Source organism: Patagioenas fasciata, chromosome 6 (genome assembly GCF_037038585.1).
Source record: "Patagioenas fasciata isolate bPatFas1 chromosome 6, bPatFas1.hap1, whole genome shotgun sequence".
In the NCBI taxonomy this organism is placed as follows: domain Eukaryota; kingdom Metazoa; phylum Chordata; class Aves; order Columbiformes; family Columbidae; genus Patagioenas; species Patagioenas fasciata.
In genome coordinates this window covers 36,437,746-36,570,405 of record NC_092525.1, presented here as the reverse complement: position 1 = coordinate 36,570,405, position 132,660 = coordinate 36,437,746, and the positions used below count along the sequence as shown (strand labels likewise).

General features: G+C 39.2%; 1 protein-coding gene across 3 annotated transcripts; it reads right to left on the bottom strand.

The window, feature by feature from the left end:
- Positions 1-32,956: 32,956 nt before the first annotated feature.
- Positions 32,957-107,832, bottom strand: ADGRL4 (adhesion G protein-coupled receptor L4). Of its 3 annotated transcripts, XM_065842145.2 has the most exons (16): positions 107,122-107,832; positions 105,400-105,549; positions 69,116-69,268; positions 62,792-62,947; positions 62,202-62,272; positions 60,202-60,375; positions 59,926-60,109; positions 57,600-57,716; positions 56,323-56,516; positions 54,822-54,992; positions 53,099-53,302; positions 51,904-52,124; positions 51,743-51,809; positions 36,954-37,045; positions 35,200-35,368; positions 32,957-34,668 (listed from the first exon to the last, which is right to left on the bottom strand). In XM_065842145.2, exons 1-16 carry the CDS (start codon positions 107,141-107,143, stop codon positions 34,606-34,608), a joined length of 2,208 nt encoding a protein of 735 aa, XP_065698217.1. In that variant the 5' UTR covers positions 107,144-107,832; the 3' UTR covers positions 32,957-34,605. The 3 variants fall into 3 exon arrangements, with proteins under 3 accessions (XP_065698217.1, XP_065698218.1, XP_071666616.1); XM_065842146.2 differs by lacking the exon at positions 62,792-62,947; XM_071810515.1 differs by lacking the exons at positions 62,202-62,272; positions 62,792-62,947; positions 107,122-107,832 and having other exon boundaries at positions 105,400-105,532.
- Positions 107,833-132,660: the final 24,828 nt, after the last annotated feature.

The following is a 132,660-nucleotide window of genomic DNA, read 5'->3' as shown; positions in this document are numbered from 1 at the left end:
ATAATTAAAATTTAAAATTAAATTAAAATAGTTCCTCAATCATAACTGAAATAATTAATCTTTTCTCCAATCATGTATTCAGTCTCCTGATAATTTGCTCCTGCTAACGGTCACAGCTTTGGAGACATGCCTTGCTCTGTCACATTGAAACTCTACTTTTAGAGAAGAATTTATAACTAATTTCACACAATTAGGACTGAGATACCTTAGAGTTCATAGACACGCCATGATAAACTGTCTTTCCATAGTATCTACCATGGTTGTCTTTTCAAGCATATTTGGTTACTCGCATCTGGAAAGACAAAGCTTGGCAGTCTGACCTTCACATTGGCTTTGGACTAATGGTCCATGTTTCTACTATGAAAACAGGAGGGAAATTAATATGTGAGCTGGGAGCATCGAGTCCTTCACAGTGGGTTCTCATGGAACTTTGGCTGCTGCTACTCTCGGGAAAATAGATTCAGAGATTCCCACTTGTAGTAATAACATTTAGAACAATCCTCAGCAAAACTAAGGCAAGAGTGAGTTCACTCCATAACCTCAGTTATGTATACCCTGTTTGCAAGCGTTTAACATTTACTTTGAATTTAAGCTTGTCTTTCGGTCAAATGGTAAATTAAATGTCATGAAAAAAACACCTGGGTACAAGGATTACTGAAGGGGCAGGAAGGAAAGCTCAGGAATGCATATCTAGTATTTCCTTAGGGCTATGAAAGGTACAAGATACTTGCGAATAATGCACACAGGCAGGCAGCTAGACTTTGTCCTTCAGGAGGAGAACAAGGTTTTCTTGGCTGTTGCTATTCATCAGGGAGAAGAAGGGTGAAACCTGAGTTCGGGTCCTGAAGCCTCTGCCATTGGGCCTGAGAATATATTTACTGAAGGTCCCTTTACATCATTACTTCATTTATTTGAGTGATGCCACCTGACTGAGGAATAGTGAAGTTTATTATTGTGGTGCCAGTACACCTGAGCTGGAGGCGGGGATGCAGCTGAGTGGTCCCTCTGCTCTGACCCAGTTCCTTGCAACTGTGATGAATGGACAAGCAGGGAAAAAGCAAAAGTCAAATGAGGGATGTTTGGGCACCTTCACTACCAGCTCCTCCAGAAATCTTGACAATTTTAATGTTGCAGCTGAGCAGTCAAATCTTCCTTGAAATGAAGTGTGTGTCTAGTAAAATATTTTAAAATATTGGTAGACAGGTGAACCATTACAAGAGATTCATAACTGGGGTGTTGGTTCACTGTGTGTTCAGATGGTGAAAAATTAAGTGCTGCTTTCTTCTAGGGTATTAATTGGTGTGAGATATGATGAGACGCACCATGCTTGAGGTCCCTGTGAAATTCAGTGCCATCCCTTGTCTGGTATATAAGTACTGTCAAATGTAGTTAGAAATGCTTTATCAACAGTCACATTTTTTGCAGCCAGAATGGAAGTAAACACACAGCAGCAGTGTAGTACTGTGAGCAATACCATGCCAAACTCTCCTACTTGGGTCCCCCAGCTGTTATAGCATCGCTCGCCAGTGCCGTAGCTTGACCTCTGCAGCAATATTGGGCTGTCACGCTCAACTAGCCACCTTTCCACAGGACAGAACATACAAGAATGTTTATATCTAATTTACAGAACTATATAAGCTAGACTATGAATTTAACCATTGTTATTAAGAGTATGCTAAAATAATGTCTAAGGGACACATACGTATGAAATTGGAGCTGTAACATTTTTCAAGTTTCATAAAAGGCTTTACAATTGAAGTGTAACATGAACAGATTTGTGCTAGCTTGGTAGCGAAAATATTGAATTCCTTTTTTTAAAGGGGAACACTGATTCTAAGCTCACACTCAGCATGTGGACAGGTGATTGCTAGATAGCTAAAATAACCACACAATAAATTGTGCAGGCAGCCATGTTCTCTTCATCTGTAGCAGGTTCCCTCTTTTTTTAATAACTCCTCTCTACCCAGACTTATTTTCTTGGGAGTGAGGAGAAAGTGATCTCAGAATCGTTGTGCCCATTATTACTTTGAAGGGACAACCTAATAAATTCACTAAGTGGAGAGAAGACACAGCTAGAGTTTGAGGGTCACAGCCCTGGGCTCTAATCCTTTCTCCAAAGCAGACGTCCTTCCAGCTAGCTCTGAGGGAATAAACAGGCAATCTATCACTTTAAGGAAACTGTTAAAAGGAGGAAAGTTGAGAGCCACACTTTTTCAAGCCAATATTATTTTTCTTAAACATTCAACATGTTGTGTTAGTGAGCAAGAAAATACATGAAAAATAAATAAAATGCAATTAAACAGGCCCTCCACAAGCAACAAAAAAGTGCCTAATTTGTTTGCAGAGGAAGGAACTTTAATATGTGCTTTGCTTGAGCTTTATACACCACCAGTATATTTTTTCTTTTTTCTTTCTTTTTTCTTTCTTTTTCTTTTCTTTTTTTTTTTTTTTTTTTTAAGGCATAGACAATGAAAAAAAGGAATTCTTAAAAAGAGATGAGAAATATCTCAGGATTTTTTTTATTTTAAAGGAGAAAATATATGATGTTGAGTGTTACAGAGAGCATGACGGCTGTGCAAGGAGTGCAGTAAGATGAGATAGACTGCTTTGAATTTACAGGGCACTTGCACCATAAATGAAACATGAATACAGCCTAATTAACCTGATTAGAGCTATTGCTTCTACAATGCAATTGTCTTTACAGAACACATTCTGCTTGAGTAACAGAGTCTTATTATCTGCTGTTGTACTGCTGCCGATAGCTCTGCACTCTCCTTGTTCTATATTCATATTGTTGAATTATGGTGCAGTGATGCCATTTCCATCCTGCTAATATATAGCCTAACGACAAAGAAAGGATTAGCAAAACAGCTCCCAAGCAATCATAGCAGGTTAAAATAGATATGATCAGTTGGCTAAACTAAGTGATTTTTAGCCTTCAGTTTTCCTCATTTATAAAGATGAAGAAATCCTACTTAATAATATATATACATATATGAAAAAAATCACATCTATTTCATATTTAACATTCACTCCTTGATTTTTTTTTTCCTCAAAATACTCAGCATTTGCTGTTGTAGCGTAGCCTCCAAGATAATGTTTGATATTCTCTCCAGAGATTCTGGACATTGTCTAATGAATTAGAATGTGTTCTGGGTTGGACTAAATTGCCATATGCTCATTCTTGTACGTTCACAAAGGGATTTTGTTACATTAGTTTGCTTTAAAAGGTGTTTTTTGTTTTTTGGACTTCCATTCCTTTTACTAGAAAGGAAATAACAGGCCCAATTCCCTGCTGTTATCCCAGTTTGATGCTGGCACACCGCCAATGTAGTGATAACCATGGGAATTGAATTCCAGGTTTGCAAAATGAAATACGTAGAAATGCTATTTATATTTTGTCTAGCTTTTGGAGTATGCATGTTTTGAAAGATGCCGTTGGTCTAGACTTATGGCATAGCTGTAGAGTTTTGTTTCAATAAATTTGTTTTTCATTAACGTGTGCTGTTAAGCCAAAGCCACCTTTGTGCATTTCGGTGGTCAGTTGGACTGTTCCTAATGCCTGGCATGGATTTGCCCATTATTTCCAGAGAAGAGAGTGAATTTAAGAAAAAGAGAGGAAGCGTGTGGAATCCATCTCTGACATTCTCAATCTGAAAGTAGATTGTTTTGATACATCTTAGCTTTACTGAGATGTTCAAAGGGTTTTATTTTCATTCAAATATGGAATACGTATTCTGAAGCCTAACAGTCTACTGTCATGACTATCATCATTGGCTCACCAGCCAGCATACTGAGTAAGTAGCTTCAGGATTTTAACCCCCTTTCAGTATATATTATTTCCCAAGTCATTTAGCAGGGTTAAATGTTAGACAGCTTGCCATCTGAGATTTGAGTCACGTCATATTTGAGGACTGGTGTTTGCTATGTAATTCTATTGCACTAGAAGATAATTTCTCCAAGTTCATCATAACCCTAACTTAGACTTCATGGTCACAGAGTGATTAGCTGCTGTGGCATTGGTACCAACGGGAAATCAGGTAGCCCTGAAATTTAGTCTGGTCATGTCTCCACCTCCGTCACTTCAGGGATGAAATTGTGACTGCACATATAGGACACCTGAGAGCTCTGTGTGCTGCATTAAATGTTGTTGTTCTACAGGCTGAACTACACCTTCTAATTGCATGCTTTGTTAGAACTATCATGGCTAGTAACTTATCCAGAGGGAAAAAGTACTTGTGTATTTTTAAGACAAGAAGAAATGGCCTCAAGTTGCCCCACGGAAGGTTCAGACTGGATATTAGGAAAAAAATTCTTCAGAGAAAGGGTTGTGAAACACTGGAACAGGGTGCCCAGGGAAGTGGTGGAGTCACCATCCCTGGAAGTGTTTAAAAGACCTATAAACGTGGTTCTTAGGGACATGGTTTAATGCCAGAGTTAAGTTATGGTTGGACTCAGTGATCTTAAGAGTCTTTTCCAAGCAAAATGATTCTCTGATTCCATGAATTTGTAACGTTTATTCCAATGTAGTCTGACTGCATGAAATGTGGGTAATGCTGTAGGAAGGGAAGATGATCCCAGGCCGTCCCATGTGCATTAGGATAGACTGTAGGAAGAAAGAGCACACCTAATTTAGCAGACTTGTCATCAACAGTCCTTTTTGCAAGAGGCACTGTGAGCACATTAAAAAGTTTCCACTTCAGAAAAAGACCCATGATCATCTGTAATCCTGCACAAAGATACTTATCTATTCTTGGAGGAACATTATCAAGAAGAAAATTATCAAGTTGTTTGTTTTGGGTTTTTTGGTGTGTGAGTTTGTTTGTTTGTTTGTTTCTTTTCTTTACATCAGGCCAAGTGTATCAGTGCTGCAAAATTTCAGACACTCCAAATAAAAGAATAGGACTTATTATACATATTTTTAAGTGTGGACTCGTACAAGTATATAACAAATTCTCAAAATTGTTACTTATTTTGTGGTTCCACCCAAAATGTGCAAGATTCTTTATGAATGACGGGGAAGCACTGACTTTTTTCCAATATTATCAGTCATAACGATGATTATTTTACTACACCATAGACCTTCACCTTAGTGACTTATTCCCTTATAGTACAGAACCACTGCAAGTACATGATGGATCCAGATCATCACTTTCTAGTGTCAGAGTATCAGATAAGTTTATGATATTGGTTAAGGAGGAAGCTCAGCATGAACTTTCTCTCGGTACAGAATATACGAGGTGTGTGATACCTTAGTTTCACAGCACTGGGTCACTGTGACATTAGGTCATGGGTCAGATAAGATAAGCAGTGTATTATTCCCAAGGAAGGAACAGATAATACTCTCGCCAGTTCAAACAAAAAGACATTGACTTTACTCAAAAAAATAGAGAAAAGAAAAAAAAAAAAGCCCCACAAAATCACTTATCAGTATTTAATCAATGACTGTGACTTCCAAAGATTAAAAGATCTAATAATATAAAAATAATAACGCGATTTTGTTTTAATACTCTTATTTAAGTTACTGCGAAAGTTAGTTCAGTAATAAATCGAGCACTGTATGTTTCATCACTTTGAAAGAAAGTTGCTACATGATTATTCCCACTACAGCATGTATTATTCATAATCCCATTTTCTTTATAAGAGAATTACGTTTTATAATACTGAATGGACCACTGAAGTTCATATCTGCTTATCAAGGAAGTGCAGACCCACTACAGTGTTATGATTTGACGTTTTCCCAGAGACATCGGATGACAAACTAACTCTTGAACACATCTTTGGTTAAGACTATGAAGAATTAATTTATTCCCCTGAATATAAAGAATGAATGTTGATCAAAACCCTCTATCCAGGAGATGTGGGATCTGGATGAAGATACAGGCCTGCAATTTTCAGCTGACTTGTGTCTTACACTCTTACACAACTGCATTTTCTCCCATCTTGCAGAAAATTTCTTACCCATTTAACTGAGAACAATTCGAACAGTCTTATGAGAAAGGTTGCCTTTTGCTGTAGGAAGAATTTAATATGGCCAGAACACTACAAATGCCATTCTCCAGTGTGGTATGTGCAGTCTTGATGTTTAACTGCTCAAATTCTATTTTGAAGGCTTTTTAGCATGAATATAGGCAAAAGTCAAAGGCAGACTCTGGCTCACTGCGCTCACTGCCCTGCACTGAAGTTAATGGTATCTATTCATGAAGTTTAAGTGGAGCTATATCTAGTATATACTGACACTAATTTGCTCTTTGAGTAACCACTGTAACTTCAGTGCAAACACTCAAGAAATAAAGTAGTTCTAAATATGAATAGGGCTTGAAAATCTGCTCTACCTTGTATACCTCTCGGAACATTTTTAAAAGTTCTTGTTCCTCTGAGGATAGATAAGTATCTTTGTGCAGGATTACAGACAATCATGGGTCTTTTACTGAAATGGCAATTTTTTTATGATGTGCTCACAGTGCCTCCTGCAAAAGGGCTGTTGATGCCAAATCTGTATATAAAATATATATATTTGTTTTATTTTAATTCCAAACTAGTTATAAAAACATCCTGCATTCCTGGTCTCACCACCACAGGCACAGGTGCCTGTGGCTGCCATCTCACACAGAGTTAGAGTAGAACTGCCTATTAGCACAGCCAAGACTCTTAACACAAGATTTGTTTGTTTATAAAGCTCAAATCTTTTTCTCAGCGTAACTATTACTCACAAGCATTAAGGATTTTTTTAAAACTGCCCATGTTTAGGCTCTCCAAACAGCTCCTGGGCTTTCCACAGCAGCAGTGTGCTTGAGCCATTGTTCTAACACATGATGGCAGTGCCACAGTTGAACTTGGAGTCAAAAGATGCTATCTTTTTAGGTAGAAGTGTTGATACTAAATAATTCAGTACCTTTCTGGAAGGTAGCAGCCCTCTAACCTTTCAGTTCTCCTCACCAACCCATCTACAAAGAAATGTTGCTAGGAGAAGCTATGGAGGAGTATGGGAACAGCTCATCTTCCAGGCATAAAAGCAACTGCTGGTAACAACAAAGGGAAATTAAAATATGAGACATACTGCTGTAAAAAAAAAAATATGCTCTACATGAAAGCACATCAGCAGCTCCAACCATAAATTTCCAATCACCCAACATGCTGGGAAATGTATAGAAAAAGATAAAAGGGAGTGACAGCAGCACATGTACTAAGACTTAGGCAATGTCTGAAGAGAGGGTAACAAATGCTCTGTCTTAATGAAGCATGGAAAAGAAACCAGTTGTACAATACAGTTTGAAAATCCAGGCCAGTCACCTGGGAAACAAGAAAAAAGAAAGAACAAGCAAACAGACTATCAGCTCAAGCCTTACAAAGTTTTCACAAAATAAAACTAGCATAGACTTTAAGTTAGTGAGTGGTTAATAGGCTCTAAAGTTATAGAACTGTACACATGGAACCACACATATATGAGTCAACGTTGGCACTGAGGAAGATAAATACTGAAGGAGCAGGTCAAAGCTTATTGAAATTAAGACCATTAAAAGTATTTCTACAGACATTGACTCCAAGGAGCAGTCTAGTGCTGGGCTTGAAGCAGTCTGTCTTTTCATCCTGAAGTTGCAGCACTTGGGATTTTCTTGCCATTTAATGGGCAAATTGCCTCTTCCCCACAGGAAGGGTGAGTTCTGTGGGTACACCCTCAAAATGGACCTGGACTGAGCTCACAGACATCTGGTTGTGAGAAATAAGGTGCCAAGGACCACAACCAGAGGCAAAAGGAGGCATTGGGCTTCTTCAGAAACAGGGGGAAGAACAGGCACAGCAGCTGACCTGAGCTGCCTGCAGTGCAATGTGATACAAGGGGTGAGGAGAAGACTTTCAGGAACTGGAAAGGGCAGGCTCATGGAAGCAGCCAGGTTTTTAGGATGGTATTCCCTGACCCCGAGAGACAAGGGGTTGGTACTGTGCTAGAGAGCATGAGGCTCACAAGGAGCTGACAACAGCTTCAGATTGATCTGAAGTGAGGGAAGAGACACCAGACTTCCCAGGGAGGGAGATGTTCGATTTCTCATCATAGCGCTTTGCCCTCACTGTCACTCTTTTTCGTCTGGACCCCTGTAAGATCTTCGACCCAAAATAGGTGTTTCTGTCCCACTAATGATACTTAATTGGAAACCTATTGTTTTCATGGAGAGACTCTTAGGTATTCTCAATAGGCAGACTGAAATAACATGAGCAAAAAAGGAATTTCAACTGAATCACATGGGTGGTGTTTTGTCCATTTCATTACCTCAGCATTAAGTAGTTTATTTTTGGCTCTCTGCATTGGGGAAAAATTATTTGGATTTGCCCTTGTAAACAAGAGAGAGGTTTTAAACAATTTCAATAACTACACAGCAAAAACTAGTCCAGAAACAAATGAGAATAATTTGAGGTTACACAATAAAAAAAGACAGATAGATAGACAGACAGACAGATAGATAGATAGATATAAAATTCTAATTTTCCATTTTGAAGCCCATTTAAAATTCTTCAGATGAGAAGGCTGGAAAAAGGTGTCTACTTCAGTCTCTTATCTGAAGCCAGGAGCAAGTGTACAATGCAGGAAAAAAGGAACCAAAAATAAACTTTTTTTCTCTTTGATCCCTCCCTGATCCTTCAGAACAGTATAAGAGAGCTTCAGGTATTTTCTTTTTCTTAGTCTTGCACTTCTGGAAGACCCCTGACTTTAATATATTCTGTTTTTCCCAGCTGGCTTTTCTTTCTTATCTAGAAAAGTTATTCTAACATCTCTCACCATTTTCAGGCTGTCTCTTGCTTTGTGGCACTATAGACGTGGTGACTCTGTCCCAAACTCAAAGCTGAATGAGAAGCATAGTACAACAATACCCCTCAGATGGTTCCTTGATCTCTTGAACAGCCCATGCTGCAGTTCTCTAAACCTCTCACTAATTACATGGCTCCACAGGGACTTAAACTGTACTAACTATGAAGAAGATTGAATAAAACTGGAGAGAGATAAGTACTCATCTGTCCAGAGAGTGGAAGGGGAGCTCCATTTAAGCCATCCTTTAGGTGCTACTGCCTCCTCCTCTGGCGCCCTGACTATGCCACTGCGACACCAAGTTTGACATTGACCTTGGCCCTTCAGTTCCTGCCTTTACGCACTCAGGCAAAGGTGTGGAAGGCTCCGTCTTCCCTAACTGCTCACAAAACTGGTAATGTGTTTGCCATAGGCACTGTTAATAAACAAATGAGCAAAAAGATCCCCACAGTAAACAACTGAACAACCTCCCAAAACCAAAGTTGAGTTATTTGTGTAAAATGTTCTCTGTCTTCCTTGTGTGCATGCTGTGTTAATTGCCATTGTGTTAATAGCTACCATAGAGATGCTAAAAGGGAAATAGAAGCCCGTCTTCACCTCAGCATTACAACACAAGTGATAGAGAAAGAGAGGAAGAGCAAACATGTAAGAAGACAGTCCAAGGACCCGATTCACTTCCAGCAACTACTTTGCACCAGTAATTCAAGTGCTGTGGTGGGACGATGGTGCTTGAAGCAGGAAGGTAAGAAGAGAGAAAATAATGCTGATTTATGAGCCCCACTCATACAAATAAATGTAATTGTTCGCTTGTGAAGTACAAGAGACAACACCACTTAGGGTATATCTGCTTGAAGAAGGTTAACATGGAAGCCATTTCTCTCCACATTTCTGCTTCTTACTCTATTTCATTAGGTAAGAACTCTCCAGCAACAGTTTATCTTAATCTCATTAATGATCTCTGACAACTGCTTTCTCTCCAGCTTTGTTTCCCCCAAATTCTCATGATCAAGAAAGACACAGTTCACATTTTTCTCTTCCCTGACTTTCTTTTTTTTTTTTTTATGAAGGCCTGCAATATGTAATGAATGATTGCTGCCAGGAGCACACTGCAAAGTGCCTCTGTGACGATGATGTGAGAGGTTCATAGTCTTTCACGTTCCGCAGTATAGAAGTGAGCCTTTGGGGTACCTCAGAAAGTTTTAGAACACTTGATTTCATTCAGGGAAGAATCAAAGAGTTTCACTAGAAGAAATTGTCTTTACACACATAAAAAATGAAGTTTTCTAAAGGGATCTTTTAGTTAGATGACAGAAAACCTGCATTTTGTAATACTGCAGGGGTTCTTTTAATAAGTCACTGAAAAGTTCCATTTGGCAAGTTAAACCTTGAATTTTTTTTCATACTTATTATAGCCAAGGAGGTGCTAACCTAATACAATGGGCAAAGGAGTGTTATCACAATACAATAGACCAGACAGAGTTAGTACAATACTGGGCAATAAGGGATGTCACTATAATGAGTGAGAGAAGCAGTGTCTGCAACATAAGAAGCATGCTTCAGAAAAGAGAAAAGAAATGTTTTTGGTTTTTTACTGGTCATTTTATAGCTGCAATTGTAACCCAGTGCAATGACCTTAAGATGCTTAAGAGTCTTCTTTAAAAAGTGGAATGATCATTTCAAAGATTCACAGGCCAAAAGAGACCATTATGGTACCTAAACTGGGGGCCTCTGTAACACAGGCTATAGATTTTTGCACAATGTTACCTCTGCCTAATGTGATAATGTGCAGTTACATCAGTGGTGTCAGGCTGGAGCTTAGTTTGGTCCCGTATATTGCTCATATCAATGCCCTGTGAGCACTATAGAAGTATTCAGAAAATGACATGACGGAGTTAATCCTGACTTCCATTTAAGTATATTTGTCAAAGAGATGCATAAATTAAGTCTGAAATCACGTATTTTTCTGTATTTTTTTTGGTATCCGTTTCCACAATCTTTATTATATTCTTGGCCCTCAAGTCATTGTCTTCCATTTATACTCACTTCCCTGCTCGTGCCCAGATTTCAAGCAGCACTAGCTCCAGCATCAGGACAGTCCTGTAGAAAGTATGGAGGGTGTTTTGCTAGAAGAGCATTTGCATCTGCAACATCATTCTAAAGCAGAACGTGGGCAAAGGATGCTCAGAAGAAACCCATACGATATGTAAATCTCCACAGGTATTCAGCAAACTACACTCTGTAAATTTATGTGACCTACTTTTTCAGATTGTTTAGCACCTAATAGTATCCTTGCTGCCAATCAAACAGCAACTGCAAATATAATATATGCCCTTGATCTGGGAAGAATAGAAGGATATACGGATAACTTGAATAAAACTTGGGCAAGGTATAGGAGAAAATGATGTGGGTAAGAGTTTGAATTTACAGCACAGCTGTATGAATGAGAGGCTGCGGGAAAAAGTGCTGCTCATTCACTTGAGAAGTGGCCAGAATGAGATACATGGGGTAGCATGGTAACATTAAGCATAATTGTAATATACAGAGATTGGATCACTTAGATACGCGTATGACAAGCATCTGAAAGTCCAAGTAGCATCTTCCCTGATTACCAAGAAGCTCTAGTACAAAGCTCCATAGAAAACAGTGACATGCTGGAAAATACCTGTCAGCAATTGTAACATGATGCACTAATTGTTGTAATGCAGGCATGAAAAGGAGGTAAGAAAGGTATGTTGGAGGTACTTGGTGCAGTACAGTTTAAAGAGGAGTGCACTTACTTCTGGACATGATTTTTTAGACATTTTGAATAGCTTCGTACTGAGGAAAAAGGGCATTCTTATCTAGCACGGAAAACTGTAGTGGTATATAAGCTTAAATTCAAACATGACAAAACACAGCAAAGTTACAAACATCACTAGAATGAAACAACCCTTTTGGCTTCAGTAAGACCCAATTTACAGGTACTAAGAAAAAGACACTGTGAAATATTTCTGAGTTCCAACTGCTAAATAGCCTGCAGGAGTCAGAAAACTCAGTTTTGTGGTTGAAGCAGCGGATATAGCCTAAGAAGGACTGGTTTCAATTTATGGTTCCATGTTGCTCTTGGAGCAAATCACTCTTAATACACGATGTGGATAGTATGTCATGCCTATTGGACTATAAAAGTTTTGAGGCAGGGAAAATCTTTCACTAGGTAAAGACTCTGCATCTACCTCAAAGAAATATCTATCTTGACTGAGAGACTGAGGTATCCCTATATTAGAAATACTGATCAATAACGAAAACAAATATTGCTGTCTCTTCCCAGCCTCTCCTGGTTGCTGGAGCTTACCTCAGATGTGAGATTGGGTCCACAGATTTTCTTCTACTCTTAGCTTTGTTGTGATGCTTGAGGCAGACAGCTCTTGCTTGCTGAAGATCAGAAAGGCTGGCAAAGAAGAAAAAAGAACCAGAGAGAGGAGGGAAAACAGAAAGAAGGAAGAACTGATGGAAGAAAATGAGCTGGTGAAGATATTCTGGTGGGCAGATGGTAAAGAGCAGTTGCGAGTGATGGTTGATCTAATGCTACTGAAAGACAAGTCAGGGTGCTGGTAAAATAGAGGCAAAAGCTCACGTGAATCACACATGCTGTATGAAAGGCATTTCCTTGTCCACGTTTACAAAACAGTGACAAGGATTTTCCAGGTTTTTTTTGCTTAGTGTCAGTAAGGATGGGTGCTTATGCAAAGCCATTTCCACTTTGTAGTGTGGCACTAGCTCAAACAGAAAGTTCTCAGGGAACCAGAAAATGTTTTTTTTTTTTCACCTCGAAAATAACCCAAATATAGGTGTAATGATTAAGGGGAAAAAAACTTGATTATATAGTCAAGTATCCACAGTTCAGAAGGCAGGCACAAAGCGTAAGAAACAGCAAGGATGAGAGCTCTATGTCTTCTTTTTTTCCCCTAGGCAGTACTCAGTGCAAAAACTAACCCTTCCTCTGAATTCTTTTCTGCTCGTTCTTGTGTTTGATGTTCCATGCAGTCCTCAGCATCCTGCTTCTCCCATCCTTTCACAAATTCCTGCATCTGTGATACTACTGCGCCTTGCTTTAGGACATAACTTGGCATATGGGATGGATAGGGCATCAGTTAGAAAATAAACTGCCCCCTCTCTATAAGCCTTATGGTCTTCCTTCTCTAAAGGACATTTGGGTTATAATGTGGTGGGAAGACACGTTACAGATGGATAAAGCATGGTGAGAAGTTGGTTTTATCTGCCTCAAATTAGACATGGAGATAGAAAGGACAGCAGTTTCTGGACACTAAGTGGAAGGTTTGTTTGGCAGGGCTTTTGAAACTTGTTCACATATTTTTTTTTTAACGGCTTACAAGATAGTGTATTATAAGATTGAGTGAGTGTTTATGATCTGTGTTGGAAAAGGACTATGGGATGAAAGTTGCTGGTGAAAGTGGTTTCAGCTTGTGTGTGAAACAGCTGGCAAGGATGAAGGAGGCACTCTTTAGCTTGACCCTTAACCCTGGATGACTGGACACTGAGCACCCTACCCGTGTTCTGTGGCACCCCCTGGGACAGAACAACAGTTAGCACCATTTCGCTGGAATTCAGCACAAACTAATTACTTCACTCTTGTGCTTTCTGAGTAGGACAGCAACTTCCTCCAGTTTATACAGGCATGTGCATTTATTACTAAGGGAATCTATCTTCCCATTAAGTGCCTCTCAACTCAAATGGCTCCAATTGTTCTGTTTTAAAGATGTGAGATGTGTTTTTTTTTTTTTTTTGTGAAAGCATGTAGAAAAAGACCTATACTACCAAAGACAACTTTTCTTCTTATCCTTTAAAGGCTTTGCAAAATGTTCCTATTTAATAACAGTTATCTTTATGTAGTAGCTGAATCTTTTCATAAGCTAATAGTTGTAAAGCACTGTCTACTTTGCTTAATGATACTATTTTCCCAATATAAAACAGGGCTAATGGGTGTCAAATGTGAAAGTAATATTCCTGCAATTTATCATTTAAGCCTTCTTTCACTCTTTTGGGGTGAATTGTTGTATTTTTAAAGGGAAATTGATTGCCTTGAGTGAATTCTTTTATTCTTCTACATTAACAATTCATGAATGAAGCCAATAGCTGCAACACAATCTTCAGCTCCTTGTCCCACCAATAACCTCAGCTGTGTCCTGGAGGGTAAACTCACACTGCATCAATCAACAGTCTTCGTGGTCGGCAGCACAGCCATGTGAACTGTAGCTTACACTATGTTCTCGTTTGCTCCCTCGACTTCTGGCAGTTGAGAACTGCACAAAAATGAATTAACTGTTACAAAGTTTCCTGGCATGCTGTATTTTACATGATTGGAAAGCTACATTACTAGAAAGAGCAAAGAATATAGACGTTTACTCTGAGGTTCAGAACCAAATGCCAATGGTCGAATGATCCTGGTGCATCGTTCCTCTCTGCTCTTTCCCTCTCCCTGACATGGTCAAGCGTCGGGCAAGTCCGGTTAAAAAGATTCTGGGAGATCAAAGAGTTCTCAGTTAAGAGACATTTTGGACTACTTGTTTTAAAGGAAAAACAGAAACCGCACAGAAAAACCAACTCTGAAACAGCACTATAAAACTGAACTGGGAAAGGCAAAGAAGCCAGCAGTTTAAGAATACATTAAGATTGCACCTGCAAATGAGTTCATTCACTTCTTTCCATGAGCAAACCCAGTGCTTCTATTCCCAAATGAGAAATAAACATACAACGTTGGGCAGGCAGACATCCAAATACCCAGACTTAGTGTAACTGTGTGCCTACAAAACTCATACACAGAAAATGGAAGCTGTGAATGTGGGCTTCAGTTTAACTAGTGAAGCCAGAGATGTTGTGGAGGTAAACTAATCAAAGCGTGGTGTACTGCCTGGCTTTGAGTCACTGGTGGAACTTATCTCTGGCTTGTCCTTCTAGCTGCTGCTGACTCTCTTGAAAGCCACCTGTCCTTAAGAACAGTTGCTGCCTTTACCAGCTTCTTTTTTGGCTCAGAGTCTCCACATAAGCACATGTATGCATGAGCCTTTTGCTGTTGTGGCTCCTCTCCAGCCAAATTTGTTGTCCCTGGATGCTGCCACCTGTATCCACACACCCACAAAACTCTCCTGCGTTGGGACGTTGCTGCTCTGCGCACCCCGGGCTGTGCCAGATCAGGCTTCACGCAGGAGTAACCTGTGACTTCGTGAACACCTGAGCGCATTTACGTACTCAGCAAAACATCACTAGTGTCATCACATAAGAGGTCAATTTTAAAATGAGGGGCTGATTTTCAGCTCATTTCTACCGGATATGTACTATTTTAAGCCTATGGTGTAGGGCATCTTAAAAACGAGACATACATATACGTGCACAAGTTGTCTCCTTATGATTTTTCAAAATGGTTTTCACTCTTTTTCTGTATTTCCCTGCGTATGCTGCTAACTCTTTTCATCAGAAACTAATTCCTAGCTCAGTTTCATGGCACTTGGTATGGCTGGTTATATCACTCCATACAGGAAAAACAAAACACTGCTTACTACAAAAAAATAAAGATAAAAATCAGAATGTCTTTCATTAGAAAAAAACATATTTTTTTTTGTTGTTAAAACCCAATAAACCTTAATGAACTCTTACTTTATTTTCTCAGGAAAATAACAAAGAAAGATGCAACTGAGTAGCCCACCCTCATCATCAAAAATGTATGTAAGACAAGGTGCTGTGGCTTCAGTTCTGAAGCATTTGAACTCATTGGGATACAGGAGATACAAAATACTTCTTCTTTGTTTGCAGATTTTAAGATAAAAAGCAGTACATCTGAAAATACAGAACTAAAATTCATCTTCTTACAAATGATCTTGGGAGAAGAGGAACAGGTATAAGTAAAAAATGAGAGAAGCAGGGAAAGGAATGACAGATATGCAGGTTCTATGAATAAAGAGCTAAGACAAGATCTGTGGAAATAATTGATTTTTCTGATTCACCACTGACATTTCTTAAAAATCTCCAAGTAATTTGATGTCTACCTGAACCTTCCCTACCCCAGCCTGCCCCCTCCCCCCCCCCCGCCCCCAATTATCCACAAATGAAACAAAAATTGCTCAGGATTAAAAAAAAGTGTTCAATTTTTTGTCATTTTTTAAAAAGTGTGATTCCAGGTATTTTCTGAGACTTTAAAAAAATAAAATAAGAAGAATTTGCAAAAAAAGGTTTTGATTCACAGGGACTTGAGCAGCACTGCTGAAACTGAAGACAGAAGAACAAGTATTGATGGGGCCTTACACAAAATGGAACAGGAACAAGCTCTGGGCTGTGGAAATCCCAGGCTCAGATTTCACCTCTGCCAAAGCTGCAGTGCAGACATTAATCTAGCTCTCCTTTCTTATCCTCAAGTAATTTATTCAGACAGACATTCAATAAGACTTTGATTACATGTTAATTATTGAACATGTTACAAAATAATGCCCATAGACCCCAGCTGAGATCAGGGTCCCGTGTACACCAGACAGCATTAAAGAGATGACCTTACTCCACATAATGGAAAGTGAAGATCTGCATCCTGTTCTTAAGCTGTGGCAATGCACAGGAAGGCTTAGGCTTTCTTGTTTATCCAAAGCAATCCCTGGAAACTGAAGGTCAGAAATCCCAAGTCCTGGTTCAGTGGCTTTTCTGAAAAATATTCCACAATACACGCTATAAAGACTCTCTCTGATGTCCCTCCACCCCTTTGCTCCATGAACTGCTAGTGCTGAGACTCCAGAAAAGCTCTGACCAGATAACCTTGATTGACAAAACATCTTATGTGCACAAGGGCAAGGTAAACTTCCCCGGACTAGTCTGCGGTGCCATAAATGTTTGCAGGATTGACTGTTCCCTCCAGAGGCTGCCCCATGCTTCACTGCCCTTGCTGCATACAAATGAAGTCACTCCACAGCACAACTGAGTGCATATGCTGTGGTGTGACCTCCTGTTTGGTGACATCCATCAGTGAAATGTTCTGCGGTAGCGGCTGTCTGAAAATCATCTGGTACATGAATTTTTACTCTGATTTCACTGAAGCCCAGTCAATAAGGGCACATAGCTTTAGTTTTCTCAATACTTGTTCTGTGAATAAAGTAAATTAAGTATTTACACAGACTTTTGTGATTCTTTTTGAAGGGTCTGACCAGAAATTGGAACGTGTCAGGAGCTAGAAGGAGGGGGATACTGACAGGCAGCATTGCATGCACGTGAGCTATGAAGTCCTCCTTTCTGAGTAGAGGAAAAGGAAAATCAACCCAAATATGAACAAACACTTCTTAGGAAATATCTTGAAAGATTAATTTGACATAACTTAGCATTGATGCTGGACCCTAGTGAGCATGTAATTCTGGTTAAATTAAAGGAGCATCGTAGAAAGGTGTTCAAATATATGTCACAGCTATACCTGTATTTGCATAGGAATTTGTGAAAAAGGTTCTCTGGGTAAAATGCTTGTAAGTATATTATGAGGGAATTTTGTTTTTCCTATAAATTAAAGCCATAAACCAGCCCAATTACTTTTTAATTATGGAAAGATTAGGTAGCAAGTGGAAACAATTGCTCATTTCATATTATAATAAGAAAACTGGGGCAAATCAAATTAAAGTGCAAGTTAGAGTTTCAAAACAAAAGGAGATTCCTCTTCACTGAATGTGTCGTTAAGCGTCCCGGCTATTGAAAAATTTACATGACTAATTGGAATGTTTCTGAAACAAATAGCCATTAAAGCTAATACAGAGCTATCACACTGGGATCAAAACAGACCCAATGCTCCCGGTGGTAATACTGAGAAAATATCGTATATGCTTGTTATTTTCTGCAGCTCATTCTTAGGTATTGTCTTTTAGTTACTCTCAGAGACAGGACGTGTGGCTTTGTGAGTAAGAACAGCAGTGCCTACGTGAGGCTGTAGAGTTATTACTCCTAAATGTTGTGTTATTGTTCTTAAAACGTGTTTCTGCTAAAAAACAATGCAACAAGATAAAAACAATAGTAGCACACTCAGAATAAAACAACAAAACAAAACAAAACCAGTGGCTTTAAAAAAACCCCCGCAAACCTCTGGGAAATGGAAAGAAGATTTTGCCAAAAACCTCTTGTTCATTTTAAATGTCAGGAAGGGTATTATGTTTTGCTTCACAAGGTTTTACATAGGACTGAACAGACAAAATGGCTAAGAGCAGAGAACAGATAATTTCAATGAGCTATTCCCATGCTTACTAAATAGATACATGTCCTACATCAGGGACAAATGATAGCCACCCTTCCCCTTCTGCAAGTTTTTTATTCTGATAAAAGTGTGAGTAAAATATAACCATATCTGCTCATGCTTATTACTGTTGTAGTGAAAAACAGACATTAGGTTAAAACAGAAATTTACTTTCCAGCTACAGAATGGTAGTCCTCAGTGTTCAGTAAGAGATTGTTACGTGAGCTCAAGCATTAAAACTGGTTGGTGCCCTGTCTTAAAATCCTTCATCTTCTCTCCAGTTCTCTTAATTTTTGAGCCTATCTTCTTTCCTAACTCCTCTTTTTCCAGCTGTCCACAATTATAAAAGTAAATGATTTCAATATGATGCAAAAGAGTAAACAAACCCTTACCCTGCAATTGTTCTAGGCACTGTGAAAGAACAAATAATCATTTTGACAGGTAGACAGGAGACAGGTCAAAGTGATCTGCTGAAAGTCTGCCTTTAAGAAAGATCAGCAATGTAAAGCTTCTTCCTCCTTTGCTTTCTTCTACCTCTTTGTTTTCCTTGCTTTCTCTTCCTCCCCTGAATTTCAGAGCGACCCAACAGCATTCACAGATATTGAGCTAAAATAATCAGTGACTTTGTTCATAGAAAACCACTTCCTTTCTAAGGCAGGTGTAGCAAAAATACATGATCTTTATTTTTTAAAATAGTAGTATGAGATGCCTTTGATTTTGCATAATGATATAAAAAGCCATTGCCATTTTATTAAAAAATTACAATACAATACACTCTGAACAGTAACTTAGAGAGATAGTGTTAAGTAACTTTCCTCTAAGATGAAAAGTTTAGCCACTGGAATGAGAGAACTCCAGTTCACCAACTTTTTCTTTCTGCTTCTCACTACTGCAAGAAGAGCACCCATATTGTTAACGGAAGGTACATGCTAAAAAACCTAAAATAGGGAGGGCAGATTAAAAAAATCATGCAAATACTGCGAAATATTTATAGAGACATCTAAATTTGTTACAGGTATACCTTTATGTGTCTATATGTATAAACATCAATTTATATCTAAATGTGTTTTTTAAGCCCATGTGTATGCAGATACATATACACACTAATTTTTAGAAAACAAGTGTGTATATTTATACACAGAAATATAGATATATACAAATAATACAAGTTTTATTCTTCTAAAGTACCTCTTGTCGCTTGTTCTGAAAATTCATTCATGTTCTTAAATTTTTGGCCTTCTCCAGGTTATGAATCTTAGAGTTTTCTCCATTCTGATGGCAGCTGGCACCATGCTGAAATCCTTGCTTTCCAGCAGCTGGCCTTTTTTAGCTGATATGTGGATAACCTTATCCAGATCTGGGGACAAGGGGCAGCTGGGACACTTGTCCTGGCACACATAGCCCGGTGTGTTCCATGGGGGATTGCAGCAGGAGCTGGGGCAGGGAAGAGGCAGTTCCTGGCCACAGCGTCCTGGGAGCAGGGTGGTGGCTGGAGGTCCTGTCACCCTCAGGCCAGGGCTGCCACGTGGGGAACGGAGGTGTCAGGGCGCACTGAAGGCCTGGTGCCGGGCACAAACATGACACGGACTTGGTGTGTTCCTGCCTGTGTATGGAGATGGGTTCCAAGAGGCACCAACAACACACATTAGACTTTCGTATTTTGGTAGCTCTCAAGTATACATTTGCTTGTGCTATTATTTCTCATGCTAGCTGGCTTAAACTACCAAGGGTAATTCTAGGACAAGCTACAATTACAATTTCTTTATGCTGTGTAGACATGACCTTTGACTATTTGATTGGAACTGGCTCCGGATCAGGGCCCGTAGCCAAAGCTGTGTCGCTAGCATAACATGCAACACTCTCTGCAGAGCCTCCAAGCATGAGCCATCACCTCTCTGATCTAAAATACACATAATTGCAGTGAGCTGGGAGATCCTCCAGCATTTCACAGCATATAGAAGAGATTTATTAACAAAGATTTTTCTGTTTGCAGATACGGGAACTCACAGAAGGCCAAATTCTTAGCTTGAATAAAGCAGTGAAGCTTAATGTATGGAGAAGGGATGAAACTGGTGTGCATGTGCATGCATTGGAGACACATTATTTACGTGTACCACTTGGTAGTTCTATGAGGATAGATCTGTGAAGGAGTTAGAAAAAGCTGACAAAACAGTTGTGGCTTTATCGTCCAGTATAGGCTAAAATACAGTTATTAAAAAGGTGATTTTGGGCATTCCACATTTTGTTAGATAAATGCGCGTCCTGCCTTGTACATACAGCGTGATGGCAAATTCCTATTAGTAATTCATACATACACCAGAATTACAGTTCTGAATTTGTGGAACAATTGTAGTTAAGACTACTTCAGCAACCAGAGGAATACAGGGGCTATGCCAGCATCTCTTAGGCACAACATACGGCTGCCTTCAGTTCTTCTACACTGTGCAAGCTGGTGACCAGCCTACTCTGACTCTAACAACATAGTCGGCCTGTCAGAGAGGCGCTGCAGCTACCAGTACATTGAATATCATAGAAGCTATCAGCGTCAAAGTACTAAACCCAAAAATTTCTCTCAAAAGCAACTGCCCTGTCAACCTCTACGTAATCTTATTTATCTGTCGCACATGCTTTGTAAAAACATCAACCCATTAATTTCAACAGGGTCAACTTCACACTCAGTAAAAGGGAACGGGACACAACGAATAGGTTTGGGTCAGGCACAGTACAATATTTATGACCTCTTTTCCCTGTTGCTGTTATGCTACAAATGCATGTTACGTGAGTAGATCTCGTTAGACAAGCAGGCATTTGCAAAACATTGCAAATGCAACAGAGTATAATAAGTACACTTCCAGAGAGGATATTCTAGTACCCTCCAGGCCTTGATTGGGCAGCTCATTTAAACATCAGGTTAAATCCTGCTTAAGTGGAGTGCCTTATAGAAGTTTTTCAGCAGTGCTCTTAATGGTTGTGAAAAAACAAATGACAGAAAACAGAATGAAGTCAGTTCTCATTTTCTTTCCCTTTTTCAGATAACCACCCTAAGAAACTTTGTCCTCATTCTATTTTTTTTTTCTTCCCCCAGAGGCATTAATTCTGCATGGACTTAAAGGGAAATATTTATTTCCTTCTCCCTCTCCTGCCGAGTGTCACATCCTCTGATGTGACCACCACCACCACCGTTTACTTGTACGATTTTTTGTGCCTATGGCTCCATCGGGTCCAAACCTTATGCCCTTTCTGTCTCCCCATTCAGCTCGGGGTGAGATTTTCCGCCGGGACCCGCTGTGTCCAGCGGTGTCCAGCTGTGCCAGCCGCTGCCCCTGCGGAGCGAGTCCCCGGCAGGTGGCACTCGGGCTCCGCCGTCGGTCCCGCCGCTCTGGCCCGGGTGGCAGCAGGGAAGGGGCGGCTGCAAACACGGATTTTATCGCTGGGGTAGAGGCAAAGAGGCCCTTTCTGCGTTTGAATTATTAGCAGCATCTGTTGTGAGCGCGTTCATGTCGTTCAGGGGACGGCAGCCCAGGGACAGCCCGAGGGGGCTGTGCAGCTGGAGGGCTGCGAGGTGCACCCCTCCTGAAAGGAGTCAGGGCTTATGTCTAAGCATATGTAATATCACAGCAAATCGTCATGGAAGGAGAATTTAAAACGTAGTTATTATCCTCATGGGGAAATCTCTGCATCAAGAGGGGAATATATGTGCATACTGTAACTCCTATTAGTGTTAATGGGAATTATGTGTGTAAATCCCCAAATCCCAGTGTACAAAGATGAGAGTGTCCCCATAAGGGTCTGAAATACGCATATGAATTAAGCCTGACTGTTGGGAAACTCATAATGCTGTGGCTGTTATTATAAATTTATACTTAGTAGGACTAAGTTTCACCTGAAACAACAGAGCCTGAAGTGTTATTTGTTCCAGCAAATTATTTTGTTAGATGTGATAATCAGTTCACAGCAGGACTGCAAGAGGCTACTCAGATAGTTGATGATTCTGGGTCCCATCCAGTTTCAAGCAGCTTCTGAAGCAGCTCCAGAAACCACAGAGGGGACTCCCAAACCCAGCTCCTCAGGGAAACGCAGCCAGGGCAAGGCTGACTGCTCACAGCCACTTCCCAGGACAACCCTTTCCCAGGGGCAGAGTTACCTGTTCTCCCAACTGCACCCCCATCCTAAAGTACAAACAATAGGCGAGACGCAGCAGAGGTGCTGCTGTTCCCAGCCCTGTGTATTTTGCCAGGTGGATGAGATATTTTTCTTATGAGCTAAGTGCCTAAGACACAGTCTGCAGTGGAGGAGGAGCTGCAAATAGGTTCTCCTTGACTTACTGGGCCACTCTGTAGTTTATTTCAGGAATTATGTGACCTAAGGGTATGTCTTCCATTAGCATCACCTTTGAATTAGGCAGATGCCTTTCACAGGAGCTTTAGTCCCACGTTTATCATCTCAACCTCAGATCAAATTTAATCCCTGGGTATGCCTCCTCTCAAGGCTGCACATTTTCCCTGCGGGCTGGGAGAAAGGAAATCCTGTCCTGACCCTCAAATGTCAGCAGCTGTTGGGTGAGAAGTCATAGCACTACAGGAGTGACGCCATGGGGTTGGGGGGCTCCTAATGGGGAAACATGTCTAAAGAAGTCATGGCTTCAGCCTGCCCTGTGTCACCTTCCTCATCTTACTATATGGCTCAACATCCAAGGAGACATGAAAGTAGAGAACAGGTGTGGAGGGCCCGAGCCAGCAGTGCACACATGGCAAGGAGGTGTCCATCTTACACGCCTCAGGGATGCAATGGTGCTGGGTGCCAGCATGAGTCTCAGGGTCACTGTGTATGGGGACTGCCACAACCATGGTGGGAAACACCTGCCCAACAGCCCCAATCCCCTCCCACTCTGTCAAATTTTCTCCTCCTTCCTGTCTCTTTTCATATCAGTGCCCAAACTCTTCATTCCCCCTGATTAGCCCCACTTGAGAGTAGCCAAGTGTGCTCTTTAATCCTGTGCAGTCCCAAGGTTAGGCTGAAGCAGACCTGCACATAAAACCACCTTTGATTTAAATACCACTCGTAGAGACAGGGAGTTGCTTTATTTTGAACGGTTCCTTAATCTATTGAGTTATTTGGAATAGCACAGTTAATTATTTTTAAACCCCACTATCCTACTTTAAGCCTGGGTGTGACTCCAATAAATTCACTTTTGCATCTTGTAATGGAAAAGAAGTATTGCCGGTCCTCATTAAAAACACCACAAAAGCCACAGCAGCAGCACTGTGTTCCTTGTAATGATTTGTTTCACTGATAGATCAAATGGTCTGTTGACAATGGTTGACTGCAACCGACAGTCTCCTCTAATAAGATAAAGAAGTAGTACATTTTATTGATTATAAAGCAAATTGGGTTTTTGTCCCTTTAAATTTTTTATTGGCTACAAAATGGAGGACTTATGCCTTTGAAATTGCAGCTTGCCATGACATTACAATGAATTATAATCCTAACCTATTCATGCTTCCTCAAAGGCCTAACCCATTTGCCTGCCTTGCAAGCATGTTGTAAAATTCCCTGCATTTACATACATTTTTTCAGGAGCTTTTTATTCAAGAACTGCAGCAGACTCGAGAAAGGGAAAGGGGCTGAATGGGTAAGAATTCTTGAGAAGTCTTGCAATATCTCATCACAAGCTACAAGCTTGAGGTAGACATTTTCAAATAAGGTTCTTAGTTTTTCATTACACAGGAGGTGAAGTTTTTAATTCCTTCTGGCTTCGAAGATCTATGTTGCTTAACATCCTGGGAATGGAGCTCATATTGCCAAAATAAATCTAACACTTTTTAGATCAATATTTAGGGTCGGGTCTTATAGAGGTTCCAGGCACATCAATGAGCTCTTTAAAGGAAACACCAAAAACAAGACCCCCAAATCTGCTCTCGGCCTCTCTCTTGCAATTCCAGATGTCTCCCTGTCTGGCCCCAAGCTGTGCAGGCACTTCCAGTTCTGCCTGTGCCTTTGCACAGAGTGGAGCAGGTTACATGGGGATCTGCAGCAACACTGTGCCCAAGTGGTACCCAAGCCCTCTGCGTGTCATCATTCAAAGCGGGAGGCCAGTGAACACCTATGACCACCAGGGCAGAGTACCTCACAACCACCACGGTGTTAACTTGACTCTGCTAACATAATGAGAGAGGGAGAGATTTGCTTGTCCCTTCCCTGACACATCTTTGCAGATAGGAAAGCTGGAGCACTTGACTGGCAGTAAAGCTGCTCAGCTGGGACAGTACCAGGGTGGGTCCTGACTTCTGGTCTCTGTTGTCTCGCTCTTCCTGCTCTTTTCCTGCTCAGCCCTAGCAGCTGGACAATATAAATGGGGAGGAGTGAGTGGAAGAGGAAAAAAATTCTTGGAAGGAGCTGTCAGAGCACAGACTTCCACCTTCTGGCTCAGTGCACTTCCAAAGGGAGACACATTCAGGCCCTTCTTGGCCCTATGATTTTTTGCTTGCAGTAGCTGAGATTTGTCAGGAAATAAAAGAAGCCCCTACTCTGCTGATTCCCAGCTCATGGACAGGTGCCTGGCAAATGCTCCCAACAAGTGAGAGATGCAGATCCAAACCTTTACAGAAGCTGCAGCATGCCCTACCCAGATCCACTGTTCCCAGCTACTTAGGTGAGAGTGGATCAGTGTCACCATTGCTGTTGGCTATGGTTACATCTCCTAGAAATGCTGGATCCAGCACACATGATGGCAGTTGCCTTCCTAGCAACCACCTCTACACTGAGAGGTGGACTATCCCCACGTTCCTCCTTTTTCAACCTTGTTATGTAAAAAGTGTCAGATACCACAGTACACCAGTCTGGACTGAGCATTTTACCCATATGACCCTTTGCATGTTCTCATCTCCAGCCTCTTTCAGTAATGAGAAAACCACACACGTGCTCAGACACAGAGTCCACAGGTGACAGGTCTGTATTGGAATCGCAGCTTCCAGCTACATTAGGGTGGGCAGTTCACGAGCTGCTGTCCCCATGTGGAGACCAGCTCCCAGGTCAGCACGTCCAGTCTATCAGTCTGGAAACAGGACAGCTGAAACACAGCTCCTCCAAGTAGCCACATTTCTACAAACAGTGACCAACTGATTAAACTCATTGTTTGGCACTTAAATACCTTACCCTAATTTAAAATCAGTGTCTGATTTTGTAACACCAGTATTGATTTCAGTGACAGCGTTTGAGCTCAGGAGACAGGTTTGAAAATTTTGGCCCAGATACATGTATTATTACCAGGTAACAGCCTTTCACTCATAGAGACAATCAGTTAAAATAAGCTCTCAGTGCAACAGTTCATACTGTCTCTGTCCTACAGGGATTGAAAGTCCTTTGGTTTCCTGTTTGTTGATCGGATGCTTTCACCAGTGCTCAAGTCAGTCAAAGGGAGGAAAAAAAAAATTAACAGAGCTTCATAGAAATATTGCATTCTTTCCTAGAGTGGAGGCAAAACAAACAGAAGTTTAAAGTAAACAGTCTCTACTAGCAGATCTTTCCCCCTTTTATTGCATGAATTACAATGCCCTTCAGCCAGCAGAAGGCAGAGAAAGCTCTGCCAGGAAAAAGAGTTATTTGAAAAAGTTTACTTTAGACTTCTGTTTGCTTTGTTGTGCGCACACACACACACACAAAAGAAAAATAAGAGAGGCTTTCTTTTTCCATTTTAGTGCTAGGTAGAAAGAAAGTGCATTTCTCTTTATCGACTGGTATACGGCTGGCAGAAGTAAAACCAAGTTTCCTCATGGTCATGCCTCTGTGCTCAACCATGACCTGGAAAAACACTGTAAGAGATAAAGCAGGACTGTCCTGTTCACCTAGGACATGCAGACCAGTGGAAAAAACAAATGCAAGCGTCTCCGATAGTTTCGCTGATATAAACAAGCACAAAGCTACCAAAGCCAAACAGCATCATTTTATTGTAATAAAACTGTTAGATGAATCTTTTTCTTTAGAAGAAAAACTTGGTTTTACTTTATAAGAAAAATAGGGTTGCGTCCTGAAGACCTTATAACAGGAAGAATAAGAAAAAGAGACAAAGGAAGATAAAAAGATCTCTAGCAATGAATAAGCAAAGCAGGATAAAGCTGAATAACAGCTGGATTAGTGCAGCGTGAGTTTGTTTTTAAAGTACATCCCTTTTCTGCACTTCCACCCTCTCCCGTCTGCCCCACGGCCCTGACCTTGTTCCTCCCCATTTCAAAAGCGCCGTCCATCCTTATTTCCCTTCTGACCTGCATTCCTCACTGCTGACTGTAATGTGGCGATAAAGGCACCAGTAAACCCAGCCAGCTTGCCTAAGATCAGGAGATACGGAGGGTGATGTTAGCAAATTAACTGATTGGGATAAAACAAAAGGGGAAAAAAAAAAAAAAAAGTTGTCAGGAAGCTGAGAACTTTTGAACCCATTTAAACAAATAAGTGGCAGAGGAGCAGGTTTGTCTTTCACAGGAATCTCGTCTGCAAGAGTCAAGCCAGAGCTTGGAAGCTACAATCAGGTGCAGCTTCCGAGAGCAGCCCCTGGTAGGGGAACAGAGATGTTTAAGAAAGGGGAGTTCCTGCCTTGCAAAAGGCAGGACAGGACGGGACGCCCCCCGCTGCCATTTCCACTGCTGCAGACCTGGGCTTGGTACCCTCAGGTTGCTTCAAGTCTGAAACACGTGCAGAGAGACAATGAAGCCTCTTTGTGTGCTGCCCTTTTGGTTGTGCTTTCCGGGCCCCTGGGCTAGTGGAGAAAGTGTGCTGTACTTAAAATTGCAGTAAGGCTTTGAGATACACACAAACTCATTTATTTAGTAATATTAACTGACTTTCCTGCTTTTCCCTCAGCACTAAGAGGGTGAATACCTTCCTCCTGGGCTGGCCTCCGGAGATTTTGCTCTCTGTGGCTCCAGATGGCTTTCAGAAATCTCTAAAGTTTTGCTGCCCTCATTAGTGACAGATGCGGGAATTCTAATTTGAAATTTAGGTTCACTAAAGTAAAGCATTGTGAAATCCCAGGAACTTGCAGAAGCACCCTTAAATGCATCAGAGGTACAGATCACAGAAAACATGCTCTCACATAATGCTGAACAAGAGACTTTATCACTAACAACATCTCTTTCCTTTTCCTCCTCCACTTTCTCTCAGGCTTCCAGTGCAGCCTTCCCTGGGATCCTCCTGCACGGCTTCTTGCTGCTCCCCTGCAGCAGCAGTGGCCACCCACGAGGTCTTGCAGCTCACGGCAGTGGCCACACCAGTAACAGACCCGGCAGCACTTGCTCCTGGGCTGAGTCTTGCACGCCTCCCACCACCCCTGCCTCAGATGCTCACTTGCCCATACGGCCGGAGCCACACACTAATTCTATACGGCTATCAGCCCTGCTATTTCAGTACATTTATTTCAACCGACACCTAAAGTAACGTGAACCAGAACCCATCTCAACCACTGCTTTTGTCATAACAGCAGACAGGTTTTTCATTACCTCCATGCAGCATGCTTGAGAACCACCTCAAGAACATGCTTGAGTTACAAATTCCTTTCTTCCTGCTACAGAAAGGGGAGATCAAAAAAGTGACTACACTCCTGGAAAGAGTGTTTGCTTTGGCAACCAGCCTGCAACGCTCACCTGCAGAACCCAACAGGTAAAGCCTCTGAGGTCAGCCTACATTGGCACTGTATGAGGCCAAATATGTACAGCCCTTCACCAGCAGCTCTTGCACACAGAACAGACACTGTCCAACTGACTCTTGTAACGTCCTCCATTAGTATTGCTTGAATTTTGATCTGCAGGAGGAGGCCTAAAATAGCCATGCAACATGCGATCATTTCTGAATGGGCTTGAAGTAGAAAGTGCATAGTAGGGAGAATCTAATTTTTCGGTCATTCGAGTAGTTAAGATAACATTGACCACTTGGAAGGACAGCTTACTTTGAAAAATAGGTTTATGTAACTATTGTACACTATGTATAAGTACAGGGTATATTTCTGTTCATCCTTTTCAACACAGACCTACAACACATGCAGAGAAAAATATCTCTGAGATAGATGCACCCTAAGGTTTGCAGATCCAGAAGGATGCTACTTATTGGTATCTTACAGCATACATATTCCATGCACAAATCTTTCTGAAGAAAGAAGTAGTTTTAAAGGAGAAAAACCAACCAAACAAGACCATTCAAGCCATGTGACAGTATAAACAGATCTCATAGACTTGCATGGTTTCATGGAAGCTGAGCAGAACCACAGGATCTTTACCATTTCCTCTCTTATTGTAAGCTTTTTTCCTGCTGTTTCTGCAGGATTATGCTGTCTGATTCACTAGCCTGTAATATTTTTAGCCTAGAAATACTGCATACAAATAATTCATTAAAAAGGTAGCATATAGGATATCATTGGAAGTTGCTTTAAGATTCAGTTGATTATTTTTTGTTTCCCCCACTTTCATTTAGTTCCAGAAGAGACATTTTTACCTTTGTATCCCAGTTCTCTCTCTTTCTGCCTCCCAGTTGCAGCGCTGAGATCCCTTACCCACTGCAAAGCCAGATGTTGCACTCTGGCCTCCTCAGCTGTGTGGTTAGACTCAGGTTGGAAGGCAACTGCAGGTAGACTGTGGGTGCTGGGTACACTGCAGAAGGGAGGATCCCTGGATAGGTACGTCCCCTTTAGTACCTGCCTGAGCAGGGTGGATACATTGCTCTGCCCCATCTCTTTAGAGAGGGGCTGTATGCACCACTGCTTCTGAGAATGAATCAAACCCTGAAGCCTTTACGAGTTATATTGTGGGCACTAAGTGCTGACTGTAACAAAGACAAACCAAAGCTGAACATGAGAAGGTAGATTATCCTTCACTAGGACATGCACTATGATTTCAGTGAGGCTATATTTTGCTTTTCTCTCCTTCCATTTGACTCACCTGCTGAGGTGTAGGAGCTGCCTCTCCCTTGGCTGGCATCTATGCTAAATGGGCTACAGCTGCTACTAATTTCATTTAGGACTTAACCCCTTGATGACAGAAGCCATGACTTGTGCACAAGAATTTGATGAGTCCTAGCTGGGTATGTGCACATGGTGTTTCTGTAGCTCTCTTATACAGCAAGGAACATATTTTTAGCTTAAGAAGTGTGACCCGATCTTTCATCACCAACATAAATGAGCTGATACTAACGTGGTTAAGGTGGGCATTTATAAGCATGTCAACAAGAGGAAAACCTCACATACATTAAGGAAGACAGAGACAAAATCAACACTGGCTCAGGAGTGGCAAGAAAAGCAACCTTAAGTTCACGTTAAAAAAAAAAGAAAAAGGCTCATAACATCAGTGAAAGGAAAAGAGTTAAACGAACTATTGATAATGAGAAGAAAACCCAGTGTTTGGGATCATGAGTTTATGCAAATCTGTTATTACTGCAAATTGGCATCCTAAGACCCCAATCATACAACACTTGCACATATGCTTAACTTATGTACATGAGCAGTCTCATTAACGCCAAAGACTTAGTCGTGCATAAAACTGAGCAAATCCATGAGTGTTTGTAAGACTGGGATTTAAACACAAGGGATAGAAAACAAATTTACTGTATCATCAACAATTATTTCTGAAACCCATCAGAAGCTAAGGTGGTGCCAGAAGTCTGCTTAGTGTAGAAACATTCAAAGAGCAGGAGGAGTGGGATTTTGGAGATTGCTGCCTTTAACTCAATCTATTAGGCCCAATAATAGTGGGCCCAACACAGGAGGAAAACATCCCTGCCCAGATTAAAATATAACTGATTATGGGTATTGGAGATACAGTATTTCCCATCTCAATTTACAAGACAAACTGGATTGCCCCTTAAAAACACAGATTTCAAACTTAGTTATTCTACAGAAGTGCTTATAATCAACCCGGATTTGACTAAATTATTCAGCAGTATATCACAAAGTCTTACAAAATTAATTTAAATGGTGTTAGGTTTATGTGGACTCAGAGCTGACTGCAGCATTTATATAAATAGTTACAATAAATACAAGGGCTTACATTGGAGGAAGGTGCCTACTGTGGTGCAGTGAAGACTGATGGCTAGTCTTAGAGCTAGTTTTAATTAGAATATTCAGCAATGCTTCAGAACACAGAAGAGCTCGCTTATGTTATGAAGTCTGACGAAAATATGCTATTTCCTTGGCAATCCAAAAGAGTAAATACAATAAAATTTGAGCACTTACCAGCAAGACAAGAAAAACCAAAGAGCTGTAAAACAATGTCTGTAGAAATGGAGCTTCTGCCGAATTTAAAGGGATAGCTCTCAAAAAGGAATTCTGGGAAAAGTACAACCCCATATTGGGAAGATGTAAAAATAAGTCCTCTACAAAAAGTAACATCTTGTTATCACAAATAGAATAAATAAGAAGTAATATTTATGTTTCATTATAATTTCTGTATGCTTTTTAAGGTGTGCATGTTTCTTGTTATGTTTTTTGGTTTTCTCCCAGTTTGAAAAAAAGTAGTACATTCTCAGCAGTCAGTTTTACTGCTACTTTTTGTTGTGTGCAATTTTGCTGTGTAACAGTGAAGTTGATTGAATTATGGTACCTTGCATCAGTCACATCTTGCAGCTTGTTTTGAAGCAGCAGCTCCAGGGCCTCTGGTCTGTATGTGTGGCCATGTATTTGACTCCTGGTGAAGTGGTTGCAAGGGGTCTTGATTCTCCATAGGGTTTGTTTGGGAGGTTTGTCATGGAAATACAGCGTCTGAAAAAGGCAGTAGGGTCTTTGAGGCACTGCAGTCTATCTGGACAGCCTGCTCACAGCATTGGCCATAAGAGCTGAGCTGGCAGGACACCAGGCAACTTGTGAAACTGCTGTAGCACGTTTGCACTTGACATTCTGATTGTGGTTAAATGGAGTATTGGTGCATTGATGACCAGCTGTTTTCAAATCCGCATCCATCTTAAAGGCTTAATTTTCTATAAAAATAGCTTTGGTGAGGTAGCATCTTCGTTTCCGTGAACTCACAGCACAAAAATGCTGCATATCTGAAATGTATGAGAACAAAGTGAAAAGTGTAACACAGGCCGGAGTAGGTTGTTGGCCAGGAGCCCTCCTTCCACTGGCTCTTTTCCCAAAGGGAAGTTTTAACTTTCTTCATGGGTTAAGTTTTGGCTTATGTATCTCATCTATACAGGTTTTAAAGCAGGAGGTGGGACTTCTCCTGTGACTGGCATCTGGCAAGAGTCTGATTCTGAACTGGGCTTTTAGGGAACATCATGACAAAGATATAAAAAGTGGTATTATTGGTGATAGAAGTGATGCTGGAGATGTAGCAGTCAGAGGAATCAGCCCCACAGATATTTCTTTATTCTGCCTAATGCCACCGTGTGCAACATTGTTTTATATGGCTGGTGGATAAGGTGCACAGTTTGCAAACTCCTGGCTTTGGGGTATCACTATGTTCTGAGCTGAAGGACTGTGACAACTGAAGAGTGGAGGAAAGCCTGAAATAAATCTGAAAAGTGTTTACGGTGTTTTCTGCTTCATTCCAGTAGGTAAAGAGCACAGACGATCTGCTCATCAGCACAGCTCTGGCAGACTGAACCTCCCAAAGGCTGTGATGATAATTAACTCCTAAATGTTGCGGTTTCTTTGAAACACACTTCCAATTCTTTGAGGAAATAATTATTTCAGAATAAACCAGTCTTTCTTAATCCAGACCTTATTTATTATATTCTGAAGCACACCTTGAAATGCAACACTGAACACAAATTTCTCTTTGATTGGTTTAATGGAAACAATTTCTCCCTTCAGCAAGCACTTGCTTTCAGAGAGAAACCTTCACATTTTACTTTTTATCTGTCTTGTCAATCATTGATTTTTTCTTTTTCCTGTTGGCCCCACCTGGAGATGTCATACACGTCTCAAAAGGATGTAATCTGAAAAGATGCCGAACAACGTTTTTATTTTTCAAACCAGTCGACTAGTTACCAGTTGCTCTGACAACTATGTCACGCAAATTTATTTTTGGAAAAGCAGTTTGTTCAGCTGATGCACAGCACTTGAGTGCAAATTTGCTTAACAAAATAATAACTAATGCCCAACTGCTATTTTTCTGATTTCGTATAACGGAGTCTTGGAACAATTCAGGCTAGAAGGGACCTCAGAGGATCAGCTCATCCACCTTCTTGCTCAAAGCAGGGTCAGGTATGAGATCAGGTTGCTGCGGGCTTTAGAAACCTCCAAAGATTTTAACACAACTGCACAACCTCTATGGGCAACCTTTTCCTACACCTGACTATACTCATGTTGAAAAGGTTTTTCCCCTTATCTTGCTGAAACATCTCTTTTTTCAGTTTATGTCCATTGTCTGTCCTCCTCTCTCTCGGCTGGGTTGGGGCTCGTGTTACTAAGGGTTGCAAAAAATAAACCCTTTTGATTTCTCATCAGTATTTCTGTAGGGATGAAAATTACAATATCCTTTAAGTTCTAAGGCAATGAATCTAAATAATTTTCCTACTCCTTACATGCTGTATCAAAAGATGAAAACTCATCCTTGCATGTAAGGAAAACAGGGTTTCAATGAAGATCTGACCCAGAGACTGGAGAGCAAGGTTTTCCTATAAAAGATGTGCTTTCATTAAGAACACTATTGTAACCTAAACAGTTTATGATATATTTTCTTTCCAAGGAACTTTTTCAATCTCACTGAGCATGCTGAAGTCATTACATAGTTACTAGAGATGCTTTGTACAGACAGACTTACTATACATTACATTTCTGCAGGAGATTAAAGATGATGTATTAGTAGATATCGTTCTAAAAATACTCTTGTAAGTAATATGGATCTGCGTCTTCCGAAACAAAGAAGAATATATACAACAGCAAAGGAAATACAGAAAACAATTCAGAGCAAATAATATAAAACCATGAGAACTTTTACCACTATATTTATTTAAATGAAGGGAAATGTCAAAATGTGAAAGCTAAGCACTTCAGTTTATTCACATACTGTACATTCAAAGGACTGAGAAATTTTTATTTTCAGAAAAAAAAGACTAATTTTGCGGTTTCCAAAATTTCGACAAAAACATGGAATATACATAATGAAGCACCTCACCGCAGTGCATACAATGAAAGGCTTGTGTATACAAAAAGAAAATGATAAAAAACAAACAGATTTGACCATTAAAAAAAAAGTTTCCTTTAATATAAATAAAATTCAGAGTAGTGCTTTATTTTAATAGACAGTACAACAGTGGGATTTATTAACAACAACCTATTTACAATGCCTCACTGGTAAAAGTAATGGACTTCATCTGAGATCTTAGACACTTCCTGAGAAGGCAATGTGGATTGAGGATTGCTTAGCACTTCACATAAGCTAGGTGCTAAAAGCTAGGTGAAATTAAAGCATAATTTCAAAATAAGCAAGATGGCATAGGTGGAACTGCTGATGCATCATGTTTGTGTCCTGATCCAGAAAAACTTGCACTTCAAGTACTCCCTTTGATTTCAGCAGATCTATGTATGCTCCTACAGTTAAATGTAGGGTGTTTCAAAACCTGGAGCCTCAGAGGAAGACAACTGCTTGACTCAAAGATGCCACAAGAAAACTGCTGTAATTACAATTTTATGTGGCACGGAGGCATATGACCTTGAATTTAAATTTGTATTCTTCTGTATGGGTGATTTCTAGCACTTTATTTTAATTTGATCCTACAAGGTCTGGATTCCAAATACCTCTATCAAGTGGCAAACTTGTGAAAGCATCTCCTTCCCAGAGCCTCCAAAATCATAGTGCCAGTTTAGCAGATCTCAGTCTTTTTGTCAATTAAATAAAACAAGAACTAGATCATTTTCAAAGTATTCACAAAATAATCTTTCACTTATAAAATGGCTGTCCCAGCATTCTTGTATCAGATCTGACCTCAGCTCTTTAGATCTAAACAGTTCTCTAAAAGTTATAAAAATAAAGAATTGATTAATATACAAATATATATTTCAGTGATAAGAGAATAATATTAAACAAATTCCTTTTTTAATCTACTTTAAATTAAAATAAATGTTTTCAAAAGTCTGGGCTGAAGCAGATCTTTATCTATTGACTCTTTAATGGAACCCATTCCCTGCAGATGGCCACATACAACTTAATTTAAGAAGCTCATTACTACAAAAAGACAGTGAACATGTTTCCACTAGCAAAGCTATTCATAAAATCTGCTGTGCCAGTTGCTTTTTGGTATCTTGCTTTCAAGAAGTACAGATATTTCTAATATTAGAAGCAAACCCTAAGTAATGAAAAGTCTTGAGCTTCTTTAGAAATTTACTTCTTTCCCTGTTCATATTTGGTTTGCAATAATCCAGTTTGGTTTGTATACTGTTTGTATACAGCATAATATAAACGCTCTGAATGAATGCACACATATGTACAAACCAGTCAGTGATTGAGTTAAAAGACATGGCTGCTCACTGGGTCATTTCATACTTTCACAATACCGCATTTTTCTGTAATATCCATGACAACATCATCTAGGTTGTTCCCTTCTTCCACTGATATGCTCATGCATGTTTTCCTTCCATTTATCGCAAGCAGCCGAAACAGCAAGGAACATTTTTGAACAATCTGTAATACTCTTCCTGAATCTGAAACAAAAATATTGAATTCAAATATTAAATAGATTTATTGATAGGTCTATAAGTCTTTAAACTCATTTTGTATTATTCCTGTCACTAGATGTTTTAAGATGAGGCTGCTTTTGACTTTAGGAGAGAATACTGAAGAATGTACCAAGTCAGGTACTGAAGAATATACCATGCTGCCAGCTGGAAAGACTGGAAGTGAGCTTAGTTGTACACATTGCTTTATTTCATCAGGTTAATGGCACTACAACTAGCTTTAAAATTTTAAAAAACATTTTTCCGTGTTTCATAAATTGGTTTTAAACACGGCAGGAAATATGTGAGAAGGTAAAAATTGGTTAGAGATTCTGTCTCCACTGAAGGCAATAGCAAAATTTTCCCTCTTCCCTTCTCTTCCCCATCAATAGCACAAGAATTTCCTCCCTTGCTCTGATGAAACATTTGCACCACAACTCCCCTCCAGGGCTGGGCACCTGCCTGTGTAGGTACATGAGACTGCCCAAGTCACAATCCCACAAGGAATGGGGCGCTTACCTTCCTAGACAACACGCAAAGAAATATGAAGATAAACATCCCCTGGAACGCGTTGAAGATTGTAAAAAGATACGCAGTAACCACAGATCCCTGGATGACATGGAGGACCCCAAAGATCCAGGTAGCCCCAAGGAGGAACAGGAGAGCAAGAGCACCCCGGGCACAGGATCTAGAGGGAAGGAAACACTGTGAACAACACGTGGACATGTACTATTTTCCTCCCTTCACTGTCCTGGGTGATGAATGCTGCCCAGGCAATTTTTGCACAGCTGCAAGGGCCTGGGAAGCGCAAATGCATGGGCTGCTCTTTAGGGTGTGCTGTAGCACTGCGTCACGAATCAGCTCACATAATCACTGCAGAAGAGCAAAGGAGTAAAACTGGAGGGCCTGAAAACACTGGCTTCTTTAATCTTCAGATATGTTTTCTCTGGTGTACTGCAGCACCATATGATTTGATTTAAATCTACTGTTAGTGTAATTCCCCAAGGAAAAACATATGTCTGTTATGAAGCATTCCCCCACTTTTCCTCCTCCCCCTTATCTTCCTCAAAACACAAAAATAACCCAGAAAAATGTACAGTATGCTCTTAGGTCAGTACACGTGCATGACATCAAAGGGTTCCCAGGCTGCCTCTCAGGTTCTCTGCAGAAGACAGTGCCAGTTGTAAAACTAGACTACCTTTCTTTCATTCTTTCTCTTAAAAAAAAGAAAAAATCTTGTTTTTAGAACACAAATACTCTCAAATAGTTCCTGGGTCGGCATATAGATGCTTTAAAATTATAGAAACTGATTTTTTTTGTTTTCCCAAGATGCTGTAGAGTCCTGCTCACAGGCTTGAGCAAATTACAGCATGTTGTCTTGAAAATGAAGCCACTGATTACTTTCTTATTCATTTTCAGCCCAGTTGTTGCAGGACTTCCTTTGAACAACAGACATTTTTAGCACTGTTCCTCTGAAAATGAATAATTTTCAATTTCATTAAAACTAGCTCACCACATGAAGCTATGAAGGGTGAGGAATAAGAGAAAGTAATCAATCAAACAATTGCTAAATCCTAACTATAAATCTAGTGCAATGCATTGAAACTGCAGGAGTGTTCCTAAGCAACACAAACAGTAAGTTGTTTTCAATGTTCCCTGTAGTACACTTCAGCTTTTCCTGCACAAACGGTTTTCAAGGTCCCTATAAATCAGTTTTAAAGAGAGTGAGTTGATGGAAAAATCATAGCAGCATGCAAAGTAAAAATCCTGGAGAGAATCTCCCCACCCCTCCAATGCTCCAGAAGCACAATGTCCTACTGTAGACTTTGTACAAGTAACGTGAATGGCTTGATTCTCTTATCATCAAATTCCTTGTTACTTCATGGCAAATATTTTGGTTCCAATTCAGGCATAAGTTTTGAAACCTGGTTTAGCTTGCAAAGAGGCTGTGGAAAGTACTTAAGAAAATAGGACAATTACTGCTTTAACCTTGCCATCAGCCTTTACCCTCTGGTTGATACAAACCACTGGAATTCGTCATACACCTCCCACACAACCCCAGTGGCACTGTACAAGGTATTGTTCAATGGGAATAAAGATTGCAAAATCTACCTCCAAATCTATACAACGGGATAACAGGGGAAAGAAAAAAAAAAAAATTATTTTTCTACAAATCTTCCAAAAATTAAACTGTTCTTTTTGAATATTCCCTTTCATCTCTCGCTGTATTTAAACTTACAGAATGAAGAATTTGAATTAAATGGCAAACTTACCTTATATTTTCATAACAACTAACTTCTGGCTTTAACATTGCAGTGTGTCGAAATACTTTATAAATAATCACTCCAAAAGCCAACAAATTGACCTGGGGGGAATGAAGAAAGGCACTTTAAGTTCAAACCAGGATGCTTCTGAATTTCTGTAACTGTTACACATTTAAATGAAACAAGTCAGGTAATGTTTCTGTGTTTATGAAACCTACAGAACTCAGTGCCGGGAGGAGAAAAAACCTACCCTCTTCTGATCCACTTCTATTAAAAAAAATAGAAGCCCTGTAATAAACATCGATCACACAGGGCTGTAACTCTACCTTATCTCAACAGTATCACTACTGAAAGTCTGCAAATGTTTATTGATTTTATTGGTAAATGCCTTTGATTTCCTGCTGAGATTTTTTTCTCTAAGTAGAGTTGTTAAAGGAAAGGGAAAGGGAAAGGGAAAGGTAAATGACTCCTCATCCCCATGGATTTTTTTAATTGTACTATATCACGTGGATCTTGACAAAACGTGTGTCTTTTGCTGTTGAATAATATTAATACCATCATATGTTCTAAGATCTTTGGGGTATGAAAACTTCAAAATGGCATAAAAAAACTTTGAGGTTTACACAAAGAATTTTTAAGAAACTAACTTTGGTTGAAAGGCTCCATGCTGGGTATTCTCTCTTATATTCTGTGTTTGTTTCATAGGTGAATAATTTCAGTATGTTTTTCTCCTGACTTCGTTATAATGGCATTGCTTGAGTTTGAAACAGAAAAAAGCAACTATGAGAAGCACTTTTGCAAATGATGCTCAATTGGGGTTCTAAACCTCTGTTTGCTCAGCTAGGCTTCACTGATCTTTCATTTAAATTTATACAGCATTACTTTAACAATGTGGATGGGTTTGCTTTCTTGCATTTAAAAAAAATTCTTATCTTGCTTTGCAACATTTAACATCAGAATCTATTAAAAATGTTAGTAAATGGACAAAATTTTAGCTGGATATCATCCAGATACTATTTGTAGATCTTCAGCTGTAATCCCTTCATTGGCTCCTGTGGGCTCCCAGCTGTAGACTGAATAGAATTAATGTCTTCCCCAACTTGTTTCTCCAGAACGACTGTGTGGTTTTCCTCCCTCCTCCTTTTTCTTTAAAAGAATTATCCGAACTGAAAACAAAAGGCTGCTGTAGGAACACAGCATCACTTTAAAAAGAATCACTTGCGTTTGTTAACACTTGTTATGTATGTCCTTAGAACATTTTTGTTATGTCAAGGGGGGAGTATCTGATATTAAATGCAGGCTTGGCTTTAATTAGCTGCATGCTCATACTTTCATACAGCATGATGTATTTACAATTTGATAAGACAGGAGATAGAGCTGATTAGCAGTTTAGGGAATTAATCCTTCACTGAATACCTTGTACTTGCGCTGTTCGTGAGAGCTATTCTGAAGCTCCTTATATTTAAAATTGTAATCTATAATATCTCCTAAACCAGCAATTTTTCAAAGTTAATTATAAGTCAGTCAGCAGTTGTGGGTAATTATATGCAGACTTACTTTTTATCTTATATTTGTTGTTGAATAATATCTCAAATAACTTGGTGCGCACACTCTAATCTGCATAACCCACCTAATGTATTTAGTAATCTGAAAAGGGTAGGGTGAAAAGTGATCAAAGTTCCATGATCATGGAGAACACACACCGCTACTTCTTCAGAAACCGCTATCAATATCGCAGCAGAAACCACATGACCAACCTTCCTCTCTGCTGACCTGTCACCAAGAGCCCTAATGTCAATGAGAGCCTTCCTATTGCCATTAATATGTTCTGTAAGAAGCTCTGGAGCCAAACCCCCTTATCCTTCGGCCATAGAAACCAGCTGCAGAAGGGGAGAGGTTTTGCTGAGCAAGGATGGGGCTGATGTGGGGCCTCGTGGCAGCAGACTTCATTTCTCTCTGTCCCAGTGGGGCTCCTTTACACAAATACTATTTACAATGTCTGTTGCACAGGATAATAGGATTTGGCCCTCTGCATTAAAGTAATACCCATTAACTATGATATTTTCATTCATCAATCCATTCCAATGGGAATAATCTGTACGTATCGGGGGAACAGGAGAGGTTAACGCCGGCTTCTCAGAGTCAGCTGCCAGAACACAATTATTGTACAATACATCTCAGGTAGCCTTGCAAGAGGTAGTGTTACAGGGTAATGAGGGGAAGCTTAACTTCTGAAATACCCAGTCATTTCCAAGATTTATTAAAGTCTTAAGTTGTTTTTTGTCCCATTTTGAAACACTTCATTAATAAAAATTATCTATAGCAAAGCGCATAGACTGCCTTTACATAATGTTCAGTGTCTCAAAACAGTAGCTTTTTCACAACATAGTTTTTTTGGGGTTTTTTTGTTTGTTTTTTCCTTTGTTCCTTCCTTAGTTAGAGGCTTCTGGAACTGCATTTTGTCCTTTGAGGGACGAAATAGGCAACAACAAAGTAGTTGTAACTGCCCCATGACACAGAAATGCAACAAAACTTAAGAGAAAACAATAACATGGACTCATCGGTAAATCCAGGAGAAATTACTAGTTAATGTCAATAATGTGTCATGTGTGACCTTTAGAGGAAACTGGTAATGTAACAGGTTTCCTAAACTTTATATATTGTACTTCAAACTGATATTCTGTATGTTCTTTGCTATGAACATACCAGTAGCCTCAGCTATTTCTAGGAAATGTAAAATAAAAAGTTCACATTGAACAGTTTGACTGAGTAGGAATACTGAGAAGATGGACTCAATAAGGACTGATACCCCCAAAGAGCCATACATATTTCAACAAATGGGATGGGAAGCCAAATCACCCAAAATACCCAGTCACAGATACAACCATTTAACACATTTGAATTTGTATCCAAACCCTAACTTCTAAGGAGCATAAATATAGGTAGTAGGCTGTAAAAGTCATCCAGAACATAGGCAAAGGAATTCTGGACCCCCAAATCTTCCAGCTGAGATAAACTTGAGAGACATCCACATGAGACACTGAAACATCTAAAAATGCTTCAGCTGCTACTTACAGCCAAATATTGTGTTTTATACTTACTTCAGTTGTAATCGCATGTTTTCATTTTTGTAATTAAAGCACAATCTTCAGATCTTGTTGAATAAACCTCTGATGACATTATAATTAATGCTGCCTTAAGGTGACAGGCAAGGTGAATGAGAATGAAATAGCAAACATAAGGCACGGTGTCTCTGGAGAGGCAGCACGCTGGAGCAGAGCGAGATGTGCAGGCAGCTGTGACAACACGCTCAGGCCAGGCTTTGCACAGGCCTGGGAAGGACCAGCCTGGGGACAGCTGCTGCCACTCGCCGGCTTTGGGGAGAAGTTACCTGTATAATGAGCAGAGCTACTCGGCGGCTTTGGGCAAACCCAAAGCGTGAAATGTTGTGGCATGGCCACAGTTCTGTCAAGTGAATAACGACATACAGTGTGACACGGTAAGTTCATGTGCCTTTGTTTTCAGTGTTATTACACGGCTGAGCAGTCAGAGAAACTGCTGCGTGTCCTGAGAGGGGCTTCTCGGCAAGTCTAATAGGCTAAAGGGAAATTGCACTGATTCCAAGCCCAGACCTGAAGGTTTTTTTTGTACTTAACAAACTGCCCCAAATTGCTATTGGGCAAACAGGGCACTCAGTGCTTACTATTTCACAAAGGAAACCTCTGCCTTTCCCCCTGTAACCCCAATTCCGTGACATGCTGAGCATCCTCAGCCCCACTCCCCAAATGCAAATCAGCTTTCACTCAGGATGCTCAGGTCAACTACAGGATTAACAAGCTTTTTTTAAAGTGGTTAATCAAAGACAAGAGCTGCTATAGAAATAGCCTCTGCTCATAGCATCTTCGGGGAACCATTCCTCAAATATATTTGTAGAAGTATCTTCAACTTTCTTAAATTCTATAAATGTTGTGTTATATTTATGAGGAAATGGTAGGAAGCTTAAAATATGTTTATGTGAAACAGCCATTAAATAAGGGGAGTTATAAGGATCCCATGAAATCAGGGTCTTGTAGATATGGGCAGCTACATTTATGTATCTGTATGACCCAGGATAATCTCCAAGGAGCCACAAATCTGGATGAGCTAGGATTGATTGTACACCTGTGACCGAGTTAAAAGGGAGGATGGTAAATGTTTGGTACATCTCTCTTGGGAGATCACCTGAGTGAAGGGTCATGAGGATTTAGGACTTTGGAGTGACTTCTGGCTCCACTAAACCAACAGCAGAACTCTGTTAAACGCCATGTTCACAACTGTGACATTGGTGGGTAAGATAAAGCAGGCACGCAAGGAATTGTTCAGAACCATCTGGAGTGGTACAAGTCCTCAGATCAGATCTGACCCACAGCCACAGCACTGGTCAGGAAAATTTCCTCTTGCAAAGAAAGTCACAGGAGAGAAAAACCAATTGAAAATTCAAAGAAATGTCCTGGTGCTTTCCTAATCATCTTGTCAACGATAAGGAGCTTTTGCCAAAGGTATTAGCCTGGGGAGTTCTGTTCAATCAATCACATGTATTTTAGGATAGGGTGGGAAAAGTTGTATGTGGTGTTAACCTACCCACACCTAGAGCTAGGATGGCTCTGTAAATCTGTTTGCAGATGTGTCCCCCTCTCTGTCTCATTACTACCATGGCTAACTGAATGGAGTTCTGCACAGGCTTCTGTAACGAAGGGAAACTGCCCAACAGAGGGCTTGGGTAGTGCAAGATACTGCTGCTTTGGCTTCTACTAGCAGTTCTGGACCACCACAGCAGAATTTCACCCATCCACAGTTTGTAGGAAAAAATAATAAAGTTGTATACATATCAAGACATAATGTTTTTTTTGTTTCTTTTTTCAAAAACGAGGATACAGAAGAACACAGACAAACAATCTCATCTATTATCTAAACAAATTACAAACTTCCCTGTTGATTACTAACTGTGTTTTGCAAGCTAAATAATAATATAAAAATGAGCACATAGGTCCTAAAATGCTAAATGTTCCAAGCTGTTGAAGTTCTGCTAATAGCACATTGCTTAGCAACTGCTATATTTAAAATAGGTCCTTAATTCCACTTTTAAATGTACGTATTTTACATACTGGAAGACTAACATAATGTTCTATCCTCAAGTAAACATGATGTTAGTGCTTTGCACTGCATGAAACACTCTGTGTAGGTACAGAATGATAGTTATTTTTAGTTGAGCACTGAATGGTATGAAATACACTAAATTTAATAAAGCATGCAAAACATCTGCCTGCAAATAAAAATATTTGCACTCATGTTGAAGAGTTGTAGTTTCTTTCATAATTAATTACAATTAAATCATAAGATATTGAGTGAAGTGATATCTCATCATTTTGCCCCATCAAGGTAGCTGACAGCTGCCAAATTTGGCAACTAAGAAATCTTCTTTTCCTTCCTCCTCCCCGCCATTTTTCTAAGCAACACAAAAGAGCACTTGAAAGCTCAGAGGGAAATGGTCCATCTTGCATGGTGGTAGCTCAGGTACCACCTGGATATCTGGTAAAATGAAACAGATTGGGACGAGAAGCATTCAAGAAAATGTTGTCCAACTTTTTTTTGGTTGAAAAACGTCAGTTCATTAGCACTAGAAGATATTTACTGTTTAAGACTATACTTTCACCAGGCAAGGCTTCCTGACCAGGATAGCTTTTCTGATTAAAACCAGAAAGGACACTCCTGAACAATGAAAATCCCTGTGGACAGAGCATTTATTCAGGATGTTGAAGACAAAGGCACAATCTTCTGTCGTACTTAATATTCAGACTAGGCTATGACCCTTAGTTTCTGCAGCCTCCGTAGCAAATATTCACTGCTATTGCTCCGTCAGCCCTGCTGGATCTATTCCATGCCATATAAATAATTAAATATTCACTGGAGGGAGCAGGGAGACCTGGATCTCCCTCATCCTCCTGTTCCCCATCCAAGACAATCTGAAGACAGTTCTTTTTTTAACAGTGGAGTAATTGCTTAACGTGAGGCTGAGTTTTTGAAACTATTTCCTATACACATGTATTTATAGAATGAAAAAGGAATTAGTAATTTCATCTATGATATCTTTGTGTAAAAGATACACTGCAGCCTTTCAAAAGTTATTAAAACACTTTAAATACCAGCCTTTAAAGGCTCTCTAGTGTCACAAAGAAGAGAAGGTATAAGAAAGAGGCAGCTAATTCTAAAGATTCAGACACACTAGTTCTGATTCAGTCTGAGGACTTTACATTCAAACTTCAAATATGAACCCCCCAAATCATTCCCTTTTCCTTTCTTAGTCTCTGTCTCAATAATTGATGAAACCATCTATATGCTGATGTCAGATCTCACAAAAAAAGAATGAGAATATTTCTCCTGCTGCTCTCTTAGGCATATACTTGAATTTTTTACATATATCATATTGAATTTGGCTTTTTCAAAGAATGTCTGAAGTTCAGAGCAGCTGTATCTGTATCAGTCTTTACAATGACCCTCATTATGAGTGTTTGAATTAATGAGCTTGTGATGGTCTGAATTCTGCCACAGAGAGCAATACATTTCTGTCTCTCTGGCTGGATGTCTAATGGCTGGGTAGAATGACAACATTCAGTGGGTCATCGTTATTTCAGTCAGAGGAGAACGGAACTAAGCTATTAACAATACAACAGTTTAAGCTTCAAAATGAAAATGTATGCCATATTAATTGCATAAAATTGGACACAAGCTGGCAGTCAGACAGTCTGGGTTTGTCTCCTGACTGATTTATCTCATGATTGTGTCCCCAGTGAATATACATTCTCAGATGCTTTAGGTATACAACAGCAGTCTTATCTGGGAGTAGAAAATGTAACAAAAACATTAGGAAAAACCCTTTAGGCTCTATTTTGGGGAAATACTTTCAATAATACAGTAACAGAATTTTATGATTCTAAAATTTTAACATTTTTACTTGTTTTAAAGGGTAAAATATAGCTAAATGAGTTTATTTCAAACCCTGTCTCAGGAAATGGATAATTTTCACATAGGGTTGCTCTTTATATATGGATACTTCAAAGTTGATCTTTTACATAACTCAAGCTGAAGATTTGGACTCAAATGTTTCCTTTATATTTTTAGAACACTTACACCAAGCTGCAAATAAATTAATAAATGGATGGGGTTTTTCTATTTCTCATGAGCATAAACAGTTTTTCCAGCCTTCTGGACGCAACGTTGTTTCCTATTGGATTGCAAATCTAAACACATACTAACCTAGACATTTTTATTTCACCTCAGTTCTGCAGCCAAGGTCAGGAGGGATGAACCAATAGAGCTGTACCTGACCTCAGCCATAAATGATAGCCCAGCTAGACCTGGTGATGGGAATGGGGTCTGTCTGGGTTGCTGTATCATTAATTACTAGGTTTACTCATCTCTTTTTCCAAGAGGCTTTTGAGAAGGCATATTTACTTGGGAGCTGCTAATGACATAAATCAGGTGGTTTAATGAACTGATTACAACTGCATCAAAGACTTCAGACTACATGTTACACCTCTCCTATGCTTTCTTCGCACAAATGCAAAACTGTTTTAGGCTGCTTCTGGACCATTATATAGGAACCCTGCAGAATTATTCTTACCTGGCACAGAGGAGCAAAATAGTTGTATATTACCTTTGAGCATAACCAGCTTCAGTGAATAGATGAGCTACCAGGAGGGAGATAGCATGAGAAGCACGGCTGAGATGTTGAGTCTGACAACAGACTGTTTTCTACTTTGGAGGTATGAATAGCTGGCAGAAAGCTGCCTGTGCCTTCCACAGTTTGCCAAATCCTCTAAAGGATTTGGGCCTTTGCTTTTATAAATATTCACAATTCTGCTGCAGATGTGGTCACAAAATCCTATGCTGTGGCTTACTCTAAGCCACAAAAAGTTCTTTCAATGACCCAATGAAATTTCCAAGCAGAGTATTCACATGCAATTACTACTGGAAATTTAAATTTGCTTCTCTAAAGGCCTGCAAGTGATTAATCAAAGGGTCAGTGGAATAGTGGAATAAAATGTGATTTTAGTGAGAAAATACGTAGTGTGGATGTAGTCATTATGGAATTACTAAATCCAAAAGATATCATCAGTCTCTGTTTACTATCTAAAGCAAACCCACAGTGTCCTTCCAACAAACAATTTAGGGCAAGCATATGTGTTTATAGTGATTGAGTTTATAGCAAACCAATGTAAAGAATCACAAGAACATCTAAAACAAATATATATATATAAACCTGATTCAGATAGGTGTGTGGTTTTCTTGGCAAAAAAATCCACTGAAGCTTAATATACATGGATCTATTAAAATGGTGGGCACAATTTAACTTGCTAGAAAATAAGGATGCCCAGGACATTGACCTGCATGGAGCTGTGGGACATCTCAGGAAGTCTGCAGAGCCAGCTGGCACCTGTGGGTGCTCTTCCCCCTCCCCTGGGCATCCACCTGTACTCCCTCACCTGCTGTATCTGCTTCCTTCACTCTGGATGACAGAGAACACACGTGACTTTTCAAGTTTAACGTCCTTTCAGTGGATCTGACGGAGAAATTATTTCTTCTAACACTACTAGCTAAGTGTTTGGTGTGTGTTTTTTGTTGTTGTTGTTGGGGTTTTTTTAAACATACAAACAACTTTTATATGGAACATCCTTGAAGGATCCTTGAGCCTTATATGATGAGTTTGTTCCCATGCAACAACATAAGAGCGAATGATTTCCATTTTTGAGACTAATGGCCACAGCCTCTTTTTCCAGGTATTTCCAGGGGCTTCAGAACAGGGACTTTTATGACAGAGGGCAGTAAGGAAAAACCTTAATTTCACATGAAAGCCCTGGTCTTGCTGAGAAAATGCATCCATTGGGTATGGCAGTATGGAAGCTGTGGCTTGGAGATTAAAGCAGGTCCTGTCCACTGAACAGGGCAAGTGCTATTCCAACTCAGTGATTATTTAGCACAGCGGGTATTGTTGTTGCTGAACAACACTGTGGTTTGAACTAATCTGTTTCCACCAAAGCTGCAGACTCAGTCTTTAACGCCACTATGTAATTAATTATCTCCACTTTATCCACAATGGCATAAGAAATGCAATGGAGACACCCTTAACTGAAGCCACAGAGGAGCTAATGAAAAGGGGACTATTATTCTTTCATAAAGAATAATAAAGCTATTGCTAGTCCTTGTAGGAAATTTATTTCCACTAAAAAGGCAGACTGAGGAACAAGATTAGATAGAAAAAATGTTTAAAACAGCTATTTTCTGAAAAAATGTACAGTAAATGGTACAGAGTATGCTCTTCTCATCTATCTAAGAAACATAACTGGGCATTTATCACAAATAACCCTTTGGGGAAAAAAAGAAAAAGAAAAAAACCACACAAGAAACCCAAACCCACATACACAGGATTTTCCAAAGCATAAATATTCACTAAAAAATGTAAGATGGTGATACAGTTTGTTTTGATGGAGATCAGAGGTAAAAAATAATTTCCTATAGTACTCCTTGGAATATCAAGAAATATCAAGAATAACGAACCTGATCCACTTCACTGAAGAACAGGAATAATAATGTGAAGAAGCCTGAAGAGGTAGTATACCTGATTACACCAGTGTGGTGTGATTGACTTCAAAGGGTGTTGTGCTTTTCCGAGCAATGGGCTATCAGATCATGCTTGATATTGAAGTTGGGGAAAACGTAAAACTTTAAACTCTTTGAATATTTGCTTTTCTACAAGAAAGATGTGCAGTTTGAATTGCCTAGATTAGAGTATTAAGTACATGGAATTTGTGAGTATATGAGAAAATACCAGAGCAATGGATTTGCCAGGAAATTTTTCTGCATTGATTGCAGCAGTAATACTAATCCTGAATCAACCTAAATGCACATAACTGAATAAGTATTAGAGCTGTCCGATAAGATATGATGAATGCACTATTCCATTAATTTTACCTTTTTTGTTGAATAAATTATTTGACAAATAATGGTAAAATTCATCAAATAAATTATCTGATGAATATATTTTTAAGTAATTGACTAGCTCTAATGAATATGCAGGCAGTACCTTAATGAAAAGCATTACTCTACTGTTAGCCTGCTTTCATCACTCATATGTCACTTTTTTGTATTTTGCAAGTGCAATATGTATATTTTATTCATTTACCCATTCATTTATACATGGGAAGTTCAAAACAGTATGGTTAATCAATCACTGCAATTCTTAGAATATTTTTGCTTTACATTTGATTATACATTACATTTACTGTATGTAGGAATGCTTAATAAAAATAACTTTGCTTCTTGGGAGAGGTATCCTCAGAAAAGCCTTCTTGGCTTGTATGTTCCAAACCAAGTTTACAAGAATGCTCTGAAAATTGCAGGGTCCATTTATAAGACATTTTTGTAGTGCAAACACTACAATTACCAATTATTTGGAAAAATCAGAGCTTGCCAGACACCTTCAAGGTCTCTGATAACACACATTAGAGAAGTAAAACAAGGAAGAGCGTAGAGGAGCCGCCTCCTCACTGCACAGCGCTAGGATGTTTGGATAAAAGCCACACAGAGGATTATTTGGATGATGTTCGATTTTGGAAATACTCCAATCTCAAAAAGCATGACGGCATTTTGTTATTACAGAGGTGATCTCAAAAAATGATAATGATAGATTGATGCTGTTAAACAGCAATTGTACCTGTTAGTGTTACAACATGTCACACTACTGAGTCCTGTTTCCTCACAGATGTATGCCCATTTATTGTGTCAGTGACAGTGGGTACAAGAGTCAAGCCTGCCTGACTCCATCAATACTGCAAAGTGCAAATCACGGCATCATGGGTGACTTTGAACTTCCTGCATGGAGCTCAACTGAAGAGATTTAATAGGAAAAGGTTGTGGGAGACAGATATGTTATTACAGAAGGGTTGCCTATAGCTGCACTTGGAGTAGCAGCGATTCTCTTCCAAATTTTCCTTTTAATGGCTTTTAGACTTTATAAGTATAGCATTAATAGTCTTTGCCTAACCCTTTCAAATGACATTTCTTCTGCTGGTTTGACAACTAACCTGGAGGTGTCCCTCACAGTAAGTACAAGTGGAGTGACTTACCCTGCACCCCCAGAGTTTAAAAGATGAAGTTTCCAGCAATGTGGGTGATGCAGAATAAAGTTCTTAGACAGCTCTCCTGTCACTCAATGGAAAGTGAGCTGTCGTGCCAGAGGTGAGGGAAGCCACGTAGAAGTCCTCCACAATGGGAAGGAGTTTGTGCCTGGCTGACATTATACGCTTATCAAAACTGCAGCTGCATTACCCTGCAGACAAACGGTTATTTCCATTCTACGCACTTCTTATTACAGGGAGATTATTATTGTAAGAGTGCATTACAAAAGAAAAGAAAATGTTCTGGGATTTTTTTTTTCATTTTCATACCTTTTATCTCTGGAGCTTATATTTGTATTTGCCTCAATCAGGCATGGGTTGTGGTGTGTGTGAATGTTTGTCCCTTAAAGCTTGTGATAAACTCACTTTTCTATTAAAAAGTTTAAATACTTGTTATAAATAATTTCTCCATAGTTGTACGCTTTGATCTAATCTACTGCATAGTTTTAGCTAAAATGGTTGTGGTTCTAAAGATTACAAATATTAGGAGGAAGAAATAAGTTGTAGAAATTATCTTCAGCTTGCAGCTTGCTTTACAAAGGTTTAAAATGCCCTTTCTTTCGTAACTCCATCTAAAGAGCTTCTGACCCATTCCTTTTCATGTACAGTCACCAATCTAATAATATTAATAGTAATAATAACAATTTTTAGATGGGATCAATAAGGCCAGTGCTTTACACTTAAGAATTCTAACAGAACCTTAATATTAATAAGCGAACACCTTCAGAAGTAGTGTTACTGCTTAGGCATTCAGAGAACTTTTTTGTTCTCCTGATAAGCACTTGAGCTCCCTGTGCTTCAGTATTACTGCAGATTTAAAGCCCAAGGATGTGTTTGAAATAATGCGCAGAAAATCCACTGATACAGAACCGGTTCTGTTCTTCATCATTTACACACTGTCTCAAAGGTACAGTACAGTATAATCCAAACCACAAATCTCCTAGGCTCCCATTCACAGAAACTGAAAGCACCATTTGGGTACCTGGGCATTTGTGCTGACAATGAGTTTAATGTTTTTGTGCAAGAATCAGATTTGTGGTGAGTAGTTCTCCAGAGGTTTGCTATCCAAACTCCCCAGGCTATCCTGGAAAACCTGCAAACTAAATGCTATTAGTGGACGAAGCTCAGGATTAAAACTAAGCTTGAAGCTACAGATTTTGCAGCTTTCTATATGAGGGTTGTGGTGCTCTAACTGGCTACCCCACAACAAAACCAACTTATTATTTTCATAGTCCTTAATTAGATTTTTTTTTTTTCTTTCTTTCTTAATAATTGTGGGCAGAATTGGAATCTCAGAAAGAGATGGGCTTCGGGCTTCCTGAAGGCTACTACTTTGGAAAGAGTTTAATCTTTATTATGGTGGTGCCCAGGCAGTATGATGAACAGGAAGACTGGACAATGGAAATAGAATTAGTACCACCAATATGCCTTCCACAGAGCAGACATATATCAACTTCATCTTCTGGAGTCAGTACCTATTTTCATAAAGTTTTTCATACTTTCCTTAGGCAATAACCTGGATTGGGTGTGAGCAAATTAGCTCACTCCTTGCACTCTTTGGAAACATCCATTTTAGAGTTCAGCCTTCAATTCGCTATCACCCCATCAAGATAAGCTGTCTAAATGCTCAAAAAAATCACAGAGCAGATGAAGCAGCTTGCCTTTCCTCCCAGGTCTAGTAGTGCACGATTGTGAAGAGATAAAGGTATGCAAATACTGTGAAAACAAGCTATGACAAAATAGTTCCATAACATAAACTCAAACATTAAAACAACCACAGGTCTACTTACTGTCCAGCTATAGCTCTGTGTGTGGCTTCATTTAATCAAGAGAATGGGGGGAAAAAAAAAAAATAAAATAAATTATCTGGCCATTCTCCTCATCCATAGGAGAACTGGATTGGTGCACAGGGCCTGTATCAACTTCTATCACTTCCCTTTTTTCTTTTAATTTGCAGGGATTGCTGGAAGATCTCGAGTGCTCAAAGGGACTTCAGAGCTCAGCTTGCTGGCCAGGTAGACTGATACCAAAGCCACTGCAGACCTGCTTTGCCTCTGTGCTGTGCACCTAACAGCCCTCATCAGGCACAGCTCAGCTGGGGCTGAAAACAAGCTTACAGATGCATACATTTTGGCCATTTTGTGTATTTTGATAGTGCAGTTTTCCTGTACTGTCAGTGCAGGGATACATCACTGCCCATAAATCTTCACCTGAAGGCAGGTGAGGAACAGGAATGAGAGCAACAACAAAACGATCCCAACCTTGCTGCCTTCACGGAAGACACTAGGTCCAAAGAGGAAACAGGAAATTGTCAACTTAAACCTGGGAATTGTAAGAATTTCCTCATAAAGGACAGTCTCTCCCCATTATTCTGTTTTATCGTGGTAATGTGTTGGCCGACGGGGCCATCTGACTCCAGAAGCACTGAGCCAAGGAAGGTTCTGGTGCCTTGTCTCTCCGAAAATCTGCTGTGCTCAGCAGGAGGGTGAGACAGGGAGGCATCCTCCTGCAGTTACATCTGGCAGGTTGCTCCCAGTCTGTACCAAATCCACAGCGGGAATTTGGGGTGGAAATTGACCAGAGTTATACCTGATACTTTATTGAGCTTTGAAATGGCAAATGCATTGAAACAAAACTGTTTTGCTATCATCTTCTTTGTGTTAGGCACTGCCACTTCTTCCTTTTTACAAATCTTCGCCAAATCTATCACCAAATAGCTTAAAAAGCAACAAAGGGTTAGAACTGACTTGACCACAGATGTCACAGGGCCTCACCATTGTACCTTCTCCTCCTGTTAGCTCCAACTATTGCCAGATCATTGTCAAGCCAGTCATACACAACAATGCCCCATTACAGTTGGAATGGTTTGTTAAACTTCACAGCACTTAGAAATGCTCCCAAGGCACCAAAAATGTCTCGATTCAGAACTGAACACATAATACCTGCAAAATTTGCAGGTTTGAAACCACTTCCAATAAGAATTAAAAAGGCCCTCTTCACAGCTGAAATAGGGCTATCAATACTTGACTTGTCTGCCCATGTGAAATAGCGGGTTCTTTTCTCTGACGTCGCAATTTAGTTTAAAATAGCTTTGATGATGACAGGGTACACACGAGTAATAAAACCGTAAAGATGACAGTCTAATCTTACAAAGATGACCGATCACTGATAAGAGATTAAGTCACACAACATTTGAAAAACCAGAGTATCTGCCTGATAGGATAGTGTCTGTGTACATCTCCTGCTGAGCCATGCCGAGATGCCAACAACATACAAAGATGCTGCTTCTTAAAAACCAGAAATGGTTCACGGAATTTCTCAAACCATTGCGTTAAAAGAAAGACAGTAAAAAAAAAAAAGATCTGATCTTATACTGATTTTTTTTTAAACATTCATTTTTCAGGCTAGCGAAGTATTTAGATGTACAGCACATAAATAATTGAGAGACACTATAAAAAGGTCTAAATTAGCCAATTCTGCCCTATAATTAGCACTCACAGCTATGCTGGCAATGGGTGGGTGATTATTAAACACCTTTTATTATCGGTTTTATGTACTACAATAAAAAATGAAAATTATACTTACAAGAATTATTAGACATGCTGGTCCTATAAAACTCCATATAAAGTTATTCTTTGTGCTGAGCCAACATCTGAAAAGTAAACAGCAGAAAATGCCTTGAAACGTGCTATTGTGACTACTGAGTCCTTATGTATGTTGATTTGGACACAGAAACAGCGACTTACACTTCTGTGGTGCCATAGTACTTGTATCCTAGAGCGGCGGAGATTCCAACAACAACGGCTGGACTGACGTAGCCAAACACATAGAAATTCTTGTGCAAGAAACCCTTGTTGTAGATGACTCCCACAACTATAAGGTAGAGGTGAATACCTTCAATGCACATCCATGCAAAAGCAGCTAGAAGGAAATAATGGAGTAATCCAGCAGTAATTGAACAGAAGAGCTAGAAATTCAATCAGAGAAAGCGAGAGTCATAATTCTATTTATATGCCTCTGTTAATATAGCAGCATATGCAGAGCAACCTAGCAACTCTAAAGTGGTGGTTCAGCAACCCAGATGTAGTGCTGATTGACAAGAACGTGGCCTATACCCACAAGCACACTTGTTCACTAGTGTTTTCTGTAGCAACTGCTAATATAAAGGGTCTACATTCAACTTTTCAAATTGGTGAACATGTCCCCAGAAAAACTGCATAAATAAATTCATAAGGTTGATCCCACAGTTACAGCTCAATAGTCTATATGCTTTTCTTATCTAGACAAAGTTTATTTTTATGATTCTGAAAGAATTGTAACGAGGCATCACAAGGAATTATTTCTGAAATAACACCTTTTTTTACTACATAGTGTTTGTATAATGATATTTCTATTCAGCTATTTATAGTAGGGTTTTTTTGATAATTCTTGCATAATTTAATTTCCTAAAATGAATGCAAGATGCAAGAAGCAACAGCCCAACTTGTATGAAAAGCAACAGGGACAGGTCAAGACCTCACAGAAGGGATAGGGGTCCTGCAGCCAACAGCACAATCTCTTAAACTCCAGTTTAGGACTGCAGCTCTGGCCTGGCTTTCAGGGAAAATGGTCACACAGAGAGCCACCAATGGGGCTTTGCACAGCATCCAACTGGATGTGAAAAGTGAAAATGCTGAACACATTGAGACCACAGACTTGGTTACGGTGACAAAGTTTAAATGAAATCCAAGGAGCAAGGTCAATAAACCCCAGCCCAGCTCAGGTGAAGGCCTTACTTCTTTAAATGACCATTTTATGTTCCCTGTTACTAGACTGGGAGGTCAGTGTCACTAGAACATTCATGCTGATACTGGGAAATATTGCAAGTAGATGGAAGATCATATGTTGTACTGTATATTTAACTTACAACACAAAATCAAGATACAAGTGAAAACTACCCACCTTATTATTGTTCATATTAATTCCAATCAGAAAAATAAGTTCCGCCAGGAAAAGGCTGCAGCAGAGGTTTTTGTGAATTGTCGTTCTAGTGCTTTGAATTTCACTGAAGAACCAGAATGTAAAAATGCACATGGAGAGGCAAATCAACGAAATAATTATTCCTAGCTGAGTGATTCTTGTAAGAATGTTATAATTTGTAACACCCTAGGGGAAAATTATAATATAATATTTAAAAGAATGGCTTTGTACCTTCTCAAGAAAGACCTCATTCTATAATACAGTTCTTTTTTTCTTTTCTACAAAATATTAATCAAAGCTGTTTGTAGAGTTTCACTGCAAATGTATACTTTGGATAATCTAAAAAGTATTGTTTTATTGTGAGACAGATATAATTCTAGGGGAAATTAGTAATGAACTGTATACATTCCTGCTTTTGCATTTTCTGATATTTCTTAATAAAACTTTTTATTAACATCAGTATCTCCTAATAAGATTTTAAAAATCAGATCGTTTCAGTGAATGACAAATTCACTGGCAGTAGGACATATATTAATATGACATGAACATTTTCTAATATAAAAGGACTTATCACAGCAGTGACTTAGATAAGCAAAATTGAATACACGTCTTACTGAATTTGCAACATGATCAAAACAAGACTCTGCAATAACAATCACTTCAAACAAATGCTATTCCAGATTTGTAACATGAACATTCTCCAAAGAAACATAGGCTATTTTAATATTGGATGTGAATATTTTCTCTACAGGAAAACAGATACATTTGCTGCTTGGTATTTGCACAAAGAATCTCTGAAATATGTTATTGTGCATCAGCATAAGAAGAGTATTCAGCTGACCATAAAATGTATCCATTTTTTTTTCTTTCTAAATAAAGGACCGGAGATTATTCTCCTCCCAGCCTTCCTTTTCAAAATAACTATATAAGTACCTGCAAAGGTTTTAAATCTGAACTGAAGACTTAGGATGCTATTTAGCAACCAGGAAACAGCCTCTATCAGCATGAAATTCACAGTGTGAGGGAACTGTCTCAATACAGTATATTCATGCTAATATTCTGCTTGCTGTCAGTCCTGATACCTCCTTAAAGCTGCCTCCTGAGGCAGGACCTGAGCTCCTTCAGATCCCCACACAGACCCTGGAAATCTATATGGCACCTTAACATAAGAAGGACATAAATTGAGTGGTCGTTCTCATTATTTCGTGCTGGTCGTGGGTGTCCATGTTTAATAGTCATAAACTTCAAACTGATTATGCTATTGTAAATTCTCAGGAGAGAATTTAAAGCAGAATTTTAGATGCCAAGGTTAGATAAATGGGTGGTAAAGTTTTGTGAGCGACAAATTCTGGGCCATATGGTTACTGACCACCAATGAACGCCAGTTAAATCCCACAGCAGTCTTAAAAGTTGGGATTTAAAATTTAAAGCAATGCACCAAAAATAAGCACAACAGACTGTGTCTTTGGAACAAGATACTTTGCTGCATCACTGCTCTGTAATACTGCAGCGAGGACATAAGGAAATTCAAACACATATGGGAGGAATTTTGTTTGCTCTGTGCACAATAAATTGTGTGTTTGCTGAACAAAAACAAGAGACAACCTAAAGGGGGAAAAGTACCTAAGTTGCACTGAAATAGAAACATGAGGAATGAAGACTGGAGAAAGTATCAGGTAAAACACTGAATTAAAATAGCACTTACAACAGAGCCACCTGAGGACATCAAAACAGCAAAGTGCGTCAGATGATTACATTTGCATGAGATATGAGTGGAGTTGGAATGTGTCAGTTCGCAGCCTTCTGTAGCCCAGTTGCCATTCATTGTGTCTACTGAGTAGTTCCAAAATGCACATTTAATATCTTTATCTGCAGTCTGGAACAGAAACAAGATGTTTTACTGATGGCAAAAGGCAGGATATTTCCTATCAAGAGACTTTTCTTACGTTAGCCAGAGCAATTCATTAAAAATTACTGGTTACCATTGGAAGGTTGGGAAATAAAAACATTCTGCAAGGCCTATTCCAAGCAATTAAAACAAGTCTGGGGATGGAAACATTTTATCCTCGCAGCTAACACCCCACCAAACATGCACGCTAATCAGATTACTGAACCCTTCTGGCTCTTGAAAAGGTGCTGGAATTTTTACCTACTGAAAACACTGTTATATTTACTCCTGCACCTGCTGAACACGGACTAAACCCCAAGGTTACAGACACATTGCTTGTCCTGCTCATAGTTCCTTCCAAATGAGCAGTTCAAAAACTAAGACCTATCTGTGCATTTTATTAAGTAATCTGGGAGAAAGGCATCAGGGATCTGGGAGAAAGGCATCAGTAATCTGGGAGAAAGGCATCACACCTGATACATCAGGTGTGAAAACAGCAATGAACAAGACCACTAGTATCATTCATTATGGCTACTACTTACCAATGCTAGCCAAAGTCCCCACTGTACTAGATGTTGTATAGATATATGAAAATTGATATAAAGGTGATATCTAGCACAACTACTAGAAGTAACAAATTTAAAAGCTGCATAACCAAGATTAACGCCTTGACCCACTGCCCACCCTCCCTACAGAGCTTCACTTTCTTGCTATGCTTCTGCAAATTCTTTGTGCTATTTAGATGATTCTTCATATACAATTGAAGTCAGCAATCTCTATATATACTGGAAGTAAAACTCAGTTTAAATTAATGCATTCAGATTTCAGAAACAATAAAGATTCAATTCTACAGGTTCTCTGTTAACTCTTAGCTGCAGGTTAACTTCATGCATGATTTTGAAGCATTTTTTCTTTTGTTTGTTTATTTGTTTAATATGTTTTTTTTAACCACTTCAGAAGCTTTCAGAAAAAAAAAACCCAAACAAACAAAACACCTAAATACACAATAATCAGGGTTCTGTGCTATTCTCTGATTCAGGCATCTACATTTTATTCACACTGCAACCCACCAAAGATGGCATTGTTGCCCTTGCTTTACTCCCATAGCACTTTTCGCTGTATCGTATTTAGTATATTGCACTTAGGATGTCACATTTGAGATTATCATTTATTACTCTAATAAGATTAAAATCACATCAGCAAACAACAGAATTATGTCTCAATATATTATACAATGCAGGTACGGTTACATTACACAAAATAATTAGCTGTTGTTTGGTTTTATTTGAAGTTGATAATAATAAAAAAAACCCCTTACCTTGGCATACTTCAAGGTAAATGTTATTTTCTCGAGCTCATAGAGCGAAGGTGGATTTGAGCTAATTGCAACAGCTATAACTGATGAGCTTACTGTCTGTCTCTGCTCCGAAGTATCTTTCAAGGAGCGGTTTTTAGGCGATGAAAGCAAAGAACCAATATTGCTATACCGCAGAAAGACAACTGCAACGGTGCCTATCAATCAAACAGACCATGTTTAGTAGTTGGTGGGTTTTTTATAGAAGAACAAAATTGAAGACATTAAGGAAACAATAAACAATCGACATTATTGCTGCTATTGCATAAAATATGCAAAACAGATGGAATCTTTGTGGAATACTTATAAAAATGTTTTAGTGACAATGAAATATAGCTTTATTTAAAACAATGTAACTGCCATTCGAAATAAAAATGTGTGTTCGCATTGGAAATTCTAATTAGATAGATGCATATATATTTTTTCTAGAGTAATTTATGTTTGCTGCTGTTCTGCAATTGGCTGCACATGTAGTGTCAGGTCTCATAAACTAAAATGCCTCAGACCTGAGGGAGATACTAGACCTCTCTGAAGTACTTGGCTTGCTTTGGCTTCCATTATGGTGGAGCCAGGATGCAAGACATATAGGGAAAAAGAAAGCAAAAGGTATTTTAGGATGTTAATCTGAAAAAAATGTCATGCTTTTTCTCTCTGGTACCAAGATAAACCTTAGTTTTAGATACTGGTGAGATTCTAATTAGCTAGAAGATTAAGACTTCAAAAATTCTTCTCTATGTTTATTAGTTTAGGTGGTTTAATTCCAGAGCTGTTTAAACACATTTATTTATTTTCAATAATGACAGTAGTCATAAGCCATTTTTGTAGCACTTTGAGGTCCAAACCAAGATCTGGGCCCTGCTGGTTTTGGTACTGAAGAATGCATGGCCTTGCCCCAGCGAGATATACTCTAAAAAGAAAAGATGCACCAGTTTTCGAAGAACTGACACAGAGTGTTGAAGGGGCTACTCCAAAGTCACACTGTAGATATATGGCTGAGAAAAGGATAAAACTCAGGTTTCTGAGTGGCTGCTCAATATGCCACTGGAAATGTTAGAAACACCTGTCTTGAGACAATATGGGGTAGGTGACACAGGGATAAAAATACCCTGACTTCTCTGTAGTTGGCAGAGCTGAAGCTCGGTCTTGGTAAACGACAAATTTGGTTATTTACTAGTGGGCCAAACTCTATCCAAGGTGTTTACTAACCCACCTACTCTCTAACTCTTTTTGTTTTTTCTTACCATTAGGATGAGATTCCTCTCTCTTCTTTGGAGAGATCTTTATGTAATCTCCCCCCGTGTATACATGAGGGTGAATGTGTTTCATGTGGTGTGAATCAAAAGCAAAAACCTTGAGTGCTGCAAAAGAAGAAAAATACTGTACAAATCACAGCTCCATTATGGTCTACCGTAACTTACAGTTGGGTTAATAAATGTGTTATTGGATTGCATAATTACTGTGAATTTTAAGAATATATGATTATGCCAAATATTTCAAGAAAAATGCTATTAATATAGCATGTTTGCTTAAACCTCTATATTTTGTTATTTTCCTGCATACATTTTGCTCTCATACTTTTTATTCCTTCCATGAAAAATATAGTCTTTTATTTACCTTGCATTAAATTAGGCATTGGAAAGAATAATGTAGGTTACTTTAGAAAGAGCTATTGCTTTATTAAAGATGCATTTCTGAAAGGGACCACAAATCACAATTATAAAAAGCAAAGCATAAAATTCTCTACTGAATAGCAACATTTGATAAAAGCCAATTTTTGAAAAGTATATATTTTATAGTTATCTATCCATGCTACCAAATGCACACTGCACCATGAAATAATGATGTGTCTTGTCAAAAAGCAAACAAACAAGTATCACCCCTCAGGACAAAAACTACATTAGGGGACATGGAGCTCTTTACTTGGTTCATTATAGTGCTGAGTTTCAATCATCCAGGATGGGAACAAAAAAAAAAGTCAATCAAGGGTTTTTTTAAAGAAGAAAACAAAACAACAACAAACAAATCTAAAACTTGACTGATGGAGGAATATAACTAAGCTAGACCATCTGCATTGCTTATAGCACAGCACACAAAAATAATATGAGCTATTCAATAGACCAGCTGTCAGAAAATGTTTGTCAGAACGTAAGAAATAGTTTTCCGTGGCTGGAGTTTTGAAAAGCTTGTAGCTCAAGAGCTTGCACCATATAACAAGCAGCGGAGAGGGAGCGGTAATGCTGTGGGTCTTGTCCCAGAATAGATGTGTGGGGCGTGTACAAGCTCTGTGGAAAATATATTCATGCTGAGAGTCAATAACAAAATATGTTAGTCTTTGGCGCCAGTTTGGAAAACAGATCATAGAGTTTCCCATTTAGGAACAAAAGCAAGCCAAAAAATGATTGATCTTTCAACATGGAAATTCCTTCCCATTCTCTTGATCAGCTTTTTTTGTCGCCTTAGTCTAAGTGATGTCCACACTGCCACCAGAGCCTGCACCTGAATCCTCCCTCTGCTCGACCTTCATGGCCCCAGCTCTTGCGCCATGAGGAATTGGCCCCTCAGTGCTGGTTCCTGGCACCGCTCTGGATCTGCCGCACACCCAGAGGTGCTCTGCACCAGTGGAAACCTGCTTCTGCAGAATTTGTGCCATGGGAAAAAATCCCTCCCTATATTTTCATCAATCTTGCTAATTTAGTTTCAGAAAGGTGAGGGAAGAACAGGAGGTTTGACCTGCCTCGAGACCAAAGGAGAAATTTTTCTCATCAAATCATCTTCTAAAACAGCAAAAATCAGTAAGAGGTACTGAAGGACTGTGCTGAATCTATAATAAGAAATCAGGTCACATACAGTTTGAGTAGATTCAGGAAAAACAAAAACGAAAGAATGGCCAATGCTAAAGGAATCAGAAACACTTTATTAGGATTTTCAAAAGCAGGTGGTATTATCCTCACTCTGCTTCCTTCGAAGGAATGGTAGAATTATTATTACCACAGGGAAATCAGCAGGATTTGGCGTGAAGACACCAACACATAGGGGCAAGGCAGGAGAGCAAAATGGTGCAGCTGAGACTAACCAACTCTCCTCTGAAATTCCTCTGAAAATGAGGAATTTCGCTGAAAATAAAGCCATGCAAGATCGAATTCACTGGGTACAATCCTTATTCCAAGTTCATTTGTAATAACTTCATTGAACCAAAAAGAGTTAAAAATCCCTATAGAGCAAATAAAATTTTGATTCCACTGGTGGTTTTATGCATATAAGGTGTATGAGATAATTTTGTGCGTATAAGACGCATCCAGATTCACAGTGACAGTGTGACTATAGCAAGAGATTGAAACACACTCTAAAAGGACAGCTTCCCACAGCCACTGGGTTCTGGGCTCTAATGTTCAGTCTTTGAAAATTATGATACCTACACTGAAAGTCAGGTGTTAGTTATGAAACTCATACAAATTAACACCTGTGTGTTTCACATAACAGCACCTCTAATCTTCATAATTGTGCTGAAAAACTTCTTAGCGCAACCCACATCTAAAGTATACCTTGGATTTATTTTCTTTATCTTACCTATGTCACTTGAATTGGCATCTAGCTGTGTTGTCTTTTTTAAGTTCTGTGACATGAGAAGTGTCGCTTGTTCTGCAGTGTGCAACAGCTTGGTCAGGCTCCGTCTTTGGTTATCTACAGGCAGAGCTTCCCAGGCCGTAATTTTGTCTTTTTGTAAAAAATTGTTCAGCGTGCTAACAAAAACCTGTAAATAAAATAATATTTTTAAGCCGAAGAGTCATACAGTACTTGTAAAATAAGACAAAATCACACAGCTTTCAGGCTTGATCCACTCACATTAATGGTTGTATTACGAAGTGCTTCATTGTCAGAAACCGAGTAATGCATGGTATTCAGCGATGAATACGATAGCGCTTCAACATATGAAATCACATCTACGGGTAAAAGTGGTCCCAAAGTATTCTTATTAATTTCTTGCAGCATCTCCAGGGGTGTTTTAAGATGACTAATCTGAAAAATACAAAAATTCACATCTTATTAAAACAGGTAAAGTCACATTTCTGCAAATGAAAGTAAACCCAATGCAAATGACTAATTTCCATGAGTTAACATACTGTTTTTTGAGACTCTTGTGCACTTGTGCATAAAAAGAAGCAGTAATTAAATCAACAGGTTGACTTATAAATCAATACATGTCTGGTATAACCCTAAAAAGCATCTGCTATCATTACCCTTCTTTCTTTCTTTTTTTTTTTTTTTCTTTTTTATTACTGTAGCTCAGTGTTATTTATCTTAATGCATCAAACCAAACTAGTAAATGTTCTGTAAAAATAAATAAATATTTCTGGTATGATTACTCTCTTTTTTGTTAAATTTTAGCTGAAGAGGTGGGAGCAAATGGGTAGTATTTATATTTTTAGGGTTTTTGTGTGTGTGTGTGTTTTGTTTTGTTTTTCAAATGCAGATTATAAAGTATGTGCCTTAGTGAAATTGTACTGCCTCTTTCAACTTCACTGCTTCAGTTTATGAACTGCTAAATGCACTTACATAAAACAATTAGTTTAAAAAGTAATAAACTAGAGAGGGTGAGATGAAGACTAAAATTGCAAGTTTCAGTCTCCTGGGTGAAAAAGAAAAGAATTATTACTTCATGATACTGAAATCTAATGAGATTTTAGTCATCAACGCCCCCCCAACACCTGATTTTATAAGATCGGGAGTCTCTGCTGCTGAACAGCTTTTGTGGGGCTTCCTTCATCTTTGACTTCAGCTGAATAGAACTAGAATGCAGGCTAAAAAATTGGCTAAAACTTGACACTGTTATTTATACGAAATTGAGGTATTTTGCCTTATTACTTTGATTTACATTTAGTTTGATTTCATATTAAAAAACAAACAAACAACAAAAAACAGACAAACAAATAGACAAATAAACAACCAACAAACACAAAAAACCCCAAGCAAATAACAACCTTCAATCTAAGATCCTGCTGTGGCATTTACCATGTCTTTATGCATAAATCCAGTATGCATGTATTATATTTAATATAATATTTTACACTGCAGGTTAACATAGAAAGCATGTTAATACAATGCATATCTTACACCGGGTAAATAAAAGCCTTTAAATTAATGTATTTCTTAATCTTGTAACTTCAGCAAACTGCTCAGTGTAAAATGCAAACATACACAATTGGTTTTAATTCATTGATGCTTATGTTTCATTTATCCTTTTAAATTAGACAATACTATGACTGTACACTAATAAACAGTGAATTCCTTAATATTTTTAAAATTTGCTTCAGGAATCTCTGCCTCCAGTGAAAAAGATCTTGAGTCCAGAGTCTTGGAGTCTATACATTCTGTGCCACTTTACATCCTATGCTTTGAGGAACAAATATACTAGCATACCAGGATGTTATTGCTCCATTTTCTATTTTGTCACTTGTTGACATTACTTTTGTAAGCTATCTTGCTGCCTTTCAACTCTGAACAAGCAAATAATTGCACATCAGTAAATGCAGCAATGTGTAACTTCAGAAATTACAGAACCAGTTGAGTGATTACCACACTTCTGAATTTTTCATGCATCATGACTCACTTTGCTGGAAACAGAACACACAGACTCCCAGCAAGTTGTTATCGTGATTTGAACACACAACGCATTTCAAATAATTTGTAATTATTAGAGAGGCCTCTGTAAACATGCTTAAGTTCAATTGTATGCTTAAAGCATTTGTTAAAAGCTCCTTAAGAACTATTATAACTGAAATAACAGTTTCAAACAGAAACAATTAAAGGATTTGGCAATTAATCTATAAACCAATGCTACTTACTCCAGCTAAAGTTCTATTAATATGTTCACTTATGCAGTCTTTGTATAACTCACACTTGGCCTTTGGATTTTCTGTAGAAATTAAAGAGAAAGTAATTATATATTGCAGTTTAATCAATATTCAATATATACTCATTGCAAGAGCTCTTGTCTAAACCACCAGCATCGTGAATTTATGCACATAAGACACATCACTGCATTCTCAAACTTCAACTGCTAAGACTTTTTCTTGGCCAAATTTACAGCACTGGATTGGACTCAGACTCTGAGCTTTTGTTTTACTCAGGTAGAGAGCTTGGCCTCTTTTCTTGGGACTTCCACAGGTGAAGTTAAGACGCAGCTCAAATTTACAGAGAGGAGAGCAGGTCTGACAACTCAGAGGAGATGTCCATTATTTCGAATGGATTTCATCTCACTGGTTAGCAAAAATACATTTATGAAACAATTCTATTCTCAGGAAATGTAGATACCACTGCCCAGCCTCTTTTTCTTGTCTCACTGATTAATCTAACTGAAGATAAAGAGGCACTGGTGGGTTTCTCAGAAGATGTAGCTCTATAATAACACATAAACCTTTATAATATCAGGTACCTTGGCAGGAAGTGCCATCATTTGGCTTAAACTGCAATTTTCCTGTGGATGGTTGATAACCTTCCTTACAGGAGCAGTTATACCCTCCATCCACGTTTTCACATTTTGCATGATCTCCACAGGCAACAGTTCCTCCAGTGCTGCACTCATCTACATCTGCAAATATTGTGAGAAATTGAATTTTTTATTAAGTATTTACAGACTAACACCTTGTGCTTTGTTGGTAATAGTCCTGCACACTGCAAGCAGTGTCATCATAAAATTTCATGGGGAAAAAAAAAAAAAGGCAAAAACTTGAAGGCAAACTTAAGGGCAAAACACCTCCCAATTATAATACTTAGGGATTAGAAGAATAAATCATAATTGATCATCTTTTTATACCACCACTTTTATTACTATATAATACTGCATTGTTCATGTTTTAAACCACCAGTTTAAACATTAATTCTATCATAACAAAATGCTCAGCATGATGCAAATCATCTGAAATCCATTTTCCAGAGATTAGACTAAATAGATTTTCTCAGCCTTATGATTCAGTTAGAAAAGAGAAAGAAAACTGCAGCCTTTTCTTTTAAGTCACGGCGTTAAAACGATGCTACAAAAGATCACTCTATCCATCTCGTTACTCTAAGTTTTAAGCTCTGTGCCCTTTAAAGAGTTTGGCATGTCTTTTTGTTTTTTAATCCGCATTTAAATTACATTTGCCTAAAATGGCTTTTGTGCTTGTAAATAATTTGCCATTAGGAAGACAGGTTCAGTAACTGGGTGGGGCACAGTCCAAGAGTTAAACTGATGAATTCCGGTAAGCGAATCCATGAATTGATCAATTTAGGAGAGCTGGGTCCTAACTCTCTGGCTGGAGTAGGGATTATTTTGCATTATTTGGTTGGCTGAGGATAGAGATCAAATAACTCAACGGAGAAAGTAAACTGGGAACAATACCAAATAATTCTGAAGAATGAAGTAATGGACTGTGAAATGCTGTGCTGGAAAGGAGAAAAGAATGAACAGCTTTGGGACAGGTATATCTGATGAAACGTGTTGAGAAATGAAGAAGTGACTTGTGAGCAGATTTAAAGGAACAGCATGAGAGGAGAAGAGCCTGAAACTGAAGAGAAGGACAGTAAAGGCAGAGAGGGGGTGCATGGAGAGGAAGACAACTTAAGAACTTGCATGACACTGAATTTGGGAAATTAGTGAAAAAGGAGAACAAATTAACCAATAAGCAGAGAAGAATAATGAATTGATAGGGGTCCATCGTGCAGCCAGATGGGTTTTAACAACAAACAGGCAGAAAGGAGTTAGAAGGGGCTGGAAATGCACTATTAGCATACATGAACTATGTTTTTGTGTGTGTGCTTTTCTTTTGATAGAGCATTGTTAGTGGTTATCAAAAAAGAATGTAACAAAAATGAGCAACGAAGTATGTGAAAGAAGATCGCTAGAGAAATTGTGGAAGAACAGAAAAATGTACTGCATGTCTGTGGGTATATCTAGGGAATACAGAAAGATGTCTGAAGGATACGTGGGAGCCATTTGCCTATTTGGACAGCATTTTTGTTGAATTTGTAGAACATTACTAATGGCAAGAGAGCCTTTCTGCATCCACACACTTGTTGCTGTTTTGTGCCTCATTCCCCAGTTCCTTCTGTTCACAAGCCAAGAGGTCTTCCTAGGGTTCAAGGAGATGGTTGAGGTCTCACCTCACTTTCACACCCCTACTTTCCTCACCAAGCAGTGACTCTGATTCGCACCTGAAATGCTGCTTTTTAAGCCCATGGTTCAGAATCTCCCATTGAAAAGCTGTTCAGACACCCACCTGCCAGGTGCAAGAAGGAGAAGTGGGTCTGGAAGCACATCTGCCCTCCCCAGCACAACCATCTCTGCTCTTCAGAGAGGGGCACCAAGGGGGCTGTGTGTCTGAATGGGTTGGGGCAAGCACTGAGGTTTAAAGTACAATGTTAAATTACAATTATCTGCATTAGGGCAATAGTTTGTTTCCATATTTAATGCCCCAAACTGCAAACGTTTCTATTTAACAAGCTGAGTTTTGCATTATCCATACTTTCAGAATAATGGAGCTAACCATGCTATACAGCAATAAATTTGGCAAAACTGAAGAAAAGGGGAGAAAGAAGCAAAATATACTGCTACACACAGGCTACCTCATAATTAAATGCTGTCATTTAAAGACATAAGGCTCAAGTTCTTACTCTTGCCATTTAAATAACCTCTAACATCAGTAAATTATAAAGCTCTTTTTGAAACAAGAGGGTGCCTGTCAGTGCCCTGTTGTGTGACTCTGTGTAAAACAGAGAAACTTCGAATGAATTGAAGTGTCAAGGGTGAAAACCATGACAATACCAGTTTGTATAACAAGAACACACATCAGTCTTATACCAAAGATTTATTTGGCCTTGTCAGCTACACAGAGAAGGACATGTACATCTTCACAAGATATTCAGCATGTAACACAGTGCTAAAACAGCAGCAATAGAGAGCAAGCTTTGCTAAAACTTACAACGACTTATAAATAAATAAATATTTGAATACTTTCCAGGCTACGATTGCTAAGTATCACGTTTCCATGTAATTTACTGATGCAAGTATTTCAAAACTATTATGATAATTTGCTTCTCATGAACGTAGTTTGATAAATCATTTATTTGTCATTATTGGGTATTCATACAAATTACTCTTCCTTTTGTAATTATGTCAGATATTAAGTGTAATGGAGATTTTAATGAGAAGTCAGGATTATCCGAAACAACAGCAGAAACTCAAGTACCAAGGCACATATCTGGCAACAGGACGGCTATTTAAAGTCTGATAGAGACACCCTGTTGAGTACATGCAAATAGACTTTCTGCAGTTAAGTCGTCCATATGGAATGAATCCATATCACGCCTATCTAATTGACTGTTTCCTAGAGAAGAAAAATCGCCTAGATGACAAAATTAAAAGGCAATAGGCCCGATCTTGCAAGGTACTAATCAGCTTCGTATCCCTTTTAAATCAATGAGATTGTCAGGGGCTGCCAACAACTTGTGAGAGTTGCAAGAATGCTGCTTTTAAATTCCTGCTTTGAAATACTGTGTGCAGTAGCTGTAGCTTTTTGTTTCTTTATATTTTGTAGCTATGTCTTTTTAACCAAATATGCAATTGTTGGACCACACATGGACAACAGCTTTTCAGTGCTTTCATCAATCCCATTTTACTGGAGCTTTGGGGTGAGGATCTCAAACCGTCCTCCTTGATCTACTACAGGAGTGGGACTGGGCTGCCAAGGCTTGTGTGAACAGCCTTCACAGACAACATTCCTGAGCAAAGGTTGAAGAACAGCAGCTTTTTAAACAGAAGAGCATTTGCCACAGCTCTGCAAAAAGCCCTGGCCTTTTAGTAAATATTCAAAACAACTCCTGGAGCTGAACTTTGAAGTTTTTATAATAGCTCCGATCAGAAAAATAATATCACCATCACCACTTAGGTTAGTGTGAAAATAGATTTATAACCTTTTATTTTATTTCTGTGCTTCGTCACTCCTCATTTACTGCAGCAGGCAAGCAAATCCCAATTAAATTAAAAGTACTGAGAACAGTTATTATGTTCAGTCTTGCCAATTACTGGATTGTACCTACATCGCTTTGATTCTTCACCAGTCAGTCAAGACAGCTTGATGTCTACATTATACCTTCTGCTTATTAGTAGCTTGCAAGTGATTGAAAAGTCCAGTTGCAAAGGACTAGATGTTCCCTCCCCATGTTTCCATACTGTGGAAGGCAGCAGCAGACACAAAGTAAAAATGTAAAAGCCTACGAATGGTACATGTAAAATAAAAGTTGGCAATGTAGCATAATGCCATGTCCCATCCACTGAACAACTCCCCGGGCACATACAAGGATGTGATGGTCCCAGTACCCTCAGAAGAAGCCAGGAAAAACTTGAAGAAAACTAATAGCATGTTCCTGGAAAAGGCAGAATAGCACAGATGTTACTTTCATCTTAAAGAGGGCCATTTTCGTGTTTTAACTCTGCTGACCAGGGTGAAAAAATTAGGTTTCTATTTCACCTTTTTATCTGCAGTTGAACATTCAAGAAAATGTGAAGTCTAGGGAAAAAACGTGTTTTTTACACAGTAAATAGATTTGAATAGCTCACATTCAGAACAGCAGAAAAATATCATCTTCTGAATCATCACGTCTGTATTTCTCTTTTTTAATTCTCCATTTCCTCCTCTATCTGCATGTTTCATTGTCATCTCTTTGCTAATTCTGCCTAGTAACATGAATGAAGTACTGCTGACCCGCAACTCAAAACTTAACCTTCTGGTCAGATTAAAGGTGAACTGACATTTCCCAAAGCTGTTGGCCCAAGTTTTCTTTTGATTCACTACCTTGAGAGTTGTAATCACCTTGTATTTGGAAGTTTAATACAATATCCAAAGAGGGAAGGAACGCACATGTATGTGCCCATGGCCTTTGAAATGGACTCATACACACAGTGATGTACCATGTTTGAGCCACTGGGAACCCCAGGTATTTTTGATGGCATCTGACTATAAACAAACAGGTTGCACAATGGCATACCCTCCAAAATTCAACCTATGTATTTTTGAAGTTACTGCCACATACATTATATATATACTAAGAAGAAAACATAAGACTTCTCAGAATGTGAAAATATTTTGTGGCCCTACAAACTTGGGTAGGATGAGTACTTGATAGCTCTGTCCTCTGATTTCTACTGGATAACTTGGACTGTATTTACAATGACAACTACAGTAATTGCCTCAGCTACGTATAGTACACCCTGAATATACCGTTGTCAGCTGCTTCTGCGCAAGTCATACCTACTACCTGTAGCAGCAGGTCTATTTGGTACAAAATACATATTATGGTTTCCCTGGCAGATAAAGTAGAAAATTAATTGTGGATCAAAAGGTTGTCTTTAGGACTCACTGCTTGGTAAAGTAATTGGTACACTTGTTTAATGAGAAAAGGTGCCCACAGGTAATTTTTTATATCAGTGTGAGTTTTTGAAGCTCTGAGCTCCTCCCATACGGATTTGCAAAAAGGAGAAGAAAAGTGGTGAACTAACCCCCAGTAGAGGATAAAAAAAGATCAGTCTGACCAGGAAAGAAAAGAGGGAAAAAAAAAAAAAAAGAAAAGAAATTAGCAAGCTAATGGTAAAAACTAAAGTGACAAGAACAGTCAGAGAAATAACTTTGAAGACAAAACTTCTGAAGCTGAGGAAAAGTCATAACGTAAAAATCAAAGCCTGGACCAGAAACTGCGAGAAAATTTACAGCTCAATGTGCTAACCGTCTCGGTCCCAGCTAATTTAAGAACGATTCATAGTGGCTGGATAAAGCAGAGCTCTTTTAGATGGATGTGAGCAATGGGCAAGAAATGTTGATTAGATCACTTTCTGGCTTAATATGCAGCCATTCTGCTGATATTAAGAGCTGTAAGAAGAGAGGTTGTCAGCACTCACAAGCTCACAGGAGACATATCTAGAATGAGACACAGTCAGCATAAAGGTGTAAAGGGCAATAGATTTATTTCTCATTTTCCCATTCCCTGAGGACTGTTGCAACATACAGAGAAAATTACCAGGAGTTTGAAAAAAGAGGATAGTTACAGTTCTTCCATTCAAAGGAAATCCTAAAGGATTGCATAGTTGTTCAGAAATAACATTTTTCCAGAGAACTTTTCCTACCCTGTAATCTTGTACATGATCCATCCAACTGCTACAGAAACAGAGGCTGGTGGATGGCACGGGAGGTAGGATAACTACTGATCTTGCTCATTGCTTTTGATCAGACTTGAAAAATTACCAAAATATCGCAACCAAAGCCCCCAAACAGAAGATATTTGGAGCATAGTAGGTCAAATGTATAGGGAATTTTGTTGGTCCCAAGAGACCTGAATGCAGAATAGTTTCTCACTCTGCTTTGTTTTAAGAATATTATGACCTTGCTCACAGATCAGTGAAACAGCGGCATAATTGCGTGGAATGGGGATTTCTGTGTTACCTTGACTATATATTCATAATTTAAAACTGTGACATGTAGATTAAAAATATTGTAAGCAAAGACAAGATTGGAACGTTACTGAAAGCAATGGCAGCTGCTGTGTTATGAGTGAGAAGTGTGGGCCTGAACTGGAATATAAAGTCTGTACCAGTCCAAATTGTGGGAATTTTATATCCAGATACCAAATGTCACAATTCTGAAAGCATTTTGCTAGGTTTCTGTAATTAACAAACGCAATAAGAGAAAAGTGACAACATAAAGCTAGCTGGCAGACATTAATAACTTACCCACACAGGAGGTTCCATCATTAGGTACAAAAGTTTGTTGACCATTGCTGGATTTGAAGCCAGGCGCACACATGCAGAAATAACTTCCCACTGTGTTTGTGCAATTGGCGTGCTCTCCACAAGGCTGAGTAGCATTTTCACATTCATTATCATCTGTCAAGACATAAATAATGGAAAAATATATTTGCATTTGTCGACTGAAGAAAACAGTAAAGTAAAAGCTTAATTTGGCCTCTGGTATTTGATTTATTTGAGATTTGAATGCTGAGTTGGCACTCTTGATGTTTGTCTATATAGTTTTCCCATTGCCAAAGATGTAATCAGGTGTTCAGCAGCACTCTTCTGCCCTCATTCTGCATGAGTCAACAAATGAGAAAACCAGTGGGATATTGAAGTGAATGGTTTAATTGGATATTCACTTTGAATAAAGGATTGAGATAAGTATAAATTCTGTGATAGTTGTATTCAGTAACGTTACTTGCTACCCAAAAATCTACAGGTAGAGAGTCACCCTGAAGATGCATCTGGGAATTAAGAACCACAGAAAATGGAGCTCTAAAAGGTATCAAGAAATCACCCATATCCTTCTCTAACACCAAAGCAGGATCAATATTGCTAAACTAGACAGGTTTTTCCTGGCCTGTTTATGAAGACCTTCTGTGGTATTTCTCAGCAGTCCCAGACAACAAACTTATGAGGTTTACCTCTTTGCAATTGCTGTGCAAGTCATCAGTTTTGCACCTGCAAAATTACAAGCTCTCTTTTACAGGGCTAATCCCATGCCCCCAACGATATATGAAAAAGGAATTATACACACAGGTTTTAAGACTACTTCCTCTCTGCAGAGCCTCTACATGTGGTGTCATTGTGAGTACGGGGATCCAGCTATCTTGATCAAAGGTCAGATGAAATCACAAATACCTGCTTTGAACTGTATGGTTGATCTTCTGCAATGACTCGGTAAAACTATTTCGCCTTCAGAATCTTTGAAGGTCCCTTTTGTCTATTAAATTTTCAGACAAAAAATTTCAAAAGCTTCATTATCGTAGACTCCCTATTTACGAAACTGAGAGTAACACTCACAATACTGACAATTCCGTCTTTCCAAATGGACCATTTCTCCCAAAGCACCCCAAAATTCTGAAACAGACAAATCAGTGAAACTGTCCTAAAGAAGACAACACACTGAGCAGAGTTCTCTAGTTTCCACATCGTAAAAAAGGAAAAGAGTTAAAGGCTTCATGAAGACTAGTAGGATTTTGATCCTGTTCTCAAGAAAAAGGTACTCATAACGTGATGAATGACAGCAAAGAATTCTAACAGGGAGAGAAATAACAATTTATTGCGGAAGAGGAATGATTAAAGAGGGTGACAGACAAAAGAAATATGATTTCAGAAAAGACACCCAGGGATGAGTTTCAGAAAAGTGCTACTGCTTCCTGATGGTCAGTGTCCTCATAAGGTGTTTACAAAGACAGGTTACAGATAAGTAAAGTGTCATGTAAGCTAGGGAAGTGGCAAGATTAGACTACACCAAGAGCTGTAAAGGATTGCAGGAGTACATTTCTGCAACATAAATTAGTCACAACTCCTAGAGTAACATTGGAAAAGGACATTTTCCAGATTTGAAGTCTGTCGTGATTTTATATGTTACTCAGTTGAATCAGAGATGCAAATATCAATTCAGAACCGCAGCTTTCCTCAGGGGAATTTGGGTCAACAGTATCAAATGGATTATGCTCATTATAACTAAAATTGAATGTAATTTAATGAGGAATCCAAGTATAAAAGCATTTTGCCAACACACGTCAACATTATTTATTCTACAGCTCTGGTATTCATGAGAATACTGCAGAGAAGGTGTATGATTTGGATATTACTTAAAGAATGCCAATGTAAAACCAAGCCAGTGTAAGTAAATTATGATAGGGAGGAATAAAATGTGGTGTTAATCCAAGTTCAAAAGCTGAGCATGAGAATATGAAAAATCCAGTTTGGCACTGGCATTGCAGAGATCAGGCCCCAGAACACTTTACAAATCATGGTAGCAAGGTCCGGTTGTTCAAGTGTCATTTGTGTGTGTTTGTGTGTCTGGCTCTTTGGCAATCCCAGTTTGCTTCCAGATCCTGGCATTTCATGACAAAAACAAGTGGAATACCATAAACTTAGTCTTGGGAAAATATTATAGATACTAGAAAACAATGTGTTGGCCTTGAAGAGCTCATGGGATGGTATTCATGGAAGATGAGAAATAGAAGGACACTGATCTCTGCAGGACTTCATTCAAAGTAGAGGAATAACAGAGCTGACAAGAAAAAAGATATAGGCTACATACAAGAATTTTCCTTTTGTATTTATTTTCTAGCAGCTCAACTATAGTCCTCAAAATCCAGCACTAATACCTTTCTTCCAGTAGTTCAAAGAGTTCATAAACAACGTTAAAATGACTCATGCAGTGGTCATGAATAAATTCTTTACAATTAGGCCTAATTAACTCCATTGGATTACTGGTGTTTTTCCTCAATATTTAGGATGTCTGTAAGGGGTTTAATGATGACTATATTGCCTTAGAAGGCTTGCCTATTGAGAGAACCTTTTCAATAATTTGAGAAACCTTTAGATCATCAAAGTAGAATAGAAGTAACTTACCTTGCAAACACGACAATGGCTATTTTAAAGACTTAAATTCATAAGGAGATTTCAATATTCCCATGGTCTAATGCAATACTGAGCAAACCATGCTGAGGGATAATTCGCTGGACCACATCCTGCTGCCATTGAAATTAATGGCATAAAAATCAATGATGTAAGTAGGCCCTGGGTGGTACGCGCTATGGAAAACTACTGGATTAATGAGAAAGGCAAGTGTGGAAGAAGTTTTCAAGAAAAAAGAAGTTTCATATACAGTTTGACTAGATCTGTTTAAATAAGCTGTCCAATTTCACACAAAATGTTTTACAAGATCAACAATGATGGCAAAAGTATCTTCTAGTTCTCTGTAAAAATAATTTGAATTTTTTCTTCAGACAGCAGTTCAACGCGAAGCCCAGGGGCTTAAAGTAATTTTCCAAATCTTAGATGATTTATAATATTATTGGATTCGTGATTTAAAGGACATCAAGAAAAAAAAATAGGATTTCTAGATGGAAAAAAGTTCTGGGGTGGGTTTTGTTTGTTTGTTTAAGAAAATCTTCTGTCTATACTGAGAAGAAATTTTTAAGGGAGCAAGCGTACAATCCACCTGCACTGTTGCTACCTAATTTAATTACACCATGTGCATTCATTGCTGGCACAGATACTCATTGAACACCATAGGCAGTATTGCAGGAATGCACATTCCTTTAAAGGTTTTTTTTCATTGTTAAGTGAAATTTGCAGGAATTTTGTCTAGCACTATATTACAATTTTTTTTTTTTTTGTATAAAAAACATTCATTTTTTTTCAGAACTTTTGAAGCATGAAATACAAAAAGGAAGACTGATTTGTGGATTTTAGGGCCATGATACAGTTGAAAGCTAGAGGAATCTGATAAGATTTTAGGAAAAATGACAGAGGAAAGTTTTACCCTGTCCTATTTTAATATTGGATGGTTTAAAAATTATAATCTACAATAAGAAAATGCTGGGGCAGCTACAGCTACAAAATGAGACAATTCATTATTATTGTGATAAACCTAAGAAAATGTTTTGAATTATCAATTTTAGATATAAAATTTTTGTCATACTGTTTATGTATTTTACATAAAAAGTGTCATAATGGAAAATCTTATGGTGGCAGATTCATCAAAAAAGGCTTTGAAGGCTTTCCATTGCACTGAATGCATCTCCATTATAGACTTTCTGATGTTATGATGACTTTTGGATTGAAATTTGTCATTTTGATTCACAATCACATAGCAGTTGTGGGGTTGTTTTTTTCTGCCTTTTTTTTTTTTTTGTAACAAACACACAAGGTTGAAACCACTCTGGTTAAACAGAATGATTTGTGTCTGTTCAGTCTTTTCCAACACATGCAAAATGAGATTTTTGTAGAAGTGAACCTTTGCATTATAGAATATATTCTGGGATCTCTGGCACTGAATTAAATTGATATCAGTAAGGCTGAGGATCTTTATTAATTGGTAAGTGGAAAGACTGGAAAATTAGCCATGTTGAACCTGGAACTTGGTCACTGGTGGTAGCCAGCTGGAGGACTCTTGTGATGAGAAGGTCCCTGGTTGAAGGAGCTTGCCAACCTGTGAGCCCACCACAGGGAAAGCCTGCCCTGGAGCTGCAGAGCCCGTGAGCTCAGCCCTGGACTTTCATGCTCTTGGTCACCTGCAGAAAAGCTGGAATTCCCCAAGTCATGTATAAAAATCCAACAGTTAGACCTACATCTCTCAAGGCTTTCTACTGGAGCCTCACTACAGGTAAAGCACTCAAGGCTCTTGCTCCTCTGCTTCTTTGGCGGTGGTCACAGTCTTGCTCCCCACAGAGAACAATCTGTGCTGTGGCCAGGGCGCTTTGTGAGGTCTGACCTGGATAGCAACAAGCTTCCCAGGGCAGCAGAAGGCTGGCTGTTCCAGGGGAACTCTTTTGACACCTTGACATTCCAGGGAAGGATTTTAATGAATCAGGAACTCCTGACCAGGGCTTGAGTTTGACAACCTGAATTTTCCCAAAGCCAGCCTGAACAAGCATTGGCACAATGGTCTGATTTTCACAGGTTTAATGAAAGCCTAGCGCTCCTAAGGACCGTAAGAGGCTGATACTGGGGCCATTGCTGTATACTGCAACATATTCACATTCTGTTTGACGCATTCCCCAGGTGACATAAAAAAAAAGCAGCAATTAAACCATCAACAATTAATTTTGCCCCAGTCCAGGCCTTTTGAAACCAAGATTTGAGGCCTTTGGGACATACCCATCTAATCAGAACAGCAGTGGCAGCACAGGGCTGGGGACCAGTATCAGACACAGCAGGCTGAAAAGTGGACAGCACTGGGTAGGAAGGGAAGGAGGCTGGAGCAGCTGGGGAATACATTGATTCACTGCATCTGGCTGTTCTCTTTCGACAGCAGCCTCTGCTGCCAAAACTGCTATGCAGCCCCCAGGGGAAAACTAAAACTACCCTTCCCTAGTGTAACCCTCATGGGAGAACAGTACTTCAAGTGCCTCACTTAACCCCTCAAAAGCAAGGAAATGAAAGGCTTCCTGTAAAACAAATTCCAGTGCTACTCATCCCGCTGTGTTCAGCTTGTCTGGAGGTCTCAGAACAGTGGGTGATCTTACATACATTACTTCTGTGCTGCAGGACTGTGTGTCTACAGCCATCGCAGCCTGAGTTAAGAACAGCGATACCATTAACAACCTTGCCTTTCCTTCCTTGTGATGTGTTTCCATTAATGGTAATTTAACACAATTTGTTTATGATTCTCCAAAGATTCAGCGTTCAAGTTTGGTCTAAATCAGCATGAAAGAGCAGATGCTTAGAAAAACCTCTTGAGACTGCAGAACTGGGCTGGAAATCTCATTTAAATATGAATTGCTTTCATAATGGGCCCGATTCATCTTTGTCCTACACCAGGGCAGGGGACCATGCAGTTGCAGCACAGGAAATCTTGCCACTGCAAGCTCTGTCTAGCTAAAATTTTGTAACTCGCTCCCTCCTTGCATGAGCTTTTCACAACACCTTCTCAGGATATTATTGTAGCTTGCCAGGAGCTTTTAAATGGTTTGAACTTTATGGCTTTGCAGATAGCTGGACTCCAAAAAGCCCTTGTTCAGCAAACAAATATTTTCTCTCACATCCTTCACAGGCTATATGTATACACAGAGCTGATTTTGGATCAGCAGTTCTTTCACGTCTAGCTGCACTGAAGTGCCTCACAACAAAATTCCCTTAGTCCCAGTTTAAGGAATGGGGCAGAACAATCTAAAAGAACATGTTCCTACATATTCAAAACACACTTAGGTTGAGTTTCAGAGAATGGACAAGATTCAGAGAGGTTAATACATTATCTAAACTGCTTTCCTCATCTTGTGCTGGTATTTTCAGACATTACAAATTAAAGATGAAAAGCATTTATCACTGGGTAAGCGCCAGTGATGAAACTGTTATTTGTTCAACCACACAGAACAACTTGCCTTTTCAACACTTGCGAAGTATCAAAGAAAGAAAATCTATAATTTCTGATCACTCATATGTGAAGAATAAGGGGGGAGATGGGGAGGGGGTGGAATCTTTAAAAGGCTAGTCCTTGGCTGGAAACAAACCATTTACCCAGACAAATATCTGTAGGAATTTGAAAATAAAAGGGAGAACAGGGCACTCAGATTACTGAAACAGAGGAAGCGGAGGGGGAATAAAAAGCTGTTGAGTGGCCCTGTCTCATCTTTTCCCCAGCATTACCTCCTCTGAGGGCAGGAGTCTGGGTTCACCACAAACAGTAGCAACATGCCCCAGAGGAGATCTTAGAGCTCCACTGACCTGTGGATACTCAGCAAGAAAGATTCAGAGCTCTACAAGCGGGGAGCTTCAGTTTGGGTGTCCAAACCCCAAATTTATTGTCTGTCTGATACCCCTTCCCTGACCAGACCATAAAGGAAAGACCTGTAACTGCTGTGAAGATTCACCCTTTCTATTACAGGCAAAGCTCAGAGCCAGTCAAGCATCCCCCGCTGATGTGGTGAGCAGGGTCTCGGGGCACCTGTCACTGGTGTGGGTGAAGAGCACAACCCACATTGCAGCGCGGGCACAAGGGACCAGGAGCTGCCACTCACTCTGCAGGGAAGCAGACCGTGACCTCCTTGCACCTGGAGCACTGCAGGCTCCCCCTCTGCCTTCTTCCCAGGAACGTGGCATTAATTCACCAGCTGAGCACCTGGCCTGATGAGCTGTTAAAATGCAAAGCTAAAAGGAGAGAGACTGTAGCAGAGCAATGTCAGAGACAGGAAAATGGAAAAAATCCAGGATGAAGGTGGTCTCCTGGAGTTCTCAGACTGGCTTCTTGAGGTAAGGAGTGACTACCAGAGGAATTCTCTGGAAAACCAGATTACAGACACTGAATAGGAGAGGGTAAAACAATTAGCCCATTTTCAGTAGAAGTCACACACAGCTCCTGGCTAGCCACACCGTGAACTCAAACAACCCCAGGCTCCCATCTGAGGGGATGTGAACGAGTGAGACATCACCACTCAAATCTAAACAGTTTGGTCCCAAGTAAGAGATAAGACAGAAGGAAAACAACTCAGCAAACAGTTTGATTAAGGGGAAAGAAAGCTTTCAGGCAACAGTTTCCCAAATTTCAAAACAGAACTGAAAGACATTTATTTAGAAAGTGCGGCCAGGGAATGCATCAGCATCATGGTATGAGCAAGCAAGATGTGAAAAAGGGGGTGAGAGACAACACAGCTTGAATGAGGCAGAGGAAAATTAAGCATTATCTGATGAGCGTGATCGAATTTGCTATGAGCATGCAGCAAAGGCTCTGATAAGAAATAATGGTGTTCTCTGTCAGAATATGGACTTAGTCACACAGGACTAAGTCCTGGGGTCTTGAATGCCATGTGGAAACAACATCTCTAATTCTGAAGAAGGCTTTCCCTCAGCTGTTCCACTCCATCACTCCTTCCTATGGCAGGCTCTGAAACAGCACATTTCTTTTTGCATTTACTTTCGCATGAACAGAACAACATTCTCATGTTTAGTTTAAGTGTATGAAAAATCTGTTTTCCTAACAGAGCCTGACCTCAAACTCACTGAAGTCCAAAGAATGGCTCCCACTAACCTGCATCTTTGCTTTTATAGAAGCAAAGGGGCAAAATCCGCCAAGAGCAGAAGTCAGGAATGAAGACCACATTACTCTTCCTTTCCTCACCCCACACAGATCTGATTACCAAGACCTAATCTCAACATCCTGGCAGGCACCTTGTGTCAAGGTTATTACTTGAGGATTAGACAGAATGTAATTGAGACACATAGTCAGTTTCTTGGTTTTCTTCCTTGAAAAACACAGAACTAAAACAAGGTGAAGTGCAGATGAATGGGAATATGCTTTCGAACTGCCAGCAGTGTATAGGTGTCAACGTTTTTCCCAGTGCTATCAGTAGAAGGCTTTTAGCAACTTCCCTGTTACTAAATTACATCATTCCCAATCCAGTTTTCACTTTTCCTGCTAGTTTTCTTATTTTCACTAAAACTCATCTTTTAACTGAAAAGTAAAACAGCATATGGACAATCAGAGAATATTTTTGCTTAAAGGAAAGTGAGCAACACAGTGGTCCCTTGCTGAAAGGGATTTGCCAGTGGATAACTATGACCCCGGCAGAACTGAATGGGCAGCCCAAGTGGAAGTTCTGTTTCAGCACTGCTGATAGAACTGTATTTTATGTAAAAACCAAAACAACAAGAAACCAAACAAAACAACAATAAAACAGCAAACAAACAAAAACCCAACAACAACACAACACCACCACCACCCCCCCCCAAAAAAAAGCAAACACCACAAAACCTGTAATTTCTTGCAGACTTCCCATTGCATTTTCCACTTACCATAATGCTGACATAGAATTGGCACCATGAAAGCAGATATATTGAAACATGAAGCTGAAATTTTGATTACATTGTTTAACCCTTTCTACAGTTTATACACATAAATGCCATGATATATCTCTGTTGTGCTCACACATTCTACCCAATACTCCAAAAGCCACCATATAATAGCATTCAGGAAAACATGACTCAAAGTTGTTGTTCAATTCCTAATGCAGCTGGTTCTTGCTATTTCCAACACTCATTTCTGAAAATTCTGTTTGCAGAATTCTCTGAACCAAATTACATAAACTCAACATGGCACATTCTGGTATTTGTCTAAATCCAAACTTTCTCTTGCATATTACAGCAGAAACTTTAAACCGCCTCTCGTAGAGGAAATAGTTCCCTAGCAGCTGTAAAGAGATTGCACCCTATGATGTACCAAATCTTGGGATCCACCTGAACTGCATCCAACAAATGTTAAATGCATCTAAAGAAAGGCAGTATAACCATATCAGGATTACTTCATCCATATCTAATCCCCAACAACTACTAGATGGATGTCTGCTACAACCAGTCACACATGGGCCATCACTCAGAGGTCTCGATCTCTTTGGCTTCTTCAACAATGCCCCATCTAACAGCAAGTGAATCACAAGGCTGGAAGTCAGGATGAACATGAATTCTCACATCTCACATTTCCAGGCTACCTTTTTGGCCCTGGGGAGATGAATGGAAACTGACAGAGTTTATCACTTTAGCAGCACTTTTGGAAGGGAAAAGAAAAACTGAACTCTACTAAAACTGTGGAGTTTTTTTGCTAAATCATGATATTAACATGATTTAAGAGCTTTAGTAGGAAGTCTCTACTTGGGCAATAAGGACAGATCCATATGTAGAAAGGACAATCGGGCTCATCAGTGTTTAACTAGAAATCTCTCTTCATGTTTTTGAATCTGTTGCTTAAAAATAGGTGGTACATTACAAGGTGCAGGTATCATTGTACTACATTATCTTCAATAAATTTTGTCCTTTGAAAAATAATTTGCTGTAACATATCCGAAACTGTATTAAAAACATCTCTTGCTTTTAGGTTTCAGATCTGTATTATGTTCCATTTTGGATTTGAAAAGCAGAATACAATAAAGATGTGGTAAAATTGCTGTGAGAGAAGTAATAGCTCAAATAACATGGAAGGCCATAAAACAGTGACTACAGGAGAAACTATTTTTTTCCATTGTGGAACAGTATTCATTGATTTTTGAAACCACAGGCTAATTATGCTCTGAGTGGACAAAGTACTTTAAGGAGTCTAGTCTGGGCAGAGACATTGAGTTCACAATGTACTTTTATCAAACCCAAGTTACAGTACTCAAGACAAGAGTAGCTTGATGAAATTTGATTGCTAGTACTATTCAGAAGGTTAGATGAGGTGACCTAATGCTAGTCTATGAGATGCATGGACCTATATTGCTCTAACTTAATGTTAAGGTTAGGTCATTAGAAGAAGATAACACCAACAGCAAAGAATAGATTGATTTTTCTTTTTTTTTTTTGTTTTTTGTTTTAAAGTTGATATTGTTTCATTCTTGTCAAAAATTACATGCGAACTAAGCATCTTGTAGAGTGGCCCTCGTAGCTTTCATGTGGCTTGGTGACAGTGTGTATTTTGTATTAGCTCTATTTGTAAGATTTCCTATTTAAATGCTCTGAAATTCAATAGCTTCACTACTGGATAATAGACTAATTCAACAAAAGGAAATAATTTCAATCTATAACTGAGAAAAGCCATTAATTACTGGAAAACATCCAGTCTCTAAACCTGAAGATATCAAATATGGTCTGGCAAGGAGGAGACAATTAGACTGAGGAATTCTACCCAGAGGGAAAACATGCCAGCATTACTTCAGCTAGACTAATGACTTGAACAATAACCACTGAAGTATTTCCAGCCACTGTCAATGCTGTAAGTATTTAACTCTGTGGTGAAAATATCTTAACTACCGCATATTCTCAGAGACTGACTCCAGCTGTTCATTTCTGATAACACAAGTCACTATAAAAACATATAGCGTTTGGTGTCCCCCCCCTTTTCTTCTGATGTGAATGAAAGCTAAATACAATTATGCCAGTGAAATTAGAGGTTATAAAACTTGAGAGAAATCAGGTCTATAGTACTGCTCAGGCTCAGCTGAAGCATTGCAGACTTTCGGGTGATCACAGTAATTTTGCGATATAATAGCCAAATATCATCTTAGCAGAATTTACTTATTTGAGAAGCATGTAGCCTTCTTTTCTGGAGTAACCTCTTCCAAAAAACAGACTGCTATAAAGGCCAGATTTCCTCTTTCATCTCACCCTCCTGAACCCTACAGCTTTGAAGTGATGGAGCCTGCGATCTCCTCATGCCGAATGGTGTTCATAGAAAGAAAGATCCAGAAAGAGCTAAGACATATAATCTGGAAAACTTTAGCTCCATGTCAGGTGTCAGAATAAGTTAAATCAGTCAGGTCCCTTAATGAATTTTGAATATGGGGGGAGTACATAGCATCCTCATTGAAAGTGGCTTTTCCCTTGCTGACTACAACAACTCTGCTCTTCAACACTTATTACATACTAGGCTGAAATACTCTGTTTATTCATAATCACTGTCATCTACATAATTTTGTCATTTTCTAGTGAGGGTGTTTATTCTTAGATACAGGGGCTAAGGATTTTATTATTCCAAAGATATTGAACACACTTAGTAGGCAAAAACATAAAAGTTCCATTAAAAGCATACCTACAGTTTGGACAGAAATCATACTTATAACAGGGAATAATGTTGAAACATGCCACAAGTCAGAACTGAAAACACTTTCAAGTTGGCCTACCCTAATACAACCTGCCACGTAAAGTGTTATTATGTACATTTTATGCTTGGGAGTGCTGAAAGGCGGGAGGGCATAAATGAGTTGTATAAACGCTCTGTATTTTTCAGCAACCAGAGGTACGTCTGTACACCATGCTGGAGAGCTGTGCAGAGCCCAGAGGCTGGTCCCACCTCAGGCAGAGGTGCTGTGTTAGTGCTGCTCTCTGGGCAGGCTAATTAGCCCTTTAAATGGAGTCCCCATTAGCTTGGACATGGCACCACGCTGCACAGCCACACTGCTGGCGGCTGTTTGACTGGGTTTATCCAGTTACTGCACTGTGTCAGCCCAGCAGACACTTGGAGACAAAGTCCCAATTAGAAAACGCTGTTGCCACTGATTAAAGTGAATGGTATAATTTACATACTAAGAAGGCAGAAGCCACAATAAGAGAATTGTCATAAGGTACTGAATAAAGGCATGTAAAATATCACAGATTTCCACAAAGTGCCATGCTGGGGATCTGTCAGAGAGGCAGAAACCTTCCACAAGTATTTTTCTAAGTCTTACTCATCTGCAAAGTCCCCAGTTAGAAATGCTAAAAACTTGTTTCCTGTGCAAATAACAACAACAACAACAACAACGACGTGGTTTCCCTTCCGTTATTGAAATAAACTTCTCAAAATAAGCGCCTAAATCTAAGTTCAAGCAAACATAATCAAGATAAACATCTCTATTATAAAATAGACTGAACTTGCGGAAGCATTGGGTACGTATCTAAAGCATGTTAAGTATCCCTGAAAATTGGGCCAGTTATTAGATATGCAGAGAAGTCCTGCAAAATTGTTTGGAAGCGTTGGACAAGAAACTGGCTTAGCCAAAAAAAACCCCACCAAAACCAACCAACCAACCAAACAAAAACACCAATAAACAAAAACCAAAACCAAACAAACAAAACCCCACAACAGTAAAGACTGTTTATTTTTAACCCAGGAAAACTATTACATCATTTATCAAATGTTTTGTTCATTAAAAAAGTCATTGCCTTTTGTCCTCTGCACCCATCTCTGGATGTACCAGCACAGGCAGTTCTATAGGATATCCTTAGTTTTGCTCCAGAAGTCCCAGCTCATTCAAGATACTGAAGATCCCAGAATAGTTTGTTGGGAAAGATTCTCTGTGCTCAGATTTGTTGCAAACTTTTTATTATAGCAAGCATTAAACATTTATTTTGTTTATTGAGTCTAGTGGAGTAGGTTTACACCTCAAATCTAAATACAGACTATGCACAGAGAAAAGAAGCGTTTAAAAGACATTTATTTTCAAATGGTCAAGCTTTTAAATGTGAAAATACTGGGTTAGAGCTTAAATTCTTATACCAGCTGCCTTGCCCCAGATCAGGCTCCGTAAAGTCAATCTCAATGATCTCCTCCATAGACCCACTGAAAGATCTGGGATAGGTGACATCTAGAGCCAGGGAAAAGAGCATGTTGGGGACTGTCATGCTTTGGAAAGGCTGACATTTCAAAGAGGGTTGACTATTGTTCAGAGGAGGGCTTTATAAGTCCACAAATCTACTCAGGAATCTAAGCAAGGAAAGGGTATTCCTTTTCTCTTAACTAGTGACATCCATGTTACATCTGTTAGAGGCAATTGGCAGAGCCACCCTGTGAGTTAAAGCCCAGGAAAGAAGGAAAAATTGTTTCCTAAGCAGGTCCAGTTTTAGGCTATTAAACTGCAAGATAACGACAGGTTTCTTGAGGAGCAACAAATTTCTTTAGAACTTCATTTGGTGCCTGTTTTAGCCAAAGGCTGCACTGTTGTGTTATTTTATGTTTAAACAGGCCCTACTCTGACAAGCCACTGAAGTCTTTCAAGTCCTCTCATCTTTATTGAAGACAGTACTTTGATCTCAATGCCAGAAAAGGTCAATGCAAGAACTTCAGAATTAGACTTGTTTACATCCAACATACAATACAAATAAATGAATGTGGCAAGGATATTCCAGGCAGATTAAATGAGGTCACGTTTTCCTAGTTCTGCTTAAAATGTTTTTGTTTTTTGTCAACCACTGTGCAAGCAATGCCATCATCAAATCCAATGAAATTCACTTACTGAAGTGCTTCCCCCCTCAAACCATTTAATCAATCATAGTCCAGAAGGGCTGTGTCATAGGATAATTGCAACTTGGCGTACCAACAAAGAGCACCCAAACATCCTCAGCTTCCTTATCTATACAATGGGCAGGGATGACAGCCATTTTATTAGCTGAGATATTGCTACCCCCATCAGATAAAATAGTGTGTTTTGTTGCTTTGATGTTTTCTGTCACCACAGCAGAGCTGCCGTTTTCAACTGCATGTTTAAAGGATGGCTGTGGTGGCAGCTTATGTTCCTCCACTATAACACTGCCTACCAACATCTTGCAGAAAGAGGGAAGGGGTGTACTAATAGCACTTCATCAGAAAGACATGGGAAGAGCAAATTTTGCCGCAGTTATTTCTAGTCAAGGCATAATTATGAAGTCATCTGTCTTGTATAAATTTATTTCCTTGAAGAAGAAAAGATCACTGAAGAGTGAATGCCCACTGAACGGACAGCCAATGGAGAAGATACCCAAAAATTATTTCAGCTATCCCTTTTCTCCTGCCTCCATATAAAGTATCATTAGTCCACAGAATATTTAGTGGATTAAAATAGCATTTGTGGTAACTGCTTATATTTAACACTTCTCCACAATAACTACAACTATTGCTACACTCAGAAATATATATTTTACTTCCACATGCTTGGTTAGATCATGCAGACTCCGAAAGCTAACAAAAAAATCTGTCATGCAGAGCAATATGCAAACCCATTTATTTTCTATTTAAATCCTTCTTGACGGAGTGGACTTTTCTTGAATTTGAAAACAGCAAGCCTGTTAACTAAACTCCAAAGGTGGAAAAGTCTGCTTGTCGACACCAGGCTTATCTCACTGTACTATCACTTGTGCAATAATTATATCAAGTGCTGTAGACACAATTTAATAATTCAATGCTTGCCAGCTGCTGCTGAAGACTTCCCACCTATACTAACCACGGGGAAGGGCTGTGGACTCTCCAGTGGACTGCATGACAAATTTGTCCCCATCTTTTATGTCAGCAGTGCTCTAGCACACTTATTTCTGTTGAGGGATGTTGGCATAATAATAAGAACAGCACAATTAGAATTCATCAGCCCAGCAGAAAAGCTCACCTGTTGTGGCTACTCAACAAGAGGTTGTCCCTGATAACAAAGAGCAAAGTATGGAAGCGTAAACTTCTCTGGCAAATACAGGCATCTCTGTTGACCTTCATAGTTCTAGACATACAGTATGCCCCAAGAGAGTCAAAAGGCATTTTGATTGGTGCCAAGTCCAACAACCCTGACATAATGACACCCTCTCCTCACTTCGCAGACACAAAAGATAAGTTCTACCACGATTTTCCAGCTCTGTGTTGCTCCTTCTTCCGCTGGAAGGCAGATACTGCTCCTTCCTTTACAAAGTAGTTTCCTTTCCTAGTTTTTGTGCTCCACCCATGCTCCTTAGGCCACCTCCACACTGGACATTATGAGCTGGATGCACCCTTGGAGAAGTGACCTTGGGAGACTTACAGGTTTCATTTTTGTTTATTGACTTTTATATAGACTGTGGGTGGATGTCTGGGGAATCACTTAACCTGCCTTTGTCTCAGATCCCTATCTACAAAATCCTTTCTTCTACCTTGTCTATTTTGATTTAAGCAAAACAGACCCCAACTCCTAAAGGTCACATGTGTTTCAGGAGAAATATGAACTTGTTTAGCACCTTGATCTTGTTAGGGTAAGCATAAACCAAATAATTAATCCTAAGAAATGAAAAACTGAAGCTTCCTTTCAAGCACTGCTCTCCAGAATATTTTTACTTTGAGTGAAGGATAGTGCAAGAATAAGTTGCATAGTTAGAAATGTACCTTGTTTACTCACTAACAAGCAGAGCTAAAAAGTAAATTCTGTCATGGAATTCGAACGATTTGGAGATTTAACGTTGAATGTCCTTTTGATATTGTAGAGAAATTACGCAGTGCATATACTAGTTTCTAAGCTCTGTGCTGTTGTTCCCATTTCTGAGCACTGGAGATGGTCTGGAGTCACAGAAGAGAGGTGCTCCAGCCTAATTTAATAATGCATCTCTCTGAAACAGACCAAGCCCTTCCCTAGACCAAGTTTTCTTCTACTGTGGAAAAAATTGACTAGCACGAATTTAAGATAAAAATTGTGGCCAAAAAGAGAGGGTTGTAATAATCTATCTTGAGTAGAATCACTTGTTATTTTCAAGCACCAATGGGCACCTCAAGGCTTCAGTGCTCAGTGCTTTAGAAACACTGTCAGTATGCAAAATTAATACTTTTAACAATATCTGGTATTTCTTTACTTAAAGCTTGAACTCCTGTAGTCACATTAACAACTTTAGTACTCTGAGGTTGTACAAGAGAGAACAAAACCCAAGTATCAAATTCCTAGCTACAGAAAACATCTATTTTAAATAAAAGAAAATCACATATTTTCATGTTTCTAGTTTCCTGGTTTCCAGGGTACATGCATACATGAGATCTGATTCACAAATACATAACTTGGCAACAAAGTTCTGCAAACGCATCAGTCCTAGCACTTCTCTCATGAAATCCTTTTGTTTTCCAATTTTGTGTACACACCCTGGGTATAACACATATTAGACCTCTTGTAAATTAATAAAATCTGAAGTATTACATAATCATGCAACCTCATTTTGTTGATACATTTTTGAAATTCTCCTCACAGGAATCTGACAGATAATAAACTAACAATGAGGAGAATGGAGACTAGCAAATAGTTACTGGGGAAGTCAAGGGCAGAGAATTACATTATCTGTACATGTTCCTTCGAACAAAAGCTACTGCCACACTTCAGACTTACAGCTCTGACTAACATCTACTGACAGACTTAGCTCATGCCTACCTACCTGCTTCTCAGAGAAAGTAACTATGTAAGGAGTCCCACCTTGCTGTCTGCATTTAAAAACAGAGAAGTGCTTAGCCTTGCTTGTTTTTTTTTTCCTTCTGCTACACATTGCCGTGATGTCTGCCTATATGCTGAAGCAGACTGTCAGTGGAAATCTCAGTGCTGTTTCCACTTCCTTCCCTTTTAATAGCTAGTTCAAGAAAGAGGTAGTAAATTGGCATCTGGAGTATTGGGGCCCAGGAAACTACTCAGCTGCAATTGAAATCTGGTGTGTGTCAGGTGTGACGAGTTCTGAGGAAAAAAATCAGGAATTTCCACAAATGAACTGCAAATGCCAGAATCACAGCACGGTGATGAAAGAGGCTCTTCAATGAACAGAGTGCTCCATGGTCACTTATAAAGGATTATTCAATTATCTAATAACTAAACCTTTAGATAATGAAATATTTTTTAAAAGGAGGAGGGAAAAAAAAAAAAAACCCAGCAACAAGGACTTTGCTTGAGCAGATGTAAAACTGACACATCTGCCTCCCTCGATACTAGCAAATTGGCTCTTTCAATATGCTTCATTTGTTCTCCTGCCAATTGCTGATCTCTTGTCAATTTACTCTCAAACTTGGAAGAAAATTAAATGGTTTGATGACATATTGGTTTCTGTATTTTATCTTTGAAATGCAAAATATATATTTCAATGATCTTAGAAATGCTTCACATCTTTGAAATCTTTGCAATTGTAAGATGTTGGGCTTGATCCCCATCTGGAACATAGGGGCATAACTCCATCTAACTAAATTAAGCTAGGCAGTTTATCACAGCTGGTGATCTTGTCCATAGGTTTTCCACACATTAACACAGAAAATGTCATATACTTATTTAGAAATATGCAGCATGGAAAGAGGTGACTCCCTGTATGCTTTAGGCATGCTTGAAATTACCTATACTAGATGATTGCCTAAAAGTGCTTCCTAATAGCCTTAAATACTCAAAATGAAACAACAGAACTGTCATCACAGCAAATCACACAAAGAAAGAAAAATGATAGCAGCATTAACTGCACCAGCCACCTGCTCTACAAAGGTTATTAAAATGATAGAAACAGTATGTTGGCTATGCCATACATGCCGGCTAAAACCCCCAGCAGGTCCAATATCCCATGCTACAAGTTGTAATTTATATGCCTATAATTTATCCAACATCTATCAAAATGCCAGCTGGAAAAGTCTGGCTACTGACTGGTGTATTGTAATTCTTTGCTCTGTGGCTACCTACTTCTTTAGTCACAACTTGACAGGAGGATTTCGGCACCAAAAGCGGGACTTCGACAAATGCCTGGATTGTGCTCTTTGGTATGCTCGGAACCGCCTTGACCCTGTCAGCAAGAAGTGGCCCAGTCTCTTTTTTCTTTAGCAATGCCTCAATTTCCCTAGGAACACTTTGCCAAGGGGTTGGGTCCTATAAACATATATTCCTAATACACCTATGGGGACTTGTGCTATGCTCAACACAGCTGCAACCATTTTTATTCAAACACAAGGAGAGAAAAAGGAGAAAGAGAAGGAGACAGAGGCAATGTCCTCCTCATCAGCAGTATTTTAGCATCCAGGAGTTTAAAGACAGTCCTAAACAAACTTGCTCTCCTCTGGTCCTGAAAAGTACCCTTATCACCCAGCTCAGTCCCTGAGCAGAAACACACCCCATCTCTCCTACTGAAGCTGCTCCCGTTGGCAAAAGCCGTTCAGTCAGCCCGAGTCCATGAGCACATCTCTCCAGCTGGGCAGGTAGCCTCTTCATGCGGGAGTCTTGATTTCAGGTTCCTGCCCTAGGGATGCCTAATGTATTTTTTCCAAGAATTGTTTAAAGTAAAATAATCTGTCATATAAAGGAATGGAAAGAGGCTCATTTTCAGAGCCACTGCCACTATAGATGGCCAATATAGATGAAAGTGTTTCCATTTAGGCATTCTTGACTGAAAACAATGGCTTCCCTCTCTTTATGCTAAGTTTACCCATCTGTGAAAGCAGACACATTACAGTTTACCTAACTCAGAGAAATGGGATAATACAACTTCGGCAAAAGAAAGGCTCCATCTCATTGCTTTACTAGACATAAAAAGGTAATAAGAATATATGATTTTAAATCAACATTGAGATAGTGTAGACTCTGGGACATTTCTGATATTGCTTTGGCTGGATAATGTAATTCATTTTATAACAGGTCTCTTGCCATGCTTGATATTCCACAGAGCCAGCCTGTGTTACAAGATGTACATAGCTAATCTGCTGAGAAAAGAAATCATAAACAACACTTTAGCCTGCATTATTTTATTCATGAGAGCATTATTCTAATCGGTGCAATCTTAAAGTATGGGTTGGATCCTGGGATCATGTCGCCATTATAACATACTCAAGTTTGTCAGCTTCAAACATTCTTTAATTCCAGAGGAGGAAGGTGGTGCAAAATCTTTAAAGCTGTCATATCTATTTAATGATTTTTTTTTCTTTTGTTTTTGCATAGTTGTATAAGGAAAGATCTCATTACATTATTACCCATATTTTCCTAAGTGAGTATTTTGAGCAGGGTATGTACTGCACTAGCAGTTTCCAGGGTGGAAGCGACAGTATGTGCCTCTGATTGTCCCCAGCACAGGACACCTGGCTTTCAAGAGCTGCCAAAGCAGGCACTCAGCACTGCAAGAAACAGGAATCTCGAGTGAGTTTAGGCTGTTTGTTTTTTGTTTTGTTTTGTTTTTCCAGGACTTGAACAGGATTTTTTGTAATATGTACACAGTGTCCACACATTCCTTACAAGTCAGCCATCACATAGTTTCAGTAGCATTGTTTTCACAAGGTAATCCTTAGCGATATACAAAATGAAACCTGTTATCTCTTTGATGAATGTGTTTTAAAGTCCAAGGATAAGCGTGGGTAAGTGACACAAAGAAGACAGTGAAGATTTGCAGAGTGGTGACAAGAGCTGGCAGAAAGCAAAACTAGTTTCTTTAGCAGTGGCTTCTCAGGGATTATCTCGCAATATAATTTAGCTATACAAAACCACACTTATGCAGTAGATATAAATTGGTATTAAAACTTCATTGGACACTATCCGTAGAAATTATTTTAGAAGGGCAGATCTCAAGGTCATGCTGACATTGACCAGAAGTTCTTGCTACATCAGATGCTGAGAGCTGTCTCCCATGACAGTCCTGGTTACTAAACCACTGTTAAATGTCTGTCTTGTCACAGATTTATTCTGTATGTGCTTGAAACTGAACCATGTCACATATTTGGCAGGAAATGTAATCCCTCCACAAAGAGGATTTGATCCTCGGTGTGATCCTGCCATTCTTACACAAGAATAGCTCTTGGTAAAGCCAGTATAAGGTCTGTCCGTGTAGTTCCATTTTGAATCATAGAATCATCTAGGTTGGAAGAAACCCTCAAGATCAGTGAGTCCAGCCATAACCTAACTCTGGCACTAAACCACATCCCTAAGAACCTCATCTATACATCTTTCAAACACTTCCAGGGATCAAGACTCAACCACTTCCTTGGGCAGCCTGTCCCAATGCCCAGCAACCATTTCCATAAATAAATTTTTCCTAATATCCAATCTGAACCTTCCCTGGTGCAACTCAAGGCCATTTTCTCTCCTCCTATCACTTGCTACATGGGAGAAGAGACCAACACCCTCCATGCTACAACCTCCTGTCAGGTAGTTGTAGACAGCTATAAGGTCTTCCCTCAGGCTCCTTTTCTCCAGCCTAGACAGCTCCAGCTCCCTCAGCCGCTCCTGGGCCTGATTGCTTGGTTGCCTTGTATGTGCCACATGGTGGATGATCTGCTCCATGACCTCTGAGTAGCTGACAAAGCCCAAACATGCGGTTACAAGAGCAAAAGCTCCTGTCACAAATAATCCACAGGGCCCAAATGGCATGAAGAAAGATGGGTTACGAACTGCACAGTGCACAAACAAGATGTCCACATCTGAATTCACACAGAGAAACTGGATTACTTTTTAAAATTGTTTTCCAAAGACCCAAGTGACATGTGATGCATGCAGGAGCACAAGAAATTGCTGGAAAAGAGAGCAAGGCATGGTTCTTGGTTTGAACAGCACCAGACAAAATCACCGAATGAATGACAGCTTAGGGATCCATTCCTAGAACTGACAGTTCCAGAATCCCCCGTCTAATAGCCTCCCAGTTTTGAGACTCTCTTTGACTTCCCCTGCTCCTTTCTTCAGTTCAGACCATCATGGCAGCCCTCCTCCCCTCCTAACAGCCATGACACGCCATCCTTTCTCTCTGACTGTATCACTTGGATTATAGCTAGTCGCATCTCTCTGCCATTCCTGGTGTTCTTGTGCTACTCCTCACATGTGACACCACATTGCTGAAAGGCGTGAATCTGGGATACACTGCCCCCTTTGCCTGAAAATGCCATGTGTGAATCAGCAATTGCTCGAAGTCCTCCAAGGAAAAGGGGAAGACAGGGAGATTGAACCTGCAGTTATCTTCTGGTATGATTGCTCTCAATCTCTTCTAAGATAATGGAATAAATATTATGAGCGTAAAAATCATCTGGAACAACAGGGGTACTACGACCAATACATAGTTTGTATTTTCAAAGAACAGATCATGCCAGACAAGTGTAATTGCTTCTCCACAATTTCCTGGGTTAGTGTATGGAAGGAACAGAGTGGCTGCAATACATGTGGCTGTAGTATAGCATTTGATACAGTGGCTCACAAAATCTTATTAGAAAAATAATTTATAATGTCTTGGATAAGAGTGCTGTCATGTGGATTGAAAACTGGCTGAAGGAATGTAAACAAAGGATAATGAGTCATGACAAACAGCACTGCACTGAGCTGTGAAGAGGTATCCAGTTGGGTTGCTACAGGAGCTGGTGTTAAGCCCAGTTTTATTTTACATATTTATTAATGCTCTGGAAAAAGAGATGAACAGCCTGAGAATAAATTCACAGATGAGAGTAAATTACTAGATGTTGTTAACACTAATCAGGACAGAGATATTATATAGAAGGAAAGCAGAGAGGATCGGAACGGGAAGAGTCAGTGACCAGATTTACCTATACAAATATGTGAGGTTTTTATGTCCCAACTGATAATAATGGGAGCCCACTGACAGACCAGCCAAAAGCCATTTACATCTGGTCTGTCAAAGGCTGGAACAGAGAAATAACAAGAGAATCAGCTAGGAGATAATTATGAATTATAACATTTCCTCAAAAAATCCCAGAAAAGGCTTCACTCTCATTTTTTAGTTTCTATAAATTTCAGCATTTGCGATTTTCAAAAATTTTGGCTGGTTGCGTGTTATAGAAAAGCATACAGCAATGTAATACAGAGTCGTCTGTCATCACATCGTTGTATTATGCCACTTTTCTGAGGAGAAATCAGTGGCAAAAATCTCACCATTTTCTTTGTATACTGTATTTACTTATACCATTAACATGAAGAGAACAGAAGTAGTAAAAACTGACACAGAGGTAATAAGATCTTTCAGGAGTTTCACTCTCCACAATCAACTCAACCCAGGCTGAATCTGCTCAGAGGTGTTAAAGCACAAATAAATTCTCTAGCTATTTGCAGCAGCTGCCTAAGAGATCCCACATTATAGAAGGAAAAATATATTTTTTTTCAGGCACTATATTCTACATGCTACGGAAAAACCTGTGAAAGTAGTCCATTGTCTTAATCTATTTTAGTGAAACTATGTGCAGAGTGCTTAATTACAGTATAGTTTTCTTTATTTTTTTAATCCATTTATATGGTTTATTTGTATGATGAATTTCATACGGATCTAAATTTTGTGAATTATATAGACCATAGGTCTAATGAGACTCTTCAGTTCAAATAAAATTTTGCCTCTTAAGATAACATTATGCTACTCAAAATGAAGCCAAGCAAAATAGGTAGGAACATCTCACATAAAAATGCTTCTGAATACTAGCAGCAAACAAAACATTCCATAAGACCTGCAACTGTTGAGCCCTAGCTTCCTACTATTTTATGTCTTGAGTTTGCTTGAGTGTGGTGGCTAGGGAGATGCAAACTCAAGTTCAAATAGTTTTCATGGCTCAATCCAAAGTAAGATTACCCTTCCATGTGGATTCTTCAGGATATGTGAGTTTACACATCAGGTTATTTTTATTTCTTTTTTTTTTTTTAAATTTAGTAGAAGACAACTTAGTTCCAAAGGTACTGAGGATGATGACACTTCAATGTCACTCCCACAGAAAACCTGAACACACCAGCTTGAATAAAACCATCTATTAAAGATTTCATTGTTCTCTGTTTTCCTTCCTGGCTGGTAAAGATTGATATGGAAAACTGGAGAAAAATCAAACTGAGAGGGCTTTCAGGTAGCTTCAAGGTATGAGGATGACTTCAGCGAAGAACTGAAAAACATGTCTGGCTCCAAGCATAGATCCTGAATGCTTGAGGATCTGATTTCAGACAGTTTGCATGGTACAGAGCAGAGGCTCTCAATGACTATCATGAGAAATCAAATGAATCACCCTTTTGAAATATCACTGCCAGTGGTCACTATTTTTTCATATAGATATCCCCAAAGAGACTACTAAGGAAGCAAGGTTAAAAATTTCCAGGAGGAGTTTAGCTGTAGTAATATCCAAGTAAATACAAGCGACAACGCTATTACTTGCATGACATAAAACAGTAGTGTGTGGATGTTTTATTTTTTAAGGGAATGTTACATCTTACAAAATTCCTAGGACTGGTACGGGAAAAATCCTTGGGCCTGAATCTCATTTGATGAAAATTGGTGTAGTTATTTAAATTTAGGGAATGCCTTTCAAAAATGATAAAAAGTAATCTCAATGGGTTCTATTGTATCATAATTTTCTCTTTTGTCTCAAGAACTGAGTCTATTTCCCTGGAATATTTGCGGATACTTTTCCTTCCACCAAAATTTGTACCGAACTTAAATCAAAATTTGCCTAGAAAACTTACGTTGAGCTTGTTTCTGGCAGTAATCTTGCAGCATCTTTATATCTGCACAGCATTATCATTATCTCACAAATTCACAATACTTTAATGCTGAACCATACTATTTTCCATAGAGGCAATATCCTCAGTGCTGGTCTGAATGCTCTGAATGTTAAGTGTCTGGCTCTGGCTGGATTCTCTACATTTTCTGTCTGTGAACACGTAGCACATGGCTCTTGATTACTACTTTTAAATTGATCTGTGCCTGCTATGAAAATATATTGCTTCATAAAAGTCTCTCAGAGTATCAGCTTCCAAATTAATGATTTTTCTCTCAAGCTCTGACTTTGAGAGCTTACAGTACAGATTCGTGCAGTCCAGCTACTTGAATCAAATTGAAATCCATCCATCTGCAATTCAGATCCAAATTCTTTCAGTGCTGTTGGCTCATCTCTAGGTAAAGAGCAGCTGTTGTCCTGTTAAAGTGACTGTAAATAATTATAACTTCAAGCTTCAAGAGTGAAATTCACTCTGCTTCACTGGGGACCACTTAATCCCCAGGATATGCCGGGGTTTAGGCTTCAGCTGGTGGGAGCTGCATAACTCCGCTGTCAGCAATGGAGCCGTGTTGCCTTGCACCGGGTGAAGACGTGGCCGTGGCAGCTGGTGCACAGAAGGGCAGTGCTGTATTCCAGCTCCTAAGCCAACAGGGCAGCCAGCACTTGCTGGGTACAGAGGGATGTGGGGTCATTACACTGAGCCAGAAACCCTGACTCGTTACGCTAATTGCACAGGGCAACGTACTCCAGGTGAGGAGGTGAAAAAGGCCAGGCTTTCCTTCTCATGCTGTGACCACCTCTCATTTTTCATCCCCAATGAGCCTGTTACTGTGCTTTTTGGGGGCTTATGTGCAGTCTGTAACACAAACAGCCCCACACCAGAGAAAGACTTGTTTACAGCAGAAATTCAATAAACTGTCTAAAGGAAGAATTTTCCAATGAAAAGAGATGGGCCCTAACCAAGAAGGAAGGTACTTGTTTTTAAAGAAACTATATCAGAACAGCAGATGAATCATGATGTGATAGTACTATTTGAAAGGATGTTTTGAATGGAGCTGTCAGCAAGTATTTTAATAGCAAGTCTTCAATTTCTGCTTTATAGGGTTTTTAACCGCCAGGAAGAAAACATAAGTAACAAGGAGGGATTTAGGAATTGTTTAGCACTTGGCTGTTCAAAGAAAGAAAAAGAGCCCTCCACATGCATTGCAGCTAATGAAAATTGCCATTATGGTTTTTTTTTTCCTCCATTTGCGGATGTTAAACACTGTAATAATGTGAAGTCCTTATGATTTTCTAAATCTTCTCAATAAGGAGGATATTATCTACTTATTTAACTACCAAATCTCCAACTGCAAGGAGCTGCTACCACCAGCAGCTCCTGCTCATTCACATAGTTTCCCTCCCTAATTAAAGGGTCTTTGCAGTTAAAAATAAAGTAATAAATCAATCAAAAGCCCAAACTGCCGACAGATGATAGGGGGAAAAAAAAGCAGCACTTCAGGGACAGATTTTCAATTGCTCAGCACCCACAGCTGGGATTATTCTTTTGAAACAGCTCAGTCCTCCTTTAGGCACCTAGGATAGAGCCATACAGTTCAAAATTGCTCAACAAATATTTGGAAAATCCACCCCTAACTGTGGCTTTGTGTCCTACAGTCGTTGTGGCTTGCAAGAGTCAATCGCAAGTCACCTCCCTGTTGGAGGGAAGTCATCAGCATCACCCCTTCTGCAGGAAACTATAATAAAATACATTACTGTACTCATCCGTGCTCTTGCTATTCCTTACTGCAACAAGAACAGAGGCAGCAAGGATATCAAGAGACTATTTTTACCACACTGCCACTGAAAGCAGAAATAGCCCTGCACTTGGATTTCTGTTGCAGCACTCAAAACCAGATGTCCATGTTGAAGCACAGACCCCTTATTAGTTTGAATATCAAGCTCAAGCTTGAATGCTGCTGTCTGCATGGCATTCCTTGAGAGTCATGTCCCATTGTCAAGTTTAAAGTTTTGTGAGTGTTCATCAGTATAAGGCCAAACCTTGAATAATAATTCAAGAGCACTTCACAGCTAATAAAAACTGCAATAGCTTCCTCTGAGAACAGAGAATACAGCCCAAAGGCCTCTTAGCACATCCCTTCCCTCCAACAAGAAGCATTTGGTGGTATTAGCATACTACCTGTTTATTCAAGGAGATGTACAAAAAGTTCAGTTAACAGTCCTTTCCTTTGCAGCCAACAGCTGTGTAAATATTATCCCAGTCTCTCCTTTGACATCTATCTAAGCCTCAGTGCAAAATGATGCAAATGGAGCTCAACACTCCTATGGCCCACCCTGTGTTCTACACACCTAAGACTGAACACCCAGCTTCTCCTGTGAGAGCTGTGATGACAGATGATGCACCCCTGAAGTGACCTCATTTTCTAGAAATAGCCTTAGTAAGAATTTCCCAGATTTTAACCATAGAGCTGAGTAAGATGAAAGCTTTGTGGAATCAGCATACCAAGATTTGCATGACAACCCTACAAAAGCAGCCAAATGACAGCTCTGTATGGTTTACAACTGCTGCCCCGCATAGTTTCTATTTTGATTGGGCCAGATGAAAAGTTGTGTTAAGTTTTAGAAACTTCTCCTCATCTCTGCTTTCAAGTCAATATATTTTTGAAGGCTATTTGCCTTTCTCATTTTCTCTGTGGTAGGTGAGGGGATGAAATTCTTTCTGTATGCACCAGATATCACTTACACAACGGGACAGAAATATTGATATTTTTATATTGCACAGTGGGTCACATTTATGAATTGATGCATGCTTCATCATAGCTCTAAATAATGAAATGTTTTGGATAGGCACAAAGGGCCCAAAGCTGTTTGCCTGAGTACCTCCAACTTCCACTGATCTCCCTTCTGAATATCTTACTGTCTGATTTTGAAAAGGTAGAGGTCTGTCAGGATCAATGCTACCCACCAAAATGATTTATTCAAGACAAAAAGTAAGGCAAAGCCTTTACCATAACATGATTTTCCCCCTACTCATTTTCCATCACCACAAAGAACAAATCCAAGTCTCAGAGCTCCTATTTAGGCCTGCAGAGCTTAGCTGAACTTCTTTCTCAGTTGATGACATCCTGAAGAGTTTCTCTGCCATTTTTTTAGGGCCTCTGATGTTTACGAGATCAGTGATGAAGACCTTCATGCGGTGCAGAGATCACTGCTGCAATAACTTGCTGTCCTCCATGACATTTCTGACACAAGCTGTGAACCAGGGCTATGCTGGCCTCAGCCCATTTGAACTTCGGGGATACCAAAAACCATTATAACTCTAAGAGAGCAGTGAGGATCACCAGGCTCTCTCCCAACCTGGGACCGAACATGAGAAGACAGAGCAATGGTCCTGGAGACAGACCTGCATCTCCTCTGCATGGATAGTGCAGGAGAGAAGCAGTGGTCTCCTGGTGTGGGATGAATTCACTTTTTCTCTTAGTCTTCCTTGGTTAAATTTCTGGGAATAAAAACTGCAATATTTCAGCCTAATTTCACATTCTTTAAAATTGAGATTCAGATGCTTTTCCCCAAATAAATATTAAATATATAAACATGCAAGTCACCATCTACGCTTATGTTCTCCCTCACTGTAACTTCTGTAGATTGTTGCCTATGTGCATAGCTTTCATTACAAATAAAACATAAAAGCCAAAGCATATCCTGAAGAGCTATTTTTCTTTATTGCCACACCATTACATGAAGCCTACTAACATAAACAAAGATTGGACTTGGCTGTTTTTGAACAAATAACCATTTATTGTCAAGACTTTTCAGGAGCTTTCATTTCCCTTTTTGAAAAACATGATCTTGTGCCAACCTAACAAATGTGTAACATTAAGTAATAAGCAAAATAATGGGACACCCTGCCACACTAGTTTATAGACAACTTTAGACTGCCACAGTTGTACAAATCTAAGCAAAGACAGAAACCCAGTTAAATTAAGCAGGCAAATCAAAAACCCACCAGTGGAGACCTTGGGGGCATAGCTGCTCTTCCTAAATGCTACAACTGGTCTTTCAAGCAGAAGGATCCACAGGAATAAAGGTCCAAGGGCAATAGCATGTGGGGGAGCACAGCCGGAGAGCCTTTTCCCTGTGCCATCTCCCGGCACAGCGGCAGAGAGCACAGGACTGAGCTGTCTCAGCCCAAAATGAGCAGCCACAAGTGTGGGGGCAGGTCAGAGGAGAAGCCCCCGCGCCTCTGCTCTGTCCACTGCATGGCCGCAGGTGAAGCTCCGGCCACTGGTGCTCGTTGAATGTTAATTCCACCAGAAGCTTCCATTTTGAAGTTATCGCGAATCTCTTAAACTTAGCCCGAAGTAATCACACAACAACCTATCCATTAGACAATGAACAGATATTATTCAACTTCCTTGTACCACGGCGAAACAGCCGCTTCCTTCCTGCCAGTGATTGTGCTGGTGATTAACTGCGCAGTTCAAGGTGAAAGAAGAATGCAGTTCCAGGCGTATATGGCTTCCTTTAACCTCAGCAAAATACAGTGCCAGATATTTCAATTAGTGTGTACCAAGGTCAAAAAATCAATTTCTTATCGCCGAAAAACACACATACTGTAAATTTCATTTTCAAGCCATAATCTCTAAATTAAATCTGTGTACCTAAAAAATATACAGTGCAAAATTGCAGTCCTTCAGCCCCCTCCTCCTCCTGCAGCCGAGCAGCATTTTCACAAACATCACCTGGCTTTGTGCTCTATATTTAGAGCACAATGTTTGGTTAGATTCTAATCGTCTTGGAGAATGTCATTATCTCTTTCTTTGGCAAATAGAGGCCCAAAGTGTCAATTACCTTCTTAAACTCTTTCATATACACGGGCCTGAGCGGGGTTTGATATTCTGTCTGCCAACAGCTCAGTCGGCAATTTTTCACAGTCATACACACAAAAATTGTTCACCAGCATATCATCCTAGACAAATTACACATTTCAAATGAAGTTACAGACAACTTCACCACTCCTGGCTAGTTTATTCTGGAAGAGGAAAACAAACGAACAAACCAACCCAAACAAAAAGAAACCTAAAAGAACACTTTTTTTTTTTTTTCCCCTGCTATCGAATTCTATGAGTTATTGAACAGAGACAAAAGTAAAATCAGTATAACAGACTGCAAATCTATGTAGCTGCACAGAAATTACACCATTGTCTCTTACGTGTGTAATTCCTTATGACACCTTCCTCGTTACATGGGTAACACTAACATCATAGCCCCAAAGGCAGCTGCAGAATCCCACAGCTGTAGCAGGCTCTACAGTGTGCAAACCGAGGTACAGAAGATGTCTCAAGGAAGTAGAATTCATGGAAACAATGTCTTTCCAATAAATCCTGGTCTTTACTTAACAACAGTTAATTTCAGCTATATGATGTCAGAATGCATAACACTGACAATTTTGAGCTTGCTTTAAATTTTTTCACAGAAAAGGTTGCTTTTTATTCACGTACCTACTTGTGCATAGGTCCCTATGTCCACATTTGTGTACATTTAGTGTACATGTATGAGTATACATGTTCTGGAAATATCTTCCATCCTTTTACTTCTAAACAGCAAGTGAGAAGAATGTATTGTTACTGTTGGACCTTTTGGGACCACTTCAGATGCTAAAGATCCAGGAAGTGAATCATATCTCCGGCAGACACAAAGTAAGCAGACTCTGAGATAATAAGTTTAAAGCTCCTTAAATGAATTTTCCCACATCCTCTAAACATATAACATATTGATTGATTCTTAGGACCATAAAGCAGGATGAAAAGAGTATTTTCTGAAGAAAGGAAATTAGCATTATTTGGCAAGGGTTAAAACACATTTTGAATTAAACAAATAAGAAACCATCCATGTGCAGCTGATCAGTTTGAAAGTTTGGGTACATTTTTGAGAGAGAGAACTAACTCTTTTCTACCACATAATCTACACATATTTTTGAAACTTCTTAGATGGAAACAGGACTAATTTAAAAGAGAGCCTGGATATGATTAAGGATGTAACAAGAACAAGTTTTGTTTCTTCCTGACCTGTTCAAAAAATGCATTACTGTATTTCAGTCACGCTCAAAGCACTGTTTCAAGAAAATGTAAACAAAAACACGGAAAAAAAAAGAGCTGCTTTTTTTTTTGGCTCAAATTTTGAATGTTATGAGTCTACCATGGGTTTGGTCCAAGGCTTATTAAGATCAGGGTCAATCTTACACCTTATTATAGTGGGCTGTATCTCTGGCCCAGGCAAACTGCGTTTTCTGGCAGTAGGAACCCTCTGAAAATTTCTGTCTCATTCAAGTGAGAAACTGGAAGGGATTTTTTCGTATGAGTGAGAAAACTGGATTTGGCACTTTGCATAAAATGCTTCGAGTCAAAAATTCATGGACTCAGCCATTTATAGGAGTAAGACAATTGGAATAAGACAGCCTCCGCTGTGTCTTATTCAGCAGGATCATATTGTTACTTCAAAAATATTGCACTGCTTTCCATCTGACTAATGTTCTCATGCATCACCAGACACTGTTGTAACACACTCTCCCCTTGCAAATTTCCATTTACTCTTAAAAGCTTCAACTAAAATATACTTTCAATAGGAGCTAGTTACAATAAGCAATTTCGGTTATAAAAAGTAAAGTCAACTCTGCAAAACCACTGTTTTGACTACTAGTGTTAGCCAAGGGTATGGCTATTTTCAGGAACATAAGCATAGCTTCATCCTTTGTGACTGGAAGGCAACCATGCAACAGCTGGTTAGTCCCCAGCAGTCTACACACATCACAGCCATCACACCCCTCCCAAATTCACAGAAAAGTGTAACATCTTGCACATTAAAAGGTAAAAGCTATACATAAAGCTGTGGGTCTCCAAATGGCTAGGAACCTGCGGCATTAATCTCTACATTAACACCCAGTGTTTCCCAGGCAAGGGGACTGTCATGCACCATAATATAAAATCCTCCCAGATAATTTGTCCAGGCTTTTCAGTTCCATTATCTGCGTAGAGTTTTATTCTGGAATGTGGGATCAAGATACCTTAGATCAGTAACATTGCACTGCTCTGCAATGTCTGCGCTTCAAGAAAAAGTGAAAAAATACTCAGTTACATTATGACTGATAAAGACACGAAAGGGAAGAAAACATTTTGTCCCCTGGAGAAGAACTCTGAAGGCAAGGGCTTAATTAAATATAATACCTCCATATGTAATAAACAGGTTGGTGCCTCCTAACACGTCTTGGGATCACCATAAACCAGACATGAAGCCTGAAGTAGGAACCCTGAATTCAGAGACTTCTGCCCTTTCACACAGCCCACACTCTGGTTTTACCATGTTCCACCCTGACATTGTGTAAAAGGTCCAGCAGAATTTGGAAGCAAAGGAGCAGAGAAAGGGAGACACAGGGAGAAGGGCGAAAGGAGAAAGGGTGAGAGAAGAGCCCAGAAGCTATGAGGAGTGTGTCAAAAGGGCTGGGAATTGGTGGTCTGCTTTGACCTCCTGCTTAGCACATCCCAAATTTTCCAAGCTGTCACTCACTGTGTTGAGCCCTGTTATTAGTGTTTGGCTAAGGCATATCTTTCTCCTGCTGTGCTATGCTAGAGCAGCTGCAATTTGCCTTTTTTATAGCTTGTGGTAACTGATAGCAGTGAAATGAATTTAGGAAGTGTGTGGATTGGATCTTCCGTATCAGTGATTTCAGACTATTTGGTAAACACAGAAGTGACATGCAGTGATGTATGCCTGTTGGTAACACACAAAAAAGCTCCTCTGGTGAACTGGCATTTGGATTAGATAGTTTTCTATTGAAGGACACTTCTGGATAGAGTTAAATATTATACACGATGGGTTTACAGGGTCATGTTAATTTTAAAGGTAAAAATTCCCTCAAAACTATACACTGATTGGGTGCTTCAGAGTGGCAATGGTGACACCAGTGAACCAAAACAAATTCAGTGACTGCACTAAAAGTTGATGGTGGACACAGCGATGTTACCTTAGAGCTAGGAGCTGATGTCTCACAGGAAAGCTCCTTTTTACAGCTGGCAAAAGCCAGGGAGTTAGCCGCATGACCTTCACTAAAACAAGAAAATATGTTTGTGTTCAGATATTGAGCAGGCTTTCAATTTTATTCAGCTGAGTTTACACAAATTGCCCTGTGTTCTAACAGAGATTCTACATTTTGATATAAAATACTACTTTGCACTGATGTATTTTTTGCCTCTAGCAAACGATAAATCCTCCTACACTACACTTCAGAAAGAGAGTCAGTGCCTGATAGTCTATGTCCCTGCTCACTATTTCTGGAAGAACTGTAACTATTTTACAAGTAAGACTGATTAATTTTGTGGTATAATTTTCAAGCGACATTTACAAGGGAATGTTGTGTAGGGATATCTGGGAGGGATATTGTGTTCAGGCTTTTCCTGCTTGCCTGCCTACCCTCCTGGAACAAACAGCACTGCTTGATTTTCCTTCCGTATTTTACAAAGTTAAAGTAAACACTGCGATCACACTGTTTACTTTAATTTCCTACAGTGTGCCAGCAAAACAGCAAATTGGCAGTCACCAGTCGAGAAGTAGCCAGTATTAAAACAGCAGAGCTGCTTAGGAAAGCATCAGTGATGCCAACTCATTCTTCCTTCTGTTTTAAAAATAAAATATTGGCTTCTATGAAGTTTTACTTCCACCCCAATCTTCTCTAAAGAATCTGAAATTTTGTTTGTTTCCTTTAATTTGCTTTTGGAAGAAAGCCAGGTTTATAAGCAACAGCTAATTTATATGGCCAACACTTTTTATATGAAGAAATGGATTTAAAATAGTGGCCAATATATGCTATTTATCTGTAAAAAATCCATGGCATTTTTGCACAAGAGGAAGTTGCCTATAAATCAGTCTTATCTGGATACATTTTTATTTTTGTGCCAAGAGCTCTAGTTGTCCTGTTTCAATTAGGTATATGATAATGTGAAGCTAAAACCTCATGCATTACATTCAGAATACACATCTGTTCAAGAACAGAGTCCTAAAAGGCAAATAGTTACATTTTCAGAGGCCATTCTCTTTTATCTTATACTACATAAAGCAAGGAATATAAATACAAAATAAGTAAGAAGCACGGGATAGTATTTTGTACCTCAGAGGTATAAAGCTTGACAAGGTGACTCATTTACAGTTTTCTGGAAGATACTGTACAGAAGGAATTTATTGCTATGTAAGTTATAATTCCAATATATAAAAGAGGCCAGATCCTCGAATCAGTTATTCTCCTGACTATGTGCATTCCTGCACATATTCTTACTGAAGACAATGAGATTATGAAGAGGATTAGCTTTTTGTTAGACTGGCCAAAGTATGCCTTTGGAAAGTCCAAAACATGACCTAGTTTAAAGTGGTCGAAATCTTGTGGGAAAGATTGTAAGAGGATAATTATTTTAAAAGCCATGACTTTGACACCAGGAAATTAAATTCATATCTATATGTCTTTATCTATACACAGCAAATCCAATAATCTTGAGCTTTCTGCATTCACTTAGCCAGCTGGCAAAGGGAGCAAAGTAAAAACTAACAAACCCCATTCCTAAGGTATCCTGACATCAGTGATTCACGATTCATCAATAATGGTGCTGGGAAATAAATGTAACAGGGCATTATTGCCTTTTGCAGCACAGTAAACTCAAGGGAAAATGTCTAAGTGTATCACATTGAAAAGACAGAGCTAGCAAAATAACTTTTACAAGTATTTAAGAGGTGTTACAAGCAAGTGAAAGTAGAAAAACAAATGTAAACCTTTTAAACACAGTGAGAATGTACTTATAAATAAAAAGGGACAATTTCCAGCTACACAAGCTTAAGAGGACTAACCTGAAATCTATCTTTCTCTGTTGTTCAGCATTTTCACAAGGAGAAAGAAAGGCTTGTTCCAGAACAAACTCTCAAAACAACCACTGTTCTGCTTTAATTGTCTATCAGGATAAGCACAATGAAGAAGCTGGTTCTACACTATGCAAAATTAATAATGTTGTTGACAGTAATTATGACTTTCACAATCTATCTAAATAACTAAAAGGGCAAATATGTAAACACAATGTAGTGTCTATACTCTTTAGAAAATGATTGTATTAGCACATAATTGATGATCTCCTTTGAAGGTGACTGGACTACCCATTGTAAAAGTCGAATATTATTAACTAAAGGAAAATAAGTAGCTATCTCCAGAACAGCAGATACACCTGCCGCTTTCACCACACAGAACAGCAACACCTAATACATCATTGAACAACTGAGGCTTTGCCTTATGTTTTGGTAGCTTTAAACTGTTTATGATGGGGTTCAGCCTATATTTCTAATCCTTTTTAGAGCATACCCAATTAAAATTCAGGTTACTTGTTTATGCTATTAGAGGACTACTGCACAATATTAATAATGCACCGTGTAACATGCTGCCCTACAGAAACATCGTCTCTCTTTGAGGGGCAATAGCCACATTGTGCTGATACAAGCTTTCCTGCTTAGCTGGAGGGTAAGTGACTTTGGTGGTTGTTGAGGTATTTTACCAGAGAAAGTATTGGTCTCCTGACATGAGGCTTGCTTCAAACGATTGCCACTTAACTGCAAAGCACCACAAATACATGTAGTAGCTGGTTTGCCTGGACTGATGTTGGAAATTTTAGTTTTAAGATTGTGTTTCCAAACACTTAGTATAATTATTAATAAACAATTAATTCATTCACAAGATTTGTGAATGTATGTTTCACTGTATTGAATTTTCTTTAAACGATTGATAAATGTTTTTATTAATTTTGAATGTAGATTTCCCCCAAAAAATACAAGAAGGGAGGAAGGGAGGAAGGGAGGAAGGGAGGAAGGGAGGAAGGGAGGAAGGAAAGAAGGAAGGAAGGAAGGAAGGGAGGAAGGGAGGAAGGAAGGGAGGAAGGGAGGAAGGAGATACTGTATGAGAAAAAAGAACATGGAAGGTAAGATAAATCCATCCTCACACAAATGGATTTAATAACATCAGCAATGTCAGTGAACAACAACAGGTATCTTCACTGTAAATTTAATTGATCATTCATAATCACAACTTTCTAGAAAAAAGCAGCCAATGTAGAGGACACCGGATCATGGCAGATAAGCAAATGCTGGTTTGATTTGTTCCGGGTAGTATTGCTAAACATTGACTTGTTTTTTTTCTTTCTCTGCATTATTCACAAGTGTGGGCCCTTGACTCTGCGAACATAATGTGCACTTAACTTTTCAAATCAACCATCTTACTCATGGTGGTAAAACTGAATTAGTGCAAATACAATACTAGTGTGGTGAAGGCCATTTCTTCTTATTTTCATTTGACCAGCTCGATAGAGAAATAATGATGGACCTATATTTAGGGCAAGGTTAGCATTAAATTTAAGAAATATGTTTAGTGACTACATGACACATGATACAAAGAAGAGGCTGAGGAGAACAGTGTTTGTTCAGGCCTAAGAAGAGAAGGCAAAGAGGAAATCACATTGCTGTCTACAGCTACCTAACGGGGATTCACGGGCGTTTACAGAGGAGATGAAGCTAAACTATTAACAGAAATGTACAATGGTAAGTGCACATGAGAGGCAAAAGTTGCAAGCTGCAACAAGAGAAACCACAATTAGATATCAGAAAAAAGTTTTCGATATTATAGTAGTCAGGCTCTGGAATAGGGGCCCAGAGAAGTGTGCAATTTTCATCCCTGGACATACTCGAAGCTCAGCTGGAAAAGGCCATGAACAACCTTCTCGAAGCTGGACCTGCTATGAGTGGGGAGCTGGACCAAATGACCTCCAGAAGCCTCTTCCAAACTAAATCTACAATTTTTGTGATTCTTTCTTGTTTGTTGTTTTAGCCAGCTATATTTCTCTCCAAGCATTCCCAGCTTACAAAAGGGTAGGCAAGAAAACAGCAAACTTCTCTTCACATTCTAAATTTTCCTAAAACAATCACACTTCCAAGTACACCATGGCAAATGTGCTATAAAAATCCAAACTAAAGTTGGGCCACTTACCTGTGCTCACAGCAAATCAAAGTGCCTCTGCTACTGCTAAATTTCCCAAGATGCATGTAACACATAAACCTGACCAAATGGATAGTTAATATTCATAACTACTTCTCAGGACACTGAAAACTGACAAGATTCATATGAATTTCAGCCTGCCTGCAGCTGGGCATAGCTATATCCAACAGTGGAAATAAGTACTTGAGCTATTCTTAGTGGAGGACGACTCAAAAACGGAGGCATGGAACACATATTTTTCCTTGGATGGAGGATAAAGGCATGTAGAGGCAGACCTCTCCATAGGATTTCTGGCATATTTCCCTTGCAAACAGCTCTAATGGGAAAATTAACATTGGCTTTGCAAGCAGACATGTCTCTGTGGCACACCACACATCTCCTCAGTCTTCTGGACTAGCCCAGGAGCTGTATTATTTGCCCATGATCAGCTGCTGGGAAGAGTGACCTATTGTTATTTGTGTGTGGATGAGATGCAAGGGGTGTAAAGTAGCAGTCATGCCAGCTCCAAGCTTCAGAAGTCCTGAGTCACAAGGGAAATTGTTGAAGCTGAATCAGAGAAGACACATCAGCATCTCTCATGGAAAAGGAAAGGAACAAAACTGAAGCTGGAAAACAGGTCATACCCAGCTGGGATGCATGGTGTGCTGTACTAAAATACTGGGTTGAGGACAACTTGTAGAATTTCTCAGAAACTTCTAATGTTTTTGGCTTTGCAAACATGTTAGTACAAGATGTGACATGAAGTTTAATCCTTGAGCCTCTTGCTAAGTTTTTCAAGCAAGCACATAACAGACATGCATATAGGTGAAATCTGTTTACCGTAACAGAACGTTATGCCATTTCCTGTATATCCTTGGGAGCAATAGCAGCCTGTTGTCCCACCCTGAACTTCACAGCGGGCGTCTTTGTGGCATGTCATGTTGCAGTTTGCAGAAGTGCAGCCATAGTCCAGCAGACTGGAAATCAGAACTGGAGCAGAGGAAAATGAGACTTATTTGTTTATCTAAACACCTAATTCCAAGCTCTAAAAACAGATCTGGGCAAAAGGTGCCCATAAAATTGGTGTATTTCAGTAAACTTAACATCATACTCAGCTGTATCGCAGGATGGGCCACCGACTACAGGGACTTTGGTAAAACCACACAGGGGCTAGAAACAGCGGACACTGTGGATTAACAACTTGTGTATGTGCTCAACTGGTATAAAACTGGTAAACGGTGTAGAAGTTATTACACAGTGATCCAGGGAAAACATTTGAAAGGCTTTCAAAGCCCTCTAGTACTTTCCAGAAAAGCACAGCCATTTATCTGCACTTTGAATTATGTATTTAGTGTTATCCAAACCACCCCGCACCCTTCCATACCGTGTAGCTAACAGATATGCAATGGACTGAGAAACTAAATTGACATGTCACAGTATTTAGTGCATTATGGCACTAGAGTTTAAAAACTTGTCCAAATTATTTAATCTCTTAAAATACCATTTCCATGTTATGAAAGCACCGTCTTTTTTTCTCCATCCACTGAATGATTCCTAAACAGTATAACTACTTTCCCATTGTATGACTGCTTATGGTTTTCAGCACAAAGGAAAAAAGAATCTCCCCATTTGAGAAAACTAATAGCTCACTGAATAAATTACACCTACTCTGTAACAGGTTAGAAATGAGGCAGTTAACTCAGAAGGGAAAGTAAGTTTTTTTACTTTGCAATTTATAAATTGTTACCAGAACATAACTAAAGTCGCAGAACACAAAGCCCTTTTTGGATGCTGTCTTGCCCTGTAGTTCTGCTTCACCCCGCTCAACTGTTATTCTGGATCTTTGCTAGCCTAGTGTTACAGACATAGGTTTATTGCTTCAGGAAATCCCACTGAGGCATTGTTTTCTCGGACACATTAAAATTTCATGAAAAATTAAAAAGACTAAAAGTTACACAGAATTTTTTAACAATTATATATAATCTAAATCAATTTAGGGATCACCCAATTTCATATTTTCTTTCTGTTTTTGAGGAGACCACCTTCCAGAGATTAAAACAGGAACCTATGGGGTTCTGTTGTCATTTTACTGTTTACGGTGTGTAAAAATCTAAAAATCTCCCAAGCAGATGGAGTGCGAAAAAACAACAACCAACCAACAGCCCCCCCCCCAAAAAAAACAACCCAACAACAACGAAACAAACAAAAAAACCCCACAAACAAAAGAAACCAATACAAAATCAGAAACAAACAAACAAAAACCAAACCCACAGAAACACTCAGTGTTTCTGTTTTTTTACAGAACAAAAGCCACTGTGAGATAAAGACTGGCATTTGTGTCATTTGATTTTGGGGTGATCCTAACCATGCAATTACCAAATGCAGCAGCAGCACTAATCAAAGCTATGGGAGCTTTCAATCCCACATGCTCAGCAGCTTTCCACCATCCAAACACACTAATTCCCCTCCAACCCCAGCATCGTTGCCCCATAGGTCTCCCTGTCAGAACCCCACTCCCTTCCCACCTGCCGCTTGCTCCCCAGGGAAGGAGATTTCACCCACCTAGGAGCGGGAGCAGTTTCATTGGTGATGCTGTTGCTGCGCGGTGCCCGGTGCAGAGTCCCTGTTTCACAGAAAACACCTCCCTGCCTTACAACGTGTGACTATGTGCAAAATACGCACACATGCCTATCAGGAAAGCGACGTCCGGGTGCAGGCGCTGCCCTGACGCTGCTCTTTGTCCTGAGCTTCACGTTTCCAAAAGCTGCCAAGACTCACAGGCAGGACAGGGAGGGTCAGCATGCACTGAGGACCTGGTCTTCTGGTAAGCAGGGAATAAATGAGAAAGTACAAGAGAAGCAGGAGCCTGGGTCTTGCACGGGATATTGGAGAAGATTCAGGGGTGAGGGAGTTAGAGGGGAACGGGTTAAAAGATCTTCTTGGGAGAGCACCTAGCGCAGGGAAGGATGAAGGTGGAAGGGGTGAGCCACAGCCTGCTGGCAGGAGTAAAGGAGCAGCAGAAGAATGGTGGAGCAGATCAGAGAGGATGAGGAAGAGGTGGAGGAGATTAGTAACTAGCTCAGGGTTTACAAGCTTGGAGGTAACTGTCTACAAGCTTCCTTCCACCTTTTCCTGGTGAGCTGCATGTATGTGAGCCCCAAGACCCATGTTTTTGGAGACACGCTTGGCTGGCTGCAATCGTTCTTCCTACTGCTTTCTTCAGTTTGGGGACAGATCCTTACTGCAGCCTAGCAATGTGGCTTTAAGGGTAGTGGCCTGTGAGGAGGTACAGGAAATCCACTGAACTCTGCTTTGTAAGGAAAACAAAGATGTGTACGTAGGGAGGAAAGAGGCAGGAAGGCAATTGTATGGCTGGGAATCTCAGGAGCCAAAGAAACTGAAGTTTCTATGGGTTTATGGGACCGAAACAGGGTGTTGTATAATAGGACATACACAATATAGTGAAATTGGTAAACTGTTTGTGTGTCTTTGTGTTAAATGTGAGAACAGTTCTCATTATAACATCCTAATTGACGAGACTTCAGCACATACTTATATTATGCATGGACACGGAAATATTTTCTCTAATCTTGTTACGGATAATGTGCATACCATCACTTCCCAGCTTCCTGGAGATGATGACTCACATATTGAAGCACTATAAAACTGAAGCATTGATGTATGTCTGTCTTTATAGTTGGAATCAGAGGGACACGCACAAAGAAGTACACTGCTGGAAGAATGAAGAGTATCTCTAAACTAAATAAAAATGGAGATGAGGCTGTGGAATGTTGTTATGACAAAATATCTCATGTCTGACTAGAAAGTTTTGAAGTTGGAACTTTCATAGGGAACTGCTGTGAAGACATCAGCCTGCTCTTAAGAATTATCTGTGGATGTGGACACATTTTTTCTAAACTTGTTAGGAAGTATTTGCCCACCATCATTTTCCAGTTTCATGACTGCTGCTGGCTGGAGTTCAACAGGTTAAACTCTACTCAGGCCAAGGAGGTATGAGGCATGTAGAAACAGCACGTAGGTGTCTGGTTGGCACAAAGTACTTCTGTAGTACCTTGGCAGAGAGAGAGGAAGCTCCAGCAACCGGATGTTAATTTTCGATGACCCACAGAATAATGAACAAAAGGTCCAGGTGTAGGAAGACTGTTTGATTTTGTGAGGGGGGAAGGACTTTAAGGGGAAGAGAGGAAGGACTAGGAGCTAGTTTGTTTTGTTAAGTTTTCCCGTAATCTAATACATGGGGACACGGAGGAACAGAAAGCCAGATGAACTGAGGGGAGCTTTGATCTACATGTCCTGTCCTTCATGCTGACATGCACTGAATTCCAGCAGACTAATAATGGCTGGGTTTGGAAAGCCTATAATGCAAAAACTACACCTTATTTCCCTGTGTCTTTTCACTCACCAAAATCAAGCTAAGAGGTGTTTAACAGTAAGCAAGTAGAGAGAGCAAGAATAACCTAAAATTCAGGTCTTAGGAGTTGGAGACATAGTTTTGAAAAGTCAGAGACGTGTGTTTCAATTTCATCTAGACATCAGCTTTCTGCCAGGGGTGTTTGGATAGACTGGTTGGAGAACAACTTCATGAATCATAGTGATAGTAAATTGGTAGCAGAAACTTTTCTTATTCAAGGCCTAAGGACACAGGAGAAATAGAGGATGACTCAGAAAAAGACATAATTTCACTATGAGAAGACAAATGCCTTTTTACTAGAAAAGCACAAGATAACTTGCTTTTTAGTAGCCAGTGGTTCAAACTATCAAGGGGCTATGCCAATCACATCAGGATACCTTCCATCTGGAATAGTATTGCTGAACTACTTACCCCACTTACAGTTATAGTGGACAACATCAAAGCCAGCGCACAGGTCCAACTGGCAAGTGGTTTACATTTGTGACCGGCAATGGGTGAGGAGGGAGCACATAAAGAAGAAAGATGTGGAAGAACAGAGCAAGGACAGAAAAAAAGAAGGTTAGGTCAAGAGGAACTCTGGGTGATAAAAGGAGCTTTGATCAGATTTAGAAGGCAATAGGGAGACAGTGAAGAAGAGGGATTTAGGAATATCTTAATGAGATCTCAATACTGGGAGCAGTGGATTACTTTTGCATTAGACTACTTTAAAAACTGGCTAATGTGAGTGTCAGTTAGAGGCTGAAGACAGCAAGGTCGCAGTAGGCATGGATGTGGAGAAGGATGGACCTGACAAAGACTGTATGGGGAAAATGAAGAGGAAATGGGAGATTTCTGAGACATTTTGGAGATTAAACCAGGAGGATTTACCGATAATATCTATTGGCATATACGGATAAGGAGTTAAACAAGTGGAGATGAGCAGCTATACACATGAGAAAGCAGACTCCTTCAAATTTGTGCTGTCAAAATTTTCAAAAGATGCTGAGAAAATATATTGAGGTGTCATAAAACAGAACTATTTATGGGCTCCTGTCTTTATAAGCAGGGAGGAGAGGTATGCACAAACATGCATATTCCTGGAAGACTGGAGAATATGTCTAAACTAATGTGGAAAGTTGGTACTGCAGAATCCATCCCTGTTTGCCTCAAAATAAAGCAGCATTAAAAAATAAATGGTTTATGGAAAACACAGCCTTTCCATTTTAATTCATGGGAAGCAAGGCCCCAATTCTATATTTAAAGTTGTTCATTTTATAAATGGGCTCATTTATCTTCGCAAGACTGAGTTAGGAGGGCATAAGTAAATGAATATACACAAGTTAACATGCTTGACTTCAAACCACACATTTTTGATTACTGATCATTGTGATTACAATATCTTATGTCTAACTGTAGAATTCTCAAGGTTTTTGTGGGTTTTTTTGCTGGTGAACTGATAGGAAGACATCAGCCTGCTCTTAGAAATTACTGGATATTTTCCAGGCTTTGCACTGTGAAGAAATGTATTCATTCACAGTGATTTTAAATGCAATTGGGATGCTGATTGCGCAGACAATGCTACGAAACTAACACCCACAGCTGATGAGGGAGGGAAGTTAACACTTCCTAGAGCTCAGCCTTAGGTAGCTTTCAAAAGATAAGTATAGATAAATATAGAGCAACTGCTTTCATTCCAGAAACTGCCTACAGTACCAACAAAGGAGCAAAAACTGAACAAAGCCAGTATTAGGTGCATTTCCTTTAAATGAACATAAGCATGATCTACTGTATTAAAGATATTTATTCCTTTGGTGTGATCAAATTTGGACTCTTAACTGGATATATACCAATGAGCCTTTAATGTCAATAATAAAAAGATGATAATGATCTTTCCTTTCAGCCTTTTTTTTTTTTTTTCTGACAAATTACTGTTTACCTGAATCACAAAGTTTGCTGCCAAAAGGAAAATGAGATATAAACCAGATTGAGGATGCACAAATACCTTGGATAAAGCTTTTTGTGTGATGCATGCTGTTGTTTTTGTTTATTTGTTTTATTTTTTAAGATCAAATTAATTTCTTGGCTTCAAACCAAATTCACTTCAAGAATTTAGGTGGTCTTTGTACTACTTCAGAAAAGTTTCATTTATCCTACTCAATAGAGCAATTATAGGGTATTTTTTTTTCCTAGTCAATAAAATTGAAAACATACTTAAATGTCAGATCAAAATAATGAATTTCCATGGCTGGTTAAAATTATTCTCAAAGAAAAATTTTTCAAACACGGATTATTCTACCATAGAGCAGCCTACCTCAGAGGACTCTAGCCCAAAAGTAGTGCTAGCATCTGTTTTATAACTGCCTCGTCTTCCTGTCTGAGTGCCTCATGAATCCTCATCATTTTATGTGTAAACATCATATTCCATCTGAACACAGAGGGCTGAATATATCTCTAGGGATGATGTAACTCTAGGCAATTCTGAAGCAATAAACACACAAACACACATAAACATATGCATGCGCACATCCTACTAAATCTGCGTAGCTATGTCCATTCGAAAGAAATTGCACATTTCAGTGTTCAGAGCCAGCTTCTTTCTGCTCTTTGCTCTACCTAGGATGAAGTCATGAAATGAGGGAATTGAAAGTGAATGCAATGTTTCTGAAAGCCAGTTAAGTGCCCTGAAATTGGGCTCTGTTTCCGCCTCTGTCATAATACAGAAGCAATGTACAGACCAAGTATGAAGATCCTCACAGCTAAAAGGATAAAGTAATTCAGTTTATATGCCTGTTTATGTTCTCCTGGGACCAGTCGTGCTATGGCAGTGCTAATGATAGCCACATTTCTGCAGGAGGAATACAAGGAATCCCATGAATAATTACACCAATGAAATACCAGACTACCAGTTGTTTTTAATCCACACTCGTTTTATACCGCAGCATTAGATATGAAGGGCTCTTACATTACGATGATAATATGTTAACCACCAGATAACCAGGCTAGCCCCTGGAAGACCACAGTTAACTCTTCTTTGTTTTACTTACATGGGAGAAGAGTTCTGACACTTCTCATTCATCTATTGTAGTCTTAGACTTGAAGTAGTGGCAGTCACTGTCTGAACCTGTCCAGGTGCTTGTCCTCATAACACTCCAGTCAATATTCCAGTAGGCCAGTCAAGACATCCTGATTTTTTTTTGTCCTCGCATAACAAGTTGAAAGATGGTTGAATTGTAACACAGGTTTGGGTCCTTATTGAATTAACTTCTATGCCTGCTGAGAAATGACTAGATCCTAAGCAAGGATCTCAGGAGTTGGTCCTACACTTCCCAGGAACCTCCAGTTGCCATTGGGCTGTGTCTTGCAAAGATTGAGGCCCAAAGGGGGCAGAGGAGGAGGAGGTGTGCCCAGCCAGATCTGGACACGGGGATGGAGAGCACCTTGGTCAGATAAGGTATTGTGGGGGACTACGGTGGGTCCGTGGATTCCCTGACGGAGGGCATGGGAACAGAAATTAGCTTTGAAGATATGAAGGCCTACCCGTGAGAAAGATGGGAGTAAAGGAGTATCCAGAGATGTTAAGGATGTACCCGTGAGAGAGAAGGGAGTAGAAGAGTAACACTGATGATAGCAAAATTAGCCAAGGAGATGTTACTGCTGTAACTTGTAACCAATAGTGAAGAGACACATGAATTGGTAAAACTGTATAAAAATGCACTTGTGGCAATAAATGGCATCTACTACTTTCATCCTGGAAGAACTTGGTCCATGTCGTTTGTCCGTCTCAACCACGACAAGGTATACACAATGCTAGAATAGAAGATGCTCTTTTCCATCCTCTCAGTCTCTCACAGTTAAAAATGTCCTGTTTAACAGCTCCTGGAATTGCCATCTCTCTGCTGCTTTCGTGTGCTGCCCCCCTTCTCACCGCACGGCCATGGCCAGAGCACTCTGCCCCCAACCCCGTCCGTGCTGCACCACCTCCCCCCAGCTGCATCCCTCCTCCTTTCTCCCAGTGACTCCTCAGGAATTTGTGCATTTCCTATCTGAGAACTCTTGCAAAAAGAAAAACACTTGAGAACCATGCCAGGGAAAAAAATAACACTCAGAGGAGGAAAATATTGGATGATCATCTAGGACTTAGAGCAGAAAGTTCATCCTATGAACTGCCAGGAGTACTATAAGTCAAAACAAAACACCTGCATGCAAAACAATTGTATCATTACTGACTTTTTGCATTATCCCTTCCTAGGCAGAAGGCTCTCTGCTGTATAGGCCAAGAAAATAATTATTCCAGAATATTCTTTTTCTATGATATCATCTCCTTCATTCCAGGTTTCAGGAACATGGTAGTTGACAGGGAAGTTGTAAAGTTTGGAGAAAAGTTGGCAGTAGCCCACAGAGTACAGGTGAAGTCTCTCCACTCAATGACAGCGTGGACAATACTTTGACAGAGTGAAGACCAGAAGAAATGGAAGGGACAGGTCCTCAGGCATTCCCACTGCTATTTGATTGCTTTTCTAGCATCCCAGTCACTTGGCAAACCATGTACTCATGTGGACTGGCTCCAGAAAGAGCTTCCTCTGGACCCCAGTACTACACAACAGAGAGTTTGTAGCAGCTACAGAAAAGCTCAGGCTTTGTTGCTGCCTGGGACACTGACTTCGAGCCATATTCTCACTCACTTCTTCGTGCTAGAGGCTCATGTTCCCGTGGTGTTAGGGCACTGATGGCTGAGTCCTGTTGAACCAGTTCAAAATTGAAGCCTGTAGTATGCTGGCTTGACCCTCTGCTAGAGACCACCACTACAGCAATTTATCTGAGTTCCTTCAATTAAAAGCTTAGGATCTTCATTTCAAACAAATTACTCATTGCTAAACCTTTCTGTTTATTCTTTAATGTAAGCTGCTGGATTGTGGCATGTCTTGAAAAAAAAATGAAAATAAACCCATCACAGAGATGTGCATTATTTTGTATGATGCTGATGTTCTTTTGACTCTAAAAGTAAACTGTTTTACTTGCATCCTTCAGACCACTTTTCACACGTGAGTGCCATATCCTCTGGAGTTGTTCCTTAATATTTTGACTATGCCCCTTCAGAGATGTGTTTTAGCTTAAATTGGTGTAATTCCATCCTTGATATGATAAATTAATTATAAATAAATAAATCTAGCGATTTTTTCCCCAGCTTGGACTCCTGCACAGAGGTCTAGAGCTCACTATTTCTTACATTAGCCCTGCTTTTGGCAGAAGTAGAACTGAAGAAATCTTTCTGGTCCAGATTCACCCTTCCCCAGAAGTGGCTTCTAGCCTTTTTTCCTTCCTTACTGCTGCTGGACAGTACGTCCATCTTAACCCAAAGAGGTTAGAGCCAATTCACTCCCCATCAATAAGTACAAATAGTTCAAATGATTTCTTTTAGTGTTCATTATCTTGTACATGTGTGCACTGAACTTCATCTGGTATCTTGTTATTCAGTCACTCAGGTTTTATTAGCTCCTCCTGAAATTCCTTACTCCGCTTCTTGGTTTATATTAACTTCAATAATCATGTATTGTCAGCAAATTTCAGAACCTTGTTATTCATCCCATTTCTCATATCATTAAATATGAGTGGTGAGCAAATAGTGGAGGAAATTATTCATGAATATTCATTTGAAGTTAAAAGTAAATTCCATTTTGACAGCATCCGTGACTAGTCCTTGTTCACTTTCTGCAAACAGTTGAGTGCTAGAGATTTACTAGTGCAAATGCATTCAGGAAATTCACATTTTACTCTCATAAACAAATAATCCCTCCAAACAAAATTCAACTCGCATGTTTCTAGGCAAATCTCACAGGGGATATCTCTAGAGAGAGACGGAGTCCCAGAAGCCGAGAGTATGTTTTGGAAGATCCCTCCCCTTCTCATGCAGAGACAATCTGACACAAGTAAGGAGAGAACTGCATTTCTGATACATCCCATCCGCCATCTGAATCTGTGCCCACCCAATGCCAAGCGACGCTTGCAGTCCTGACTAGCCCTCAGTTGCCATCTGCACTGGCTCCTGACCAAACCCATATTTCCAACTGGTTTGGCTTATGGATTGGCTGTTCCATGCATCCTGGCGTTCTGGTTCAGTCCCATCTGGCAGGGGATTATGGGCTCCCAGCAGGTTTGGTTGTACAGGTGCTACCTGGTATTGGTCAACTGAGCCATTCACAGCTCCTGCTAACAGGCTGCTGGCTACCTCTGCAGCCCCAGAGAAGCCACAGGCAGGCAATGGGACTCTGAGGGACCCGGCTGGTCTCAGCCATTTCAAGGAGTAACAGTGTCCCTCACCCATACAGCTGAGATTGCACTGCTTACAGGAGGCACAGCTTCTTTTTAAACATGACCCCATATATCTTTGAAACAATGTCATAAGATATGTCATAAATCAAGATCATAAAAGAATGAGATATTTTATAAGAGCAGTTAAGAACTGGTCCAGTCTGTTACCCCTTCTTTTACATGTGGCACAGCAGTGCTAGGTCAAGGTTATCTATTAAATTCACACAGATACTAGAAAGGTAAAACAGAGAAGCAAAGACTGTGAATAAGGCGAGGAATCTGCAATACTCTGATACAGTGCACGACAAATGTTTCTATAGCAGAGAAATTGATTTGACTTCCATATGCCAAGAAGAGCTTGAATGGAGGTAGCTAGTGAGCAGTTTAATTTGATTCTCCCCATTCTTAATTTCTTATTATTTTTGAGTAGCATTGATACTGTGTTAAGTGCAAAGAGAAACCTCATCAGTTTTTTCAGTAAATTCAAATCTATGCTCCACATTAAGCTCTGTGTGAGCACAATGTCAAAGTTCTCACACACACTCACAGAGGCCCATTTGGAGCTTTAGATGATTAGCCCAAATTGTTTTAAGGTCTGTTCTGCACATTAGTATAATGACAAAACCAGAACAGAACATAGTCTGCAATGCTCAAAACCCAGCAAGAAATATGTATTTGCCTCTGTTATATATAGTTCACCATGTGAACACCCAGGTATGGTAGGCACTTCCTGAACAAATTCCTACCTGCAAACTATAGTGGAAATTTTGCTTTTGCATGGCTATAGGATTTGTTCTTTAAAAGAACTGAAATGCAGTGAGTCTGTTCATGTACTTCTTGGACTAGTACACTGAAGTCTTCATTTACTAATTCAGATTTTTCAGATTAACTATTTTAAGTACTTTCAAAATATACTGCTGCTATATATATGTAGCATAGCCAGTATTGATTATACAGTATGATACAGCTTTTTTCATAAGGTTACAGGAAAGGAGACGTGCAGATATTCATATGTAACTTCCTTCACAGAAATCCTTGTATTTACAGCCAAAGGAAATCAAAATGAGATTCCATTGTTTAAATGAGAAAGTGCAAAGGTTCATGACTAAATTAATGTAATTCTAATTTTGACCTTTAGACAAAGCATTTAAGAGCTTTCCAATAGTGACATCATTTTTACTTGGTGCCTATGCCTTAGTTTACATTGTTTTAATTACTTAAAGAATAAAACAACTATAAATTCATAGTATATGGGTGATATATTATATATGTTATAACCCTAACATTCATCACAGCTGCTTTAATTAAACTTATGATATGCTGGGCTCACAAATCCCTTTCCTACAGCCTTACAGCCATGATCCTAGAAGCATCTGGGCACACAATGGATGTGTGCAAGAAGTTTCTGTGTGCTTCAGGGAACTACAGAGACATGGAAGATGCACATGTACATTTGCTATTCTGTATTTCACACAGTTTGCCAATCTCAATTCTTTAAAATTCTCCCCTAGGTATCTTGAATTATCTTTTATTTCAGTATTTTCAAAGCCTCCCTATCAAGAAGAGGGTTTCCTTGGAGATTTTGAGAAGATTTTGAGCTCACTGAAGTCAAGGGAACTATGCTGCTTTATGCAAGCTGAGGATCTACTCTGATAGTTTCATCTTTGTGAATACAGAGCAGAATGAATTTATTCAAACTTATGTAAGCCACATGAATAACTTTGTTTGAACAATTCTGTTGTATCCCCTCTGCATTTACAGTATAATTTAGCAGACTGAAATTAATTTTTCTTTCCTGATTATGTTTTCTACAGACATTGGAAATGTTGATGAGTACAATATAGTTTTAAATGATATGTCTTGTTCATGCTTTTTTCTTTATGGTCCATTACTTTAGGATTTGAGTGGAACCATATGATTATAGTCTTAGGTTGTCATGCAAATGGACTCATTTTGTTCCATTTCCCATTCCCCTTGCTGTCCTTGTCAATGCGATGGATAAATCTTGCTCTGTGCTCTGTTCCTCATAGACTTGCAAGGCTGTCATCAGAGTGGATTAATCTTCTGCCTGTGTTATCACGAAATTCTCCGTCCTAACAATGACTTATCACTGAATTTAAAGCCTGATACTCAATATGTAGACTTAGTCTTGCAACAAAAATTGTAATGAGAGCTAAAAAGGGTACAAAACTAATCCACTGTTATCACAGTCTTTGAATTGTAATTTCATGGATTTCCTCAAATACGACATTTTACTGAACAATATCAAGAGAGAACATGGTAGAATAACCTACTTGAAATTTCAGTTTTAAATGTCACCTAAAGCAAACTTCCAAATTGTTTAATTACGTGACCATAACTGTATTAGAGGTTATTGCCGGCACAACTGCTGCACAAGCAGTTCCTTCGATAAAAGCCAGGATGTGGACAAACTATTACTCAACAGCAGTATGAAAACACTATTAAAAATAATGATAATGGTGGGACTTAAACCTAGAATATTACAAATTTTAGAGTTATTGCTTCCACATATAGTCCCTTAACTCTCTCTTTCATGCTTAGCTATTGCATGTTTTTTAAACTGACATGTGGTTGTTACGCATGCTTCTAATTTATTATTTTCTCAGGGTTCTTACACTGGTCTGTTATAAGAAAAAGATGTTTTAAGCATTTCTTTAAACTATATTTGTGTGTGCTCAAGATACTAGATGAAATATGAAATGTTTAATATTTCTTGCTCTCTGATGTAACAGATAAATGGCCGAAAGAAGCCAATTTAAGCTATTCTGGATGAAAATAAAGTCTAAGCTTCAAGCTATCTTGATGTTTTATTAGCACATTAGGCTTGTCTACACGGAGATTTTAACATGAGGAAAATAAGTCAGTACTAGAGTATGTTAAACAAGTAAGGGCTTCCACACCACTTCCTAAAGCTGATTCACAGAAATTCCCATGTTAACCATTTCATTTACAGATTCTGTTTGTTTGACTTCATAGTTGGCAGTTTTGGCCAGGAACCCAGTGCAAACTTTTGCATTTCAGCTCTGCGATTTTTCTCACCGTGCTTTATGAGATGCCTCCCAGAACTGGCAGGAGGCCTGAGACTTGCTGTGCTAAACTGCCATGATGCTTCTCCCATAACTCAGCTGTGTTTTGCCAGCTCCATTTCTAAACTGCCATGAGAGCAGCCTGGAAGACGCACTGCTCACTTACAGCAGTCTTTAATATAAACAGGATAATGTCTTGTATTGGCACTCACACAGTCAGATGGATTTGGCTTTGTAGCTTTGGAGGTGCAGCATTATGGATTCAGGGGAAGGAAATCTGAAGGGTGAAGTAAAAAGCAGTGTGTGGTTTGCCTTTTTTTTTTTTTCCCTTTCCCTTTGAGGCATTTCTCTGCAAATGCTTTCACAAAGTGCAACATTGCTGCTCTTTACTTGGCGAGCTCTGAATGCTTGCTAGGATGCAATCCTGAGAGGAAAAGCATAGCTGGAGAATTTTATGCTGGAGAAGGTGATGATCCTGCTAAGCTGTTTGGCACTCATTTGAGGCGACAGAACATCCATGTGAAAACCCTTTTTCTCCCCCAGATTTAAAGCAGTGGGAGACTCTTGTTGCCTACAATACCGAGAGAGGAAAAACTTGAAAGGGAGCAGCAACAAGCAGGGAATATGCTGGGTAGTTTGGATGTTTCCTACAGGCATTAAGCAAATTCAGCTAGGACTGTAATATACAGTGCTGCCACTGGGTGAGAAATTACTTCCTCAGAAATGGAAGAAGACCTGGTTAGAAAGACAATTTTAAGGATGAAACCTGCCTTGAAATCAGCACGACTAAAAAAAACCAAACCAAACCAAACCAAACCAAACCAAACCCCAAAACCAAACAAAAAAACCCACACTAAAAGAACAAAAAAGACCCCCACACAACAAAACTTGCTTTGCTACAAGCTCTTTATGAAACCCGCACCCACAGATCTCACTTTGCACCCACGGTACAAAGTATGCTTTGAAAATTATTAACATTTCCTAAGAAGTGTTCCTAATTCAAACATTAACCCATCAATGCCCACATCTATACATTATGATTTGCGGATGCCACGCAGTGTTTATTCCCAGTGCTCTCCCTGAACTATAGCACTGACACAAAGCTCAGCCTTTGGACCCAGCGCCCACTCCTGGCTTTTCCAAGCTCCACAGTACAGACTCAGAAATAGCTGTACACGAAGAGCTCTCACTTGTCTGCCAGGTCACAGGATTTACGATCACTGTTAAAAGTCTCCTCCTGGTCAGACCTCAGCATGCATGTCGAAAGGGAGGGGTTTTTCCTTTATGGTATCTTGGGAGCCTGTTTGGTTACAGCAATTTGTGAGAAACTTTCCAGTGTGTTGATAAACACACTGTATGTGTGCATTTGTAGAATGGTTTGCCAAGGTACTCTCCACTTCCCAAAAAAAAAGGCAGGTGTTGGCAGCACTGACTGAGGGTTGATCCTGTCCTGTCTTCAGTCCCCATCACAGAGCATTTTTCCTTTGACACAGCACTGGGAGTAGGAATTACCATCACAGTTTTAGTTACTCCAACATCATCTTGCGGACGTTTACTTTAGTGACACTCTCACAGATGGGACTGAGCATGCAGCTCTTTGAGTCCCAGAGCTCTACAGATGTCCAGATGGAAGACTAGGGAGCACAGCAATCAGTGTGTAATTGGGTAAGTGATAGACCTGCTGCAAAGCAGCATTACCTCAGCCTTAAGGAGGATTAATTACAAAAGACCTATGATGTCAATTAATTCTCTTTAAAAAGTTGCGTGTGGATTCAAGACACTTTAAGTGAAAGAAGCTGTAGTTAATTCAACATAATGTGCCTACATAAATAAGCAAGCGTTGCAAGGTATTAAGCATTTTATATATCCCACAAATTGAAGTATCTAGGATTTTTTTTGTAAACTTATTCTGTAAACAGTAAGAAACTGATCCCCCCTGCCACCAGAGATGGTCTTCCTAAAGCAGACTGTAACTTCCAGTTTTGTTTCACATACAGCACCCAGTGCTGAATACTGAATGGGAAGTTTGATCCCAAAGTGCTGATAAAATACAGCTGATTTCTCAGCTTAGGCTGACAAGATTTCTTCATGCTTAAAAAAAAAATAACATCTCAAGTGACAAGCCCTCAAGATTTCAAAGGAAGCCTAAGAGAGTTTTGTTCAATCAGAAGGTAAGAGAGATGCTCTTCCTGACACATCACTGCGGTCTCAACGGAATAAGACAGACACCAAGGAGGGCGAAAAACTACTGCTCAGGTTAACACGAAAACTTTCTTTGCGAGCGCTAATTGGAATGCAAATCTTTGTACCATAAAAAACCTGAGCTATGAATAGAGCATTGGAGTTTAATTGATTAAATCTGTCAGTTTCTAAAAAAGCAGGAGATACATGCTCTGATCTACTTGACTCTCAACAGTTTTATTAATAGACGTGCGGTACTTCAGCTTCCTTAGAGATGCAGGTATAATACTCTGTATATTTTCACACTGAAGTGGGTTTCCTGTGAACGGCTCAGAAGAACGAGACTGATTCAGCAGGTGAGCTGGACTTGCCTGGCAATGGCGCGCTGGCTCTGCCATCGCCAGCTGACCTGTTGGGGCTGGCAGAGACTGAATGTCATTGAAAACAGAGGTTTGCCGTTGTTCCATGAAAGATATTACAGTAAAACACGTTATACATAAGCTTGTGAAACACCAGGAAATCAAAGAGAAAGAAAGAAAAATTAAAAAGCACTACCTGAAGCTAATTGTTGTTTTAATTTCATTGCCAAATAAGTTTTAGCACTAATATGATGATATTTTTTTCCAAACCTTCAGCTGTAGAAAGCTAACAAATTTATGCACCCTGTACTGAGTAACGCCCTCATCTTTGGATAGGTATGACAGAGCGTATGGGTATATGTGTGCAAGGAGAATGTTGGCCCATCTGCATAATGTTTATTGGTATGCAACGTGACAACTTCCCCCACAGCTGCTTTCTCATTATAACTCAGGTGGGTTAGTTGCAAAAATCATATATCCAGTAAGTCACCCTACAGATGTTCACTTTCACCGTACAAATCCTCTCCCTTATTTCCTCAGAGTAAATTATACTTTTCCTAAATCCTGGACCAACGTTTATCAGAGCATGAATCAGAAATTCTCAAAATTACCGTAATTAATGGAAAGCCTGTAAAATCCTTACCTATCCAAGGGCAAATATAAAATCCTGCAAAAAAGTGTCACTCTAAATTAGGGAATAAATTAAATCTGAATTAGAATGCACTTGTTAATCTTCCCTCCAAACCCCAACTAAAAAGAAAAGAAAAAAAAGAAAATAGATAAAACCAAAAAATCTTTATGATCCTGTAATCCAGAATTACAAAACTCAGGTATGTAGCATGATGCACAGTATCATGCAATTTCATTAATGTGACTAGTATATGACTTGTGTTTTATTGTTGAAATAGTATTTAATAGATTACGATTGCATTTTGTATTGGTCTCACATTATAACTCAGAGATTTATTCTTTAAAGAGAATACAAAAAGAGGAAATAAAAAGGTAAATCAACAGGCTTATGTTTGTACTTTGTGTATAACCACATGAAGCTTTTCTGATTTTCCAGCAATTCCAAAAAGCCTGAAACAGTTCCAAAAAGCCTGAGTCAAAATGAGAAAACATGAACTGCCTGAAAACATATCATTTTAAAAATTAAAATAGTAAAGAAAAAATATTCAAATAGAAAAATCCTTTCCATTTAAAATACTAAAATATCAAGATATTGAATCAGAGTAAAGCATCTTGCCTTCTGTTTCAGTTTTTATTTAAATTTCCATCCATCTCTTCTTGAAACAAATAATTCAGAGAAATTGAAATGGAACCAAGGAAAAACTCATTGCCACCCAATCAGTGTTTTCCCACAAAATGTGACCGACCTTTAGCTTTCTCCTGATACTTGGCAAGGAGATTAATTTATTTATGAAATTCTCAAGTTTATGTTTTACATTTCTCTAGGAAAAAAACAAACATGATTGGGGAAGAAGTGCCAGCATAAATGTATTTGACATGTCATGGAGAGAGTGTTTCCCGCCATTAATCCTGGTGGCTAATAACAGCACAAATTTACTCCTCCTTCTGAGGGTATGAACAGTTAGGTTTGGAAAGACTAAGTAAAAAGTAACTTGTTACCATGCACAGAAGCTTTGTAGATGTGAGGAAGATGTGGGCAGTGTCTTGGGAACCAAAGCCCAAAGGCACATGGTGGGTGATGGGGCGATGGCCCCAGCCAGCGTTTCGTGGCCAAAGCAACTACAGCAACACAAAATTTCTGAAGGGCCATGCACCCAACAGCCCATCACTGATCTCACCCACGTGAAGCCTTTGTGGTCAGGGAAAATGAGTCCCACAGGGAGGTGGTGGCCAGCAAACCTGGTTGCCCACCTGTCCTTGCAGGGCAACACATGCTTGGGGGGGACAGAACCAGAAATGTGAAATGTAAATCATCCCTCCCTGTTCAGGTGAATCTGGGCCTGAAACCTCTATAGTGTGATTTTGTTCAAAATGTCATAGCAGTCAGTTTCAGGGCTCAGAACATTTCAGTAGAGGAGCAGAGAGTATAAATATTGCCATTTAATTAACATCATATGATATGTTTCCTATACAAGCTGACATAACTGTCTATACTTCAAGTGGTAGGTTTATACAGTGATGGTTGGAAATGAGCAGATTTACCGCAAATACTACCATAAATAAACTTTCCCAAACCAACATCGGTAACACAAACAAATTATTATGTCTGTTGTCTGAAATGCAGCAAAAAGCAAAGTTGTGGCAGGTGTGACACCTGATAGCTAAATTGAAATTTATAGAATGCATATGGCAGAATTTCATTTTTCTTTTTCATTTAGTGATCAAAAACTAGATGACAGTGTAAAATGAAAACAGATGAAATGAATTTCCGCACGGATCCTGCCAAGTTTCATTTTCTCCACAAGTTCTTGGAAAGCCCAGAACCTATTCCCACATGCATGGCCAGAATTTGCAGATCCTGCGCTTTACCTCTTCATCCTGCCATCTGACAGTTTGCCAAGTCCTGTGTGCTGCGGAGCGATTGCGAAGACAAGTCAGTTTATTATGGTACCAAGATCTTTCTGTCAGACTTGATAGCCTAATTTTTATAAGGAGTATACATAAAATATAATAATATATAAAAATATATATATATATACACACACACATTAGCTATAAAACTTTTCAAAGTCACAGTCATTATAATGCTTTTTCTGATGAAAGTAGAAAGATTGGATAATAAATGAAGTGTAATGGAAATTTGATGAGAGTTTTTAAATGTGTGCTGAGGTAAAAGGTGAACCTAGTTAACTAAGCAACAGATCCTTTTACTCGTCCGATATGAAACAAGATTCTCTGTGGAATAAGTTTCAGACAGGCATGGAGAATTTATTTTTAATCAGCTTTAAAATACAGTCTATAATAAGCATGCCCTTAGGCAGTTATACTGTGCATGCCATCATAAAAAGAAAAGAAAAAAAAGCTTACAATGAGGCTGAAGAAGAGTGGTCAACTGGATGCTGATTTTTTAAATCTGTGGGTTTTTTTGCCCCTGCTGAGGATTCCTGCATCATCTTTTCATCAGGAGAGTCTGGCAAAGCCACTCAGTGGGTGCTGTATGTTGGGACCCACAAAAATCAATCTAGGGGATATGAAGGCAATTTTTAAAAGGTAATGTGTGAAACATTAAAAATCCATGCAGTACAAACCATGCATAAGCTTACCAACTCCACAGCTCAAATGGACCAAACATAGCAGAAATCGTGGTATATTGCACCCTAAAGTGAAATAACCTTTAAGGCTGAGGATTGATTCTTCTGGGAAAGCTTTTACAATATGGCATATTAATCACTTCAGATAAAAATAACATTTCTTCTCATAACAGGTAAATACACTTTTGAAAGAAAACAAGTGGGCAGTGATTTTATGGGCTAAATGAAGGGAATTAAACTTATGGAGAGAAGTTTAAATTTTATGCCTCTGGTACAAAGTATAAGAAAATGATCAGATAGTTTTATTTTCATTGTATAATGTCATTCAATTCCAGCTCTGTAATTGGGATGTACTTGTTAGAAAAATGTTTAGTGTTTTCTTGAAGAAAAAATAATTAATGTATCACTAAAATTATTTCGGTTAAAGCTTTATATACATCTTAAAGAGCTGATGAGCTCTAGAAAAAAATTGGCTTTGACAGAGTTTTCATGCACTGAAGTTATCCTACTAAAATCAAGGACACCATTCTGCAGAAAAATCAAGCAAAACACATAAGCATGCTACAATCTAGTCCACAAAGATGAAAGAGGGAGTATTTCTGTCTTGGCTGAGTAGCTGGGAACCTGAGGAACAGAGGGATGAGGGGACATGCCAAGGTTACACAGGAAGTCTTTGTCAAGGCAGGATCTAAATATACATCTTGGGAGTCCTAGAGGGCACAATATCATCTCATTTTGAATCTATGCACTCCGTTTAATTCAGCGCAATCTTTCAAAACAATTATAGCCTACAGCTTGTGCACAATATCCTTGAAAAAAATTAACGTGTATTTTGTATACAATTCCTAGAACAATTATCCTCCTAGTACACTAGCATGAAATAAAAAATAAATAAAGAGGTAGGTAAAAGGAATCAGTAATATGTAAGAAACATTAAAAATGGAAAACCTTCACCAAACCCCAACCAGAGAATAAAAGCAGCTATTCCTGCAGTCAGCCCTACCAGCTTGTCCCTGTACTGGCCAACTGGATTAATAGGGTAAAAGAAGAAAAATATAAGTCACCTTGGAAATTATCTCAGTTCCTGTACTGATACATACACAACACCTCAAAAGAGATGTATATTGTAAATTTGCCAAAGGAATAATATATTCCATGGTTCTTTTCTTAATTATTTCATTGAGACCTATCCAAGTCCCCTGTTAAAACTTTTGCTCTGATGTGTATTCACACTTTTCATTATTTAACATTTTAGAATTGTGGATTTTGTATTTGAAGAATTCCAGCTAAAACATTAAAACACTTCTCCTTTAGAACGGAAGTGCATTAAGAAGAGAACAGATTTGCATAAGACTTCTTTAGAGAGAGAGCACGATTAAAATACCCCTAATACACCCGAAATACATGCGAGCAGTCAAGAACTGAAGGAGGAAAATGAGATGTTTAAAAATATAATGAACTCCTGTGTGTTGTAGCAATAAAGAAAAAGGAAAAGAAGAGAATGTTTTAAAATGTCCAGGGGCAAGAAAAACAAAAGTCTAAGTAAGATTTCTGAATAACAGAGAAGGAGAAACGATCACTGAGGACTTAAGCATGGTAAAATTCCTGTGTAAATACTTCTCTTCATCCTTTTTATAGGAAAGAATCACAGGCAGATATTTATTAGGAAGAAAATCCAGGAAACCAAAGAGAAAATGTAAAACTAGTCTTCAGAAAAGAGAATGTAAACATATACTTAAGAAAAGTGAACCACAGAAAACCTCAGGATCTGAAAGGCTTTGTACCTTAGGGAAAAGGAACTAGCAGAGACATGGACAGGGGGCGTCTGACAGATTTTGGAGACTAGGATCCACTGCCCAAATGTTGAACAGAACATAGTGCTCCAGTTTAAACAGAGAGAAAAGGATGAGTGACCAGGACATGTAAACTTTTAACCTGGCTCTTGTTCCAGGTGAAGAACTTGAAAGGATCACAGTGGAATTAATTTATGAGAACTGATGGAGTGGAAACTATCTTAGCAGAGTCGGCCTGGGTTTGCTGAACTCAGGCTAACATTAGCGATTGACTTTTTCCACATACTAAATTGGGCAAAAAAGAATGAGGTAAAATTAATCCGAACTTCAGCAAGATGTTTTGATCTAGTTGCAATCAGAAGAGCCACTGAGATAATGGAGATGAAATGCTGGCTCAAGATGATGATGTGGTAGATGGCAATTAGCTTTCAGTTAGAGTATTATTGGGTTGAGTCATGGTTCAGCTCAGCCAGCACTGTACTACATTATCTCTAATGATTTTAAGGCAGTGATTAATTTGGTCTTGATCAAATCTGTTGTTAGAATTGGGAGCAGCAATAAATAATAATTTTCTTAGAGCTGATGTTTTATACTTTATTATATATGCATCTGAGGACAGCTCTTGGTCTTGACTCAGCGGCAGTTATGAGCTCTTATGTCAAGGAAAGGAAAACGTGGTGAGTCATGATTTATAAATCCATTTTTTAAGTGTTATTTAGAAAATTATTACAAAGATAGTGATGGGAGAAAAACAGGGGACAAAGTAGGGGAAGAATATACATAAAAAGGCTATTGAAAAGCCAGTTTTCTCCTGGGATGAATAATGGGGACGTCAATTATGCCTACTGCATAGTAATGGGTACCTGCACAGGTCGAGTGCGAACACTACCAAGGAGTGGCTGCAGTTTCTCACCACTGCCAGGAGCGTGACAGACTGCTTGCAATACCGATTGGGACAACCAGGTCGACAACATTCCTGATCGAGAGAAAAGCTTCAAATCAATTCTAAATTGCCTCAATTAAATATAGAATACTACAAACTATGTATTTTATGTCCAAGTGGATTTTTTGAGTAAATGACATCACAAAGGGAGAACTACTTCATGAAATGGAAGTTTAATGTGAAATGCAGATTTCCCTAGTCACGGTGGAATTGAGCCTTCCTTCTCCACAACAACCCTACAAAAGCTCTACTTTGCCTGCCAATAGCACCATTACACACAGCACCATCCATTATCTTCCATCACAATGCCCAGGCTGGGATTTAGAGAAGATCAAAGTGCATTACTGCTCGGACACTTTAGCACTTGTATAGGGGGGAGGTTCAACAGTGCCTCTTGCGATAATTTCACGTTTGATGTGAGGAAAAATTTTCAAAACTATAAACACCAACAGTAGCAAAGTTATGCTGATTTCTCTCAACATGGTCATTCGGAAATCAATAATTTTTATTCCAGTCCAGATCTGCTGGAACTGGAATACTAATTTATGCTGCCCAATGTTGTCTTGATTTTTCCTTTGTAGATACAAAATTTTTATTCCCATCCCTCTAACAGGATGTGCTTTTACTTTTTCCAGTCTCTTCTGCCTGGCAGGGAACCACATCAACCTCTCCATATTTAGTGCAAAAAGAGATTAAAGAGTAAGACTGTGGCTTTGGCCAATATTATTCCATAACGTATATTTTCAGAGGTTGCTACTCGACAGTAGGTACCATTTCCAGAATATTTCTCCCCACTTTTTTAGTGTCTTTTCTCCAGGAAAATGAAGAACAACATGAACATTTTCTTTTGGAGTGTCTGCCATCCTGACAACAAAAGAGAAAGAAACCAAGCTGGCTTTATTTTAGCAAATTGAACATACGCCTGACATCAGTGGGAGATGTGCCCTGTTGAGAGAAAAGAATAGCCCCTGATTTTATGGAGATCTTTGCCAGGCTGTGGGCTTGGCTTCTGATCTGCACACACAACTTTTATTGATGCTTACAGGTTTGTTGGAACCTTTCCTCTATGCTTCTGCTGATAAATACCTAAGCATATGAGACAAAGAAGAAACACTGCTCTAGACTTACCTCTATAGAAGGGACATATTACATAATAATAATATTACAACAGTATGGTCCAAAACATGGTGATGTTCCATGTTTCTTGATACAGTCGAAAGACAGAAACTTCTACATTTCCCACCCATTAGAACAGACAATCCAAAGATTCTGACCCCAGAAACATTTGTGCACATGTTCAACTTCTAGTACTAACAGTAATCAATCCTTTCCACTGGTCTCATCACATATTTAAAGTTGAGTATAAGACCAAAGAATTCACAAGGCCAGAAATATGAGTCAGGGTTTACATGGAGAGAACTGAGGTCCAGATGGATTAAGTGAGCTGCCAGGAAGTGACTATATATCAGAAGTAAAATTGAATTCAGACCTCTGAGACCCAGTCATCCAACTAAATCACAACAGCACATTTCCTCTATTTAATCATTAGAATAAAAAGTGAGATTGAAGAAAAACTTAACTTCAATATGTTTGGAAACATTTTCACCTCTATTTTTGGGCCAGATTTCAAAAGTAGTTTCTTTTTTTTCTATACCTAGACCTATAAAATTCAGAAGGGTAAATAAATGTCCATGATATGTGCCAGTGGACAACTGTGATTTTCTGCTTGCTTGCTGTTTTTGTTTTGTTCTGTGTTTTATTCTCCACTAAAAAGAATTCCTAAAATAATCTAAAATGTCTGTTGTTTATATCTCAAATAGACAATAGTTTGAAACACGCATACCTGTTTCTTGTGAGTTAGCATCACAATGTAACTATGATTTTATTACCATATCTTTTGTTCTCTGGGTTTCTATTTCAAGGGGTTTATCAAAATTAATATGGTCTCTCTACCCAATGGCATATATTTTGGTTATAAGATTAGAAATGTAAATTTGCAATAAAAGAAGAAAATAGGAAGCTGTTTTTAATGAATATTTTACACATGACTAATTAACAGAATCCCCTACAGGAATTTGGAAGTAATAAGGAATTGACTGAAAATAAATTAAAAATTAATAAAGGGGTCTCCAAACAACTTTGTTTATGAGCATTACCAGTTGCATTCTTAGTTATGAATATTTCAAGCTGCTTTGCTATTCAGGATGTTTTATTCTTGGAGTGTTCATAATTTTAGAGGTGATTAGACAAAAAAAGAACAACACAAAACAAAATGTCTTGAAATGATAAAACCTACCTGGGGAAAACTTGCTAATGTACAAATAATGGCTTAATATCCATTGTTTTTGTCTAATAATACCTGCAGTATGATGTTCCTCTTAACCTTCAGCTTCTAAACAGAGTGAACAGAAATGCTCACTAATTCATGGAGAAAAATGAAAAACTTTTCCAAGATATTATGTTAAGACAAGAACTGCAGACACTCAGCTGAGCATAGTCATTAATAATTGTTTGCTGAGCCTGGAGAGGGGCTTTGGTGTATGTGCTATATGTGTGGGCTGCTGCAGCAATCAGAGCTGGTCCAGCACCAGTTTGGAGGGGGATGCAGCATCAGAGCTGGGATGTCAGGCAGCCATGGACAAAACCTGCACAAATATACTTTGCTAATAGCAGAAAGCGTGGTTACAACTTAGCTATTCTGTTCCCGTTTTCTCTGCTAAATCTATATATTGAAATGCATTGCAAGACAATGGGACAGTTTACAACATATCTTCATTTATATAGTACAGCAGAAATGTTACTGAAGGGGGAGAAAACACATGAATGCTAAGTGTTCTGATATGTCTGAAATATTTTAGCGTGTTAAAAATCTTTGAAATAAAAGTTATTTGAATTCTGTGGTATTGCCTCTAATGCAAAAACGGATACAAAAACTTCCTCAGAGAACTTAGGCTAAACCATCCAGCAGCTTTAGCTGTGGAAGGTGAGAACTTAAACCTTAGGAATGGAAAAGAAAATAAATGATCACTTCAAAATAAATAAATAGATCCACTTCACTGTTAGATGATTCAAGATGATCTGATCAATTGAGGTATCCTACTACCAAAGACAACTTACAGCAAAACTGGAATAAAATAATAAGCATTGACTGAGGTGGGTTTGTTGTTGTTATTGTTATTTTTTTTCTTTAATTCAAACCAAAATGAAACTATGGCAGATTTTGCACAGTTGGTCAGCTCTTCCTCCGAATTTTAAGGACTGAAAGCACTGGGAATGGAGTTCCAAGACAGTGACACGTAGGATTTTATTTTTTTTTAAAAGCAATGGCACTTCCTGAAGATATCAAATGTTCATAGAGAAAACACTTAGGGGCGTATCTTAAGAAGTGAAGAATCAACACATTTAGTGTAATCTGTGAAGAATACATGAAGTTCCTTCAATGAGAGGTTGAGTATCACTACCCAGAATAAAATGATCAGTGTAGTATTTTTGTGAAATTATCCCCACAGAGTGTTTGTAAAAACTGTCTTTGTCATCATCATAGTAGCAGTAGTAATAACAACAGTGATTACAATAATTAGATTCAATCACATACAAAAAAGAAAACAGTCACACAACTGAACACAGCTAAGTTGCAGAACACTAGCTAAGGCCCTGGGAAGTGTTTGGGCCTGTTTCAGTCCCATTTTACTTCAGATTCCAGGCAACCAAATCTGACAGAGGATGTGTGTCACTAGTGTTTGATGGTTCTCTTCAAAGGCTGTATTAGGCAAGATGTCATCTCAGCTCTTTCCCCAGGTAGACAGATGATTAGCAAGAGGGTGCTGCTGCCTCCCATGACAAAACTACATTGATAGAATTGCCTGTCTAAGGCAGCTTAAATCGTGAATTAGGATATAGGGTGTGAGTTCCTTCCTTGAAAAAAAACCTGCAGATTTCTTGAGAATAAAAAGAAATGGTGACTCCATCATGGTCGAATGCAAAGTTTCCCTTAAAGTCAGTAAGAATCCATCACATTTCAGGCATGCCTGCTCTTACCATAAAATACAAGTTTCTCCTCCAATGCATGGAGGCACTACAACTTCTCCATCACACAGAGGAAGAATATATATTTCTCTGATCAACAGCACAGACTAATGCATTTTGTTTAAGCTTTCAAAAATAGAAGAATTTCCCTGTGTCTTTCAGGATGAAGCACACAGAAGTAATGGACATTTGCAGGAAGATTTGGTCTCAGGCACACTCAGATGAAAACCAAGAAAGATCCTAAGCCTCTGAATTACTATCTGAGCATCACAATCTTCAGATATCATGTGTTGGTAGTTTAAAATAACTATGTACTCTTGAAAAGCCAAGGAATTCTCTCCAAGTGTGAAGACACTGGTTAGTCTCTGATCTCTTTTTCCAGACCCCTCAACTAACAAAGAACCAACTAAATAAAAGTTCAAACAGTTTTCACCAATCTGTAAATGTGATGTGTTTCTTAAAAATAAGTAAATGATTATGATGATTTAGTTATCACTAAAAGCTTTTAAATAAAACCTAAAATACGTCCTCATTGTAAAAAGAAATTACAGTTTCTGAGGTTTATTGATAAGGCCATTTATTAAGGACTTCTGAGCTGATTTGCTCTTTTGAAGATAAGCTCCAAACAACATTTGTTGGATATTCATTATATTCTCCACAGTCTCTAATTCATTTTCCCCATTCTTAATGGATTTTTTTTTTTTTTTAAGGTAGAAAATCACCTTGAGTGCTTCTGACTGGCTTGCAAAGACTAAACCAAAAAATGGCTGAAATTTAAATATCAGTAGGTGCCAGCAAACACTGGCAAGGACGCCAACTATTGGCGAGAACTTTTTATTGAAAGAAGCAACACTTATCATGTGGTTGGGAATGAAGGCCTGTGGCTGCAGCAGGAGTGGAGCCGTGTGGCAGGAGCTCACCGGGAGCGCGGTGTAACCATCAGCATTAATCGGGCTGCGGTGCTGGAGGAGTCGGCAGGTAGCGAATGAACAGCTGGGGAACAGTTTGATTCACAGATGCTTCAATATTGCTAGAAGGGCCTGTGGTGAAATTCATGGATGTTTTACAAATAACAAACCCATAGCTATTCCAGCTGTGAATAGTCAAGTTGCAAATAATAGTCTGAGGGTCCAGGCCAATTCTCCCCAGAGCTACAGCATTTGTAGCGGATCAGTCTGTGGCTGGGCAATACATTTTCCCCCCAGGAGTGGCAGAAGGAGGGAGATGCAGCCTCCCCTTTCTTCCCCTCCCTTTAGCACCCCAGACCATGCACAGTTCCCACCATGTACCAGGGAAGAGCCAAATTCAGCTGCGTCTTTACACAATTAGCTCCAGACTGTAAAAACGTTGAACATCAAGCCTTTCAAACCACTCTACCAAAGAACTAAACTTTTGCTTTACGTAAAGGAAAAGCCAAATGAAAAGATCAAATACTGTTCTTGATCAACACTCTGCCAGAGTCCTTTTTTAAAAAAAACAATGTTTTGATGTATAAATTCCTGAGAAAACTCTAGCAAAACTTTCTCACAAGACACATGTAACAGGGAAGTAAACGATAAACCGGACTTCTCAGGTCATATTGTTTAGTGCAAGAAAACTGGAAGCAAACAGAATAAACAGTGAAAAGTAAATGAAATTTTTGAAGTCTCTTAGGTATAACTTCCTCAGGTTCTCCTCTTACACTGAGTCTCCACAGCAAATATTACAGGGTTCAACTCTATAATTTGTATTTATAAAACAGGAGCAAGTAGGTGATCAGTAGAGGTAGTAACGATTTCTACTAGCCATTGTGGAAATACTTACAAGTTATA

Bases quoted from the DNA above. Each gene is read 5' to 3' on its own strand.
- ADGRL4 (XM_065842145.2), bottom strand. From the start codon at position 107,143: ATGAAACTGCTCCCGCTCCTAG. The intron at 105,550-107,121 runs GTGGGTGAAATC...CCTCTGCTCCAG, and splicing joins GAAACTGCTCCCGCTCCTAG to TTCTGATTTCCAGTCTGCTG. The intron at 60,110-60,201 runs GTGAGTGGATCA...TTTTATTTACAG, and splicing joins TTCGTAATACAACCATTAAT to GTTTTTGTTAGCACGCTGAA.